Here is a 134932-nt window from a genome sequence, read left to right as displayed (position 1 = left end):
TGCTCTCCTGTGCCCAGGGATGTTTTCTTATTTCCCTGACCAAATCACCCTCTACCTGCTTAACCCACAAATCCTAGCTCAGCCTCCTGGGCTCCCAAGATAAAACAGAGCAGCCACAGCTGAGAAGAAAATCAAAATCTGTGTAGACCTGGTGATATTTTCATATGAAACAGATAGGAAAAATGTGGCTTTATATCAGCAGGGTCATGGAGACAACAGTGATTCCATGAAATGTTTCTAAGTCAAGGCAACCTGACAGCTTTGCGATAATCAGATTGTAAAGAGAGGGACAAGCAGCTGCTCAGAGTTGGCATTAAAAGAACTCATTAAAAATGCTGGTAGAAAAACACTACGTATTAGAACTTTAAAAAACAAAGAACTAAATCATTCTGTTTGCCAAGTATCAGGAGGAATTTTATTATCCTCCCTCCTTGGGCATAATGAGCTCAGCTCATGCTGGGGCTCAATGAATGAGAAATGTTTAGCAACATTTCTTGCTGCCAAAACAACTGTCTGACTTCAAGTAAAGTTATTGCTGTGACAAAAATTTAGCCTGAATTCCAAGCTATGCCCTGGACTGATTTATTTTTGGATCTGAAAAGAAACCAGTTCAAACTTCCTTCCAGAAAAGCCAAGCTAGCTCAGCTTCGGTGGAAAAAAGTTTACTTAAGAAGGTTTAAATACAGCAGTAAACAATGGGTAGGGATAATGACAATAAGTTTTTGTTTTGGCTGTTTTGACACTGCACCCAGGCGGAAAAAGTTACTGATGTGGTCTAGAAGAAAAATATCCATGTATAATCCAATTAAACACCAGCTGACTTCTCCTGGTGCTGTTGAAAACACCTTCAAAAACCACTAACAGTTATTTATTTCCTTTCTCTTTATTTACCTCTATTGGTGTAGTTTCAGGGATCTCCCGGAGAATGATAATACATCGTTTGTGGTTTGGTCTGACTTTCTCCCCCCTTTCATCCACTTGTACCATAGGAGAAGCTGAAAATATAAAGTATAATATTTGGACATCTCAGCAGTGGCAGACTCTCTCATGGAATTTGGAACAAAGAATGAGCATTCAGGAGTTTGGAAGAGCCTGCTACTCAGTAAAGTTCCTGTCACCATTTACCAGAACAAACCATAACCAGCTCAGAGACTGCAGCATCCCTCTGAAGCATGGAAGGATTCTTTGTCCTGATACAGATACCAAAGTCCCAGACTTACATCTCAAAACTTCAAGAATAAGGTCCATGTCCGTTGTCAGCTTCTTAATCCCTTCCATGTTGGCAATTGTCCATATTGGAACGAACTGATCACTGTCCATCTGAGACATCAAGTAGAGATCCTTTGAAAGATTCTCTCTAAAAAGATATAAAATTGTTATTTAATAAAAGATCCTGAACCTAAGAGAAAACTCAAAACAAGAGGATAACTACAGGCTTAAATAAATATTCACCAGTACCATTCACAACCAAAACACCCTCAGATTTTCTCTCCTGGAATAAATCCCAGCAAATCAACACAAAACAGAGTAAGATATTTTTTAAAACTTAGTGAAATTCCAGTGCCCTACACGTCTGTCTGCAAAAAGGATCTGCCAAAAAGACTTCTGGTGCCACTCAGAACATGATCTCAACATCTTATGACTGTGGAGCACAGAAGTCATCCTCATCCAAGGACACAGCTGCACAGACAGCACTGAAACAGCTGGAAGGTGCCACAGGGCTCCTACAGCACACCAGCAAATCTTGGTTTGTGTTTTTATCAACATGATGGGACACATCAAGCCAAGAAGAGGGATATTTGCCAAAGATTATTTAATAAAGGGTTTACACCAGACTGAGTTAACTGCACCTACCGAGAGAAGCAGAATTCAAGCTGTTTTCTCAAACATTCTCTAATGTCTTCTGTGGACACCGTGGAGCTGCCATCACCTGCAAGGGATCACATCCACCATCAAACCCCACTCTCATGGCAACAAGACCAGGCAAGGACACACCTCATGGCAGAATACAAGAATGAATCCCTCTGGATAGGACCAAGAGGAAAAGCTTCAAGACCCCCAGACTACACTCTCAAAATTACTCTGATCCCACTTTGCAGCTGTTTGGCCACGTGTTGAGGCCATACTGGAGCTTCTTGGACACACATGGACATGTCAGAGCTCTAACGTGGTCACACCACACTCAGAGCAGCTCCAGGGGGATTACAGACACTGACAGCAGCGTTTGAACTTTAACACTCACCAGACACTTCATAGATTTGGTACCCCAGATCTTCAGTCGCCAGGACAATTCCATTTGCTGATGCCTCATCAACTCCTGTGCCATTCCTTGGGGCTTCACAGGCCGGGGAATACATCACTTCATACTGCTTGCAGCTGTCCTCTGAGATCTCTATGTTACCTGGCAAAGGAACACAGCAGCAGCAGGAAAACTGTCAGCTTCAGCATGTTTCCCATTTGAAAAATTATGGCTAAAAACATTAAATACTGAAGAAAGCTGTACTTGAGAGTGTCTAACCTTAGCCTGTATTTCTTTGACTTGTACCTCTCCAATTTCAGGAAGATCTGGTTTGCACTAGGCTCTCAGGGAAAAGTAAATAAAAGTAAATAAAGGATCCTGAAACTGATCCCCAAAGTGGCGAGAAAATCTAAAAACCAGTCCTTCCACATGAAATTTAAAATATTTAAGCAAGGTTCCTAAAAACAAGGGATGAAAATTGCTTACACTGCCTCAATTGCTTCACTTTGTTATGAAGAGACAAATGAGTTTCTGTCAGGCAAAGCACAAACCCAGCACTCTCTCCTCACTTCTGCTGACTTACCAGAAACCTTTGACAAGGCCATACAAGCTGAATGTTCTCTTCTTTATCCCTAACTTTTACTAAACCGTTTTGTAGGGAATCTTCTGCATCCTCTGCCATGCTTTGAGTCACCTTAGCTACATCCCTGGATCAAGTCTGAGCCAAACAAGTGAAACCAGTTGAATCCTCAGCTCTGGACACTGCCTGTGTGATGATAAGGATGGGAATGGAACTGCAGCACATGGAACAGCCTGAATGGAAAGGAGTTAACCATGGGTGCTGCACAGAACAGAACAGATGCTCCTGACAGCTCTCAGCAGCACCTGAGCTCGCCAGGATTGCAGGTGGCCCTCAGATCTCATTTTCCTGTTCACAGGGTCCAGTGGATGCTCCAGTGCAGCAATGTCACGAATCCATTTCTACACATTCAGCACCCTGCTCCCCTCTTAGCGCGTTACTTGGTCATCACCAGGCCCCTGAATCCTGGTCCAGCAGAGCTCAGACACCTTCCTGAAGCAGAGCCCTGCTGAAACCCTGCTGCTTTCTCATCTCCCCCTCATACCCGCTGCTCCATCAACACTGGCAGCCTCAAGGATAAGAGCCAGAGGCTGCTCCTCGCAGCTGAACCCCCCGAGTGTCCCCCAGAAGGGGCCATGTCACGACCCATATCCCAACCCTGTCCCAGCCCCTCACCCTCGGCCGGAGTCCCCTGGGCTGCCGCGGTCTCCTGCCATGTGTGCTCTGTGCCATTGGTGGGGGGCACGGCCTCAGCACTGCCCTGGGGCACTTCTTGCCACACTTTGGCGTTGGGGTTCAAGCCAGCACCTTTCGATGTTACCTGCTGAAGAGATCAGAACACTTCGGTTAGTTAGAGCAACCCAGAGAAGCCTCAGAAGTCAAGCCAGAAAATACAGGCGAATTTAGTGATTGTCTCTAGAGTTCCACATCTCAAGTGTCTACCCAGCTATTAAGCACCTATGTGATTTTTTTATTAATGAAAACAGGAAAATCCTTGGTATTTTCCAAGTATTTCGTTTCTACCTCCATTAGAAGTGTTGCCTTCAACCTCTCTTTATTGACATCCGACAACATCAGCGGAGGCAGCGGCTACTCGGCAAGGACTCTGGGAACTCATAAGCTTTTAAAGACTTGACTGTCATAATGCTCCAGTCCCCTTTCACCAGAAAGGGAAATTTTCCCTCCTCCAGACCCCTTCCTAGAAAGGAAGGTAAAAAAACATATGTCAAGGAGAAGAAACTGTATAACTTAACGGAATTAGTGACATCTGTACTAACCAAGCATCACCTGTGCCGTGCCAGGATTCCTCCTGAACTTACCCCGTTCCCCCGGGAATCTTACACACATCAACAAACACTAATGATTTCCTCAGACTGGTAACCAAGGAGATTAAAGGTTTTGAATTGCCAAGACAAACTTACACACCATCCCAGCCTGCTGGGGAGAGAACAGGATCTTCTCACTTTGGGTCTGGGCAACAAGGACCATAATTAGAGTCAAAGGGTTATAAATGATACAGACAAGAAAAACTGCAAGACTGCAGCCTGGCACCTGACACAGAGAAACGCTCATTCCCACAGCACAAGATCGAGTCCTTCAAGGCCCCTCTCCCCGAGCTGCTCAAAGGCATTTTGGGTGACGAATCCAACAATCCATGAGCAGCACAGAGGAAAAACATGGCTTTTGCTCCCTTCACACAGTGAAATAACAATTGTAGTTATAGGGTAGTGAATAAAAGTACCCTTTTGCAAAAATCCTCCCCCCACAAGCAGCTGTAACAGTTCCTCCAGCCACTGAACGATGCTCCACTTCACTGCTGCAATTTGCTGGACTTTAAAAGGTGAAAGCCATTAATCCAGCTCATATCCACAAACACACAGATAAGCAAGCTGGATATGCTGGAGGCCAGGCTCCTGGATTCTGAAGTTAAGGAGTGGCTCACTACCAGGCCTCAAACACACAGCACAGGATAAGGAAGCAGTTGCAATAGCTTTAGAGATAATTCCTCTGCCAAGGTCACACCTCGTGCCAGAGCTGTTTGCTGCAAGGACAAGCCCCTGCTCAGTAACAAGAAGCCTCCAAAAACTGGAGAAGTTCAAGACAACCATGTGAGAAGCAAAACAAAGACCACGGTTTTTGCAAAGCTCCGAGATTCAAACCCCCCACGCACAATTGATTTAATCCACATAGCAACAGTCTTCCCCTCCCGTTAATCTTTGCCCAGGAGCAGAGCTGGAAACTGGAAATAGTTCAGGGTGAAAGGACACACGTGTATTTCCCTTTGCAGATTTCAGAGCAGTTATTCCCCAACAAAACAACCTGCAAAGCAAAACCCAGTAACCTGCTGCAACCACAGGCTCTGTCACTGCAGTTCAGCAGTTCCAAATTAAGTTCTGCTCAGCTTCTGGTCACTCCTGGGGCAGTGTCACCTGCCCACATGGGCTCCTGCTCACAGACCCAGAGCCAGCAGCTCCTTGAACTTACTTCTCAACAAAGCAAAAAGAAACAAGACATACCCAGGAGATGATTCATTCTTTTCTAAAAATAAACGATGCCTCACTACCTACATCTCTAAGGGTAGCACTGAGCTCAGGCCTAAAGCAATTTGCAGGAATAAATGTGATAAAGCGAAACTGAAAGACTTTGTTGTGGTTACTGCATTTCTGGAGGTGATTGGGACTAAAAGCAACTCTGCTGAAGTGATGGACACGATGGCAGCAGGGACACACACCTGGCACAGAGCGTGGGCCACTTCCCCTTGTGCTAGGAACAGCGAGCTGTAACAGCCCAGCAGGATGCAGCTCTGCTCTCACTCATCTGAACAGCAAAACCCCACGGACTGCAGAGGATAAAAAGTCCCTAATTTACATCAGCTTTTGGGAAATTCACGCTGCGCTCCACGAGCAAAATCGCTCCGTCCTGGCCAGCGGCTCTTCAGAAGAGAAGGCCAAAATATCAATTCTTGCTTATTTAACTGAGGCTACAAACGCCGAGCCTGTGGGATTGGCTGCAGCACGATCCTCCCAGCTGCTATCGGGAACTTTCATGACGAGGTTAAAGCTTTACAGAGTGACAAAGGTTGGGAACACTCGCTGGGATCCACGAGCTGACAAAGCTCTCCTCAGCACAGCTTCCCCGCTCGCTCACACTGCTTCCAGCAAATGTGGATCCAAGATTCTCCTCCAGCAACTCCTAAAAATGGGTTATTGAAGAAAATTCTCATTCTGAAACATGGCAAAGGGTATTTTTCTTATTGTAATTACATCTAAATTACACTTAACCAGATTAAATGAAGCTAACAAAAATGCAGGCACTCAAAGAGTTTTAAAGCATTCAATTTTAATATTAACTCTAACTGTTCTGCAACCAAAATCCTAACCCAGAGCTTGTGACAGATTTCCTAGAGTAGACAAACTCTCTTAAACAGAAAACAAAGCAAAAAATCCAGAAGAGAATTTAACCAAACTTGTGAGGGGAGAAACGAACCCTTTTCCAGAAATGGAAACGTAAGCAGATGGAAAAACCCCAAGGTCAGCAAAGCCACGGGAGGCAGCTGAGAGAAGCCTTGTGCTGGCTGGGGGACAGGCAGGTAGGGAGCCTGAGGGGCTCCGAGCACCTTTTCTGAGGGCAGTCACCATCACCTCCTGGGGCTGAATCAGACTCAGAGGCTGGATGAGGAGAAGTTGGTGTCAAAGCAGCACAAAGAACTCCTCCAGAGCTGCTGGCAGGTTTCAGGTAACAGCTCAGTGCTCTGCTAACTCCCAACCTCACCGTAACTGCAGTGGTCACAGGAACATCCCTCCCAGCAGGAGCTGCAGGGTTTTCCACTGAGGAGCCACCCCTTGGAAAAGCCAAGACACAGCTGTGCTGTCTGCAGGTGGTACCTGGGTCAGAGGAGTGTGAACAGGGGAATGTGGGGTCACAGGGAGCCTCACCTGCTCGAGAGGGCCAACAACGCTCACAGTCCTGGATTTCTAACCAGGAAACATCATGGGCAGCATTTCACCCACCTGAAACGCACAGATTCCCATTTCCTCAATAAATTACAAATATATGGAATTAGGAGCACATAGCCATCTGAGTGCAGCCCATTATCAATTCCATTTCTCTCAATGTATTTATTAATATTCCAAATGCACCTAATTATTAATTGTTAACAGCACACAGGTCCTGGCTTAGAGGAGGAAAAAAGCCCTGCCCCAAACATAAATGTACGAAATAGCACAAGCCTTATACAGCCATCACTGCAGAGATTTGGAGCTAAAGGATGTTGAAAGAAACCCAACTCCCCCTCATGCACTGTGAAGGACTTGGCACAATCACCAAGTTTAAAACACTGACAGCTACAGCAACTGAAGCAATCCCCCTGAAAACCTCGGGACTTCCACCTGTCCTGTGCTTTATTTTCCAGGCATCCCCAAAGATCCCCAGATAAAGCTGCTATCTGCTCCCAAGCATCCAACTGCAGCACTCCAGGATAGCTAGCTCAGAGCTCCAGTTCTCTGTCCTGGCAGTGAAAAGAAACCTTCAGAAAATCCATATGATCGTCAGGAACTCATAATTAAATATTACTGAGGCTTCCAGAATGAAGATCACAGAAACTCCCAACGCTATCAGAGAAAGACCAGAGTTGAGTTTGTGCTTTAGGCCACCCTAAACTTCCCAAATGCTGATGAGCTCCAGCTCCCATCCACACCAGCAGCAGCCATGTGCTCCCTGATATGCTCCAGCTCCCGTCCCCATCTCCATCCCTGCATTCCAGAAGCCGCCTCGTGTGCGGGGCCTCTCTGGGATGAGGCAGCTGCTCGTGCCTCCCAGCAGCCTCAGCAGTTCCTCTTCCAGCAGAACCTGCAACCCCCAATTCTCCAGGCCTGTCACGGTGCTCGGAACAACTTTTAATCCTCCCCGCGAAGCCGAGGAACATCCAGCTCAGAACTGAGGTGATTCACTTAAGAAAGAGATCGTGTCTCCCAAACTGCTTTATTTAGGGGCTCCTAACCACGGAGCACATGTTGGTGTTTGTGTGCGAGCCCACCAGCACTATCTCACCGTCACCCGAACAAAACCCAGAGCAGAACCCCCAGAGCTGAACCTAGAGCAGAACCCTCCGAACAAAACCCCAGAGAAGAACCTCCCGAGCTGAGCCCAGAGCAGAACCCAGAGCAGAATCCCCCCGAGCCGAACCCACAGCAGAATCCCCCCGAACTGAACCCAGAGCAGAACCCCCTGGACAAAACCCCAGAGCAGAATCCCCCCTGAACAAAACCCCCGAGCCGAACCCCCCGAGCCGAGCCCTCCCGTGCAGACACAGCCCAGCGCCCGCCCGGTTCCCTCCGTGACTCCCCCGGCCCCGGCAGCTCCTTGCTCCGCGCACGTTTTGGGACAAAACTCGGTGCAAAGTTTACAGCGGCCACCCGGGTTCGCTCAGCGAAGGTTAAAACCGCTTCACCGAGCCCGTGAAACGCCGCGAGCAGCTGAAAGCCCATCCCGGGCCACAGCGGACGCGGCGCCCGCCCTCCCCGGTGACCTCCAGGGCCGGGCCGGGCCGCGCTCCTCGTCCCGCCCGGACCCGGCGCGCCGGAGAACGGCAGAACCCGCGCCGCTTCCCGCGCCGCAAACCACCGCCAGCGTTTAATTAACGCAATTAACGAGGCGCCGCGCTCGCGGCCGGCCTCGCGGGGCCGCCCCGCGTGTGCAGAGGCCGGGCCGGGCCCGCTGCTGCGAGGCCTCGGGGAGGCCCCGCGTGTCCCGCGTCACCTTCACGGCCGGGCCGCGGCCGCCCCCGAAGGTCACGGCGGCGCCTCCGCCGCCCCCCGCCCCGGCCGAACCTCCCAGAGCGCCCCCCGAGCCTCCCCGAAACCCACCCGCCCGCCCGCGGCCGCCACCGCCGGATCTGCTGTGTCAGCCCCGTCCCCTCCCCCGGCGCGGCGTGCGCGGCCTCCCGCCGCCTCCTCCTCCTCCTCCTCCCGCCACATGGCGCGGCGCCGCCACCTCACCTCCACGAACAGCAGCATCGTGCCGCCGCGGCCGGCGGGCCCGCGCTCCCCGCTGCTGCCCGGAGCGGCGATCGGGACACGCGGGCTCCGCCTCCGGCCCGTCCCGCCCGCCGCCGCCGCCGCCGCCGCCGCCTCTTCCGGGCGCCCCGAGCGCGTCCGGGGCACGGCCGGCACGCACCATTCCAGCGCGGAGGGGGGTGCGGCCGCCGCGCCGCGCGGCTCCGCCAGAGGGCGCGGTGGCTGCAGCGGCGCGCGGGAAGCGGCGTCCCCCGCGGACGGAGTGGAAGGGGCCGTGAGCCGCCTTGTGGAGAATTCACGAATTTGGGTTTTTTGGGTGTTTTTTTGTTTTGTTTTGTTTTTTTGTTTGTTTGTTTGTTTGTTTTGTTTTGTTTTTTGTTTTTTCTTTTTTGGGTTTTGGTTGGTTGGTTGTTTTTTTTTTTTCCTAATTAAAGAGCTCATAATGCTTTATGCTTCCTGTGAAAAACGCTAATCGCTTGGTTTTTAAAATTTTTCAAAATTTAATAATAATATAATGGTTATAAAAATGGTATTACAATGAGAGTAATAAAATTTAGAGTTAGGACAATTACACGACAATAAAAAGCAAAGAATTACGGACGTCCAGATGCTCTCAGACACTAAGTCATGAAAAAACATACCTTGTGAACAAAGGAATAACCTTAAAAGCAACAGCCTGTTGCATATTCATATATCTCATACATGATGTACAAATTCCTTGCAAATTAAGAACTCTTCACAAGATACACGACTTGGTGCATTTCAACCCCCCCTCCCCACCCAGACCCATGGTAGCAGCAGGAATGATGCTCTGAGGGGAAAACACGCCTTGAAACCGCTTTGCTTTAGTGAAAAACCCACAAAATGTGTTACAGAGCATTGAGGTGTAATTTGCTGGTTTTGGTAAGAGAATTAAAACACTCTGGTGTGAGTGGAGGATGGAGATTCCAGCCCTCAGGTTGCCATGAATCAGTGCCCTGGGAGGGACAATTGTAAATGCAGGTGAACCCAATGGGAGGAAATGATGATGTCGGGCTCAATTCAGAAGGCTGAATTATTTCTTTATTATAACTATGCTAAAATACATCAATATACTATATAAAAGGAAGATACTAAAACTACAAACTACTTTCTCTAACACAACTGGTGACCCTCTCTCGAGTCCAGCCCCAGGTGGGTTGGATTGGCCACCAGGCTCAAACAATCCTCACCAGAATCCAATCAAGCAATCACCCCAGGTAAACAATTCTCCAAACACATTCCACACAGGAAAAACAAGGAGCAGAAATAGAAATTGTTTTCTCTTTCATTTCTCTCTGTGCACCTCTATGAAAATCCTGAGAGGGAGAGAAACGTGCTTGCCACAAGGGACCCCACCAACGCCATCACCTGCAATTAGGGCTGGGCAGATCCGCGTGGATAAGTCGGAGCCAGGGAATAATCAGGGTCCACTGAGGAGATTAAACACCGAGCACAAGCTGCCCTGCAAACACAGCCCAGCTGCCAGGCCCTTGGCTGTTCCCTGGGGAGCAGCTCCAAGACGTGGAGAAGTGAAAGAAAAAGAAACAGAAGTGAAATAAATAAAGTTGGAGCAGGAGAAACGGGAGGGGACGGCTCGCACACTGCAGAATTTTGGAATCCTCTCGCTGTCAAGAGGTGCCTGACCTCAGTCCCCAGGGACAGCACGGGAGCAGCCCCTGTCAGATCTGTGTTTGTCACATCAGACACTGGTCTCTGTTCCTGGGAGCGGGGACAGGAGCCAAGGGAGCAGCTCGAGCTGTGTCAGGGGGGGTTAGGTTGGGTATCAGGAGAGGTTCTTCCCCCTGAGGGGTGTCAGGCATTGAAAAGGTTCCCCAGGAATGGTCAGAGGCCCCCGAGGCTGCCAGAGCTCCAGGAGCGTTTCAACAACGCTCCCAGGCACAGGGTGGGATTGTTGGGGTGTCTGTGCAGGGCCAGCTGCCAGCCTGATGATCCCTGTGGGTCCCTTCCAGTTCGGGATATGCCATAATTCCATGATGTAGTGAGACCTCACAGGTCCATTGAGAGTGAGAACTTCTTCTTCTTCATCCCCTTCCCTGGTGAGAAGCCATCAGACTGAGCTCTTGTCCTCTCCGAAGCACTTTGCAACCATTAACTCCTTCATCCTCACACCCCTGGGAAGGGTAAGCATGGCCCTTGGCTCACAAACCTCCTGAGCCCCAAAGCTGCTCCTTCATTTTGAGTGTGCCCAAATGGATTTCCCAAAGCAACGGAGGGATTGCAGCATGGAACATTTCTTAGCCCCATTTCCAGACCTGCTGAGCACCTGAGATCCACAGGAGCTGAGGACTCCTGGAGCCAGGCTTTGCTGGGATGTAAATTACCACTAATGCTCAGATTGGCGCATTTCCCAGCAGTTCTTCTGCCCATTCCATGGAAACCCCCGGCTGGTAAAGGCTCAGAGTCAGCAGGACACTCCCAGCTCAGGAACACTCCCAGCCTCGCTGGCTGGGGTGGAAAACCAGGCCTGGTGCATAGAGTGAGAGAAGAATTCCTGCAGGGTGACAACAATTCCGTGTCAGCCAAGGGAGAAACATGGGAGTGACACCACCCAAGCCAGGACACGACCAGGTCCTGTTGTCACCTGCTGGGAGGTGAAACAACCAGTTCTCTGTTTGTACCCGGGCAGGTTCTTTGCTGTGAGTCAGCAGCTGTCACTGAGGCACGGGCAGCTCCCCCGAGCCCATCCAGGGCAGCCCAGCAGCTCCCAAAGCCTTCTCCCAGCAGCTGGGTTTGGAATAATCACGGCAGGAACAATCGTTCCTCCTGCCCAGGGTGTTCCAGAGCGAGCTGGTGGACACAAATGAGACAAATCCCAGGCTGAGAACAAGCAAAGGGAAGGAAAGAAGCTCCTTTCCTGCAGCAGCCCCCACCCAGCTCCATGAAATCAGAATATGGAGCCATTTCTTTCTTGTTATAGTCAGATTATCTGATGTGAGCCCATGCCAGTAAAAACTGGGATTTCCTGTCACCAACCTCTCTCTGCTCTATTGACTTTTCCTTGCTTCAGGCATACCTCATGGATTTATTCCTCATTCCCCAGCTGGATTCAAGGGCATCTCCCCTGCTCCTCTAGAGCAGGAGCATCCCAGCACTCAGGATGGGGCAGGAGGAATGTGAGGACCATGACACAGAGACCTGAGCAGCAACAGAGCCAGCAAGGACACCGCTGCTTTTGCAAGAGGAAACTCCACCTCAGGGGAGAGCAGAGGGCACCAGGAATTTGGCCTTAGGAAGCCAGGAGTGAATGTTAAAACCACAAGGAGAAGGAGGAGCAGTGCTAGGAGAGATTTATGGCTCCTGGGTGTGAGCTGGGACCTCCCACTGGCAGTCCTGAGGTCTGGGCTCTCCCTTGCAGTGCAAAGTGCTGCTCCTTCCACAACTGTGCTGAAATAAGGAGCCACCTTCCCTTTTCCTGGTGTTCCACTGTGTGGAATGGGTGCTCACTTCTGTCCCAGCTGAGTACAAAAACCAGAAGCAAGGCAGGGATTGTTTATTGCCCCTGACTCTGATGAGCTCCCTGCACAGCAGATTTATCTGCTGGTTACCTGAGGGGTCCAAGCCAGTCCCTGGCTCGGGGGTGATGTTCTGTCCCTGCTCCCCACATCTTGCCCAGTGCCTGCAGAGCTGATGCCAACATGGCTCAACCACCTCTCGGCCCCAGTGTTTTGTCCAGATGTGCTAAATTTGCTTCCCACACCTCTGCTGCCACCCCCACTATCAGCAGGGAATAAATATTTTTAGACACAGAATAAATGGTGAGCTGGCTTCGCTATCTCTGCCTCAGCTCCTGCTGCCTCCTGCCAGGCAGCCAGGGAGCTCCAGCACCGTGGCAGAGCCTGCAGGATTGCAGGGTGTTCCCACCACGGGGCTCTGCAGATGCTGCCAAGGCCTCCTTGGTGGCTCCGACACAAAAGGCTGGGCTCAGCAGCTGCTGGAAACATCTGGCTTTAATTCTTCCTTAAAGCCACGACTTTCATTTGGCCACCAAACCACCTCCCTTTCGTCTCTCCAGAGGACCAGCCCTGTGGCAGAGCTGACTCTGCCTGTCCTAACCTTGTGTTATCCTGCAGGAAAAAGGTCCCAGAAAATCCAGGGCTGTGCTCCTCACAGGGGAGAGATCTCGGAAGGGGCAGCAGCTCCCAGCTGACAGGTTCCTGCTCTTCTCTCTCCCTAGAGTTCCTTTAAAGTCATTTTTAGACACTCATTTCTCCATCAGCATGGTTCAAAGGGGCTCAGAGTCCAGCTTAGACCCGATTCCTAAATTCCCTGGGCTGAGAACGCAAACTGGAAGAATCAAGGGATGTGACATGTTGTGCTGAGCATGTCCTTGGGCTGGAGGGAGAAAGTCTGTCTGTTTAGAAATAAATCCCTTCAAGTGAGGGTGCTGGAGGTTTGTGGCTGGGGAGAGGGCTGGGAAAAGGCCTTGGCAGGATCAGAAACACCAGCAGTGGCAGTTTACTCAACAACACTTGGCTGATAATTCTGCTATCAATAAATGATTACCCGAGCAGGGAGAAGATGTTTTGAGCACTCAGGGTGTTTTTATGCAGCAGAAGAGGCCTGGAGTGAGAACTTTGGAGGTTTGGAGAGATCAGCTGCCATCACATGATCCCATGACGCCGGTAACCACAGCAAAGTTTTATCCAAAGCCAGGGAGGCTCTTGGCTCTGCTTCTGGGCCTGAGCTCAGCAGAGATTGTGCCATTGTATTTTCACAAATTCCCATCGGTGCTGAAGTAACCGATTGGCTTTTCCAGGCAAAACTGAGTCCTGCTGTGGGAGAGGTGCCTTGGGCAGCTCAGAGCCATCGTGAGTCTGATCCCAACATGCCAGGCAAGCTCCAGCTCCAGGGCAGCCAGCCCTGAGCAGTCCCTCTCCTGTGGCAGACTGGCTACACCCAGAGCCTTGGCAGGGCTGGAGTGTAGAAACTGGGCTATAATTTCAAATAAACCAGCTCTTCCCATCTGCCTCCTGCCCTGCTGCTGGGCCACCCTCTTCAAATGGCCACAGGGAAAAGGTTTTACCCTTTTATTTAACATGATCAAAGAAAAAAAAAATCCATGCAGGGGACAGCAGGACAACAAGAGGCTCACATGGATTCACAGCTGCCTGCCAGGAGCAGGGACCTGCTGTGGAGCACCAGCTTTGCACGGTGTGGGGGGATTTTTCTGTAGCTCAGGTGAGTCTTTTGGTACCCAGGATTTTCCCTGCTTGCTACATTGAATTCCAGGCAGGAAACCCTCCAGGGCATCCAGCCATCAGGAGCTGATCTCCAGAATAGATTCAGGAGAGCTCAGGTGTCCCTGCCCCACCTTCTCACGCTCCATCCAGCTCAGACTTCCAGGCAGGGAGGAGGAGCGGGTGAATCACCAGGAAAGGGCAGGAGCGGGAAGTGCAGCTGCCCCAGCAGGGCTCCTCCTGGACCTTGGACAGCTGGAGCTGCCCAGGAGTTAATGTTTAACTCCTCCAAAGGCTCTGGAGACACCAGGGACATCCTGCTTGGCCAGGAGCTGTCCCTCAGGGCTGCACTTGTGCCTCGAAGGCAGTTAAGTCAAAAGGCAAAAAAGTCCAAAGGGCTTCACCGTGTCTCGATAAGCACCAGAAAAGAGGTGGATAAATTACATTAATGGCATGAATTTGTTCATCTGGGCAGCCCTGCCCTAGGCACAGCAGTTCCCACACCATCAGTAAGGAAAAGGTCGTGAGTTGTTTGGATTTGTTGTTACCAAGGTTCTTGGCAAAGCCGCAGGACTTCCTGGTCTCTCTTCTTTCTCCATCTCTCATTCCTCTTCCCAGGGGCATTTAAATCCAAGCATGAGGTCATGGCTAAAAAGGAGCACATCGTGCCCCGGGGGCAGGGCAGGTCCCGGGATGTCAATCCCAGCTCAGTTACTCAACAGCAGTTTTGGATTCCTGTTCCTCACTTCACCCTTGTAAAGTGGGAATGGTGCTTCCTGAATTCCCAGCGCCGCCAGAGTCACGTCTGAGGGCTAATTAGGGAGCTCCAAAACCACTGGGTGAGAGATGGCTGTGAGATGCTCCCTTGCTGAGGACCAGGAACTCAGATTTTCCTGCTCCTCCAGCCAGGATGCCAAGGACAGCCAGGAGCTGCCAGGAAAGGACTCAGCAGTTCTGCCTCTGTCCCACAGGGAACACAATTCCTGCAGGGAATCCATCCACCCATCCTGCTCGTCCGTGGCCTCTGCAATAACCTGACATGAGGGGAAGGAATCAGTCGTGTTCAGCAGGTGGATCCAATGTCTCTCCCAGTCCCCAAGGATGAGGAAGAAAGGATTCTGTAACCCAAGAAGAAGCAGCAGCTCCAACTGTCCAGGAATAAAAGAGTCTCAGTGAGCAGCTCCTGGCTAAAGTTACCTGCAGGCAGAAAGGGGAGAGCTCAGCTGTGCCATCACAACCACAGGTGTGCAGCCCTGCCTTAGCAAAGCTGTGCCACAGGAGTTCCATGAGGTGATTTTCTGTTACCTAGGTTTTATCACAAAGCAAAAAGGGAATTTATAGACTGACAGAGTATGTTTGGAAATGGAAATAAAATTCCACTTTAATCACTGATTAAACAAACCAGTGGTGCTGTTGGGAGGGGTCACTTGGAGTTTACGGATTGGGTGGGGACCTCAAAACCAAAAAAAAAAAAATGTCATGAGGGTGTCCCAGGCTTTTCTGGGGGTTTCTTCAGCTGCTGCCTCACCCTGTCTGCTGGTGCTGGGCCTGGGCTATGGCAAGCTCAGGAGCCCCAACACTCAGAGTCAGTGCTGGCTCCTCGGGAAATGCTGCAATGCCCTGAGTGAGACCCGGGTGAAACATCAGAAAGGGAGAGGTAAAGACAGAAAACCTTTCTTTGGATTCTCCCCTCTGGTATAAACCTAGCAGAGCGATTCCATTCTACAGCTCCAAGAGTGACTGCAGATATCCCTGGAAAGCAAGAGGCACTACCAACAGATTAATAATTACACCTGGGGCTGTTTCCCAGAGGAGAATCGTTCCTATCTCATTGACCCATCAACCTGCAATTCACCACCTCTCACCAAAGCACCAGAAACCCCATTTTAGCTCAATGCTGAGCTCAGAGCCCTCAGCTGCAGCTGGGGAATGAGATCAGAGCTCAGAGCCCTCAGCAATGAGATCACAGCACTGCCACTGCCAGTTCTCTGCAGCCGAGGCTGCCGAGTCCCTTCCAGCTCAGGAGATTCAGGATTCTGTGCCACATTCCCTGCTCATCACACACCTGCCCAAACAGAATCTCCCGCTGCCACCCGAGGTGGGTCCCTGTGCTGGAGATGTCGTGGTCTGAGCCGGGAGGATGTTTGTAACACCCTAAATTAAACCTCGGAAACCTCTCACACAATTAATTAAGGCAAGGCAGCACCTCCCGAGTGCTGCTCTCTTCCTCCTCGTGCCCATGGCGTGGCTCTGTGAGTGCCTCACGTTCTGGCATGGCCTCATTTGGGCACCATCCCACAGCAGATCCCTCCGGCACATGGAGCTCTCACAGAGCCAGCACGGGCACAGAGGCTGAGGCTTTACTCCGTCTTTGGTGCTCAGTCTGGTTTTTTATCCATGTTATTCTTCCTCCCTGATTCCAATCAGCAGTCTGTGGGCTGCTGTAATGCAAGCAGTGAGATGCGTTCTTTTATCCTTGATATTTGGATAGTCAAACTACCAGGTGCTGCTGCAGTGCATCCTGTATTCCCAACATTTCCAAAGAACTACTCCATCCTACGTAACCTAAAAATTCTCCCTCTATATCCATTTCTCATTTTGGAATACTGAAGTTTCCCATAAAACCCTGAGTCAAAGCACATCACTGCAGCATTCCAGATGAGGCTGCACACAGGAAAAGCAGGGATGGTTTGCCAAAAGAGCCTCAGCATTGATATCAGGTATCATTTGAGGTGCCCCGTGGTGCTCCTGTCACCAGAAAAAGTGGGGATGCCAGTCCAGAAGTGCTCCTGTGCTGTACTGGCCAACCGTGTGCTGATCCATGGAATCCTGGAATATTTTGGGCTGGAAAGGACCTCAAAGCCCATCTCATTCCAGCCCTGCAGAGGCAGGGACACCTTCCACTAGCCCAGGTTGCTCCAAGGCCAGGTTGGATGGACCTGCCTTCATCCCACCAGCATCCAAACAATGTGGATTTTCTGGGCTGTAATTCAGACTTTTTACTGGAATGACTAAATTTCACATGCCAGTGCTGAGACTGTCATATAAGTAGCACCAACATATTAATTTAATTAGCCACTTCCTGTCCTAATGGCCACTGCTCTGCAAGCAGCTCCAGAGGAATTTGGGACAGCCCAGAATTTGGGACAACATCAACATCCAAGACCTGCAGCTGGGGAAGGAGCTGGAGCACCAAATACATATAATTTTTTTTTTTTTTTAACTCGGGGATTTGGTACTTGACACATTAGGAAGATTAACAAGGAAAGGAATAGAAACTCCTAAAGAAACACAATGAATTGTTCAGACAAATCCCTCGAGGAAGTGCAGGACGGGCCAGGAGCAGCACGGGGGTCCTGCTAAGGAGCACAGGGATGTTGGAAATCTCAGGAATGCCGGCTGTCCCATCTGGCTGCTGAAGCCAATTTCTCCTGTTTGCAAATAAATGAAGAGACCCAAACCCCCGGCACGGGCACAGCTTCCCCCGGCACAGCCCCTCGGGGAGGGGGACAGAGCCGGGTGAGGGGACAGAACCAGGGGACATGGACAGAGCCAGGGGATATGGACAGAGCCGGGTGAGGGGACAGAACCAGGGGACATGGACAGAACCAGGGGACATGGACAGAGCCAGGGGACATGGACAGAGCCAGGTGAGGGGACAGAGCCGGGTGAGGGGACAGAGCCAGAGGACATGGACAGAGCCAGGGGACATGGACAGAGCCAGCTGAGGGGACAGAGCCGGGTGAGGGGACAGAGCCAGGGGACAGAGCCAGGGGACATGGACAGAGCCAGCTGAGGGGACAGAGCTGGGTGACGGGACAGTGCTGGGTGAGGGGACAGAGCCAGGCCAGGGGGACAGAACCGAGCCCGGGCGACAGAACCGAGCCTAGGGGACAGAACCGAGCCCGGGAGACAGAACCGAGCCTGGGGGACAGAGCCAGGCCAGGGGGACAGAACCGAGCCCGGGGAACAGAACTGAGCCTGGGGAGGACAGAACCGAGCCCAGGGGTGACAGAACCAAGGGATGGGGACAGAACCGAGCCCGAGGGGACAGAACCGAGCCCGGGCGACAGAACAGAGCCCAGGGGACAGAACCAAGGGATGGGAACAGAACTGAGACCGTGGGGACAGAACCGAGCCCAGGGGAGACAGAACCGAACCCGGGGGGGACAGAACCAAGGGATGGGAACAGAACCGAGCCCGGGGGAGACAGAACCGAGCCCGGGGGGGACAGAACCAAGGGATGGGAACAGAACCGAGACCGGGGGGACAGAACCGAGCCCGGGGGACAGAACCAAACCCGGGGGGACAGAGCCACACCAGGGGCGTGGCCGGGGGGCGTGGCCGCGCGGTCGGACCGGAGCCAATGGGACCGGGGGCGTGGCCGGGGCGGGCCGGGGCCGGGGCCGCCGCCCGTTGCCGCGGCGGGCGCGGAGGGGCAGTCGCCGGTTCGGCCGGGCCAGGTGCGTTGGGAGCCGTTGTTCCAGGTGCGCCGGGATCGCCCAGTTCCGGCGGGACAGGTACGTGGGGCGGGGCGGGGAGGCCACGCACAGGTGCGGAAGATCTGCCGGGCCAGGTGTGCCGGGAGCCGCCGGCCGGGCCGGGATCGGTGCGGTGGGAGCTCTCCCCGCCCGGTTCGGCCGGGATAAAAGCGCGGGGAGGGGGCAGGAGCCCCGGGATCTCCCTCCCGACAGCGGAGCCAGCCGGGGCTGGACCCACCGCGGGGCTCGGCTGCGCTGCGGGTGAGTCCGGGCCCCGCTCCGGTCATCCCTCGCCGTGCTCGGTTCGTACCGGGGGGCACCGGGGCTCGGCCGTAGCGGCGGGGGCAGCGGCAGAGCGGCCCGGGGGCTGGCGGGGCCGCGCCCTCCGCTGCCCTCCGGCTCTCGGCGGGTTCGTGCCCGCGGGCGGCCCGTCCCTGCGGCCACTTCCACTTTGGGCGAGTGTTGGTTTTCCTCTCAGGATCTTTCCACATAGAGGGATTTACATTCTGCTGTTGATCTTGTGAGTAAAGTTATTGGAGGTGGAGTTGAGGTGCTGCGCTAGATTGTGGCTCAGTCGCAGTCCTTCCCTTCCCCAACATCTGGCACACCTCTGGCACCCCTGTCTCCATCTCCTCTGGGCTCTGTGCCACCTTCCACAGACCCTGCTTCCATTGCAGCAAGCAGAACATTCACAATCCTGTTTAAACCTTAATATTTGTTTTCTGAAATTACTCTGAATAAACCATTCAGAAGGAGCAGTAAAGAAAGCCCGGAGATACTTAACATGCCAAAAATCTAAATGAATGAGAAAGTGCTAAGAATGTGGAATGGCATAAAAATGTGGGAGCACAAGTTTCAAGGAATGTCAGAGTTCTGTTTCATGTCATTTCTAGTGACTGAGATTCCAGATAGGCTGCTTCCCTTCCCAGCTGAATGTTCCAGCAGCAGGTACTGAGTTTATAAAGAGATTTTTGCCTAAACAGTCCAGATTAACTCAATGGCTTTGATGGAGAATGGCAGGGAAACAGAAGACCTCAACAGGCAGAAGATGCAGCTCTGAAAAGGCTGGTTGGAGATGCAGGGGGATGCTCAGGCATCCAACCAGGGTTATTTTCTGAACAATTCCATTCAGTTTTGTTTCTCGGTGTTTTACTGAACTGTTTGTCTGTGTGTCAATGAGCACCTGTTCCTTGTGCCAGGGGAGCTCTGCTGAATGCCCTGCTCCTGTTTCCTGGGCACAGCTGACTCTGCTCTGTGAAAGGCCATTTAAACTGCAGCGGGGCCTCAGGTGAGCTCCCTTTGGCTCAAGATTAGTCATAAAACAAAGTTCAAACTGTGGCAAGGCACGGCTCATTCAGCGTTGGTCTTTAGCACGGACGGAATCCTTTCCGTGGGATTTTCCAGCAATAAATTCTGTCTGTGATCTCTCTGTGTGTGTATATCCTGAGGCTCCTGGGGGCTGCACTCTGCATCACAGAAATACTGGGTTTATTTGTGTATGCAATATGGTTTTTAAAAAGGGAGAAGGTGGAAATGAGATCCTTTGTCTCTGTGGATGGTGAGTTGTGCTGTTGTCAAATGCAGGGCACTGGATGGAGGCTTACAGGGGATTTGGTGATGCAGAAAGTGTTCCAAAAGGCAGGAATTTCACAAAGTAACCCCTGCTGGTTGGAAGGGGCTCTGTGTGCCTTTCAGGGGCTGAGGCTGCAGGTAGCTGCACCTGGAAAGACAGCATGGATAAGTGGTCTCAGTGTGCTTCAACATCCCCACAAATCCAGCATCACTTGTTTGCAGCGGATAGTTCAACCTGCGTGTCTGAAAGCTGCACCAAAAGCTCTGTTCTGATAAAACCTGTCCTGTCGTGGCGTGCTGCTCCCTCCAGGACATCAGAGGAATTATGGAGTGTGAGAGAGAGGCCCATTCTTCCTGGCTGCATCTCCCAGGACAGAGATGTGTTCCCCTGGAGTGGCTTTTCTGCTCCCATTCCAGCACTGGGAGCTGCCAGACTCTGCCTGTGCCCCCAAATTCTGTGTGGCAGAATCCCACATCTCTGTCATTTCTGAGCAGGTGCATTGTGTACCTGTGAGGATGTAAGAAATGTCATCTTTCCTCCCTTTAACTGTCTGTTTGCACCTTGTCTGAAGGCGTTTCTGTTTGTGTGTGACCAGACCTGGGCTCACACTGGATCCAGAGTTCTGTGACTGTGCAAATCCTTTAAAGGAATTAATGGAAAATACAAGGAAGAGCTCAGCCTGCCTGGAGCTGGCATAGCAGGCTCAGTTCACGCCCTTGCCACAGGCATTGTGTGACATGGGACTAGGGATAAAATAAAAGAGGAAAAAAGGAAAGGCGTTGCCCTGCAGGCTTTATTTTTGTCTTATCAGAGAACTCTTAAAATTAATCTCCCCTCCTTTCCTCTTCCACGAAAGAAAACGATGTAAAAAATAAATCTGATATAGTCTTGTTGGCTTCTGTGGTGAAAAGCTGGGCAAAATCTCTTCCCATTTGCAGGAGGATGGAATGGTTGGAGCTGTTCTTTAGGTAATTAATACTATTTAACTGACATTATTGTAACTCCTGTGACAGGAGGGACACAGCTGCCTCCATGAACACCAGACTTGTTTGAGCTCACAGAGGAAACGCTGCTGTGCTGAGAGTGAGCACAAGAGTGAATGAAAAATGTTTGTCTAGTAATTACATCCTCTTCGTTTCGTAACTCAAACCCTCTTACATAAATGCCAGCACATTTGGTTGGAAACTGGAACAAGTGAGGGCATTGGGGGCTTCCCACTCCCGTGAGTGAGTGTGACACAGGATTGTCACTCTGGCAGCCTCTGCTCACAGCTCTGTGTCCCCAGCTCCCCATTGTGCCTATGGCTTTATCAGGGCACCATCTCAATGGCATCTGCAGAGGAAATGATAACTGTGATCTGCTGCCTTTTTAAAGCCAGTTGATGGATGAGATCCTGAGGGGTTAGGATTGGTGGCACTGGGATGCTGGGGGCAAATCACCCGGTGGGACTTCTTTTCTGCTCACAGTTCCTATTGCTGACACTGTTCCTTCCTCCTGAGCAGGGATTTGGGGAGATAAGATGGAGCCTTCCCCCTTCAACAGAAGGCAATGGACTTCCCAGTCTTTGAAAATCACTGCAAAAGAGCTTTCCCTGGTCAACAGGAGCAAGTCCTCGGCCCTCGCGGAGAGGTTCTCCAAGTAAGTGTCGTGGGGCTGGGGAGCACCAGCTGTGTGTAGGTGACAGCTGGCACCTTGAGCAGGCACTGCTGCTCTCACAGCTGCTGCACAGACACCCCAACAATCCCACCCTGTGCCTCAGCGTGTTCCCAAATGCTCCCAGGGCTCTGGCAGCCCTGGGACCATTCCCTGAGGAGCCTTTTCAGGACCACTCCCTGGGGGAAGAACCTTTCCTGATATCCAGCTTAAACCTCTCCTGACTTAGGTAGAAAATGAATGTTAAGCTTCCCTTTTATGTGAGAGATGGATAAAAGGCTAAACTCAAACCATAAATATTGTATACCCTGAAAAAGCTGAGTGGTAGTAAGCAATGCATTCCCTGGAAAAGCTTTTATTTCCTTAAGGAATTATATAGGCTTTAGCTGGGGTTTTCAATAGGATTTGGGGAACTGAGGCTCTTGCTTTAATAGTGTAACAAAATTTTGGAGTATTTGGATCTTGAATGGGACAAACTTTTTGGGATCTGTAGGAGAGGAATAATTATACACCCACAGCTCCAGAGTTCCTCTGTGCATCTCTAGCCCAGGGAGAAGCTGTTTGCCTTGTTAAGGCAATTTATTCACTTGCTGAAGCTTGATTACAGAACCTGGTCATCTTGCTAAATGTTGGTAATCCCTTGAAAAAGGCTTACTGGAAGTAATCCAAACTGCTATTCCTTAATCAAGTAGTGTCCCTCTACATAGGCGGGGTCAGTGCCTTGGAAAAACACAGTCCTGCACTCTGGCTTTGCCACCCTGATGCCCACAGGGAGGAGCGTGACATTTAAGTGCTGTTAATGAAATATTTGTATGTGAAAACGTTTTTCTCCATCCCACATAATCAGTTTTGTCAGGTCAGAGAGGCACAAAAGGCAACAGCAGAGATTCAAAAAGTGCCCCACACTGGGCTGACTCACGGAGCGAGGGCTGGGACTCCTCAGTCCTCCTCTGTTTTCCAGGTGCTACTTGAGTTTCTTCGGTGTTCCTCTTTGTTTCTTCTTGCAGCATTGATCCCTCTTCCTCCAGCATCACTTTGTGTTCCAATCTGGACCCTTTATAGTGCAGAGATGTGGGTTAGTGTGTTTGCACAGATTAAAGAGGAGCAACAGCCTGTGACACGCTCACTGCTGTGCCAAAAGCAGAATTCCACAGATAAGGGAAACAGAAACACCCTTTGCCCAAGCAGACGCTGGGTTCCTTCTCTCAGAAAGGCAGAAAACTCTCCTTAAAATGGCAAAATTTGTCGTTTTCACTGATTTTCATATTTCAAAGGCCAAGTGCAATCACATTGTGATAACCAGTGAGGAGTGTGGAGGGACTCGCACCCAGAGCAGTGCAGATTGCTGGGAGCTCCTTAAAGGACTTTGATTCATGATCCAGGGTGGCTTATCTCCCGAGGGCTCGGATGGCTCAGCTGCCCGGGAGGCAAATGCTGAATGGGGGCAGTTCCCAGCCCACGGAGTAAAATCCTCTGGCACTTAGGGAGATTTTCGGCATGTGCCAAGCTGGAATTTGTTCTGGTTCAGCAGCTGCTGTATAAAGAGCTGAATTATTCCTGCAAGGGGGCACAGCAGACAGCTGGGTGGCAGAAACAATACAGCTATTCCAAGGTAAACCGTCTCTATTTGGGAATCGGAGTGCTTAGGGAATGAAAAGTATTAATGGGTGTTATTATTGTAAACTGGATGACTGAAAATGTGTCTGTCACTTGGCTTTGTGTTATTTGCTGCTGTTTGTCCAGCCTCTAGTTTTAGCTGGTTCAGGGGGTGGGGGAAGAAAAATCTCAGCTGTCTTCAGGAGCATTCAGTATTCTGGTTAAAACTTGGGTTTTGTTTGTTTTTCACTCTCTCAAAGGTATCAGAAAGCTGCTGAAGAAGCCGCTGCTGAGAAGAAGAGAAGTGTAAGTGTTTTGTAGAAGTGTTTGTTTCCTTGGGAATAAGCACAGCCTGCAGTCAGGTTGGATCACCTGCACAAATATTGCTGTGACAGTTGATTTTTGGAATATCAAAATTGCTGCTGTGTATCTTACAGAAAAGCTGGCTTAGACATAGGCTTTGCTTTTGCTCCATGCTTTTTCCCAGTGTGGAGAAAAGGAAATGAAGTTTCTTGCCCAAAGCTGTGTTGAATGACCAATTCTGTCCTAAGCCAAAGGTAAAATGAGTTAACCACCTCCTGTTCTTAGCTGGAGGCAGTTGTGTGGTGCCTCTTCCTTTCTTAACTAAATTTAAAAGTGCTTAAAAGGAGCCTCCAAGTCTCCCTGAAATCCAACGTGTGTCTTTGAGAGTTGTAGGATCTTCCAGGGCTGCAAATGCCCCTGGGTGAGGCAGCACCAACCTTTTTGGCTCTGCTACAGCCCCACATCCTCTCCTGTAACCTCCATGGCACTCAGGGGTCAGGGAACCTTGGCCGACAAAGGTTGCAGGGCTTTGTCCTGGTCCTCGGGGTAATTTGTATTTTAAAGCATTGCCAATATTTTCAGGGTCTATAGGAAAGTTGCAGCCTTGATTTCTCTAATGCCTGGGGAGCTGCTGTTTGGAACATAGGTGGGATAAGATAAGCATTCTAAAAATTACTTTTCAGTCTTAAATTTTCTTTATTGCTTGTCCTTGTCTGTCAATCTTCCTGTGATCAGAGAACAGGCAAGTCTCAAGCAGGAGGGACTTGTGTTAGGAAACGTGCTGGGATTCTGGAGGTGTTCCCACAGAAACCTGCCACAAAATTGTCAATATTTCTGTTCCATTACAACACTCCCCTTGCAATTTTAATACTTTCTTTTCAATACCGTCAGCAAACACACTGATTTTTATTTTTTTTTTGTCATGTAAGTGGATTCAAGTCAATTTGCAAAGCAGCGTTCAAAATGTGACCAGAAGAGTAATAGGGTGAGAGACTTAAATCCCAATATAGCAGCTAATGCTGGTTAATTCCTGTAAGCCTGCAGCCCTGCTCCACTTGCAATGAGTTTGGAGTGGTTTCTGTAAGGCAGAGACAGGAAAAATGCAATGGTGGCAGGTATTGGCTTGGAATGGCTCAGAATGGGCTGGGCTGTTGCTGGGGGAGAGGGAACTGCTCGGAGCAGGGATGGGCTGGGAAGCAGCTGGATGGAGGTGATGCTGCTCCCTTGGGTGTTCCCTTGGGGGTGAGGCAGTGCCAGTGGCTCTCCCCAGCAGTGCTTTCAATGGGTTGAGCGAAATAGAACAAAAATTCTAGCAAGTGACTGGTTATTTTTAAACTGGATGTTTGTTGTGGGTGCTTGGCTTAAGCTTTGGCTGTGTGGTGTAAAATCCTGGGCAGGTCTCTGGGAGCCGAAGCGTTGCAGGAACAGGGAACTCCAAGGATTTTGTGGTTCTGAGAGCTAATCTGTAGCTTTTGGAAGGCCTGATAGCTGCTGCCTGCTGAAGACACTGCAGCATTTGGCCCACCAGCCATCTCCTATGGCCGCTGTGCTGCAGTTTCCTTGTTCTGGGATTCGAGACCCTCCTCGCGTGGATTTGAGTCCCGTTTCCTTCATATGTGGATTCGAGTCTTTTGTGTGGCATTTAACTGCTGGGGTTGGACTCCCTTTTGCCTTATAAGGCCATTCCTGTTTGCTCACTTCCTGCCTTACTCCTGACTTTTTCTCTTCTCCCCCCTCCTTCCTTCCCTGTCCTGGATGCTTTCTCCATGTGGCACAGCTGGAAGCGTTCACAGCTGGCCGGGAGCGGGGATCGCTGCTGAGCTTCCTCCCGCATGGGAAGGAAGCGGAGAGCTGCAGCGAGCTCCTTGTCCTTTGCAGAACGCGGAAAATCTGCCCGCTCACCTCACCAGGGGGAACCTCAGCCTGCTGAAGAAGAAGTGGGAGAATCCCGCGGCCGCCGGGGTAACGGTGCGGAGCGGCTGCGCTGAGGTGAGACACAAGGTCGGGACCCCTTCGCCATCCGCGGGGGCTGGAGCTGCCCCTGGCCATCCGCAGGGACCCGCGGGTGACAGCGCCGAGCCCCACGGGCGCTGCCGGGAGGGTGGCAGCATGGAAAACTGCGGCGGAGAGCCCCGCGGCGTGGAAAAGCCCGAGGCCAGCGAGAGGTCGGAGTCCCCGGGCAGGATCGAGAAGTACAACGTGCCCCTGAGCAAGCTGAAGATGATGTTCGAGAAGGGTGAAGCCCCTCAGTCCAAGGTAAGGAGAAAACCCCTCCAAATCTCGGAGAAATTAAAGCTGCTGCCTCCGCGGCATCGGGAAAATCCCGGGAGGGAGTGGCTCCGGCTATTGACTCTGCAAATATTGTGTTGGTTGTTTTAGTGAAAGCAGAACATCGTGGTGTTAGTAACTTACTCGAGCCGCGCAAATTTGTGTGGGGCGCTCGGGGTTGTGGCAGCTCGTGATTGCTCCGTTGGAGTAAAGTGAATTTGCTTTTGATAGGGTTCAGTGGAAGAAGGGAAAAGTATGGAATTTATTACGTTTTGTAAAGTAAATCGGGATTATTTGTGTCTCGTGTGAAGAGTACAATGAGGTATGCAAATGTGAATGGGATAAAATGCATGTATAGGTATTTATGTGTTTTTTAATACATGGAAAGGAAGTTTGAAGTGAGCTCAGCAATCAGGGCTGTTGCAGTCGAGATGAAGCACTAAGAAGTGAGAGTTTTTGGTATCTGTATCAGTATGAGTCGCACAAACTCTCACACACGCATATCATGAAATACCCTCATCCTTTCCTCGCTCTTCCCTCATCTTTGTGTCTTACAAAATGTTTCCTATCGAAAAAAAAAAGAAATCTCACTGAGGGGAAAGGAAGCCGAGATGGCCAGAGCAGCTCCTGCCCTCGCTAGTTTTGACTTGCAAATGCTCAGGGCTCGCATTTTTCTTCCAACTGCTCATGAAATCTGATCCCGCATGTGGACTGCAGCCGGCGTGTCCCGGGGGGAATTGCTTAACTCCAAAATGAGTTGCATATGCTGGGGACTTGCAACACAGTCCCGAGGCCTCGATGCTGGTGGATTTTCCAGTTTTCTCATAGTTTCCTCTCCTCCTGGCTTTGTTTTCCTGCGGCTGGTTTTCTTGAAGTATCGACTAAAGCAAACACATTTTGGATAAAAGTTGTTTCAATGTGTAACAATTTAGGGCTCAGAGGAGCAGCTCGTTGTTAAAGGGGATTTTGGGTCTGTGTGAAGTCATTTCACAACTTGAATTTTTGGAGTCTTTGTCATGATATGAGAGCTGCCCATGACTGACCTTCCCTGAACTCTTGCTGTAGGATTAATCACTCAGAATTCCCCAGGAATTCTGCAGATGGGCTTCGAGTAACTTTATCTCAGCCTGGGGAATAAATTGTTTTGGAGATGAGTGAATCTGAAACTGATAGTTTGTCAAGTTTAGCAATTCAAACACTGTGGAAAACCAACCAGACCCAGTAAACACCATCCAGGAGGCACAAAACTGGTCGGGTTTGGTTCAAAATCCCTATTCCAAATTAATCTGTTGTGTAGAAGGGAAGAGGAGTGATCTGAAGTTCGGATGTGTGGGGGAGAGGGAGCGTGTTTGGAATTCCATCCCTGGTTCTGGGAATTGATCTGCAATGGGAGGATTGGGTGGGTCCCTGCAGAGAAGGGAGCAGCGGTGACCCAGATGTGGCTCAGTGAGGTGAGAGCCACGACAGCACTGCAGCTCTGCCATTGCCTCTCCCATCTATTTCCTGTGCTTTTTCCTGAGCGAGGCTTCATGGAACCATTTCGGTGGAAAATTCCTTTCTGTCATTGAGTCCAACTGTAAATTCAGCTGAGAGATGGCAGTTTTCCTTGGATTTTACTGGAGGTTTGATGTGTTGGTGCTGTCAGAGCTTTGCTGGCAAAACCTGTGTGTGAACTAAGCAGCACCAGGGCTGGAGGTTCGTGGCAGTGCTGATAAATCAACTTCCACGGTTGCTGGGCAGGGATCCAGGTCAGAGCCTGGATTTCCTGATTCCATCTCCCCCTTTAAACGAACCTACTCTCATCTTCAGGATTATAAGTTAAATCTTGTCATTTATTCATTTATTTGCTCTGCAATAGATAGGAGGCAGATCTTTTATTGCATTTTCATGGAAACAAACTGCTCTAATCCCATTAGGGGCAGGCACTGGCAGCCTGGATTGGTTCAGCACTAAGCAAAGACTGGAACTGATAAAAGACCTGATGTTCAAAGGAATCTTCCTGTAAGAGATAGTGAAAGCACACCCAGTGGGGAGGAGGATCAGAGCTGCAGCATTTCTGAAAAAGTTGTCTGCGGGCTGGTTTGTGTTTTTCCTTTAAGGCAAAACCTGGCTGTGGCTGTAGGTGACTTCATGGCAGGGTCATACCTGGCACAGGTGGTTTGTAATGAAATAGGTGTAACCTTGATTTGGGTTTTTGCCCAACTCTGTGCCCCAGGCGAAGCTTTACCCGTGCTCACGGTGCTTCTGCACTTGCAGAACCTGGGGCTTTCCACACACGAGGAATATTTTGTCTGCTTTCCAAAGCAGCAGCAGCTGTGCCCTGGGAATTGTGGCCCAGAGTGACAAATCCCTGAGGGGGCTTCCTCCATGGGAGAGGAGTTACCTTCCATGATCCTGCTGATTCCCTGCAGTTGCTCAGTCCATCAGTTGTAATGTGGAAAGTCCCTCATCTTCTCTGTTAAACATTTCTTTTCCTTTTTTTTCCCACCAAGATAAAGCTGATATAAAACCTACAAGTATTTGTAGGATATTTGTAGATCTACTGAATATTTGTAGGTTTTCTGAAATACCCCTGACCTCTAAAGCTTTTGCCTTCTGGTTGTTACTGGGATTTTCACTCTGTGTTCTGAAGCTCTGCACAGAAAAGCTCTTCAGGTGAAGTTGCAACCCCTGCAGGTGTGAGGTGGCAAAGGGCAGGAGCTGGCAGGGCTCTGCAGGGGTGCCTTGGAGCTCTCCAGCTGCTTCTGCTCTTTGAACTTTTCCTGATGGACCCTTTGGACCCCGAATTTCTGAGCTGCAAGAACCCCAGACTCGTGGGCTCAGGGTGATGTTGAAGGAGACATGGACTGAATAATTCTCTAAGAACAGTTTTTTGTTCAATGAGGGACCTGCAAGTCTTCACAAGTGTGCAGCACTCCCAGACCTGGGCCTATTGGTCAGCACAAGACTTGTCAGAGCTAAAGCTCTTTTCCAGTAAGAAAAGTTACCAAAGTCTTAAACCACAGAAATAGAAACTATTTCCCGTGCTAATGGAAAATTAGGTTGTTTCCCAGCTGCGTTTTCCTTTCCTGGTGAAGTTGCTGTTTGTATGGAGAACAGCCTGATTTTTCACAGTGATTATCTTACACTGCAGTTCTGCAAAAAATAAAACTTTGGAATTTCCTTCAGTTTGGTGACCAGCAAATAAGAAAGTCTTTGGAACTGAGGGAGAATGTGTGGTTGGAGCATCTTGCCAAACCTGCCTTTTTCTCTGCGTTAGCCTCAATCTGAATTCCCAGCTGTGATTTAACTCTTCCTAGAGAGAGAACAAAGGTCCAGCACCTTCTAGGATTTTATAGGCTGACTTTCAGCTGAGAATGCATCCCACCTTGCTGGAGTCCAGTTTAATTCTGTGCTCAACAACTTTTATCAAAGCTGCGGAAATTTATTTTTGTGCTATCTTTTGTTGAGATTTAGATTCTGGGGAGGTGGTCTCAACAAATAAGAATAAAATCTGATTGAGGCAGCCAGAGCATCTGTGTGGTGGTACCAGGACACCCTGTCCAGCTCTGCAGCAGAGAGTGATTATCCTGGAGATCTGAGAATATTTATCTCTAACACTCATGCTTAAGCTTCAGCCTTATCAGATCTAATTAGGGAATTATTTGGTACCAAATGTATAAACTAACAAAATCAAAACAAATAACTCTAGATAACTTTCATTACAATACTATTGATTCCTTTTTTCCATGGCTGAAAATGAATGTAGATTTTGGATAAGTGGTTCCTTGCATTCTTTTTCTGATTTTAAATCTTCGTACAATGACTGTGACTATTGGCTTCAACAGAAATTGCATGAAATGCAAAAATCTAGACTGAAGTTTCGTATATGTAGTGGGAACGACCTAAAAATCTGATCTTTGTGCTCTTTTTAAACCAAGAGAACTTCCAAAGGGTATTGACTGACCTCTTCAAGAAAGCGTTTCCCAGGTGACAGAGGGTCAGGTACTCTGTGACCAAACTTCATAGTGGTTAAATAAGATGTTGCCTGCTAGACTTGTTTATTGCAATAAAGCAGATTTGCTAGTGACACCTGTGCCTCTCGGGGGATTAGCCAGAGCAATCCCTGTGTGGCCAGGAGCTGACGGGAGGCTCTGTCCCCAGCAGGGCCCCCGGGAGCCGCGGAGGGCGGCCGTGGGCAGGAGGATTTCGGAGCACAGCCTCTCCTTGGAGGACTGGGACAGCGCCCAGGAGAGGAGCCACAGCACAGCAGGTCAGCAAACTTCAGGGCTGGGCTCTGGGTGGCTTGGTTTGGGTTTTGTTTAACAGATGAATCTGCTTTATACAAGAGAAATTTCCCTGGAGGTGTCCAAGGAACAGCTCAGTGCTCTGGTCTGGGTGACAAGGTGGGGATCAGTCAGGGGCTGGACTTGTTGGTCATGCAGGGCTTTTCCAGGCTCAAGGATTCTGTGAAATAACTTTTGCCTTTCCAAAGCCGCAGGAAAGTCCATCAGCATCCTGTTTAATTAATAAAGCCTTGCTGGGAGTTTTAAACCATTCCACTCTTCAGCATGGGAAACCAAGGCACAGGGAATAACCAAGTTAAGGAATACAGCCCATTCTTTCCTGTCTCAATTCGGGAATTAGTTTTAATAGTCAAGGGAATTTAGGAAGCAGTGAACAGACAATGTTCCTTCTGCCTCCTTGCTTCAATCCTCATCCCTCCTGTCCTGGCCAGACACAGGGAGCTACTGTGAGCTGTGACTTAAACAAAACTATGTATTTTTATCTCTTTGAAGACCTTTTTCTATCAAACATTTGCAATCTTTTGGGGTTTCCACCAATGGCTGGCACAGCTGGAGCTGTTCTCTTGGGTCTCCCTACTTAGTGATGCACATTGTGTCCTCGCTGGCATGATCTTGGAGGGAAAGGCAATGTGTTTATTCTCCCCAAAAAGGATCTTGGTGAGTGTTCTGAGAGTTATCTGTTACTCACGTTTGTTTTTTGTTTTTTTTTTTTTTTTTTCCACTAGGGTATCTTGTAGAGAGCAGTCCAGGACTCAGCCCAGACAAGGCAGAGCTCAGGAAGAACCTGGACATGCCCCGTTTATCAGAGACATCAATTAAGGACAGGCTGGCCAAGTACCAGGCAGCTGTGTCCAAGCAGGGCACTTCCTCAGGCATCATTCCCATGGTAAGTCTTGGTTTGGGTGGAAGTGAATTTTTGTCCCAGCCTGAGACTGGAAAGATCTTAAGGAAACCAGGTTGTTTGAGGGTAATACCATTCTCTTTGGGAAATAACTCTCTGCCCATGAAGAGTTGCCTTTATGTACTGCAAGAAGAAATAAGTATATTTGCATCTTCCTGGAATAATGTTGAAAGTTTTCCAAGGAATTAATTGCTGGCACTCTGACCAAGGTCCTTCTGAAGCATAGCTGACATTCTTTTTCTTTCTGAGTGTCTGTAGCTCTCTACAGGTTTGTTGTTTCTGTTTAAAAAAGAAATCTCAATTCCAGCAGCTCTAAGCTGTGGGAAACTGAGGCACAGCAAGGTGAAGTGACTTGTGTGTCACACAGTGCTCAGAACTTGGATCTCCAGTCAATTTTCCTTACTTTTGCTTTTCACCTCCTTTCAGGATTTCTCAGCACTCTCTGAATCCAATTAGACTCTTGCAGTGAATGAACCTCTGCCTGTCTTGCAAATATTTGACCAGGAGCTGAACAATTAAAGAAGTGTTACAGCTGAGGAGGTTTCAGGAATCTCAGCTTTTGTTAAAAACTGCTTAGGTACATTTGCTGGAAGTTTCTGATACTTTTGCTGAATGATGGGAACTTATATTGCTCAAGTATTACTTTTATTAACCAGAGTAATAGATTTGAAGAGAAAAGGCCTTTTTAAGTTGGGAAACTTGCCCTGGAAATGAGAGCCTGCTTTCCAGGAGTCTCTGTGGAGAGCCAAGGGCTTCTTCTGAGCTCAAAAGATCCCTGAATTTCATCTGCACATGGGTCGGATTCCCCAGCTGTGGGAGAAGGGTCTGTAAAACCCTCCCTGCATGAATGGAAAGTCCTTGCAGCCACTGCAACAAATCTGATTAACCTAATTGCCCATTTCTGCCTCCTGTGCCTGACCTGGTCTCGTTTCCTGCTGCCTTTTCCAGTTTGGGGCTAAGAGTGGTGGCTGAGTAACTAAATTTGAGATTTGCCATTTCTCCAGAGGCTCCTGTTTGCAGCCCCCCAGTGCTCTTGGCTTAGTGTCAGCCCAGCCTGATGCTCTCAGGATGCCCCATTTGGGCACAATCCCTTCCCATTTTGACCTGGCATGTGGATGAGGGCAGTGTGAGGTGGAGCAGACAGGGGTTCCTGAGGCCAGTGTTTGCAGTGCCACTGTTCCAACAGCAGCCCTGACCTTGGGACCTTCTCCTTCCCTGCTGGCAAAGCAACCAGGGCATTTTTGCCATGGAAATGTGGTGCCTGTGCTGCCCTTCTCACACCTGGGCTACAAAGGACAGCCAGAATTTCTCTTGGGAACAACTATTTTAGGGCATTGGGATGTAATAAGGCCTGGATTAAACCTGATGGACTCTTGGTTTGAGTAGGGAAGAGGAACAATCAGGTCTGTGTGTTGGAAGGGGATGGAAATGTGCTGGAGAGCAGATCCAGAGATCCAAGCCTTAAAATTCCAACATTTGGTACAAACCTCTTGGATGTGGTTGGTTTTGTGGAGATTTGTTTCCAAGTGCAGGAAGATGCTGGTGCTGGCATTTGGCTCTTCCTCTTTCATGTTCCAGAGAAGACGCCTTGTGAAAATCATGAGGCTTCCAATGGTCTTGTGTCCTGTGGCAATGAAAGAAACACGAGGTTTCACAGGGTTTTATTGGTTTTAAAGTCTGAAAGATCCTTCTGTGAAAGTCTTCAGTCAGTCTATCAAGAACAAAAATCTCAGGAAAACAGAGTCAGGGTTTTGACTAGAATTGAAGCAAATGTGGGATTTGCTTTAATGTCATATTTAGCAATTACACTGTACTTTAGGCAGTGCTTGTCTGGAAATAATTGTCATTCCAAGTGAAAAGTTAACTTTTCGCAAAAATGAAGATGCAGATTGAGCTTGGATTGAATATTTAGGAGTTGATCTTAAACAGGAATTTGGAAGAAAAGGGTTGCTCAGGAAAACAGTGGCATTACCACATTAATCACAATAAAATTCTACAGTACCACCTTAGATCACAATAAAATTCTACAGCACAATCATGTTCCCTCACTAGAATATGTCACTTAACAAGTGACTGCACATTCTTATGGCCCTTCCTTCAATTATTACTCCACATACTAGAAAAACAGTTTTTAAAACATTTCAAGAAAAATAGAAAGCAAATATTTTCTTAGGGGAAAAGAACCTGTCACCTTTCCAGTGCTTTGTCCTATAGAGTGAGATTCAAGCCAGTGAGAGTGAACTCAAGAATTACAAATCTGGGCAGAAGGAGAATATGGCACCAGTTGAGGACTCCAGTTCCTGGCAGGATGGGGAGAAGGTAAGATGTCTGTGCTGCTGGAGATCAAGGGCTTCATTTTAAGTGGAACTGGCTGTGGAAGCACAGCTGATACTCTGGTTCCATGTTCCACATGCCATCTGGGAACTGAACATGAGCAGCTGATGCAGATTAGTTACATGCTGCAAAATTCCTGGTTTTTTAAAATTGTTCTTTTCAGACTGTCTCTGAATTACAAAGACAAATGTCTGTGGAAGAGACTGTCTAGAGATAAGTTTTCTGGGAGAGTTTTTCTGTCTCAGTAGGTTTTTTGTTATTGTGGGTTTTTTAAAAACAAAAAAATCCACACCAATTAAAAAAAACAAAAAACATGAGCAGCTTTGTATGACCCGAGTCAAAGGAGTTTGTCACTGTTTCTTCTGTATTTAGTGGCTAAATTTTAGGGTAACTGAGAATGGCACTTTGGGCTTGTTCCTGGTTTTGAGCTCCAGCTATAAATTGAGACTCTGTAAACTGGACTCGAGCATTTGTTCCCTGAGCTGGGGACAGCAGACGGGATAAAAGTAGCTGAATAATAATTGGGGTACTGTGTATTCCACCCAGGCTGAACACGTGGCAGCTTAATGCCAGGAGGGCTTTTAGAGCTTTTCAGCCTTCCTTGGGCAAGGGGCCAAATCTTTGCTCTCAGCTGCTCCTCAGAGACAGCTGAGCAGCCTCATGCCCGACTGGTCGAGGCTGCTTCCTGCTCCAAGGTGAGTTAATTAAAAGAGCACCTGTTAAGTCAGAATATCTCCCTGTTGTGAATGCAAGATTTGAATAAAATTTCTTGTGTTCAGCTGTAATTGCAGAGTTCCTTGTTGAGGTGTCCAGGTGCAATGAGAACCTGAATGGAGCATTGTTTGGGAGCCAGGGTTGTCCTTTGGAAGGGACGTGGTGAACTTGGAAATGAGCCTAATTAAAACTGCTGGTCATTAGTGTCAGAAATGGGAATCCTCTGGCAAAAAGGAAACAAAAGACACTTCACTCTGTCATTTTTCACACTGCACCCGTGGCACATTCAGTGGCCAGGCATGTGTGGCTGCAGCAGCCTCAGAACATGTTTGTGCTCTGCCCAGGACACTGGGGTCCGGTTCTGGTTTCAGCAGCCCAGAGGATGTTAATTCATGTAGCTTGCCTCCTCATTGCCCATTAATTTACAAATTTCAGTTGCTTGCAATGGACTTTTCAATCATTAAGGTGAATTAGTGATGATTTGCAGTTAATCTTGTTACAGTACTTTAGTTCCTCAGTGTAGCTACTTAAAGCTATTTGATTTAATAGCAATAGTGCCAAGTTTAATAAAGAGTTATACATCAAAAGCTTTATCTGTAGCAGACTTTGTTTTTTGGGGTTATTTTGTTTTGGTTTTTTTTTTTTTTTTCCAAGTGCACAGTCTCTGCTGAATGTTTGAATGTCAGAGACTGGTCAAATGTTGGAGGGAGCCACGAGATGTGCTGCTTGGGGTCAAGGGATTTGTAAGTGAGAAAACCTGGGAGGAACCTCAGCAAATCAACAAGGATTTCTGAGGGTTAATAAAGGTGTCCAAGGAAACAGAAATCTGATGTTTGTATGTGTGAAGCCTGTGAGGGTGTCTGCCTTGTAGGAAGGAATCTCTTGACACTCGGCTGGACCCTTTTGTGCCTCAAACAAAACTCCTTTCCTGAGCCACTCAGCCCTGTCTCCCTGCTCAAACTGCCTGGTGCCTTCCTGGAGCCAAGACTGTTCAGATCTCAGAAGGTCAGAGCTTCTCATAGTCTCATTTTTTTCTCTTGCAGGTTTCTGTAGGTGAAAACAGCTTGTCTTTGCACTCTGGTCTGCTGGAGGATGGCCATGGTGAGCCCTATCAAATTATTAATTAATAAAGTCTGTCTTGTACTAAAAATCTGTCCTGTGCCTAACACAGACTTTATAAGAATTTATTTCCTGTTTAGAATTTAATTTGCAGCTGTAATTTTAAGGCATTTATAACTCCTTTTGCACTGATTGAACACTTTAAAGTGTAGCTCCTTCACCATTTAACTGAGATTCTGAGGAGTGTGGTGAGCATAAGCTGCCCACAGTTTAAAGCCATTGTAATTGCCTTTTCTCCCTCCCCTGCTCCCTCAGGTGGACAGTCAGAGATGGAGGCAGAAGCTCAGAAATCTGTCAGCTCAAAGCAGCAGAACCTTGGTGCTAAAGCAGCTGGGCAGACAGAGGCCTCCCCACCGAAAGCCGTGAAGGTAACGCAGCTCTTCAGTCTCTGCTGAAGGCTAAAACCAACTGTTTAACCCTGAAAAGCCAAAATGTGCTGAAGCATAAAGGCCTGGCAGTAACTGCATCAATACCTGCTCCATCCTCATCAGAGTGTGACTGTGAGGGCACTTTGAGGCATTTTTCCACCCTGACTTAATTGAGTTTTTTCCAGAGCCTGGGTGGGAGCTGCTGGTCTCTGTTGCACCCCTGTGACAGAGAGGCTGCTTCCCTTCAGAGGGGCTTGAGCAGGGGATGGGCTCAGGGCTTCTCTGTGCTCCTGGAGATGGGCCCTGAGGTCCTGCTACTGATCTTCAGAGCCTTCAGCAAGCTGGGACTTGGCTTTTTTGGCTTTTTTTGGCACCTCTTCCAGCTGTTCCCAAGGCAACTGCAACTGGTAGTAACCTTATAGTGAGGGCACTGTGATGCCTGACTATAAAAATCAGGTTTGGCTTTCTGAGTAATGAGTCTTTGATGTTACAGTTTCTTTAGGGAGCCATAAAGCAGATGGAGAACTTTGGGACAAATGGCAGCACTGGACATTTTGGCCAGGCTGTACTTGCTCATCACATGTGCAGCCTGGGGTTGGGATGCTGATTCCCTGGGCTGCCACACATTTCCTGGCTCACTCCTAAGGAAACAACTGGGCTTTTGTTGTGTTCCCCATCTTTGGGAGGAACAGCCCTGGGCTCAGACACGGGGGAGATCCCAGTGTGCAAGGGAGAAATGCCAGTATGGGAAATTCAACTGCCAGTGAGAGCTGTGTGATCCTAGGCTGTGACAAAAAACCTGCATGTCCTGGTGCTCTCTGCTCCTCTTGATATTATCAAAACCATTTCACTGCTTTAGATGCTGCACTGTGTGAGACAGAAGCTTCTGTTTATTCATGCAAGGTTCCTATTTGTCTCTTCCAGCTTCTGTCTCCTGTTCTTGGTTCCTAACCTCTCCTCCTGCCTTCTGCTTCTCTCCTAATGTGAGCTCAACTCTCCGCTTTCTCTCAAGTTCTTTTTATAATTATTGGGCCTCATCTTCCTCCTGTAGCTCCTATTTGTAGTGTCCTGGAAAGGAATTTGTCTCTTCACAGCCTAAAACGCCTCTCCACAGACATAGGGCTCATTGTATGCAAGTAAGTCCCTCTCCTTGGATGGGGATGTGATTGCAGAAGCACGTGCCAGCACTGTTGTGTCACCAAAGTGTCACTGTTGTACCAAACTGAGCTTTCAGGGAGAAAACTTTTCGATGGGCAAGAGAATTTTTGCTGCCTTGCTCCATATGGCAAGCAGGGGTGATTAGATTTTTGTTTGCATCTGTAAATCTTTTTTTTTTTTTTTTGAGGTTTCGTTTAGTGACTCAAGCTGCAGAGTTTTGGCAGCACCTAGAAAGTGTGGATTCTTTTTTTCAAAAGGAATTCTGCATTTTGTTAGTGAAGCTATTGTCACAGAACTTTACTGTAACTTCAAGCAATGCCTGGAAACCCTGAAATACATATTAAACTGGAATTAAATTGGCAGCAAACTTTATGGTTGTGACAAAGTGACTTGAGCTGGCTCCATCTTCAGCAATCTGCCCTTACATGCTGGAACTTTCATTCCTAACCATTGTTTCTAGACTGTTATAAATAAATTTCTGTGATTATGTCTTCCTGTGCCCTTCCTGCTTTTTCTTTAGCCATCAGATTTTTCCATAAAGCTTTTTGTAAATTTGTAGCAGGTAATTCTTTGCCAAGGAAAAGCCACACTTACAAATTATGTCTGAGCACACCCTGGAGTGGAGGCTGGGCTGCTAAATCATTTTAAATCAACATGCAGCCTCAAAATGCCAATGTTGTATTATTTAATTTATCCTGTAAAATGTTGTCCCCATTGGCCAGTGTTAATAATTTCAAGAAGTAAATGGCATCCACTGACCTTTTCTCATGGACAATGTTCTTGCTTCTCGATGCTGTCTAGAAACAAACCTGTGGTCATTGCTGCACAGCAGTGACACCCAACTCCTCAGTGCTCAAGTTTATCCTTGCACTAAACCCTCAGGAAATTCAATAAGCACATAGGAATTTTAGCTGTTTAACCTCAAAGCTTGGCTCACTTTGAATCTTGAGCAAGTTTGGGGGGCTGTGAGTCCTGAAAGCTGAGCTGGAATTGTTTACAAGTGAAGCCAGGAGTGTTTCCTGCTGTTGTATTGGTGCTGAGGCTATTTCCTCCTCTTTGAGAGAAAAGATTTAACAAAAATGGAACGTTTCAAACCATTGGGCAGCCTGTTTCACTCCTTTCCTCTCCCACCCTGGACCTTTTGAGGCTATTTCAAGTCTTCTGGTGGACAGTGTCCCTGACTGTGGCAGGGGATTGGAACTAGATGATTTTCAAGGTCCTTTCCAACCAAAACCATGTCATGATTCTATTTTTCTGCACTATTTTTATTATTTTGGTAAGTCTCACACTGATTGCAATCAACTGGAATGCTTCATCATTCTCCTACCAATAAAAACAGGTTGCAGGAAAGGATGAGACAGCTTTGGGGGACAGTTTTAGTGCTCTCATTGCTCTTTCCCAACCATTGCTCAGCATGTGGGATGCTTCATTTGGGATTCACTGGGGTGAAATCTTGGCTCCTGTCAAGCCACAGCAATTCTGTGGGGCTGTCAGAGCTTCTTACTGTCCACCAGACCCCACTGCACCATAATTAGAGAAAATGAACTCTCTGCAGTTCTTGCTGCACCATAATTAGAGAAAGTGAACTCTCTGCAGTTCTTGAGAGTTCAGGAAGCTGTGCATGAACCCACGCCAAGTCCCCAGCAGCTGATGTATTTCCCAGTTAACAAACTTTCTCTTCCCCCTGCAGAAATTCCAGTTGCCAATGAAGGAAACCTGTGTTGGGTGTCAGAAGACCGTGTACCCCATGGAAAGGCTCTTTGCCAACCAGCAGGTGTTTCACATCAGCTGCTTCCGCTGCTCCTATTGCAACAGCAAACTCAGGTACGTGCACTGCTCCCCTGGCTGCCCTTTGGGAAGTGAATTTTCCTGTCCCAGCTGAGGGAAGTCAGGCCTAGCTGAGCTGGAAATCACCATAATCCAGTGATTTGTGTAGGAGAGGTAACACAGGCCTACTTCTGCCTGGTGCACTTGATGCCGTTTTTAAATTCTTAATGTAATTTTACATGGGGAAAAATAGAATGTCCAGCTTTGTAAAGAATTCCTAGAAAGAGCCTTGCAAACCCTGAGGGCTGTAAGCTTTTTTCTGAATATGTGGAAGACTGAAATTGAGTATTTTCTGTAAGACAACTGGAGCAGGTGATGGTGTTGGTGGCCCTGAGCTCTGATGTTTGATCTGTGTTTCCTGAACAGCCTCGGGACGTACGCGTCTCTGCGTGGCAACATCTACTGCAAGCCTCACTTCAATCAGCTCTTCAAGTCCAAAGGCAACTATGATGAGGGCTTTGGGCACAAGCAGCATAAGGAGTTGTGGGCAGGTAAAACTGAATGTGAAGAATCCCCGGAGAAAACCGTCCCAGGTGTGAATTCACCAGAAACTCCACAGAGCCCGGGAGTAGAGGATGCTCCGATTGCAAAAGTGGGAGTCCTGGCAGCAAGTATGGAAGCAAAAGCTTCAGCTGTGCCTGAAAGGGAAGAAAGACCAGCAGAAACAAAAAAGCTCAGGATTGCCTGGCCACCTCCATCTGACCAAAGTATCCAAGGAAGTGCCTTAGATGAGGGCATCAAAGTACTCAAACCCAAGTGGCCTCCAGAAGAAGAGATTTCCAAGCCTGAGGTGCAGGAGGATGTGGATCTGGATCTCAAGAAGTTAAGAAGATCCTCCTCGCTGAAGGAGCGAAGTCGCCCCTTCACAGTGGCAGCCTCATTTAGAACAATATCTGTTAAAGGCCATAAAACAGAGAATTCACCATCTCCTTCCAAGGAAGAGAGAGACACATTGAGAAGAAGTGAGGAACTGGAGAGAGAGGTTGTCATGGAGAAAAAGCAAAAGGAAAAGAAGGTTGAGCATAGGAACATCCTGAACGCTGGGGAGAAAAATGTGGAGGAAGAACAGGAATTGTGTGGTATCAAAACAGCAGAGCATAACGTTGTAGAGAATGGCCAGATGAATGCAGACACAGATGAGGAAGAACACGCTACAGAGGAGCCGGAAATCCCAAAGGAAGAACTCCTGGAACCAAATTCTCCTAAACATTCCAGCTTAGCCAATGCTGTGACCGCTAAGGAATCATCTCCAAACCAGAATCGCAAATCCCAAGACGTTGGTTTTTGGGAGGGTGAAGACATGGAAGATCTGTCCGTGGAAGAACAGATCAAAAGGAATCGCTGCTATGAAGATGATGATGAGTAAATTGGCCTTTTACTAGAAAACTTGCTGCAAGGTGCTGGGCCTTTTGAAATGGGTATTTTTAGCTTTAACAAACAGCTCTCCTGGATGAAGTGATGCTGCACTGCACATCAGCATTAAGGGAATCTACCTACAAATTATCTCAGCTAGAAAACTCTGGAAGCCTGCAAATTCTTTAGGTGCATGGAGCAAGTGTCTGGCTGTGGGATGGCTTCAGCAGGAAGTGTCTGTCCCCAGCACGAGAACAGAGCTGTTCTCTGTCTTCTCCCTTTGAGCTTCAATAGTTATTTCACTAACAGTTTATGGAATTCCACTGTACTTGCCCTGCTGGTGTGGGACAGAGCCTCTGGAACACACCACCCGTACCACTACAAATGCTACTGCAGTGCTTAGGGACCAACTTCAAAGGGACTTTCTGGCCTGCTTTAAAATGGTCACTTAATGCACTTTAATACATGGAAAGGGCACAACTGGGCTTTTTTTTTCTTAATAATAAAAGCATTTCTGTGTGTAGTGTCCCAACAACTAAAGCATCCTCCATTGAGTGCAATGTGAATTTCTCTCTCAAACCTGCCTGTGATCAGTTGAGGAGTCCCTGCACAACTGGAATGGTGCCCACTGCTGGACCATGTGTATTTCAGTGCTATCCCAGGAGCTGTGCTGGCTGCCAGGCCTCTGCAAAAGACAAATGAACACTTTGGAGCAGCCTGCAGGGCATTACTTCTGCATTTCACACGCATTTGAAGTGGAGTTTTTTGTTTGTTCGGTTGTCTTTTTTTACTTGGAGTTCTTAATCATAATTTTAAACTGCAGATAAGATTTTTAAGGCCTTTTGACCACTTTGAAATCCTACTTTTATCAAGCTGCCATAAATCTTTTCCTTACAGCTGTGAAATTGTGCTGCATTGCAAAAATCTCTGGAATCAGTGACACTTTCCAATTGCCAGTGTTGAAGATCAGAACATTTTTTTAACTTGACTTCAATTATTTTACAAATAATAAAATCTTGAATGGGGGGAGGAGGAGGCCCTTTTTTTTAATTAGCTTTTATTTGTACTGTATTCTCAAGAGAATTAGATCTTAATGATTCTTGAGGTGTAAAATATTCTGCTTTCTTAACAGTTCTGCTAATGACAAAACCTTCAATAAAGTTTGGGTCATTTCCATTATAACTGAAGTCTAGATTCATCTTGTTTCACAAAGAGGAAGTGTTTAAAGGGTCAGAGAATTGTCATGGAATCATGGCTTGGGTTGGAGGGGACCTTAAACCTCATCACATTCCACTCCCTGCCATGGCAGGGACACTTCCCACTATCCCAGTTGCTCTGAGACCTGACCAACCTGGCCTTGGGCACTTCCAGGAATGAGGCATCCTCTGGGAAATCCATTCCAATGACCATCTGTGGCCTGAGTGGATCGCTGCCTCCAAAAAATCCGAACGGCGAAGGGTGTGTCCCAGACCCAAGCTTTCCCAACCTCAAACTTGTGCTGCCCTGACAGACCCAAGCGAACCCTACAAACTGACATCAGGAACCTGGGCTGGTGAGTTTTGTTTCAAAGGGAAAAAGAAGGAATTCCTTCCCAAAATCCCCTCTAACCCTGTCCTCTGGCGGTTGAAAGCCACAGCCCCTTGTCCTGGCACTCCAGGTCTCCATCTTTCCTGCAGCTCCTTCAGGAACTGGAAGGCCACAATGAGGTAATCTCAAACCATCTCTTTTCCAGGCTGAACAATCCCAATTCTCCCAGCCTTTCCTTACAGGAGAGCTGCTCCATCCCTCTGATCCTCCTGCTGCCTCCCCTGGACTCTCTCCTGCAGCTCCACATCCTCCCTGTGCTGGGCCCCAGGGCTGGGGGCAGCTCTGCAGGTAGGGTCTCACCTGAGCAGAGCAGAGGGGCAGACCCCACCTCCTCTGCTTTCTGTGCTGGGGACTCAGTGCAGCCTCTGGGGGTTCCTGGGACAAGTCCAGCTCCTAAAACCCTTATCTTCAGGACTGCTCTCATCTATAAAAATGGAGAGAAAATATGGGTGAATTTCTGGTGCTCCCACTGGAAGCCAGCCCGGGCTGGCTCGGGTGCCCCACTAGGTGACACTGTGTATCCGTGGTTTGCTGCTCGACTCAAATGAGCGGTTTCTGCTCTCAGATTGAAGAGAGATTAGAACAGGGCTGGCAAAAGGAATAAGGACATGCAAGGATTTTTCACTTCCATTTCTGGCTCCAGGTGGCTCTCGAGGGCAGCTGAGGACAACTGAGGGTAAGTTATTGCCACTTGAGCCTGAGGTGGGTTTGGTTGGGAGAGAGTGGGATAAGAGCTAGAAGCAATGCAGTGAACATTCTGCAGCAGCATGAGGAAATGTGCATGACATGGATATTGGGAAGAAGAGAAAAAGCCTGCTTCCTAGTTAGAAGGTGTTAGCAGTTCCACAACCTACTGCTCATTTTCCTTTAAATGGAGAAGTAAGGTTTGCTTTGTACAGAGGAAAAACTAAAAAACCTGATGTGGAAGCCCAAGCTGCTGCCACCTTTCTCTGTTCCTAACAAAATGTATTTAGTATCAGATTTCCTCAAATTGCTAAGCAACCAGAGATCTCTCTAACTGGAAATTGTGCTCTTTGAAAAGGGAGGGAAGATCATTTGTCGTGGACTTGGATTTATGGAATATGCCAACTGCTTGTTTCTAAGGAAACGCAATTGAATTTTACTGTGTCTTCCCAGTTACATGATACTGAAGCAATATTCGCTGCACTTATCAGAGACTTTCATCAGAAAATCATTAGTTCTAGTTAAATCTGTGGCATTTGTGAGTCTGACATACAGAGGCCTGCATCTAACTGAACACCTTCAAGGAGAGATTAGCATATTGGGTACCTCTAAATAAAGTAATTGATTAAAAAAAAGGTGACTAGTTCATAAATCGCTCTATCCTTGAATCTATTAGTTATCATAGCATTTGAGTGCTTAATGGGCCATTTAATCTATTCTCCACTGGACAGGTGCCAAAAGAGACATTACACTAACCATGGATGGCTTGCTGCCCTGTCTTGCTGCCTTGGAGGACTCTTACCAGTTAAAATTCGTCTCTGCTTGTGGAAACCGCGAGGGCTCAGCAGTGTGCGAAGCATCAACATTACGGCCGTGACGTGGCGGGATTGCTGGGGAGTCCTGCACAGGGCCAGGAGCCGGACTTTGATGACCCTCGTGGCTCCCTTCCAACTCAGTATATTTCTGTGCCCCTGTGGTTCTGTCACTTCTTGGCTCTGTGTGACTCCGTGCTTCTGTGACTTTATTTTTTCTGTTCCCGGAGGGAGCCGAACCCTGAGGGGAGAGATGGGCATGGGGGGGGGGGGGGAGCGTGCGCGCGCTCCTCCCTCACGAGCCCGCGCGCGCGCCACGGGCGGGAGCGCAGGGGCGCCGCACTGCGCATGCTCCAGAATCACCGGCCGCGCGCGAGGGGCCCGGCGGAACCCCCGTGAGCAACGGCCGCACTGAGGGGCGGGCTGAGGTGTGGCGGTGAGCACCGGGCCCTCGTTCCGGCCTCGTTTGGTGGCTGTGGCGGCCGCCAGAACTGCGGTCGGCGGGAGGGGCGGTGCGAGGCGATAAAGGGCGCGGCCTCCTCCCAGCTCCGCACAGCCCGTGGCGGGCGACGCAATGAGGAGAACGGTGATGCAAAAAAGGGGCGCGGTGTATTCCAAGCCCGCCCCTTACGGGCCGTGGCCGGGCAGTGAGAGGCGCGGCCTCCTCCAGCCCCGCCCGGCCGTGTCACTGGCGCTCGGCCGTGTGGCGGCGGCAGGGCCGAGCCGAGGGGCGGGGGCGATGAGGGGCGCGGTCTCCTCAAGTCCCGCCCCATGAGGGCGAGGCTGCCGCCCGATTCGCTGGCGCCGTGATGGGCGCGGCGAGGGGCGGGGCGGGGCTGGCGCTCGGCCGCGCCCCCGTGTCTGTGGCGGCCGCCGGAGCGCGGCGGCGGCAGGCGGAAGATGGCGGCGGCCGCGGCGGCGGCGCTGCGGGCCTGGTTCTGGAACGAGCGGTTCTGGCTCCCACACAACGTAACGTGGGCGGATCTGGCCGGCGAGCCGGGCCCGCCGGGCAGCGGGCTGCAGTACCCGCGGGCCGCTCACGTTCTCTCCGCCTTCCCGCTGGCGCTCGGCATCTTCGCCGTGCGGCTGCTCTTCGAGAGGTGAGCGCGGGGCCGGCCCCGGGGCGGCGGGGCCGGGAGGCGCCGGGGTCTGTGAGCACCGGGCCGCGCCGGGGGGCGGCTCGGCGGGGACTCCCCCGCGCCCTTCGGGGCCTCCGCCAGGCCCTTCGTGCGTGGAAAGGGGACATTGTGTAATCCCGGGGATCTGTCGCGGGAGTCGTGTCTGTCGCGACATGCACAAGCCCGTGGGGCTCCACTGCTCTGGGTCTGGATAACGAGAGGCCCCTCCATTCCGGCGGTGCTGAGGTAGTGCCAAGAAAAATCCCATGTTTTATATAGGAATTCACTTTTACCCTGCTCCTGCCCAGGAGAACCTCGCTGGGATGACGGACAGAGCTGGCGGCTGCTGCTCGCTCTTGGCTTCCGTGTGTGCTTTATTGTGCTTTCCCTGAGTTCCTGGATGAGGAAATAGGGCTCGTTCACATGGCCTGATGCATTATTAAATATTTGGTGGCTCTCTCTCGTCTCAGGCACGATGGATGTGACTGCGGCTCTTCATCTCTGCCCATAAACAGGTGTAATACGGGTTTCCTCATTTACCTGGGCATCCATAAACATGTGAACTCAGCCCTGGGGCACAGGTTTATCCGTGTGTGGTGTGGATCTGCCACAGCCACAGGCAGTGTGTGGGTGGCAGACATATTAATTAGTAAAGCGGCTTACTTAGGAAACCCTTAGGTTTAGAAACAGACCAAGACACCCTCAATTGCTGTGCAGGTAGTTTGTTAAACAATGATTTAATCTTAAATTTCTGCCTTGAAAGGGCAGAGATTAGCCAGGTTGGATGGATTGGAGCAGCCTGGATTAGTGGAAAGTGTCTCTGCCCATGGTAGGGGGTGGGACTGGGTGAGCTTTAAGGTCCTTTCCAACCCAAACTATTCTATGATTCCATTGGTATTTGTCAGCATGAAAAAGGCTGCAGGACTAAAATGAGTGGGAATTTTTTTCTGTAGGTTTTCTTTAAGAAGTGTGAATTTTCCTGAGCTTTCAGAAATTAAGAAGAGGTGGTTAGGATGAAGTAAAAATATGGCAAATATGGAAGAAAATGAAGCAAGTCAGCAGAGAGAAGAGAAGAGAAACTTGAGAGGCTCTGTTCTCCATGCTGTCTTTCTGCCCTTAGGAAAAAAAAAGGCTTCAGAAAACCAGTGCAAAGAACCCAAGAACACACATGGCACTGCCCAAATCCTATCTCAGCTTCATGTGCTGCTGATCCTGGCCAAACCTTGGTACTTGCAAGGACATAAAGAAAGGAGGTTGTGAGACACAATGAAAATAATATAATAGGGAGGTTCCTAATCCAAATGTCATCTGGAGACGAGGGGCAGAATATTCTCTTTTCCTGGAGTTGTTGGGGAAGATGCACTATACCTGATGGCACAGTGCTCCAGGCAGCATTTATTTTGTCCTGATAATGTCTCCCTGGTTTATGAAATTTCTTTTGTGATGTTAATTTAGGGTGGAGTCAAATGATGATTTAACTCCTGAGCCTGCAGAGCAAAACTCAGAGGCCAGGGTCTGGTTCCTGAGGGGGTTGTTCCTGATCTCAGCTCTGTCTCAATGGTGTCCCAAAGTGAAAGCAGATTGTCACAGCCCATCTCAGGCAGTTTCTAGTGTGTTTATTTTAAAAGTACATATCTTTGAATAAACTCCTTTCTGTTTCTTCCAGCCACTTTGAACATGTCATGAAAGTTCAGCTTTGTCTCAATAAACTCCTGTGGTGCATTTATCCCAATTCAGGCTTTGATTTTGTCAAATGTCTCTCTTGACACACATTTCACAGTTGGACTTGGTGACTCAGAATGTGAATTACAGGCTCGTGCAACTCTTTTGGTTGAGCCGTTTCCTTTCTCCTTTTGTAGCTCCTCAGTGTGAGGAAGAGCTTTGTGCTACAACACTGACACATTTCTGTTACTTAGAATTCTACTAAAAAACTACTTTTCACATCATGACATTGACAAAATAATCATTAGTTTGTCTGTGGGTAGTTTGTGACTGTAGGGTCGAGGCAGGACTCATAGAGGAAGGTAAAGACAGTGGAAAGTGAGAGGGTGAGGATTTTTGTCCAGTCAGCAAAAAGAATGACTTCTGCCCCTAAATTTGGCTTCACATTTTTTATCCTTGATTATCCTTTTGTAAAAGGTGATTTGAGATGTTACTTAATCAGGTCTATTATGGAATGAGGTGGTTAAATCTTAGAAATACAAACTCAAAGAAGGCATATTCAATAAGTCTCACTTTGGAGATTGTTCGTCCTTTAAGAGCTGTGACAGGGAGTCACCAGCCAAACTGGAATGTTCATAAAGAAAGATTCTGCCTTTTTGTGAAGCACAACATTCCTGAGAACTATTTGTTCTAACATATGAGTCTGTGGACTTGAAAATTTGTTTTAAAATCAGTGTGTGTTAACAACTAGTGTGAAAGAGGTGGCTGGATAGGCTGGGGTGTGAGCTGATCCCTGTTGATAAAGGTTTAATAGAAGTGTTTATGTGATGAGAATTTCTTGCTGGAAGGTGTGGCAGTAAGTTGACCTTGGGTATAGTTTGTTGCCGTTGAGATTTCTATAAAATCATAAAATCATTTAGATTAAAAGGGACCTTTCAAGGCTACCTCATCCACTTCTCTCCTCAAAGCAAGGCCAGTGTTCAGGCAACTCAGGTTGCCTGTGGAGTTCAGTTTAGTTTGAATATCCCCAAGAATGGAAATTATGCTGTCTGGGCAGCATTTTTTCCTATTCTGGGGGTTGTGCAGAAATTTGTCACTGTAGGATTCAGTGCAAAACACATCTGAAAACCGACTCTGGGACCAAAAATTTGAAGTGCCACAGCAGTTTGAAGTGTGAGTTTACCTTGCTGAGTTTACCTAAATAAAGCTTGGGATTTTCCTGTCTGAGCAGGGGATTGACCACTCACTTCATATTCCACCTGCAAGTTTACATGTGAACTTCTGTTCTGCACTTGTGGTATATCCTGTAGGAAAGCAGAGTATAAAGCCATTTAATACTTACTATTTTTTACATTTTTGTGGGGGTCTTGCCAAATGTTTCATAACATCAGGACATGATTTCTGGCTGGTGGTCTGGATTATGGCGGAAGCCATGAGCCTTTGGAGCCAAGCTCAAAGGAAATCACTCCTTCCTTTTTTATTAATTTTTTTCTTTTTTTTTTTTTAAGCTGTGGGTGTTGAAATGTAGTTGAGCATGTCCAGAGACAGGAGCAGAGCTGGGAAGGGTCTAGAGCACAAGGAGAGGCTGAGGGAGCTGGAAAGGGACTCAGCCTGGGGGAAAGGAGGCTTGGGGGAAACCTTGTGGCTCTGCACCACTCCCTGAAGAGGGGTCAGGTGGAACACCAGAAGGAATTTTTTCATGGAAAAGGTGGTCAGGCCTTGGAAGGGGCTGCCCAGTGAGGTTTGGAGTCCCCAAACCTAGAGATGTCCAAGGATGTGGCGCTGTGGCCTGGGGACAAGGAGTGGGTCAGGCACAGCTTGGACTCGATGATCCTGGAGGGATTTTTAACCTCGGGGGTCCTGGGTAGAGACATAGGAAGAACTGGGGGAGCCTGAGTCCACAGTGTCTGTCGGTTGTTTAGTGTTTTCTGAGAGCTGGGTGTTCCTTTGGGATCAGTCACAAGCTGATCTGTAATTCCTCAAGGGAAAACTCCATGACCTGGGACTGTTCTTAAACACAGTCACAGATATTTGTTCCTGAAGCACTGAGTGAGTATTCCTGAGAATAATTACTGTTTGGAGCACTTAGAGCCACGATTCTCCTGAATTTTAATCTTTCCTTTTAAACACAAGGAGAAGTAACAATTGTGGTTGGAAAAAGCAGAATTTTCTGCTTGGTGGCACTGGGAGGCTCCTAGATATGTGAAATTTCAGTTTAGCTCTCTCTGAAACAAACTCTCTGTGAAAGCAAAATGGTTTTAATGGTTCAAATGTTGTGTTCTTTTCAAAATCGGTTTGAGAAACAGGTTCTTCCTTAAAATAACTGATTAAAAGAGACTAAATTTTGCTCCTTCAACCCCCCCCTTTGCCCACCAGCAGGAGAGGTAATGTCAGGTAATGTAGACATTGGAGCCCTGAGCCCATTCTGACACAAACATGGTCATTTTGTTTAGTTGCAAACCCAGGCTTATTTTCAGAGTCTGTAAAATCCAGAAGAGTTAAATCAGTTTGGAATACACAGAGACCATGGGATGGATGAGATCCTGATATCAGGGATCTTTCAGACTGGGGAACTTGCATCTTCTTGTCTGTCCTGAAGGAAACAAGCCACTTTATTTCACCCTGCCCCGCCAAAAAAAGTTGCTTTTGGGAGCTGTGTCACTTGAACTTCCCTTTTTTCTGAGCTATGTGACATCAAGGCCTATTTTGGAAACAAAATGCTTTGTTTTAGGGCTTCATCTCCAGCATTTCTGTTCACAGCAGACTGCTATCAGTCTATTGTTTTATTGCTGAGGAATGAGAATCTCCCTGGGGAGCACATTCAGATCCTTAGAAGCCAAAGGCATTAAGATTTAATTTTTCATCCTGGTTTGCACAGTATGTGCTGTCTGAAGTTATCATATGGACTAATGAAAGAAATTTCTTCACCTGGGGAGCGGTGGAATGGAGATTTCAAAAGCTTTTTCACCAGGTTTTGCAGCTGGTGACAAATCCAGGTCCTTGTGATTTAGGCAGAGGAAAGAAATAAATATCTTGTTTTAATCCAGCTCTTTCTGGGCAATTTTTGCAGGTTTATTGCCAAGCCATGTGCCATAAACCTTGGCATTCAGGACAGTGGACCTCACAGAGCCCAGCCCAATGCAATTTTAGAGAAAGTGTTTACATCCATCACTAAGGTGAGTCACATTTCAAATTCCACCTCTTCCAAAGGGAATGGAGGCCTGGAAGTGTCTCAGGGGGCTTTTCCTTCCACTTTTCTGGATTGAGATGCACAGTTCACACTCTGTGTCCACATGTGGGCTCATTCTGGTTTTACTTTGCCTCTGGCACGTCCTTCTGGTAACAAAGTAAATTCCCTGTGTGCCTGAGCCATGGTTTTGTGCACAGAGGAATCTTCTTCGGGATAAAAAAGTTCCCCTGATAGACAAGCCTGAGCTGCTTCCTTTAGTTCCCTGCCTTTGGTCCAAGTTGTACAGTGGGGATTCTTGGTTTAATAAGAGATTTCCCAGCATCTTCCACTTTATTGGGAAAGCGTTCCTCTTTTTCTGGAGCTCAGTTCCTTTTCTGATTTTATTTGTTTTATTGTGAATGTCTTCCTCTCATTTTTGCCATTTACTGTAAGCTTGAACAACAGTTGTCAGTGGAAGGGGATTATTGAGGGAGGTGTTCAGTCAGTGAAGGATGTCCTGATGAAGGTCAGGGCATTTAATGGTGGCAGGAGGTGTTTCTTTGGGTTGTTTCCTTCTTTCCCTTAAGCTTACAGGACTACAGCACTACAGAATTACAGAATCCTATTGCATTTTATCCAACATTGAATAAGTGCAATAGATTTTCATTAAAGATAACGAAATTGAACGTTTTCTGTTGAGATTTGGTGATGCTGAACCTCATCTACTAGAGCAGATAAAGGGAAATTCTGGAAATACCTAAAAAAACTTGCCTTGTGAGAACATTAAAGTTTTGAGGTATTTGGAATGATGTGTGAACTGTAGAATCCCCAGAATCTGATGCCCTTTGTTGGGAGAACTTCAATGCAGGGGATGTCCTTGAAATTAATGTTTAGAAAACCCAGGAGGTCACAGGCTGTGCAGAATTTGTCTGGCTTATGAAATTTTTAACTGTCCCAGTGTGCTGTGGCTGCTGTTGGGTTTGGAGAGTCTGGGGGAAGGATTTCACTGCTGCTGCCATGAGCTGGGAGCTCTGAATTCCCCTTGGAGGCAGGTGCTTTCCAATCGGGAAAGGTGCTGAGAAATGTGTGATGGATTGACAGGACAGTCACGGTCTCAACACTGAAAATCAAATTACTCTGACTTTGATTTTCAGCTGAGCAAACAGATTATTTTTTATTAAATCAACATTCTGCATAGCTTTTGTGGTTGATATGTAACTCAAATAGTAAAATGTGTTTATCATCTTTCAGTGTTAGAGCTCCCTGGCAGAGCTGGTCTGAATTCTCTCACTCCTGGGCAATTATAGAGGGAGCTACCAGGTTTGGTTCACTTTGATAAACCCATTTGTGTTCATTCAGGCAGGTGGAGAACAGGGATATATTATATCTATATTTGTCATGGAAGTACTTCAGTCTTCAGATATATTTTCATTTATAAACTGTGATAACAGCAATAACACAATTTCTACAGTGCCCTTATGGAATATACAAATATCTACTGTGTTAAACCAACTCTTACTTGAAAGTTTCGCTGTCCTTAAACATCTTTAGCTTTGCTCCCGAGTTCTGAGCTGTTTGAATTGATGTACAGCTTTAACAGGTAGGACAGGACACTTTAACACCTCCTCTCCCCAAATTAACAGACAGAGCAGTCACATTCTTTGTGTTAATGTGCTGTCAACTCATGATATAGGTGAGGAAATGCTCAACCAAAACCATTCTGAGTAATTAAGTAATTAGTGGCTTATGAAGGTTAAACCTGAACCACCATTTGTGGCAATGGGTTCTCTTGCTTTCAGACTATGTGATCCCTTCCTGGTGTGTTTTTTGTTATCTGTGCATTATTTCTGTCATAGTGCAGGACTGAAAGTAGCTTTAAGAGTGAGAGAAATGACATTTTTTTCTTACTTCAGTCTCCAGATGGAAAAAGGTTAGAAGGCTTGTCCAAGCAGCTGGACTGGGATGTCCGAAAGATCCAGCGCTGGTTTCGGCATCGGAGGAACCAGGACAAACCCACCACCCTTACTAAATTTTGTGAGAGCATGTATGTTTGTGCAGAGGGGCTTCATCTTAGAGCTGTGGCTGGGCCTGGGGACAGCTGCTCCTCCAGACCAGGGCCAAAATTCCTGTACAAGCAAATGAGGGCAGTTAAAGGAGGTTTTAGAATTCTGAAATGTTTGTGGGCATTCCTGTGTGTCCCTGTCTCTCTCTGTGTCCCTGTTCCTGTCCATGTGTCCCTGTCTCTCTCTGTGTGTCCCTGTCCATGTGTCCTCATGCCCACACTGGCCATAAATCCCCTGGGCCGCTCCTGCACCGCCCCGTTCCCACCCAGAGCTCGTTCCCATTCCCACCTTCTGCCTTTCCCAGTCACAGACACTCCTTGGCTTCCTTTTCTTCTCTTTTCAGCCCATTCCTTGTTCCCGTTCCCTCCAAGCTCCTGCAGTTTTCTCTGTAGTGCAGTAGAACCTCAGTATTTTTTCCTGACTTGTTTCTCCTCTGCTGGTTTCTTTCCTTTCCAGTAACTTTCAATTCTTCCCCCAGTATGGTTTTGTCTACCTAAAGCCACAAGGTAAGAGGGAAAAATACATACATTAGGATACCTCTGGGTGACAACAGCTTTGCTTGTTATCTCTTAAAGCATATGAATAATGCATGTTCACCCTGAGTTTCAAACCTAGCTGTTGATGCAAACTCGTGTGGTGTGAAAACTCTTCAGTAGGTTTTTGTTGCCTGAAATGTTTAGAAATGAAGGTGGGCAAAGGCTTTTCAGGTGTCAAAATTGGGGGTTTTCCTAATTATTTCAATTAATTTTACAAATACTAACCAAAAGCTGATTCTAAGTCCTAAGTTTATTTTTTACTTCTTTTTCCAGGTGGAGATTTACATTTTATTTCAGTATATTTTTTTATGGAATCAGGTTTCTCTGGACGGTGAGTTGCTCTGTCGCCCACGTTGTTGTTCCGTGTGGTTGCAGTTGAATGATCCCTGATTTGGGATCCTGGGGGTTCTGTTAAAGACCTTCTCTACCCTATAGGGAAGCTTCTGTACAGATCTGCCATTTTGGAAATAATAGAAAATTATTTGATGTGTTATCCCAGAATGTTGGGGAAAAAAAGGTGGGGTTTGGGTATTCTTTGCTATGGAGACCTGCTCCTTTTTTTATCTTTCCCTCTTGAAAGGATACATATTCACCTCCTTGGGTCTTTATTATTATTAGAGCTGTATGATTATTCTAGAAATTTCCATTGCGGCAGAATTCACATTGACAGCACAAATTAGACTTTAAATCACTAGGGTTTTTTACAGTAAATGGCAAAATGAAGGTAAAAATTCAGTGAGGCAGTGCTCTAGTGTCAGGTGACGGGGGAGGAAAACATCCAGTACAAACTGGGATTTTATATAGCTTCTTATTTATATATAATAAAAACCTACCTATTCCCTTTAGGCACCCTGGTTTTGGGACACACGACAATGCTGGTACAACTACCCTTTCCAGGTATGAGAGAAACACCTCCTATCCAACTTCTTGGACAATTTCAGTTTTTATTTTCGTTATTGATACTGGATTAAAACTCTGCCGTTTACTCTTTGTGCCTTTACAGGTTAGGTTTGTCAACTGCACGGTTTTCTCAGATACATCTGACTTAGTCACTTTATGTTTATTTGCTGCTGAGATTATTAAAAGTGGGAGAAAAAGGCATAAAATCATAGTGGTAATTTATTTATTTATTGTATAGAGGCCAACAGTTCCAGAACCTGGTTTTCCTACTCCAAGAGGCTTCAGCAGGAGCTGTAAATATTGACAAGGGAATTTACTCCTTTGGAATAAAAACTCAAACACACAATTATATTTGTGTGAGTAAGCCTGGAGTAAGATGCCTGTTGCTTAAGCTTGTTTTTATTAAACCCGAATGATTTAACTTATGCCTCAGCAATTCTGGAGCAACAAAGTGGGATGGAAAAGCAGGAATGAAAAAAGTGATTTTAATGTAACTTTTGAATTATTTTGTCTTGTAACTGTACTATCTCTGTCTGTTTTCCAGCCTCTAACATCCAGGCTTTATTATTACTATATCTTGGAGCTGGCCTTCTACTGGTCCCTCATGTTTTCTCAGTTTACAGACATTAAAAGGAAGGTGAGATGAACCAGAATTGCATTAACCACTCAATAGCTTTAATAAAATCAATAATAATAGGTAGGACTAACAAAAAATGGGAGTGTGCCTGGCCAGAAAAGCCAAAATATAGTGATAATTATGTTTTCTTCCTCATTTACACCTTATGAACACTGAGAAAAAGGGAGGAGCAAGGCTGACCTGGTGTATCCTTGAGTTCTTTTCACCATCCAGGGGACAGAACAGCTTCACTCAATACCTCCCAATCAAAACTTAACAAATCATTGCCTAAAAATAGATTTAACTGGAAGGCTCGCAAGAAAATTAGCTGCTCAAAGCAGTACCTTGCTGAAGCTGCTGAGGAAATGGCAAATGCTAAGGAAACTATAAATTGGGTTTTGAAAGGAATTTCTCATCTGTGTGAGGAGCAGATGATGAGTGGTTGCAGATGCTCAAATCTAATTCTGTGATGCTGCGTTCCAGGATTTGGTTATTGTTGCTGTTGGAGAACAGTCCTCAATAAATCCTGGCTTATTGCTTCCTTTACATGAGCTGCAAAGCAGCAAATTATCCCAATTTTTGCATTGGCTGTTAAAAAGCAAGTTTACCCAGGCTTTTTTCTGTGCTGAAATATTAACAGATGAGGCACTATGGGATGCAGTGGAGCTCCAGACAGGGAGTGATGGACAGCTTCTGGGACTTTGTTTGTAATGTTTCATTTTGACTTTTAACATTCCCCATGGCAGCAGGGTGAGGTAAAGGGAGCCAGGGGCTGAAACGTGAACCAGCCCTGAATATTGTGCACTGTAAACATTTTTTGTTTTTCCTGTTAGGTTTACCTGGTGTTCTGTGCCTGCTCTGCCCTGGCAGGGCTTGGTCACTGACAGCAGTAACAGCAATTAAATGTGTTCCAGGAGCTGAGGGGACTTCAGTGTGTCCAAAAAACCAGAAGGAGATAAAAATAGGGCTCATCTTGTCCTCTGATTCATATCTGTGGGGTCTGCAGGTACACATGTGAGTGTGCCAGAGAGACTGTGCTGATCCCTGAGCAGGCAGAGCTCTGACTTCAGCAGCACCAAAGCTGAGAGATCTTTCTGGAAGCTTTTGTGGAGGTGGTGGGAGTGTGATGAGCTGCAGTTGCTGTGGAGTCAGAGCCCGAACCAAAGGAATCCTGTGACCCCAGTGACTCAGTTGGGTGGCTCTGTTCCAAACTTTTGCATTTGTGTGACTACCAAAGAATCTTCACTCCCGGTTTTCCTGTTTCCAGGACTTCCTGATCATGTTCGTCCATCACTTGGCCACGATTGGACTCATCACATTCTCGTACATGAATAACATGGTGCGGGTTGGAACTCTGGTGCTGTGCCTTCATGATGCTTCAGATTTCCTCTTGGAGGTGAATTTCCTTTCAAATCTTTGCATCCCTAATGCTGGTGGGATCTCAGGGGAACAAGCTGACATCCCTGTTCTTGATAAACTGCTTTAAATGTGCCATGAAATTCCTGCTGCTGATCCTGCCTTGTCAGCTTTTCCTCCAAACTGCTTGGGTGCTGAGAGTCACAAAACCATGGAATTGTTTGGGTTGGAAGGAACCTTAAAGATCATCCAATTCCACTATCCCAGGTTTCTCCAAGTCCCATCCAGCCTGACCTTGGACACTTCTAGGAATGGGGCAGCCACAGCTTCTGTGGGTAACCTATACCAGGGCCTCACCACCCTCTGGCAGGGTGGTTGTATTCTCTGGCAGTTTGAAGCCATTCCCCCTTGTCCTGTCACTCCAGGCCCTTGTAAATAGTCTCTCCCATTATTCTTGTAGGACTATATAAATAACAGTATAAAAACAGTAATCAAATAATCCCTCTTTGTTCCAAACTGTACAAATATGATTGAGAGTTTCTTGCAGCTTTCCAGCCAGGTAATTACAGGAGTACACAAAGGAAATTATATCTGCATGTTTATTGTCTCTTGTAGGCTGCAAAACTGGCCAATTATGCCAAGTACCAACGTCTGTGTGATGCTTTCTTCATGCTCTTTGGGGTCGTGTTCATTGTGACCCGGCTGGGCATTTACCCTTTCTGGTAAGCACCTGGATCTGGGAGGTCTTGGTTGTTCTCCCAATCCTTTCAGCAGAGCCTTTGTTTTAGACTTTTCCCAAGCATTCCAGCTGTCCCTCGAGGCAGCCTGAAGCAGCACATGGCCCAAGTGCTGTTTGGGGCAGGACGTTTGAGTAGGCACATGAAGAAATCTCTCCCCAGTCAGCTGAGGGACTGGGAGAAGAGCCCAGAATCCCATTCACAGCTGCCCCTCCCCTGCTGCAGTGGTGACAGAGTCAGCCAGAATCTGCCCTGAGAGGCTTGAAGGATCCTCTGCTTCTCTGAAGAAGTTGTAGAAATAATTACAAGTGAGGCACAGTCTCTTGAGGTCATTTTTGTTAGTGTTTGGCTTAGTCATCACTGCAGTTTCTGATTCTTATGACACTTCAGTCCTGTCCTTTTGTTGTGACTATTCAGAGCCTGAAATAGGTCTGAGGTTTCTTGGGAGGTAAAACCCTGGATAAATGGCTTAGAGAAAATCATCCCATAATGAGATTCGCTCTCACCTCAGTAGGTCAGACCTGGAGCAGTGCTTTGGTTAATGAGCTGTTGTCCATTTATTGTGTGTGGTGACAATTTGGTTACACCACTTTGCTGCCTGCATTTATTTCCTGGACCAGGGACACCTGGCATTCCCATTCTTTTTGGGTGCCTGGTAGGCAGCAACAATCCTTTCACGTTAGTGTAATCTTTAAACTTGCTTTAACTTAATCTTTTAAACTTGCTTTGACTGCAAGTTAAAGCTCTTGCTTATTTTCCAGTAAATGCACCAAAGGACTCTGGATGAAGAAGACCTTTAAATCCTATTTCTTCATAGGCTCCTTCCCAGCACAAACTAGAGAGTTGTTTTAGCAGCTGCTGTCTGTCATGAGGGGATGCTCTTACCTCACACCAGTGCTCAGCATCCTGTAAATCTTTAATGTGTTTTCCACTGGCTGTAATGTCACTCCTCAGCTTTGCAGAGGAATCTGGCAAACTGCAGCAGCACTGCAGACCCTGTGCTGTTTTCACTGCACATGTATTCCCTTCACTAATTAATAATGTAAAACATCAGCAGATCTCTGGAATTGCATTTAATTATTTCATAAACTTGCTATGAGTTAAATACTTCTGGAGCTCCCTTTTGGGGGATTTTGGTTCTTGTTTGAAAGGCTTGTTTTGCTTTTCTTGTGAGATGTTAAAAGCTGTATGAAATTAATGTGGTTGTTAAAGGTCTCTCCATACCTCTCTGCATCATAAAATCTAAAGTGTTTATTAAATTGCTGAAGGACTGGCAATAACTCCCAGCAACAAGAACAGCAAAACAGTAATGAAAGAAACACAAAGCTTGGGCCAAAAAGCAGTTTTCTGTCTTCCAGCCTGCCCAAAGGAATCTGTAAAACTCCAAGGGAAGAGAAGAGCACCCAGGGAGGGGGGGGGGAGGCCTTCTGGGGACAAAATTCCTTCCTGATCCCAGAATCTTTGAGATTGGAAAAGCCCTCCAAGACCACTGAGTCCAGCCTGTGACTGATCCCCAGATCCTCAAGTTCCACATCCACTCGTTCCTTGGGCACCTCCAGAGATGGGGACTCCACCACCTCCCTGGGCAGCACCTTCCAATGCCTCACCACCCTTTCCACGAAGAAATTCCTCCTGATGTCCAACCTGAACCTTCCCTGGCACATTCCTTTTGTCCTGTTGTTGCCTGGGAACAGAGCCTGATACCCCCCCCAGCTGCCCCCTCGGCTCAGGGAATTGTGCAGAGCCAGAAGGTCCCCTGAGCCTCGATTTCCCCAGCTGTTCTAGCTCTGGACACACTCCAGCCCCTCAATATCTCCCTTGCTGTGAAGGCCCAGAACTGGAAACAGCCTCACAGTGCCCAGCACAGAGGGACAATCCCTGCCCTGCTCCTGTGCCCACACTATTTTTGATATGATCTCTGATCTTTAAGTCTGGCTGAAAGCTGCCCAAGCAGGAAGGCGTTAACGGTTGTTGTGGTGACCAGAGCAGCCTGACATCACTTCCTGTGAAGTTGTTATAAATAAATGCTTGTGCTTTGGAGAAGAAAATTGGCAGCAGATCGTGTGTGTAACCAAACTGCAGCACATTCACATGTTCTGTTTTGTTGCTCAGTTCAAATGCTCTTAATGAGCTTTACTCAGTCTCCTGGCTCTGGCAGGAGCAGAGCAGCAGATGCTCAGTGAGACACAAACTGTTGTGCATCTGGCCTGGCACCTCCAGTTGGAGCTGAGCACAGCTGATCTGAAATGTGTTTCTGGATCTCTTTAAGGATTTTGAACACGACTCTGTTTGAAAGCTGGGAGCTGATCGGTCCCTACCCTTCCTGGTGGCTGTTCAACGGGCTCCTGGTGACCTTGCAGGTCTTGCATGTCATCTGGTCTTACCTCATCATCCGCACGGCCTCCAAGGCCCTGGTGAGGGGCAAGGTAAGGCTGTGAGGGAGGCTTCTGGGTCCTCTTTCCTACAAGCCCCATTAAAGAATTATGAGGAATTGGGCTTTTCAATGAGGGCTGATGTTGGTTTTTAAGGAACTTGTGTCAAGAGTTCACAAAAATGGTGGTTTTTATCTTGATTGCTCTGCACTTGTGAGTTCCCAGGTGTGCTCAAAGGGAGGGAGTCTCTCCTTGGCATGCAGGGGAATAACTCCATTTTCCAGTACATTCAAATGTCCTAAAATGGGGATTATGACACTCTTGTTGTGCACTCTGCAGTTTAAGGTGGTAGCAGGCTCTCTTTTGGACAAGAGGATGAACATACAGGATGTTGCCCAACTTCAGCTGGTCCTTGGGATGTGATGGGGATTGTGCTTCTTTGCTGGCTTCTGTCTGCCAGTGCAGGCAGTGAGCTCCAGCACTCAGGGAAGGTGCTCCCAGGGATGAAGTGGGGTTTGCTGGTTGTCAAAAATCACAGAATGGCCTGGGTTGGAAGGGACCTTAAAGATCATCCAGGCTGGACAGGGCTTGGAGCAACCTGGGATAGTGGAAGATGTCCCTGCCCATGGCAAGGGGTGGAACAAGATGAACTTTAAGGTCCTTCCAACCCAAACCATTCCATGATTCTGTGAAACCAGCAAAAAAGCTGATTTAGTAGCACAAATACTTTTTCTTATCAGATATTGATACTCTGATCTGAGTTTCTCTGACAGCTCTGCATTATTTTGTGTTTGACTTTAGCTGTCCCTACACAAGGAATGTGGCCTAGAAAAATAGAAATATTCTGGTTGATTCTGAGGGCAAGCAGATTTCAGGGTACAAGCTCTTCATCTGTTCCCCACAGCTGCTACTACAAATGCCTGATTTTCATTCTCTGCAGCTGTTTCTGTATCCTGAGTTCTACACCTTTTCCCTTTCCTTGGTTCTCTCCTGTCCAGGTGACCTAGCCAGAGAAAGGACTCTAAGCTCTGTCTTCTTCATTCTTTTCTCCTTTTCTCTGTGCCAGATTGGAGCTGGACAGTTTCACCCTGTGCATGTAAGTGTGACCTGTGTTTCCGTTTGTTCACTGAAACACATCTGTGTCAAGGCCAAGAGAAAAGCAGAGCCCTGGTCTTGGGGCTTTGGTGCCTTCTCCTTCTCTCCCTGGTCCTGACAGAGTGCTAAAAAACTGTTTTTTCCAAAGGTCAGAGCAGTGTCCTGGGGTCTGTTCTCACCTGCTGTCACCTGCCTGCACAACCTTCACTTTGTGCTTTTACACACCCACACACTCCAATTTCTGTCTTTGCTCCTCATCAGCACCGCACTGAGGGGGAGAGGGAAGGAGGAATTTACTCCTTTTTGTGAAAAGGAGTGAAACAGTCACTTCTCCCCCAAGAATGGAAAAAATGTCCAGGGATTTCTGCTTCCTTCCAGTGACCCTTGAACTTCCAGTATAGCAGGAGATTGGGGAAAGATAGCAAAAGTTCTGGCACCAAGCAAAAGCCAGGACATTCAAAAAGCTACTGGAGATCATTAACTTCACCTGGCTTCCAGCCAGATCTTCCCTGGAGTTCAACCACTTCCTGGTGCTGCAGAGCCCTAACCCTGACTCCAAAAGAGCAGAGTGAAATCCTGGAATCCTCAGAAAGCTGCAAGCCAGGGCGCTGGCACATGGAGTTACTGAGGCTGCACAGGGAGGAGAGTGAGGAGCTGCCTTGGGCAGAGCAGGGGCTGCTCTCCAGGCCCAGCTCACTCAGGGGAGGTTTGGTTCTGGCACCTGCCACCACCCGAGGTGTGTGTCTGCAGCTAGGGCCAGGTTTATGGGCTCTTCCCTTCCCCTTCTGGCTCTGCAGGGCTGCCCTGCTGTGACAGACACTTGGAGCAGCTGGCACCACACTCCTCCTGGGAAGGTTCAAAATCCCACGTGCAAGTCAAACGGAGCTGCATTTGCAGCCAGTTTCTGAACTAAGGCATGCTCTGTAAGCAGATCTGGATCCTGGGCTGAGGCTCCTCCTGTTCTGAGCAGGTGTTTGCTGGATCAGACACTGCCTTTGTTCTCCATGCCCTGTCCAAACAGGCTCCTGCTCCTAAATGGGATGTCCCAGATGAAGCACAGGCTGTAGAAATGGAGATGCTTTGTTGGAGCAGTGATGTGATAAATAAAACTGGTTAATTTTTAAAATAGCAAAGCTGTTCCCTTTAGGACAAAATGTTCTCTCTCAAACTGACACATTCCTGGCTTTTGGTCGTTGGACTCACTTGTGATCGTGGCATGAGAAATTTTTGATAAAAAAAAAAAATAGTTTAGAAAAATGGCCTTTAACTGATCTAGAGAGGAACCCTTGGAAGACAAGAACAACACCAGATCCTTAATGTCATCTAATCTGGTGAGAACGAGAGTGAAGTGCTTTCACAGAATACTTGGAAAATGGAGCTTGTCTTTACAAAGTGTCTGTGTCTTGTTCCTGACGTGGTGACGGGCTCCTTGGGACCTTGAACTGAGCCAGACTCAAATGTAGGAGGTAGATGTGAGTGAACGTGGTTCATCACAGTGAAGGTGGTTCATCACACAGACACAACCTTTTAACTGCTGGTTTCTGTCAATTTTTCAACTCCCCTTCTCCTCTCCCACTCCCCAATTCCATTGGCAATGTTTAGGTATCCAAGGATGACCGCAGTGATGTGGAGAGCAGCTCCGAGGAGGAGGATGTGACTTCCAACAGCACAAAAGGAATTTTCAGCACTTCCAGTAACGGTTCCAACCGCCTGAACGGCCACATGGCCGGTGGCCAGTGGACAGGAGAGGAGTAAGGCCCTGGGCTGGCCTTGAGCAAACACGAACTTCTCTTTCAATATCTAGTTGTGTTGAGCTCCATATTCCCAAGTGATCTTTAATCAAAAACCCCTTCCCCAGAAACCTCCAGCAGACCCGAAACGGGCACAACCCTGACCAGTCAGAGGCTTTGCACAGCACAAAGGATGAAGCCAACAACCGGGGCAAAAATAAAGCTGCAGATTTCACTTCAAGCCATTTTGTGCTTCAAAAGTACAAGAAAACACCCGAGTCCTGTTGGTATTTGCAGAGGTGTCTTTGTTTGTGACAAACTGACTTTTACTGGGATCAACTCGAGGCAGAGCACATTTGGACCACAGGATTTGGTGCCGCTCAGCGACGGTTCACTCCCAGCAGGTGCAGCAGCTCTTGATGCACTCCAGAAGCCACTTCAGAGCACAGAGAACGCAGGTTCCATGTCCCAGCTGCCCTGGGTGAGGCAGAGACTCTGCTCCCAGCTGAGCTTTGAACTGTGCTAACCCAGAACCACTGCTCTGCCTTGCCCCAGGCTGCTGGGGAGGTCCCAGCTGCTCATCTCTGCTGTCACCAGGGACCAGGCCAGCATCTGCTGCCTCTTTTGGTGCTGCAAACCCCTCTGAAGTCTTGACCAAAGCCTTCTGCAAGGGGGTTTGGGGGGCGGTTTATTGCCCCTGAGACAACCAGCATAATCCAGGCGTTTTAAATTGTTTTCTTCCTGTTGCAAATTGTGGTTTTGAAGACTTCTCTAGACCTACTGGATTCAGTTGGCTAAGCAGGGATCAGAGGCAGGATCAGAACTGGTAGGCTGGGTTTAACTCTCCTAAAAATGAGATGTTTTGGTCCTGTACTCTGAGACAAGTGATTGTTGCTGCTCTGATGTTAGAGCTGTGGAGGAACCCAGGGCTGGAAGAGCAGCCACACTGTGGGCTTTGCTTCTCTTTTTTTTTTTTACTCAGTGGTACTTGGGGGCAATGGAACGGTCAATCAGGAGCAGAATTTTGGAAACTTCTCAAGTTGTTACCATTTTATACTGTTGTTTACTCTTATCTCCAATTAAAAGTTGCTTCAGAAACCTGGGGTGATGCGTTTCATCTTGAGGAAATAGAAGAGAGGACAGTGTGTATCTGTCTCTGAGCACCTGGGCTGCTGCCAGGAGCACAGGAGAAACAACTTTTTGGAAGAATAGAAGTAATGGACTTGTGGAAGGCATCCCTCCCTATGGAAGGGGGGTGGAACCAAGTGACCTTTGAGGTCCCTCCCAGCCCAGCCCAGTTTATGATTTGGGGTTTACCACAAACCACCACACTGGCCACAATTTCTCATTATTCTTGTTAAGATTAAACAATAATTATATCTAATTACTAAGCAAGCATTACATCTAAGAGTCATAATTTATCATACAATGATTACACAGGTGCCTTTTCACATGATCTAGCAAAGACAAGGCCTAACGTTTTCCCAGCGCTTACCAACCCCAACTTTCCTTCCAATTCCCTGAATTCCCATGATTTTAGAAACCTTTCACTATCACAACCAAGTGAGCTTTGAGGTCCCTCCCAGCCCAGGCCACTTTATGATTTGGGGGACACCACACACAACCACACCAACCACTTACACACAGGTTTTATTGCACTCCATCTGCCTCCCCAGCCTGGGGGGGACAGCGAAGGTGGGGCCGGTCCCAGATCCCGGGGCCGGTCCCAGATCCCGGGGCCGGTTCCAGCGCCCGGGGCCGGTCCCAGCGCCCGGGGCCGGTCCCAGATCCCGGGGCCGGTCCCAGATCCCGGGGCCGGTCCCAGCGCCCGGGGCCGGTCCCAGATCCCGGGGCCGGTCCCAGATCCCGGGGCCGGTCCCAGCTCCCGGGGCCGGTCCCAGCTCCCGGGGCCGGTCCCAGCTCCCGGGGCTGGTCCCAGCTCCCGGGGCTGGTCCCAGCGCCCGGGGCCGGTCCCAGCTCCCGGGGCCGGTCCCAGCATGGGCTCAGCTCTCAGGGCCAGGCACATTCTCCCGCTGGCGGCGGTGCTGGAGCATCCTTTGGACACGGACACTGCACAGGTACCCAGCGTACACCGTCAGCAGCATCATGGAGCCCGAGAAGGCCTTGTAGCCAAAATCTGCCAGCTGCTTTTTGGACACCATGGCTGCACCTGCAAGAGAGACACGGAATCTCAGGATAATCAGGGGTGGAAGGACCTCTGGAGATCATCCAGTCCAGCCCTCTGTGTCCAGGCAGGGTCACCCAGAGCAGGTGACACTGGAGAATGTCCAGGTGTCTCCAGAACTCCCAACACTCCATGGGCTGCTCCAGTGCTCTGCCCCGCTCCATGGAAAGTTCTTCCTTATGTTGAGGTGAAACTTATTTTGGTTTAGTTTATAGTTGATGCTCCTCGTCCTGTTTCTGGGCATTAACCAAAAAGAGTCTGGCATCAACCTCTGACCCTTTGGAGGTATTTATATGTATTAGTAAGATCCCCTCTCAGTCTTCTCTCCAGACTAACCAGGTCCAGCTCCCACAGACTCCCCTCAGAGAAATGCTGCAGGTCCCTCAATATCTTTGTGGCCTGTCCTGGACAATCTCCAGCAGCTCCTTGTCTGTCCTGACGGAGGAGCCAGAACTGGACACATCACTCTGGCCAAGGGGCGGGATCCCCTCCCTGACCTGCTGGCCATGCTCTTCCTGATGCATCCCAGGATCCCTCTTGTACTTGGGGCTATTCCTCTGCAGGTGCAGGATCTTACACTTGCTCTTGCTGAGGTTCATTAGGTTATTCTAACGAATTATTACTTTTTTCTTTGCCCAATTCTCCAGCCGATGGAGGCCCTGCTGGACGGCAGCGCAGCCTGCGGGTGGATCAGGCACTGCCGCACATTTCGTATCATGGCCAGACCCGCTCAGGGCCCTTTCATCCTTTCATGCGGGTGGGTCATGGACACGGCGAAAGAGCCCGGACCCAGCAGCGGTCCCTGGGGAACTCACGGACTGCCGGACCGCAAGAAGGGGCCGGGAGCGCGGATTCGCCATTCCCTCCATACCTTATCCCGTCCCATTCCATTCCAGCCCGTCTCTCCGAACTCCCAGCTCTGGTCCTGTCCGGTTTCTCCAGACTCTCTACTCCTTTCCCATCCCGATCCGGTCCGCTCTCTCCGGACTCCCCGTTCCCATCCCGTTCCCATCCCGCTCTCTCCGGACTCCCCGTTCCCATCCCGCTCTCTCCGGACTCCCCGTTCCCATCCCATCCCATCCCGCTCCGCTCTCTCCGCACTCACCATTCCCGTTCCCATCCCGCTCCGCTCTCTCCGCACTCACCATTCCCGTTCCCATCCCGCTCCGCTCTCTCCGGACTCCCCGTTCCCATCCCGCTCCGCTCTCTCCGGACTCCCCGTTCCCATCCCGTTCCCATCCTGCTCTCTCCGGACTCCCCGTTCCCATCCCATCCCGCTCTCTCCGGACTCCCCGTTCCCATCACGCTCTCTCCGGACTCCCCGTTCCCATCCCGTTCCCATCCCGTTCCCATCCCGTTCCCATCCCGTTCCCATCCCGTTCCCATCCCGCTCTCTCCGGACTCCCCGTTCCCATCCCGCTCCGCACTCCCCGTTCCCATCCCGTTCCCATCCCGTTCCCATCCCGCTCTCTCCGCACTCCCCGTTCCCATCCCGTTCCCATCCCGTTCCCATCCCGTTCCCACCCCGCTCTCTCCGGACTCCCCGTTCCCATCCCGTTCCCATCCCGCTCTCTCCGCACTCACCGTTCCCATCCCGTTCCCATCCCGTTCCCACCCCGCTCTCTCCGCACTCACCATTCCCATCCCGTTCCCACCCCGCTCTCTCCGCACTCACCGTTCCCATCCCGTTCCCATCCCGCTCTCTCCCCACTCACCGTTCCCATCCCGTTCCCATCCCGTTCCCATCCCGCTCTCTCCGCACTCACCGTTCCCGTCCCGCTCCGCCGCTCTCCCGGCCCGCGTCACGTGGCGCGGCGCTGTCACGTGCCTCTCTCCGTCACGTGTGCCGCGGTCACGTGTGGCCGGCGGCGCGCGCGGTGCCCGCAGCGCCCCCTGGCGGCGGCCCCGCCGCAGTCTCCCCTCAGGGGCCGCTCCCGCCGCCTCGGGCCCCGGCGCTGCCCACACGGAGCCCCCTGCACCGCGCAACCCGCCAGGCTCCCTGCCTGAGGTGCCGGGAGCCCGCAGGGGACAGTCCTTGGCCACGCGTGGATGGGGCCGAGGCTTTCCGGGTGCTGCTGCAGCCCTGAGGTTCGGAGGCGCGGTGCCATCCCGATGGTCACGGTGGCTTCACGAGGGTTCTGCTGCCATCCTGAGGGTCCCAGTGCCTCCCCGAGGGTCCCGGCGCTTTCTTGAGGGTCCCTGTGCCCTCCCAAGGGCCCTGGTGTCAGCCCAGAGCCTCCTTCCCAACAGGCCACGTTCCCCCAGCCCCTCCTGTCCTCCCCTGTGGCAGCTGCTCCCCTCACGGAGCTCCATTGCAGCATTTGAACTCTGCTGTGCCAGCCCTGCTCGATCCGGGGCTCCCTCGAGCTCCGCAGCAGCCAGGGTCACTCTTTATCCCCTCCTCATCCTTCTTTCCCCCCAGCAGCAGCTCCCAGGGCTGCGGCAGTGGGATCTGCTGAGCCTGCAGAACATAATTCCAAATGGCAAAGGGAAGACTTTTTATAGCTCGGGACATCCAGCTGCAGTGTGGTGTGTTTAAAAGAGAGAGATCACTGGAGACCTGGGACCCTCAGCAAGGGTCTGCAGCGATTCAGGGGTTTCCAGGGTCAAAGAAACATGGACAAAGGGAATGCACAAAGCATTTCCATCGCAGAGGAGCTCCCAGCTAAACACAAATCCCTGCTGGATTCTCTAGGCAGGTGCTGACAGGAGTTTGTGTGAGGGAGCAGAGCTCAGGGACCTCTCTCCTGCATGAGCTTCGTATCCAAACACTTGGATTCCTTGAAGCCCTTGAAGACAAAGAGAACTAGAAGTCGTGCCAGCCCTGCAGGAACACACTGGACTTCCTTTATCCTTCCTCCAAGCTCAATAAAGCTCCTCGGCAGAGGAAGCCCTGTTGGCTCCCCCCACACGACAGTTCTGCTGAATTTAAAGGTCGCGGAGTGCCTGCTGAGAAAACGTGGCTAATAAAAGGCACAGAAACAAGTGCAGTGCCAGCAGATTAAATTCCCCTTGTAAGACACTGAGCAGAGGCTTCAGAGCCCTGGAAAGGTCACTCAGTACGGGGCTCCTTTAAAGACACACAGGAACAAGGCAAGTCTGGGAAAAGCAGCTGGGAAGAGATGAATAAAATCCCAGAGTGTGTCCTGGGAAGCTCCAGACGTCAGAGGAGGGGAGGCCTGGGATGTGTGGGGCACAGTGTGGTCCTGGCCTGGCTCCTGCTGGCCCCAGGTGAGGACTCTGTACCCAGCTCAATGTTGCAATCCCAACCCGCCACAGTCCTACGGCCAAATTTTAATCCTGGAACCGTTGCTGAGACAAAGCAAGTGGGACACTGTGTGACGTTGGGGCTAAACAGGGACCTACAGGGAGGTTCTTGTTGTTTCTGGGACAGCACAGGGGGGTGCAGAGCCAGGAGGGAACGGGCAGTGCCCTGTTCTGAGCACTCAGCAAGTCCAGCAGGCACCAGCCCAGCAACAGTGATGCACTGGAGCCACAGAACAAGGAGAGCATCTCCTATCTCCTCTCCATGTTTATTATTATTTCAAAGGAACACTGCTAGTCAGAGACCCCTTGGCTCTGGGACTTGAATGGGGGAGAACAGGGAGCCTTGCAGCGCTCCAGCCTTCCAGGCCAGGCAGGATTAGTGACCACTGGACACTCTGGCCTGAGCAAACACCACCAGCTTCAGAGGAGCAGAGGGACATGCGGCACCTGTCCGGACAAGGGGCAAATTTCAAAGGCTCCGTGTGAGGCCCAAGACCTCTGTTGTGTCCTGGGATGCTGGACACCTCCATGTACCTCTTGTGGATCATATGCCTGTTCCTGCCCCTGTGCCAGAGGGCAGTTTGCAGCATCCCCACATGAAGGAAAGCAGACCTCCTTCCTCAGCTCCCGGACAGCCACACATGGAGGCACAGAGCAGTCTAAAGCAGAGGCTGAAGTGAGCCAGAGGAAGGAAAAGTGTGGCTGTGGAGGAATTACTTAACAGCAATGTGACTCAGGTGCCTTGTGGTGACCCACCTGCCTGCTGTGCAGGTACAAGGCAGGGATCACACCAGCTGCTCACACAGACTCAGGGGCAGTTGGTCCCTGGCAGTGCCAAGCCCCAGAGGTCAAACTGAGACAGGGAGAGAAGTCAGCGGGCATGGAATTAGCACAGGCAAACCTGTGACAACAGGGGAGCTCCCCAGGGCTGGGGCCAGGTCTGATGGCGAGAGCAAAAGCTCTAAATAAACAAGCTCCAGAGTGTCCCTGGGTCAGCAGGAGCAGCTGGGGGAAAGCAGCACGTAGCTGGGTGGCAAGGAATGCCATTGTCTGTGCTGGTGCTGCTTAGAAAAGATCCTCAGTGCCTTTGGAAGTCCTGAGAGCTGCACTCACCAGGTGGAGCCTGGCAGGGGACTGTGCCCTCTCCACCAGACAGGGAATGCAAAAGCAGCAGCAGGTAGGGAAAGGCTGTTGTCACCCAGAGTGGCCCCATGGGGCTAAGAGGGAGGACCTGGGACACTGTTTTCCCTGCCAGACAGTGCCCAGCCCTTATCTATCATGATGGCCTGGCAGAATCCTTCCGAGAGCTGAATCCACTGTGAGGAAGTGGAAGGAGGAAGATTCTCAGCCCTGCTGAGGGCAAACCTTAGCAGCAGCAATTAAACGAGTTCTTCCAAGAGAGGAAGAGGTCAGCAGGTACCTCTGTGCCAGGCTCAGTGTCCAGGGCAGTGTCTGGGGCTGGGGAAGGGAACCTCTGCTCTTCCAGCAGTTTACAAAGACTCCCCGGAGGCCTGGACTCCTTCCAAGGCTGTGGCAGCAGGTCAGGTTGGTGTGGGCAGGAGCTCTCAGCACATCTCAGCAGGATCTGTGGTCGGCAGGCAGAGCCCCTTACATGTGCTCAGGGTGGTTCTGGAGACACGTGATGAAGTCAGTGACAGGTTTTCCCTCGTAGCAGACCCGATACACAGCAGTGAAGAGGGGGAACCTGTGAGCAGACAAAGAAAGTCACCACAGATGGCAGAGTCAGAGCACCTCGACTTCTGTCCTGGCATGCAGGAGCAGATGGGCCAATGGCACTGTGCCCCATCCAACAGGCCACTCCTGCCCAGCTGGTGGGGGCTTTCACCTCCTGCTGCTCCTGAAAACGTCCCAGCTCCACCCCAACGAAGTGCAGAGATTCCAGCACTCACTTCTCCACTGCATTCTTGCTCTTGAGGATTCGATGCAGCTCAGCAGATGTCTGGGGACCCTGCAGCTTCTGCCCATTCAGCATCTCCTTCTCCAGCTGCTCGATGGACTGAAACAACCCAGCAGTGAGAAGCTGGATCTGCAGCTCTGCTGCTGCACCACGTTCCTGGGCTGGAGCTGGGCTGCAGCACTAGCCAAGCACAGACAGATCCCACAGTGCTAAGGGGGATCACGTCCCTGCCTGCTCACCAGGTTGATGCAGGAATCATAGAATCATGGAATTCCTGAGTTGGAAGGGACCCACAAGAATCATCCTGTAGAACTCCTGGCCCCACACAGACACCTCAACAATTCCACCCTGTGCCTGAGAGTGTCATCCAAACACTCCTTGAGCGCTGGCAGCCTTGGGGAGCCTGTTCAGTGCCCGACCACCCTCTGGGTGAAGAACTTTTTGCTGATATCCCACCTGAACTTCCCCTGACCCAGCTTTATCCACACACTGATCAGCCACTTCCAGCTCTGCTCACCTTCCCAGTCTTGGCAAAAGCCTCGGCGACCTTGCGGTTGCGACCCCCATAGCAGGTGGTGATGAGGTCAGCAACACCACAGCTCTCCAGGAAGGTGGAGGAGGTGACGGGACCCTTACAGAAGAGTTTGGCAAAGCCAATCATCTCCATCAGGCCCAGGCGGATCACGGCAGCCTTTGTGTTGTCACCGTAGCCAAGCCCATCACAGAAACCAGCTCCTACAGCCACCACATTCTGGAAAACAATAGCAACATGGAGGGATCTCTTCTCAATGGAACTCGGGGCTTGGCTGCATCCGTGAGCAGCCTGTGTCATCCCAAGTGCCGGCTGTGCCAGTGCCCATCACCTCTCCTCCCCGAGCTCCCTGCAGAGCACCAGGCTCTGCTCACCAAGCCCTGCACACCCACCTTGAGAGCCCCACAGATCTCTACAGTGTCAGCTTCCTGCACCACCGACACACGGAAGTTGGGGGTCTGCATCAGGTCCTTCAGCATCTGCCCATGCTTCATGTTCTTGCAGCCTGAGGAGACAAAGTGATGAAGAAGAAGATGATGGGGAAGAGCCACGAGGTAGGTCCATGCTCTCCTGAAGGTCATCCAGTGAGAGGAACCTATTGCACAACCAATGTTGCAAAACATTTGTAGGTCCACACAGAGTCAGGCACACACTGCCTGACAGATAAGCAATGTTCAGTTTTGACATTCCCAGAAGAAGGGGCAATCCATGCTGCTGTGTCAAGCAAGACAGAAAATACTTTCTGAATGCTCAGTAGGTTAAAGGCATCTTCAAAGGTTGCAAATTTGGGGTTGCAGTTTTCTGTCTTGGTTGTCCCTGCAGGGTCCTTTGTGCTTGCAGGGGTTGTGGGCTCTGCTCCACCTCTCCAGCCTCCTGCCCAGTGTGTTTGCTGTTGTTTAATAAAACAGACACTTTGAATGCCACAACTTCTGACCCAGCAAACGGTTCTGTTTGTTTTGGCTCTGTGCACAGCCCCCAACAGTGTGGAGGATGTTGGAACTGTCACCAGATGAACTTCCAAGCAGCCCTGGCTGGCAATAACATGAGATCCAGGTGGGCATCCTGTGAAGCCCAAGGAAATCAAGGATGGAAATTATTCCTAAAGGGCCTCTTGTTGCCCACCCCTTTAATTTTTGCCAGGCAGCTGCCTGATGCTGGCTCCATGCTGGCAGGAACTTTTAGCACAACTCTGTTGTTAATGAAGCGAGTGATCCCATCACAAGCCCTGGGAATGAGCTCAGCCAACTCCTATGGAGTCTCCTGTCTTCCCAGGGAACAGGGCCAGTTCACCCAAGGCAGCAGGAGTTTGAGGTGAACCATACTCCACCCTTTGCCTCTTCCTGCTAATCACAAATGAAAGCTGCTAACGAGGAGGGCTGTTGGCTCCTTACCGATGGTGGTTTCACAGAACTTCTCTTCTGCCACTTCACTGGCAATATTGGCCCCCATGAGCACGTTCATTTCTATTCCCAGTTTCTCATGGATGATGTCTGAGATCAGCCTCAGCCCATCTGGTCCTTCATCCACGCCCTGGGGGACAGCCAGGGACAGACATCACAGAATCAATTACACTGGAAAAGATCTCTAAGGACACTGAGTCCAACCTTTGACTGAACACCACCTTGCCAGCCAGACAATGAGCATCTGCCCCTCCTGGACACCTGCCCTCCACCCCAGTCCTGCCATTCCCTGTGCTGCAGTGCTCCAACTGATTCTGACATGCAGAGCTGTGCCCTGCTCCTCTCAGCACCTGAGATCTCCCATATGCACTCACCCTTCTCCACCAACACCTCAAAATCCCCACAAAGACTCTGTTCCCACTTCCCTTCTTCCCCCCACTGCCCATTTCTGCTCCAAAGTCCCTGGATTCCCTTAGCAGCCTCTCCAAGCCAGGCTGCTCTCAGCTCCCCTGCCTTGGCACCCTGGCAAGTGCTGCTCCAGCTCACACCTTGATGAGTGACATCCCAATGGCCTCTTTCTTCACGTGGCCCTTGAGCTGGTCACAGACTTTGCCGATGAACTGGTGAGGCACCACGAACAGGAGGACATCAGCCCCTGCACAGGCTTTGAGCAGGTCTGGCTCTGCCACCTGAATAGAGTGTGAGTGTTGTTAGGAACTGGGAAGATGGATGGGAAGGAAGGGCCCAGAGTCACCATGCCGAGGTCCCTGCCAGCAGAGGGGCTGGAGCAGGGTGGGATGATGCCAGCCCAGAGGCAGCCACATGGCCTCCAGCCCAGCCTGAGGGATGCCAGAGCAGGGTCAAAGGTGGGCAGTGAGAGCAGCCAGGGCTGCAGCTCATCCAAGCACAGATGAAGGTCAGTGGGAGGGCATGACTGAGCCCCGCACAGCCCGGTGCATCCCCTGCCTTCACATCCCGGGGTTCCACAGCCCCCAGAGCTGCTGGCCTCTCCCCAAAGCCTGGCAAGCAGCTCTGCCCCTCGGAGAGACTGCTGGCACACACTCACCACGTTGGGGGGCAGCTTGTGCCCCGGCAGGTACTTGACATTCTCGTGCTCCGTGTTGATGATGTCCGTGAGCCGCCGGCCGCCCACCTCCTCCTCCAGCACCCACATGTTCACCTGGCTCTCGAAGCTGCTCAGCCGAGCTGTGTTGCTGCCGGCGATCTTGGCGATGGCCGAGCCCCTGCGAGGGCAGAGGGAGGCCGTGGTTGTGGGCACTGGGGAGCCCAGGGCACCGCAGGTCACGCTGTGACCCGCAGGGATGGGGACGGCTGGCACCGGGGGAGGACGGGGACCGCGCTGTGCTCGCCGAGGGGACCCGGGTGCCCGGCGCTCACCAGTTGCCAGAGCCCACGATGCACACTTTCTTGCCACCCATGGTGCCGAGAGCGGGGCACTGCGGGCTCGGAACCCGCCTCTGCTATTTCAAGGCTGCCCGGAGCAGGGGCGGCCCCGGCCCGCCCCCGGCCCCGCCTCGCCCCGGGGGCACCGGGCACCGCTCCGTGCGCGGCAGGTGCAAAGCGCTGCCCTGGAGCAGCTCAGATTCCCCAGAACCAGGAGTCACGGAATCCCCTAAGCTGGAAGGGACCCACAAGGATTGGTGAGTCCAAGCCCTGGCCCTGAACAGGACACCACAACCATCCCAAACGCCCCTTGAGCTCTGGCAGGGTCAGGGTTGTAACCATTGCCTGGGGAGCCTGTTCAGTGCTTGGGCACCCTCTGGGGGAAATACCCTTTTCCTAATATCCATCCCACCCCCGTGACACAGCTCCAGCCGTTCCCTGGGGTCCTGACACTGTCCCAGAGAGCAGGGATCAGAGCTGCCCCTCTGCTGCCCACAGTGAGGAAGCTGCAGACCCCTTGGCAGAGCACTCACCAAGCTGACTCATGACTATTGAGCCATCCTGTAGAAAAGCATTTTAGTGTCCCCCTCTTGCTAAAAAGTGTCATTTTCCCCCCCAGCGAAGGAGCAGGAACTGCCTGGTGCAGCCCCAGGGCTCAGCTCCTACCCTAACCACAGCCAGCAGCACTTTTCCCTTCACACAGAGGATCTTTCCCTTGCCCCAAGGGCTCCCAGGTCAGCAGCAAAGCAGTTACATTTTATAAACAAGCAGGGTGAAGAGAATAAAAACCCTTCTGCGTAATTTTAAACCCTTGTGTGTAAACTGTAGTGGTTTCCTTCAAATTCTGCCCTACTCCCTTGGGATGTCCAACAGGCTGCCACAATCCAGCCAAGTGGACACGAGGCAGTTCAGGATTTATTAGCATTGGCCACTGGATTTCCAGTTTTGCTCAGGTTACTTTGTTTACCACAAAGCACTTTGCAAAGGCTTAGCAGAGTCTGCAGGCTGGGAGATCCCACCATGAAGGGCTCACTATAAAAGGCCAAAATATGAAGAACATTTTCTCTTCAGTCACTTAACCCTGTTGGCTTTGAAAAGAAGAAAGCAGAGATAATCGTGTCCCTTCCTTGGGAGTCACCAGGCTCATCCCCCATGGCAGCTGGGAGAGTGCAAGCTGTCAGCATGGAAGGAGGAGGACAGCTTCCTTCAGAGGAGTCTTTTATTAAAACTGGGTGACGTCTACAAGGATACAGTACAAAAAAAAAAATTTGGTCCATGGAAAAAAACCGTAATATTCAGTTAAGAAAAGCAGTTACTCTGCAACAGCTACGTTTGCCTATGTAGGACTCAGCATCCCTCCTGTGGGAGTACCCTGAGGAGTCAGGGGCTGCTTCTCCAGCACCAAGACCTTCATCCCAGTACCACCAGAGGAGCATTTCAGAAGGGCAAAGGAGAGGGGGAGTCGAGAGTCTATTACTCACAGACATGTAGTAACACAGACACAAGGAGTAGTACGGCCACCCAGGTGCTCCAACTCACAGCAGCCTCCCCAGCCACACTGAACTGGGTGAGTGCTCATCAGTAACATGATCCTGCAGCTAATCCAAGAGTCAGACCAATTTTTGAGTCCATTTGCATTATAGTCCCGAGCACAAACACTGGGATTGGAGTGAAGAGGAGCTATTTCATTCTCCTAAGCCTGACCACCAGTACCTCATTCCAGGAGGAGGCATCGGGGCTGCTACTCCTCACAGTGGAGAAATCCTATTTGTACATTCCTGAACCATGCTGGGCCCTATGGCAGCTCCACAGCCTAAAACTTGACTAAAAACCACAGGAGCTTCAGCATGGAAACACCTGCTAACTCACATATGCTTGGAAAAATGTCCATTTCCAAGGACTGTCCTGTCCTTGGACCCTTGGACCCACACGAAGGAGCCTCTGGTCCCCAGTGACACAGGACAACTGTCCTGCAGGAATGAGCCTACAACACTGTCCCTACAGAATTCCAGGCAGCTGCTCCATCTCCTCTCCCTGCTCCAGGGAAAACAAACAGCCACGTGGCTGGCTGGAACCCAGTTGTAGGTGCTTGAAGTGCAGAGCGCTGCATCACTCCAACGCTTCCACATCCCTGCAGGAAGCCAAGGCCTTGTCTCCCTGTGATCCCAGCCTAGGACAGTCCATCACGGAACACGAAGGGAATGTGGCAGGGGAGAAGGGAGAAGGGAAGAAGCAATTCTCTACACAGTTCAGTAACTTCCTCAAGGAGGAGAGTGACCTATGAGGCAGCCCAGTACAGCAGCACCCTCTGAGGAGGGGGTGAAGGCAGGGAGGTATGTCAGCTCATGGCATCCTGCCCACGACAGCGCCTGGCACGGGCTGTAAAACGTGGCAAGGAAGAGCCCAGCCACACCTTAAAGCAGAGCCAGGCTTCAGAGCCAGCTCTGAGTGCCCAGCCAGATGCTGGCTGGGGAGGAATGGGCTGAGAGAAGGCTCTGAGTCACTCTGGCTACCGGGGACACTACGGACAGTGCAGAGTCACGGGGATGCTCGTGGAAGCCTTGGGACTGACAAGGCAACAGTCAGGAAGAAAACCAGGTAGAAATGTGTGCTCATTGGAGCCTGTCTTCTTGCCCCAGGTGTCCTGGGCTTGCCCCTGCAGGGACAATGCCAGGATGAATAACGTGGGCCTCGCTGCCAGAGTGGGGTTTGGTGAGCTGGAACAGTGAGCTCTGCAGCTCTGTCTCCACAAACAGCTGTAATGCTTCTGCTGGGGAGGAGCAGAGCAGCCTATGTGTTCCGGATCCCCAGGGCCTGCTCCAGTTCCTGCCGTCTCTGCTGCACCTGCAAGAGGAGCCGAGTTGCAGCATTAACACCCTCGGGTGGTGCAGCACTAGAGCACCCAGTTAACACACAGGAGCCAGCTGGGAAAGGGTGAGCTCCAACTGGGACCAAGATGCAACTGCCACCTTCCCCCAGCACTGTGTGCCCCAAGGAGTGACAGGCTCGGAGAGGGACCCCTGCCTGGGGACACTCACCTTGGAGTAGAAGTATCGGCACACGGCTTCCTGCGCCCACGGCTGGAAGTAGAACTCGGCCCTGCGCTCCTCCTCAGGATTCCCAACGACATCAGTCATTGTCTGGGAGCACAAAGGCACAACAGCTCAGCGAGTGCAAAAGCTCTGGCTGTGCTGTGCTGTGTTCCTCACAGACATCTCAGTGCGCTCAGGTCAGCTTCTTATGCTTGACTCAAATCCCAGCCTCGCTTTCTGAGGAGGAAATTGTCTCCTTCTCTCTGTGGGAGCTCATTCTAATGAGGGAAGCGTGTGAACTGGACCACCCTCCAGACAAGACAAAGCTTTTACCTTCAAATCCCGGCACTGGGACTGGAGCCAGTCGTTGATGAAGCCCTGAGGATCTCGGGCAAAGCTCAGCATGAATTCACGCTGTGTCTTCAGCTGGTTGATGGTCTCAATTGTTTCATGGATCTGAAGGACACAAACACAGAACAGGGGAGAAGTCAGAAACATCAAGGGATCCAACAATGAAGGAAAATTCTTACACTCTCTAGTTAACTTATACTTACCTTAAACTGGATGTTCAGCTCCCAGTTCCCTGCTCGCTAAATATTACCAGTTTTCCCATACACTGGTTGCTTTAAAAATTACATTTCCAGGTACAGCCACATTTGTAAACACGCCTCATCCCACGGCAGCTTCCAATCAACAGAGCACTCCTATCCTTTGTCCAGAGACACATCCCTGCCCAGCAACAAGGAGAGCAGACCTGAAGGAGCTTTTCCTACCTTGTTATCCAGAGCAGCAATTTCCTGTTGACTGGCTGTGGAGAGCAGAAAGGAATTCATCTGAGTTTTCAGGGTATCATCCACCTCCACGTCAATGTCATAGCAGGCTGTCTTCTTCTGGTCATTTGGGTCAACACTGGGGACATCCACAAGAAGCCAAATTCAGGGAGTAGCTCCAGAAAGAAGGCAAAAACTGGGACCAGTTCAAGAAAGCAGCAAATGCAACTCCTCTGGGATGCTGCAGCTAATGGACTGCAGGCAGGGACAGGGAAAAGCCATGCCCCTGTCAGCCTCAGCCCTAAAAGCAGCTAAAGCCCACCAGTAGCTTTGCAGCAAAAGAAATGAGTGCTCCAAGAAGGTTTCTATTCACAGCAGGATGTGGGAGTGCCTTTGGAAGAGGGATGTGGTAATGAGAGAGGCGGCTGCTCTTGTACAAAGGAACTGTGACAGGCAACATGGGAACTGCTGCTGAAAATCAGGACATACCACATTGTCTTCCTCATCCATCCCAGCCTCCCACTCCCTCCTGGAAACTCACGTGGAGCAGCCTCACCTGATCACATGATTGATGATGATCGGTTCGGGGGGCATCAGCAAGGCATGAAGCCTTTGTGGGATCTCGGAGAACTTCATCCGCTGCGACTCGAATATCTGTGACAGAGACAGGGCTGAGGGAGGAGCAGGGGCTCGCTGCAGCCACCCCCGGCTGCCCATGCTGGACACTGATCCAGCTGCTGCTGTTCCTGCCCTGCCATTGCTCACCTGCTGCAGGTACTTGTCACAGATGACAAACTCCCGCTCGTGGGGGTCCTGCAGCTTGTGGGTCTTGATGTACTGCCACAGGGCCTGGATGATCACGGGCCGGGTCTGGGTGTGGATGCCCAGGAGCCGAGCCAGGCGTGGATCCAGTTTGAACTGGGGAGGCTGAACAAAGAGAGGTGAGACACAGGTAATGGTGCATGCCCGACACTGCTGCACCCAGCATGGAATCATGCAATGCTTTGGGTTGGGAAGGACGTTAAAGAAATCTCATTCCACCCCCTGCCATGGGCAGGGGCACCTTCCACTATCCCAGGGTACTCCAAGCCCTGTCCAACCTGGCGTTGGGCACTTCCAGGGATCCAGGGGCAGCCACAGCTTCCCTGGGCAGCTGTGCCAGGGCCTCCCCACCCCTACAGGGAGGAATTTTTCCCTACTATGCTACCTGGTAATCCAGCATCAGCAGGACAGTGCAGCGCACGTTCACATCCCCCGGCCTCTTCACCTGGAAGCCATCTGTCTCCTGAGTCGTAGCAGTCCTGTGCCACTGGAACATGAGAGGGAATTCAGAAGACCCCCCAACATGATTCCCCTGCTCCTGCTGCTGGGCACCCAAAAAGCTTTGCCAGTAAATTCCACCCAATGAGAGAAAGCTCCAATTCTTCCTACTTAGAGTTTGAAACAAGAATCAGTACATTTGTTCTGACCTTCAGGAAGTGAGAGGAAAAGCCAAAGTGAGAATTCAAGAGCTCCTGGCTCCTAGAAGCCTCAAGGATTCCCACCTCCCAAGTTATAAATAACACACAAACCCCACCTGCTGAAACACCAACCCACTTTTTAGAGGAAACACAGCAAAAAGCAGCTCACCTCTACTAGGTGATTGTCAGGGCCATACAGGTCTTTATCAAGTTCAATGACCAGAGATTTAAAGAAGGACGAAAATTTCCTTTTCTGCTTGGTGGCATCATATTTGGACAGAGCAGACTGCAAGCAACACAGGGAGGAAGAGGGTTAGGGCAGCAAGTCTCAGCACTCAAGCACAGCCACCGTGCACAACAGCTCCTCTAAGTTCTGAACACCTGAATTCACCAACGTGTGCTCAAAAATCAAGTTTCCAAGTCAGAAAGGGAAAGACTGGAGTTAAAGATGAGCTCGCAGGAGTTAAACCCCTCAGCAGTTACGTACAATGCCAGTGCCCTGGTTCTCAGAGCCGGGGACACAAGTGCCACTGAGCTGCTCTCACCAGTGATTCTCACAACTCTAAGAACTTTGGACAATTCATGTCCTGCCATGGGGACACCCATCGGTCTCCAAGCTGGGCTCTCGGTCTCGTCACCATCAGACTCCTTGGGAAACAGAGATGAAGGAGGATATCAAGCCCCAGCTGTGCTCTCAGACACTGGGAAACTGGTTTCATTGCCAACTCCACATCCACAGTGTCCTCTGAGGATGGGCACTTCCCACTTACATCCTCCAACAGCCGTCCTTCCACCCGAAGCTCCCAGGAGGCGACGGTTCCTTCGCCGTCCTCCGCGTCCGACTTGGCGGGGTTGAAGGTGTTGGAGATAAAAATACGCAGCTTTCGCTTTTGCTAGGAGAAAAAGCATCAGCTCAGCGTCAATCCTCCTGCACAGGGCCAGCTGTCCTGCACAGGCTTTGCTACAACCGAGCTCAGTGTTTTCAGCTGCCTCGCATTCTCCCTCTCCTGGAGCACACAGCGAGGACCCACTCTGGTCCCACTCTGTCACCCTGATTTTTAAAAGTGTTTTCTTTTATAGATATTTTGAAAGTTTTAAAGTTCTCATAGAACTTCTTTAACCTTCTGATAATGTTTACAGATTTCTACTGGAGTTCTCACACGTTGTCCATGTAAATAATGATTGTTTTGCATTCTCCTTTGTGGGAAGAGAGAATTGATGGACTGCTGGTTTGACCAGTGTGGTTGGAGAGGTGGCAATTTCATCCTCCAATCCACTGTCACTTTTAGAATTCTATTTATTATGAGGTCAGAAATAAAATTAGCTCTTTTTCTCTTTTAAACTTACCAAGCTTCTGTGTACTCGCGTCCAATAGCGACACCAGTCCCTGGCTGTGTCCAGAGCACTGGGACCTCTGATATGCCACACTCAGAGGACACAACCCTTCAGTGCCCTCCTGCTGCCTGAACTCAGGAGCTTCCAAAGCCTGGAGACAACCCAGACTCCCCTTACCTTGATGGGACGTTTCAGAGCCTCCTGGATGTCCAGGCGCTTCCTCATGATGGTCTGGTCCAGCTTCCTCTCGAAGGCCAGCAGGTCCATGTAGGCCTGGGATTCGGGCACGAGCTCACGGATCTGTGGCCAAGCAAGGATGGAAATGCCCACCAGCTCCCCAGGCTGCCTCACCTCCCCCCGAGCCCCTCCCCGTACCCCACTCACCCGCTGTGGGAGGATTTTATCTGCCATCTTCTTCTTCTTGGCACTGACAGGGGCAAGAGACAAAAGAGGCGTGAAAATGGGAATGGCTCTGGGCACAGGAGCTCAAAGACCTGCAGCACCGAGTGGCCAGGGGCTCCCCAGTTAGCTGGGCCCTGCTCCAGTGGGGCTAACTGGTTATCTCAATGTTCCCCACCCTTCTGAGCACAGGAACAGGAATTACATCTATTAAAAACAGGCTGCCTCTGTTGGAAAGAAGGTTCACCCCTTGGGAAGGAGGACTTGACACAACATCCACACCAAGTGACCTCCAGCCTCAATCAACTTTGGATTGCCTTTTCCAGGGACAGCATTTTAAATCCAGGACAAATTTCATTCTCACTGGGCCATCACATCAGGATGCAGGCATGTGACATAAACTCAGCCCTGCCCTGCCCAGCGTTGTCCTCCAGTCCCAGGGGAATGCACAAGGACCTGACAGGACCCTTCAGCACTGCAGGAGGACCAAGAACTCCAAAATCCTTGAGATTGGAAAAGACCCATTCCAGACCCTTGACTCCAAGCTGTACCCGATCCCCACCTTGTCACCAACCCAGAGCACTCAGTGCCACGTCCATCATTCTTTGGAAACCTCCAGGGATGGGAACTCCACCACCTTCCTGGGCAGCCCCCTCCAAAGCCTGGCCATTTCCATGAAGAAATTCCTCCCGATCCCCACGACAGCCCAGGGGATGTTGCTGCTGCTGCCCCGAGATACTCCCATTGTCCGGGATGTCCCCAGGAGCCGGAGATGTCCCCGATAGCCCCGGGATGCGCCCTCTCCCGTGCCTTACTTGTGGTTGCGGTTGGGCACCGCCTGCGGCTGCACCTGCTGAAGCTGCTGCGGCGCAGGCCGCTTGCGAGCCTGGTCCAGCCCGGCCTGCGCCAGCGCGGGCCGCACCGCTGGGCTCCCTCCGTACCCGGGAGGCCCCATGGCCGGGCCCTGCGGCGCCAGGCGGCCGCCCGGCAGCATCCCGGGGCGCTGCGGAGAGAACAGACTCGGTCAGCGCCCGCCGCGCCCGGCGCCGCGCCCCGCCCCGCGCCGCCCCGCCTCACCGGGTAGGCGGCTCCGGGCAACGGCGAGCGGTACAGGCCCTGCCCCGGCGCCGGGCCCATGCGCACCGCCCCGCCCGGCGCTCCGGGGCCCAGCGCGGCCCCGGGCGCGGCCCCAGCGCCGCCGCCGCTCGCAGGCCCCGACTGGAACCCGGCCCGCGCCGCCATCTTGTCTCGCACAAAGGGAGCGGAACCGGAAGCGGCCGCGCGCGGCGCGCGGAGCGCCGGGGAGGAGCCGCCCGCGGCCGCCGCCCGCAGCGCCCCCTGCCGGGGGAGGACCGAGCGGCGGCGATTGGGGGGGCGATTCGGGGCCGTGAGGGACTGGGGGTGCGGGAAGGGAATGGGGACAGTGAGGGGTGGGACTGGGGGTGAGGAAAGGGAATGGGGACAGTGAGGGGTGGGACTGGGGGTGAGGAAAGGGAATGGGGACAGTGAGGGGTGGGACTGGGGGTGAGGGAAGGGAATGGGGACAGTGAGGGGTGGGACTGGGGGTGAGGAAAGGGAATGGGGACAGTGAGGGGTGGGACTGGGGGTGAGGAAAGGGAATGGGGACAGTGAGGGGTGGGACTGGGGGTGAGGGAAGGGAATGGGGACAGTGAGGGGTGGGACTGGGGGGTGCAGGATGATCCCAAACACTGGGAAGGCTCGGGGGTGTCAGCCTCCACTCCCCAGCTGTGATTACAGCCCCTGTTCCCTGGTGCTGGAGCCTCCCTTGCTCCGGGATGTGCTCGGAGGGAGGTGGATGTGCCTTTCCCAGGCATGGAGGGCCCCGATGTGCAGGTGTGGCAGTGACACCCCTCACCTGAGCTCCCCCCTGTTACATTCAGGAGGAATTTCTCCATGGAAAGGGTGGTGAGGGGCTGTCCTGAGAGATGGGGGAGTCACCATCCCTGGAGATGTCCAGGGAAAAGCTGGACGTGGAACTCAGTTGGGATCAGTCACAGTTTGGACTTGGTGATCTTTTCCAACCTCAGGGATTCTTAGGGATGAAGTTTATGGGGAAAACAAATGGCCACAAATGGGTCCAGTTTGTGCAGGTTCAGGCAGAGCACCAGGAAAAAGATTCCTGTCTCCCCTGGGGTTGGAGTTAAAGGCCACTTTCTGCAAGTATTAACATTAAGTTCCTTTTCCCTGAAGCGGTTTCTTGTGCCCAGAGAGAAAAGGGACACAAATCCAGTCAGCATTAATCCGTGGAAAAAGCCAAGTGTGCAATCACACCACGAGTATTAATTAAACAATTAATGATGATCATCTGATGAGTGCTGCCTCCAGCCTGGAGGTCCCAGCCCAGGGAGGATGTGGAGCTGCTGGAGCGAGTCAGGAGGAGGCACCAGGATGATCCGAGGGATGGAGCAGCTCTGCTGTGAGGAAAGACTGGGAGAATTGGGATTGTTCATTCTGGACAGGCTCTGGGGTGACCTCATTGTGCCCTTCCTCCTTTCTCCTGTCCGGAGGGGTTTGGTGGAACAGCTTTGGAAATGCCTCCCCTGCACCTGCTGGTGGCTCCATGGAAACTTTGGCAGCAGCCGGGGCTGTGGCATTGTCCCTCGGTGCCTGCTGTCACCAGCAGCCAGCGAGGGGAGACGGGGAATTCTGACCTGCGACAGGAGGTGGTGCAATCTCGGGATCTCCACAGAGCCTGAGTGGGCTGGGTGTCTCCATGGGCTGAGTCTCCGTGGATCCTGAACGGGCTGAAGGTCCCCAGAACTCCCTAGATCTCCAGAGGCTCCCTAAATCCTGGTCAGGGTGAGGCTGCCTGTATCTCAAACAACTTCAGATCCTGAACAGACTGAGGGTCTCCAGATCCCAAACAGCCTGAAGCCCCGCATCCCCACGGGGCTGATGTCCCCAGCCCACTCCTGCTGTCCCCCGATGCTCCAATGGACACGATGGAGTCTTGTGCCTGCAAAGAGCAGCTTCTGCACGTCCCATCCCGGTGGTACCTGCTGCATCCCACGGGAATTGCAGGGCTGTGCTGCCCCTGGGGCTCAGACAGCTCCCGGAGAGCCGCTCTGTGACAGATGGACGGGGTGACCTGCTCCCGGCGCAGCCGAGGGATTACAGCCCCCGGAGCCGGGGGGATATCCAGCCCCCGGAGCCGGGGTATTACAGCCCCCAGAGCCGGGGGGACTACAGCCCGCGGAGCCGGGGGACTACAGCCCCCGGAGCCGGGGTATTACAGCCCCCGGAGCCGGGGGTATTACAGCCCCCGGAGCCGGGGGGACTACAGCCCCCGGAGCCGGGCGGATTACAGCCCCCGGAGCCGGAGGATTACAGCCCCCGGAGCCGGGGGTATTACAGCCCCCGGAGCCGGGGGACTACAGCCCCCGGAGCCGGGGGACTACAGCCCCCGGAGCTGGGGGATTACAGCCCCCGGAGCCGGGGGGATTACAGCCCCCAGAGCCGGGGGGATTACAGCCCCCGGAGCCGGGGGGATTACAGCCCGCGGAGCCGGGGGACTACAGCCCGCGGAGCCGGGGGGATTACAGCCCGCGGAGCCGGGGGACTACAGCCCGCGGAGCCGGGGGACTACAGCCCCCGGAGCCGGGGGGATTACAGCCCGCGGAGCTGGGGGGATTGCAGCCCCCAGAGCCGGAGGATTACAGCCCCCGGAGCCGGGGGACTACAGCCCGCGGAGCCGGGGGTATTACAGCCCCCGGAGCCGGGGGATTACAGCCCCCGGAGCCGGGGGGATATCCAGCCCCCGGAGCCGGGGGGATTACAGCCCCCGGAGCTGGGGGACTACAGGCCCTGGAGCCGGGGGGATTGCAGCCCCTAGAGCCGGGGGGACTACAGCTCCCGGAGCCGGGGGGATATCCAGCCCCCGGAGCCGGGGGGATTACAGCCCCCGGAGCCGGGGGGATATCCAGCCCCCGGAGCCGGGGGGATATCCAGCCCCCGGAGCCGGGGATGCCGCGGGGAGGGAGCGGGCACGGCTCGGCTGCGATTATCGGGGTCATTAACGCCCTCCTGGCCCGTCCGTTCTCCTTCCAATCCCACCCCCTGCCCTTTGCTCCTCCAGCTCTGGCCGGGAAGCGCCAGAGCGGGGTGAGACTGTTCTCGTTGAGATGCAAAACTGCATTTCTGCCATTTCCAGGAGCCAGGGGACACGGTCGGAGCCAAGGGACCGGGGGAGGAGGGTGTGCGTTGGCATTTCAGCGTTCCCTGCCCACTCCCACTCCCTATTATTCCATCTCCATGGAGTCCTGAGGGCTTTTTCTGGATGCCCTCTGTTGGATCTGCTCTGTTGTTACTACTGCTCTTTGTAGCTGGAAATTTTTAGGACAAAAGGTGTGTGTGTTTATATTTGGGTTGTGCTCCCAGGATGAAATTCCACCTGGTGACTCCTGTGGGTCCCAAACCACGGAGCTGTCAGGGATTAACAGCTCTGTGAGTGTTAATTCTCCTTTCCCTGCTCAGGAAGAGGAATCATTTCCCTCCTCCAGCCCTGTGTTCCTTGGGAAGGCAGCGAGGCTGGAGCTCGATGAGGCACCAGGAGCTCCCAGGAAAGGGAGGCTCAGCCCAGCCTCAGCTCTGCCCCTGCTCCTGAAGTCTGGCCCGAAGCTTTTTCCTCCCCTTCCCTTTCCCTGGGCTCCAGGAGCATCCCGGGATGAGGCTGTCCCCACCTGCCTCCTCGGGGGAGCATTTCCAGCAGCTCAGCAAGAGAGAAAGGCTTGGCATGGGGGAGTTATATCATTTATATCATTCTTTATATCATCGTTGTTAAGAGTAGCAGGTATTGATGTACAATGCATCTGTCATCTTATTGTGCTTCCTATGAAAATGTGTGTACATAGTACAGATACCGGAGAGAATTCCACACTTTATACACTTGAAGGCATTCAGAGATCAGTAACAGAAAAAAAAAAAAAAATGGCACAAGAACAAGGCCTAAATGCTACTGGATGGGTATCTACAGTGGCATGATGCATATAGATATATATATATATATGTACACATATATATATAGTCATATATATTATATATAAGAAATATAAAATGCCGATGACATAATAACAAAAAAGAGTTTTCTTCAACAGGTGAGCCTCAAGGTCAAATCCCAGCCCCATCTTTAAAAGCTTGAATGGGAAAGATAAAGAAAGAAAATAAATAAATGAAACATGATGAAACATTAGGAGAAATCCATAAGAAAATTTATGGATGTGGCCGAGCCGTCGTCTTTGGGTGATTGCTGGATACAAAGGAATGACCCCCAGTTCCTAATTTTGGTCAGGAAGCAAATAATAAGAATTAAAATGACAAGAATAAAAACCAAAACTGCCGTTTAGAAAAAAAAAAAAAATTACTAAAAAGACTTATTGCAAAAGCTCTTAAAGATAAGTAGCACTTTGGGCCCGGGGAGGGCTCTGGCCTGGGGGCTGGGGGGGCCCAACGGGGACCCCGGAGGGGACTGGTGGGCACTGACAGGCCCAGGGGGCAGTGACCTGGTGGCCACGGACCCCAGCCAGGGCAGGGCTGTGCCAGGGAGGGGCAGCACGGCGCTGGGAACCCACAGACACCCCAAACCCCCCGGGCCAGGGCTGCCGGGGCTCAGCGGGGCTGGAGCCGTGGCCCCAGGGCCCCCCTGAACCCCGGGGGTGTTGGGGCTCTGCTGCCTTCCCCGCCACGGCGGTGCCAGGGGGGCATCCCCGGCTGGGGATGAATGGGGCCAGGGGTTTCCTTGTGCCTTTCTCCCCGAGGATGGCTGGGTTTGGGGTTCCCTGCAGACAGCAGGAACCGCAGGGCAGTGCTGGAACTGGCCAGGCTGCCCGGAGCCCAGGAGGGGTGGGTGGGGAGGGACAGTGCCCGGTGTCCTCAGAGCCGAGGTGGCACCTCCCAGCTGAGCCCCCTCCGGTGCTCCTGGGGCTGATCCTGGGCTGATCCTGGGCTGATCCCGGGCTGATCCCGGGGCAGGGGCCAAGGAAGATGTTCTGGACAGGTGGACGTGCCGCGTCTTCGTGCCGGGAGTGCCCGGGTGAGCTAGGGCTGTGGTCCCGGGGGACAGAGGTGCTCTCCGGGGACTCCCGGCCTGCTGCCCCATGCCGGGCACACCGGGGGCTCACGATGGTCCCACACCGGGCACAGGGGGCCCGGCAGGCACGGCCAAGGCATTGGAGTAGGATGAGCATGGAGACGACGGAGAACAGACAGACAGGGCTGTGGATGGAGACCGCGGCCGAACGGCTGCTTCTTCTTGGCTTCTGGGTTTTAGTTAAAAAGGCCGAGGGGAGCCAAGGGGGAGCCGGGGCAGGCCCGTGCCCTGGCCCGCTGTGCGTGTTGCTCCCGCTCCGTGGGACGGCCGGGCTGGAGCATCCTGGAGTCTCTGAAGGAGCAGGGCAGGCACAGAGCAGCTGCCGCGGGGGCTGCGCCGGGGTCTGGCTTTGCCCGACCCCACTGCCCGCCCCCAAATCCGAGGCCGTCGCTCTTGTCCGTGTCCCACCGTGCCGAGGAGCAAAGGCCCCCTAGATGTGTCTCTCCGCTGGCGCTGGCGGGGAGAAGGGCAGCTCTCGCAGGGCTTTGGTAGCTCAGGTTGTACATCCAGACGTCGGTTAGCAGGTGAAGTCCTCAAAGGTGCCCCGGGCCGGGTGGTGAGGTAGGATGTTGGCTGCGTACGTCATGCCTGCTGGGTGTCCCCGTATGCTTTCACAGGGATTCTGCAGGATAAATGGGATGTTGGAGCCGCTGCTTTCATCCAGGTCCTTGCAGAGACCCAGCGCCACCCCCGCACAGCATCTCTGCTAGGGCCCTCTGCTCCTTTCCCAGGCTCCCCAAAATGGTGATTCCCCATTCCATGGCACCTCTGGGGCAGCCCCCAAACTGCAGGAGGGGACAAGCAGGAGAGGACAGGCAGGAGGGGAGCGCGCTGTGCCCCGCACTCACGTGGCGCTTCACGTCGTCCATGCTCAGCGCGACGCCCTTGTCTGTGTTGTTCCTCTTGTGGTTCTTGCGGCACTTGCCCCGCCGGCACAGCCGGTGTTTTATCACCTGCCAGAGCCACAGTTCAGCACCGTGGGGCTCATGGGTGGCCCTTCCCCACGTCCCACACGAGCACAGCCTTGGGATGGAGGAGACACTCACCTCATAGGCGTAGTCAAACAGCTCCAGCACTGTGAGGATGCTGGCCCCAATGAACAGCCCCATCTGCCCTCCGATGTCACCTGCAGAGGAGAGGGAAGCCATCAGGGTGGCCTGAGTGCAGAGTCGGATGGCAGAGGGAGCAGAGAAAGGGCAGAACTTGTCACCGCTGTGACTGGTCCCTGGTCATGGCGGTGAGGTTCACATCTGTGCTGTCGGCACATCCCGGTGCCTTGGGAACAGGCCATGGTGACGGGGCCAGCATGAGGCCACCTCGCTGGGGGACTCTGGCTGGGCACTGTCACAGGGCTCCCCACAGCCACCAACACTCACCCAGCAAACCCGCCACCTCGTACGCTTTCTTCTGCTCGATCGTCTCATAGTTCAGGGCTTCAAAGAAGATATCCAGCACCAGGATGTTCTCCCTGTGCAGGAGAGAAGTGGCATCAGGCTGAGGTTTGGGATGGAAGCACCAGACCCGGCCCCATCACCCCGCAGCACCTTACCCAATGTACTGCTCCGACTTGTTGTACTTCTTGGCCAGGTACTTGGCCGAGGCCTTGCTGGGGATCTTGACCATGGAGAGCTCTTTGCCGTAGCGGGTCATGTTGCAGGGCATCTCACAGATGCAGTATTCATTGTCCTTCTCCACCAGGAAATCTGTGCGGGGAGAGAGGGGGATGACGAGATGGAGAAACCCAACACCGCGGCTCCGTCCCACCCACGGGGCCGGGCAGCCTCACCTAAGGCCGGGTCCGCGCACTCCTTGTACTGCTCCGGGGTGCAGTAAGGGGCATCGCCTGGGGAGACACAGAGCACGTTTTGCAGGTGGGAGCACACCGGAGGGCTGGGTCGGGGCCAGGCCAGGCACGGGGCTCACCTGGCATGTGCACCATGCGGCAGTTGCAGTTCTCCACCAGGTAGCGGGTCTCGCAGTCGATCCGGCAGGCCGTGATGCTGTAGGTGTCGTAGAACTCCGAGTCGCCCGCCACGGCCTTGCAGTCGCCCCAGGGAGGCGGCAGGTAGATGAGCTGCAAGGGGAAAGAAGCCAGGAGTGAGGAGAGAACCCCCCTCAGTGTGGCAGGGGACAGAGACCCTCGTGGCACTGCTCCCCAGGACCGGGTCCTCCCCTCCATCGGCATGGGGACAGGGGCACAGTGAGGAGACTCTGCTCCTGCAACTCAGGCTGGGAGGGACGTCCCACACCTGCCCAGTTCCTACCCGTTGCTCCTGGCAGGACACGAAGGTCTGGAAGCCGGGAGCCACCCCGAAGCCCAGCTGGTCGATCAGCGGGGGCTCGTCCTGGCTGTGGATCTGCACCTTGATCCCAGCTTCGAACGAGGTCTCATCTGTGGCAGAGAGAAGGGAGGTGAGCACAGCACTGTCCCTGCTCTAAGGGGCTGTGCTGAGCCTGCCGTGAGAGGGACCACAACTTCTGCCTCCCAAGCTTCCCCTGGGCCAAGTCATTCATCCACATGGCCATCCATCTGTCCCTCTGTTTGCTGCACCATGTCCTTGCCCGCTCCGCCCCGACCCCCCTGCTCCACACCCAGGAGCGTGGCAGGGAAAGTATTTGACTCTATTTATAAACAAGTGATGGCTGCGTGTCTAAATGATGGGGAGTTGCCATGGCAAAGAGCAAAGACAAAGAGGAAAAGGGAAAGAAAAGACCAGAAGTGATGAGAAATGGAAGGAGGGAGAGAAGGGAGCTTCAGGGAGGTGGATCTGTGGTCTGGGGAGCTGGGAAGGGGCTGGGGAGGTGAGTAGGGGCTGGGCAGCACCCCAGGAGCTGCTGGTGGCTGAGTGGGCCCACTGGGGCAGTGGGTTACCTGTTTCCCCCCACACTGGCAGGTACTCGTCCTGCTGGATGTCCAGCATGATCTCCAGGCCGTTGCCAGTGCCCCCCTTCATGGTGATGAGCCGGGGCTTCCCGTCCTGCCCCGCATTGAAGGTGTAGCACTTCCCATAGCGGGTGAAGACCTGCAGGAGAGGACACAGGGCTGAGGCTGAGGCCCCTCTGTGTGCAGCCACAGCACAGAGCCAGGAGAGCGTCCCCAACCCCAAAACTCAGCCATCCCAGCCTGGGCATGGTCCGACCCAGGCTCCTGACCCACAGCATCTCTCAGTGTTGGAACTGCTCATCTTGGCCCTGGTGGAGGAGGAGATGTTCCCACAGGGATGGACTCAGAAGGGATTTACAGAGAGCCCACGGCAGCTGTGGCTCCCCAGGGTGGTGGCACTCAGCCTGACGCCCTTCTCCAAGCCCTCCTCCATCCCTGCAAAGGATGGGGCTGGACAGGATCCTGGACCCCCCCATCCCTGCTCAGCCGTTCCAGCTCTCACCTCCGGCAGTCAGCACGGCCCCAAAACCACGGAGCTGCTGCCAGCCTGGGCAAGGGACATGTGAGGGCAGTGGGCTCGCACCACATGGTGCCCCACAAGCCCTGATGGCAGCAGGATGGAGGTGCCAGGCACTTCCTCAGCAAGCACAGCCCCGGGGATACGCTCCATGTCCCACCAGAGCATCTCCACAGCCGGTGCCGTCCCCAGCTCTGGCAGATGGGGCTGAAATATCAGCCTGTCCCTGAGCAAGCTCCAAGGGCAGCATCACCTGCCTGATCTGGCACCGATCAGCGCCGGAGCTGCTCCCCGTGCCGGGCCACCCTGGGGCTACTCACCGGCGCAAAGTCCCCGGGGCCGCAGCGCTGGCCGCGGTAGCTGCAGCTCAGCAGCATGTCCTCCAGCTGGTGGCAAGTGCGGTTAAAAAACCCGTACAAATTTAGGGGCTCGTCCTCCTCCCAGGGGCCGGGCTGGGCCGGGGTGAAGCCCAGCTCCATCCCAGGCTCATAGTCCACCAGAGGGGCCAGGTAGAGCAAGTCCTCGTGGCTGAGCTGCGAGAGCCGCACACGGTTGATGTTGCAGAAGGTGACTGCGGGGAAGGTCATCTCGGGGCTGTCCTCCTCGCTGAGCAGCGTGACGTGGTGGTACTCCAGGTAGTAGGCGATGCGGTCGGCCACCTGGTAGAGGAAGACGGAGAGGGAGAGGAGGAATGCCAGCGCCCACAGTGCCTGCCGGGCACCCAGGCTGCCTTCCACGAAGATGTGGCTCAGCCCATGCAGGGTGCAGCTGCTGGCAAAGGCCACGAAGTCCGTGGCTGCTCCTGCGTCCTCCTCGTCCTCTTCATCCTCCTCCTGCCCATACAGGAACTCGTCTGCTTCATCTTCTCCCTTCGCAGTGGCTGCAGCATCTTCTGGTGCTTCCTCGCTGGAGAAGGAGATGGTGCAGAATATCTGGAGAGGCATTGCCCAGCCTGGGGGTCCCAGCTGTGGAGGTCCTGGCTCTGGTGTGGGGGTCTTGGCCCGCGCCCTGCCCCAGCCTGGGGTCTTCAGTCAGTTCCTCGGTGGAGAGGGGCTGAGGAGAGCAGGGGAGGGGGAAGGGGCAAGTTGAGAGAGGAGAAACGGAGAAGGGAAAGGCGAGCGGGAGTGAGGGAGAGGAGCAGAGGGATGCTCGGAGGGGCCGGAGCGAGGAGGGTATATCAGGAGCAGGAGGGGAGGAGGAGCGAGGGGCGGTTCCGCGGGCTCCCCAGGCCCCTCGGGACCGGCCGGCTCCGGCTGCCAGGAGGGAGCAGGGACATCACCGGCTCCAGAAGCACCGTGGGAGCTCCCAGTGCTGCCTGGGCGCCCGAGGGGCACACGGTGTGTGCCGGCGGGCAGGTACCCGGCGCTGCATCCCCATGCCGTGCCCTCCATCCTTGAGTGGTCTGGCCCTGGCAGCCCAAGCGGCTGCTCCAGCCAGGCCCTCCCTGCTGGGTCCCGGCTGTCTCCAGAGCCGCCGTATGCCAGGCTCTCTGCAGTCATCCCCAGGGCAGCTGGAGCCAGAGGTTTTCCCCAAATGCCCGTGACACTGTCCTGGTTCAGCGGTGGTCCGCGTGGGGGGAAGGATGCTGTGGTGTCCTCAGGCTCCTACGATGCTCCTCCTGCCCTGGCAGTGCCCATCCCTGCAGGCTCGTCCCCCTGTGCCGCAGGGCACCGGCGTGTGCATGTGAGAATCCAGCAAATGCGGCGTTCCCAGTGGTGTGAGGTCTGTCCTCCTCCCAGCAGGGCTGGTCTTCACAGGGTTTGGGTGCTGTCCAGGCAACGAGTCCTTCTGCAGAGCCCAGTCAGTGCTGGGCACGTCGCCTCATGCTTTGGATCCCAGTGGGGCATGGGGAGCCCCTCTTCCCTCAAGGAATGGCCTCCAGGCCCCGTGCTGCTGAACCAGCCAGGCTGGGGGGTCCCAGGGAGCAGCTCTGGTGCAGGACGCTGGGATGGAGCTGCTGGGAGTGCAGGCGTCTCCTCTCTGCACAGCACAGCCCCTTCTCGTGGTTTGCTGCTTTCCTGTACTCAGCACTTCATAAAAGCATCCAGAGACCACAGAGCAATCTCCAGCCCCATCCCGGCACCGGGGGAGAATCTAAATCCAGCAGCACTTGGAAGTGCAGGGGCTGGATGGGAGCTTTGGGCTGGTGCCTGGGTGGAAGAAGTTCACCCCAAGCCCTCAGTTCAGCTGCTGCATCTCCTTCCCTGCAGAGTTCCTGGACCCTGAGCACATCCCAGCGCACGTGGACACCACAAACTGGGAGAACAAATCCGCCAGGAACTCAGTAAAAATCTGATCTGATACCAGCACAGTTATCTGAGATTCCTGGGCAGGTGGTGCCAGTGGAACATGCTGGGGATCCCTGCCAGGGGCAGTGATCCATGATGTGACAGTGGGGTGTCCCATCCTGGGGCTCCCTGAGCTCAATGTTCCCTTCAATCGGGCCCTTGTGAAAGAGGGACACTGCCAGATGCCACTTGGAGACCTGGGGGAAAGAATGGATGACCTTGGGGATGAGTACCAGAGGCACGGGATGAAATTTCATCAGGCCAAGATCAAGGTTACACCCTTTGGGAGCATCCCAGAGAATCTGAGAGGAAAACTCTTCCTAGAAAAGAGAATCAGGAAGGTGGATTGGGTGGCTGGGAGCCACCAGAACATGGGGCCGGGTCTCAGGTGCCCTGTGTCTTCGGTGGGGATGAGCTGCAGCTGCAGGGCAGGGCTGTAACAGCATCAGGAGGGGCTTTGGAAGAGTTGGGCTGGCTCAGCCCTGTGGGAACACTGGGCTGATCCCACACAAGCTGGCTCAGAGGATGCTTGGGACAGGGAGGAGCAGGCAGGAGCTCTCCGGGTTTGGGCTGGGATTTCTGCTGCTCCCAGCTCTGGCACTGGGTTCCTGTGCCACGGCTGTTGAGGGCAGAGGAAAAGGGAAAAGGAATTGAGGAACTGCAGGTTGAGGGGGTTGTTGAGCCCCGGCAGGGCTCGCACAGGTGAGCGGAGCTGCCGAGGCCATCAGGCAGTCCCTGACGGTGCGAGCGAGGGGCGGATCCGCTCCCTCGGCGCGGGGAGGTTTAATGTGTCTTCTCGGGAGCGATTGCAGCAGGGAGAGAGCGAGAAAGATGCCGTAATGAAAACATTCCATCATCGACTGGGGCCATTAACCTGCTTCGCTCGGCTTCAACAGCTCGCGGGGTGCGCCGGGCTGGTTCCCAGCAGCAGGGCCCGGCTCCGGTTACCGCCGCCTGTCCCGGCGCCGACACCCGAGCCGGGGTGAAGGTGACCGGGGACAGCCGCAGCCCGGAGCACGGCGGCACCAGCGCCGAGGGGAGCGCGTCCCGACCCCCAGACTGGGGACAAAGTGCAGCCGTGTGCTGCAGCCAGGGGGGTGCCGTCCTGGTTTGTGCGAGTTTTGGAGATGCTGGAGGAGTCCTTGGGCTCGTTCCAGCTCCTCCCTCGCCGGGAGTTATTTTTACCCTCTCTCAGGTAAAGCTTTGGCGGGGGCGAGGGACGGGGGATGCTATAATTAGCCGTGACATCAGCCCCCGTGGCGGTGCTGGGGTGATGCCGCCACGCCCGAGCCGGCGCTGGGACCGGGGATGCTCCGTGCCCTCCTCCCCGCCCCAGTGAGAGGTGCGGGATGGGAGGAGGAGATGGGTTTTTCCTGCCTCCAGCGCCGTGTTTGGCCACTGTCCCGGGGCGGTTCGGCCCCGCTCGCTGCTCTGCAGCTCCTCACGGGCCTGGGAAAGGAGGTTTCCCGGAGCGGGGGAGCACGGAGGCGGCGGGGGGGAAGCGGGAGCGGGATTTGACGGCAGCAACAGCACATTTCACAGCCTGTCACGCTTTAATGGCAGAGGAGATCAAAGCCGGGATGGAGTTATTCATAGAGATAAACCAATCCCCGAGGAGGCGAGGAGAAAACAACATTGCAAGCTCTGTTATCCCAGGTCTCCGAGCCCCGGGGATGCTGTCGCCGAAAGCGCCCCGGGAGCTGGACCCGCTCGGTTTTGTGACGGGCACTGCCCGTCCCTGCCAAAGACTGGCTGAGCCGAGGCTGAGCTGCCCACGTTGTCCCTGGGGGTGCTCCAGAGGTCGGAGCTGGCTGCTAGGAAGGGATGGGATGAGCGGTGGGATGAGGCAGCCAAAGCAGCGCATGGGAATGGACATTTGGGGCAGATGGAGACCCCACAGCTGGGCTGTCCTGCTCCCACACGCACCCGGGTGTGCAAACTGAAAGGGAGAAAAATGAGGTTTTCCAGTTGTCTTGGCCCAGGGATGTGCTTTGCAGCTCCCAGAGCTGCCAAGATGGTGCTGGAGGCACCGGCAGCGCTGCCACCGCCGCTCCGGGCGGGATGAGCCGCTCTGGGACAGCTCCAGTGCTGCAGATCCCTCCCTGACCCTGGCGAGAGACAGAGCAGAGGCAGCCAAGCAAGGTGGGATTGCCTGGGCAGGCGGGATCTGTGCCGGGACTAATCCTGCACCCCTTATCAGATGCTGCCACCTTGCCTCGGCTCGCTCTGCCAGCCAAGCCGGGCGCAGCTTGTGTTATCCGGCCCTTTATCCCCCAGATTAGACGCTTCACAGTGGATTAGCATGTCACATTCTAATGCAGAAAAATTGATGATTAAAAAGGAGTTTTTCCCTCTGTATTATTCTCCACCTCCGCCTCCTCTCCACCCAGTCCCTGCAGGGCCACCAGCCCCAGCCGCGGGCACCGGTGATGCCGCGGCGCTGGGTGATGCCAGAATCGCGTCCCTGGATCAAACGGGACGGGAGACAGGAAAGCGAAGGTGCCTTTTTCACGCTGCATCCCGGCTGCTTCAAGTGGCGGGGTCCGGTACTCCAGGTGCCCGTGCCATTGCAGCCCCGTGTTCCCAGCTGCAGACTCAGCACCTGCAGCACAGGACTTTAATAAAAAGCACATTATAGTGAGTAATGTGCTAAGTGGACTTCATTAGAGAGCCAGGGCCTCCCTGGATCCCGTTGCTCCATATGATTTCATATCAGATGAGCCTTATCTCCTCTCCAAACGCTTCCATTTAAACTCTATTAATCTCTCGAAGCTTTCCTGGGCGAGCTCTTCCCAGCCAGCCCTGCTGGGTGTCGGTGCTGCTGCCCCGGGGACTGAGGCCACCTGCAGCCACGCTGGCCGGGGGTCTCGGGGGGCTCAGCCGGGACCCCCCTGCAGCTCCGTGGGTGAGGGTCTTGGGGGGCTCAGCCAGGGCAGCTCCATGGGCAGTCCAGCGTGTCCCTGGAGCCTTGGCGATGATCCGCCGTGACGGCTCCGCAGCCGCCGCATCCTCCTCCCCAGGATCTGTTTACGCTCCTATAATTGAACCTGTTTGTACTGCTGAGAGCTTCACGGTGATTTACCCGCTGGCCGTGTCCCTGTGTGCCGTGCAGGGGTCACCAGGACTCTGCCAGGACGCGGAGGACGCTGCCGAGGTGTCGCTAATTCCCGCGCATCCGGGATTATTCCTGCGGACCCTTATCCCGACGCCTCCCCGTGTTTCCTGCCGCTCACGAATCACCCGCAAGCAGGTTGCGATTTTTTCCGACATCCTTCACAATCGCTCAGACAGTTCATGCAGGCAGATTTGAGCCGGCGGTTTTATTGGACGGGGGAAAAGCCCACGGTGTTCCGGTCTGGTTTCCTTGCTGTGCTCGCTCGCTCCGGCTCCGCACGTATCACGCTTTTCAAATCTAATCTGATCCAAGCAGAGTAGTCACACAGCCCTGGCATGTGGTGGCTCTGGAAGGGTCTCCCTGTCCCTGCTGGGAGAGCAGGGGTTTAAAATCCCTGATAAATCACAGAGTGGGTGGGAACACCCTGCCCCAGCTCTGTCCTTGGGCTGAGAGCCTGGAGGAAAACACGCCAAACACTCCACACAGAAAAACCCTCCAAAAATAAATAATTGGTTATAATATCCAAGTGTCAGGCTGTATAAATAAATAAGAGCTGGTGAGGAGCTCCTTGAACCCTGACTGGAGCAGGAATTGCAGCACAGCCTCAGGAGCCCCAGCCAAGCTCCACAGGCGATAAAACACAGGTGGCTCTAAACAGCCAGAGAAATGAAACTGAGGCAAAAAGGCCATGAGACAGTTGATTTCCTGGTCTCCCTGTGGAGATCTGTGGCTTCAGAGGCTCAGGGGATCTGCCCCCTCCAGCCTGGCTTCTTCCCACGTGATATCAGGGAGAGAGGGAAAATGGCACCAGGAGGTTCTTGGGCAGGTCCTTTGGAACCCTTAGAGAGCTCCTTGCTATTGCCCAGCCTGGGGCTGAGAAAAACACCAAAGGGAAGCTGAGGGGAACAGCTTGGAACCCCTCAGCTGCTGGTGTTGTCCAGAGCTGTGCTTCCAGCCTGTGGATCCCTTGGGACACACACGCTCTGTCCTCAGCCTTGAAGTCCTCACCTCCATTACAGTTGGATACCACTCGAAAACCTCCTCATCTCCTCCAGCAGCCACAGATGCCATTACAGCTTATTAATGATCATTAATAATTCATTTGTTAATGAGTCTTTATGTGCAAAGGCATTGCAAGAGGAACAGGATTGGCCAAAGGTGAAGCTTAGATGCTCTGAGCTCTTGGCAGGACACCTCTGGGTGGGTGCCGTGCCTCCGGCTGTGGGGGGCCCCTCCGGGTGTGCAAAGTGCTTTGGGGTGTGACATCTCCACGTGTGCAAGGAGATTTTTGTGTGTGGGACCCCTCTGGGTGTGTGCAGAGGGTCACAGGTGTGCACGGGGAGCTGCTGGGGCTGGGCATGGCCCCTGGGCAGAGCAGGCACTAAATGACAGCAGCTGAGCCTGACCCTGATCCTGCCAGTCCTTCCCCTCTAATCCCACCTGAGGTTCAGCTGCTGGATGCACACTCACAGCTCTAATGAAGTGGCTGTGGGGTGCAGGCACGTGGTGGCCTCTCACCGTGCCACACCAGGGCTGTGTTCTCATCCTTCTTGTTCCCGATCCTCTTCTGCCCCATCTTGGCCAAGATCAGTCGTGGTGGGCTCAGTGGTGCTGCTCCCACAGCGCCGGGGCCGTGCTGTCTCTGTCCTGCCACGGAGGGAGAGTGAAGAGCAGGCGGCTTCCCACAAGAGCTCCCGTCCACCTTCATGTCACTGTGGGGTGAGCAAAGCCACAAACAGCCCAGGGCTCCCCTGTTCTGCCTGACCAGGTCTGGGAATGCTTGGGTGAAGCTGGGACACACGGAGGCAGCTGAGGAGCAGCGCCTGCCCGAGGGTGAAACAGCTCACGGCTGCTTTCCGGATGATTTGCTTTGAGCAAAATACAGTGATAGGGGAAAATCTCCGAGCTGCCGAGCGGATAACAGAGCTGGGGCACTCCCAACCCGCTGCACTTCCCGGGAGAGCCGAGTCACCACCAGCAAACGGCTGCGGTCCCGTGCGCGGCGGCTCCTCTGCTCCGTCACCTCCGATTATCTCGCTGGGTTTGCTTGATTCGTCTGGAAAACGGGGCAACCTCGGGGGTCAGGCCCTGCTGCTGTTCAGCCGCGGAGAGAGGTCGACGTGGGGAAGAACCCGGGCGGAGTTTGCGATGACCCAGGTGAGGATGTTCAGCCGGGCCCCTGGGGACACCACCGGGATGCCCGAGGTGAATCAGTGCTCAGAAAGAACAGATACGTGCCAGCAGCTTCCAACGCTTATAAGTTATTTAGGAGCCTGTGTGCCGCTTTAAAAAGTGATTTGCATAAATCACTCGAGTGTCTTACAGAATTTGTAAATGCACCGGCTCCGTTGGGGACCGTGGTGGGATCTGCTGGGGCTGGGAACGCTGCTGGGAACCAGCCCCAAACCAGGATGGGGCTGTCAGGGGCCAGTGGCCGTGCCTGCTGCCCACACGCTGTCCCCAAGTTGTTTTTCCAGAGCCAGATGGACCCATGCGGTTTGTTTATTAACTGTCAAAAGCTCCAGGAAATGTCTGGGTATCGGTAATTCCCGCGCCCGGTCTCTCCAGCTGTGTTGGAGCTGCTTCTCACTCCGGCTCCGTGATTATCCACTAACGCTGCGCCGCGGGGGAGCTCCGCTCGCCGCGGGGCTCCGCGCTTGTGACTGCCGTGAGGGGCCAACGGGGGGCCAGGGCTGGATTTGGGGTCCCCTGCAAGGGGCTGGGGCCTGGAACCCGCGGGGCTGGGAGCCAGGGAGGGCAGGGGAGCAGCAGCACCCCTGGCTGAGCACCCCCGAGCTACTGTGCCCATCCCTCCGAGATCCCACGGGTGCTGCAGGACACCCCAGGGCCCACCAACAGGGCAGGTTTGACCCACACAAGGGGTTTTTTTCAGGGGGAGAAGCTATCATGTCCTCGGGCTGGCAGGAGCAGAGCTCCAACACCCCCCAGCTGGAGCGAGGTGGGCTGTGGGCTCAGCAGGGAGCCCAGGGGTGCAGGGAGGTTTAGGGGGTGCAGAGGGGCACACACTGGGGTTTAGCAGAGTCTGGGGGGTGCAGCAGGACCCAGACGTGCCTAGTGGGGCTCACCAGGGCGCAGTGGGGTCAGAAGGAGGGTGAGGAGGCCCAGCAGGGAGCAGTGGGGTGCTGTGGGGAAGAGGATCTGTTCTCCATCACACGAGCTCCTGCACTGCCCCACAGACGGGGGGAAGGAGGAGACGAGGAGTGGGCTTGGGCTTTGCTGGGACTGCTGCAGACCCTTCCTGCTCCCTCCCTGGCTCTCTTCTCTGTGCACCCGGTGTTTCCAGGGCAGAGGATGCAGAATCCAATGCAAAAGGCAGCGGCATGATCTCCACGTCAAACTCAATTCTCCCCAGTGCCAGCTCAGCCCTGGAGCCTCATGGAAACGTTCCAGAGGTCTCAATCCTCTCCAGCTTGTCCAGGCTGTCCCATGCACGCTGCCCAGGGCTCTGGGCTCAGCCACCGTGCCCGGAGCAGGGCAGGGAGCTCGGGAAGGGGCTCCCCCTGGCATGGGTTCACTGGGTGTGAGAAGGAAAAGCTGCAAATGCACATCGTGCCACCCCGGGCACAGCCACTCCTGTCCCCCCTGGATGCACCGACCACCCAAAAGGCGCTTCCCAAGCACGGGGCACCTTCCCGAGGCTTCATGCGGCCGCAATTCCCATCCCGGGCTGTGGAGAGGAAGCTCACCCTCTGCGTTTCTCCTTTTTCCCTGGGATTTTGAGCCCACAGAGAAGGCTCGGGGGCCTCTCCCTCGCTGGGCGAGGCGCAGATCCCGGTGGATGTGCGGGGCCCCGGCGGAACCTCGGCGAGGGGAGCAAGAGCCAGCAGGGAGCCGGGGCGGGTGCCGCGAGCTCCCGCAGGGGAGGGAGGACTCCAGCTCATAAATAATGAAGTAGGAAGAGTGAAACATTGATCCGTACTGCTAATGAGGGTGCCAGGGCCTGAAACGGGGATACAGCGAGGGCGAGCCCCCTCCTGCAAAGGAAAATGTGTCCGTCCCCTGGCTGTCCATCCCTGTGTGAGGCTCTGGGCACAGCCCTGGGGATGGGGACATCTCAGCCCATGTCCTGAGGAGGGTCAAGACTTGCCCCTCAGCTTTGTGTTTTCCTCTCCAGGCTTTGAGGTCATGCTGGGATTTTGGGGAGGAGATCAGGGCACCTCCCTGTGCATCCTTGTCCCTGTCCCGGGCTGCTGCAAGGTGGGGGGGCTCTGGTGGACACCAAACACTGCCCTGGAGCTGGAGGGGCTGTGCCGAGCCAGGGCAGAGCTGGGGTGGGCCAGTGGTCCCCTCTGGTCTTTTCAGAGGACTCACTCCCAGTATGAGATGAGCCTGAGCCTGCTGAGCTCCACCGGAGTGTCCCCGTACCCTGCACACAGCTCAGGGGGGGACATGGAGGGGGATGAGCAATGCCAGGACCCCCGATGAGGCTGGTGACGATGTAGGACGAAGGAGGAGGTGGGAAGAGCTCAAATCATCCCAGGATGAGCTTCTCCGCGGCACCCAGCACCAGCTCCCCGTGCCGGGGCACCCTGTCCTGGCTGCAGGTGATGCTGTGAGCTGATCTGGGGGGCGAGACCAGCCCCCAGCCCCCTGGGCTGCTGCAGGTGGGTGCTTTAGGGGGCACACGGGCAGTGTCCCCAGCACGGGGGGGTCCCTGCTCCGGTGCCGCCGCTCCCCGAGCCCGGCAGCGCGCAGGGGGACCCGGCCGGAGGCGGCTCCTCCTCTGCCTCATCGTCACCTCGGGTATTTCGGCTCCGGCAGCCCCACATTTGCATTCGCCGCGGCTGCCCCGAGCCCTCCCTTGTGCCGGGGACAGATAAGGCGGCACCGCGGCGTGTCGGGCCCCGGCGCTGCCGCCGCTCCCGTGCGGGGCACCAGCATCGTCCCCCGGCCGGCCCCGGGACCCCGGCCCGCCCCACGGAGCCCAGGCTGTCCCCACTGACCTCCAGATTGTCCCCACTGACCCCCAGGCTGTCCCCACTGACCCCCAGGTTGGTCCCACTGACCCCCAGGCTGTCCCCATCACCTCCCAGGCTGTCTCCACTGACCCCCAGGCTGTCCCCACTGACCTCCAGGTTGGCCCCACTGACCCCCTGGTTGTCCCCATCACCCCCCAGGCTGTCCCAACTGACCCCCAGGCTGGCCCCACTGAACCTCCAGATTGTCCCCACTGACCTCCAGGTTGGTCCCACTGACCTCCAGGCTGTCCCCATCACCCCCCAGGCTGTCCCCACTGACCCCACGGAGCCCAGGCTGTCTCCACTGACCTCCAGGCTGTCCCCACTGAACCTCCAGATTGTCCCCATCACCCCCCAGGCTGTCCCCACTGAACCTCCAGGCTGTCCCCACTGACCCCCTGGTTGTCCCCATCTGCCCCAGGCTGTGGGGTCTGGGCAGCCCCAAAATCCCCCTGGCAGATCCCTCTGGATCAGTGGGAGAACGGGACCAGCCCTGGATGCAAAAGCATCCCTGGACACTGAAGGGGCTTCCGAAGGGCAGAGGGGACCCAGCCCCTGTGAGGGAAGGTGGGGGCTGATGGTACCTGCCCAGGTGCTGCTGCCCAGCACCCCCAGCCCGGCCGGGGCCACCAGGCCCAGAGCAGCACCGAGCCAGGCTCAGCCCGTGCAGGGAGCAGCAAGGCAGCAGGAATTTGCTGGTAAGACAATCCCCTACGAGCTTCTGAGAGTGCCAGGACCCCATCCTAGCACCACCACACACAGACCTCCCTGTGCCAGGCTGCAAGAGAACCCAAAGAGCAAGAGATGCAGCAGAGAGCCAGCTTCCTCTAATCAAATCCATTAAACCACCCCAACCTGCTTCCAAGGAATAATCCAGGCAGGAATAACAAACCAGCTGCGAGTCTGTTTGGCTTTTGCTGGTTGAAGGGGATGCAGAACACAGGGATTTGGAACCCAAGAGATGAAGGGAGGGAGCTGGGATGAAGGTCCCTGAGGATGGTTCGGCGCAGAAAACGTGACCGTGCCCTGGGAAGAGCCGGTGTTGGAAGCGGGCACAGGCTGGAGCTGGCCCCTCTGGCCGGCCCTGCTGGAGGGGATCCAGCCCCCTCCGGGCTGCAACGTGCCTCCATTTAACAAATAAAACGCCTCATGGCTGACAACAGACACCTGCTCGTGGAAAGAGCCCATGACGGGAATTTAATGCCGATGATTAAAATCACCCGAACCGTACTGGGACCAGGGTGGCAGCTCTGCATACACCCAGCCGTGCTCAGCGTGGGACACGAGGGGGACATCCCTGGGCTGGTGACAGGGATGGGGACCCTGAAGAGCGCAGGGACACGGGCTCCATGCCGGAGCTGCTCGGGAGCAGCCGCCACGGCTGCCGAATTGATTAGGCTGCACCCGAATAGCCGGCACTGTTCCGTTCCCAGCTGGATGGGGCCAGGCAGAGCAGGGATAAAGGCTTTATTGTGTGCTGGATCCACCAGCACAAGAACAACCTCCATGGCAGGGCGCAGCACGGAGCCACCGGGACCTGTGTTCCCGAGGGATTCGGCCATCCATGCTCTCCCTGCTTCTGCACTGGAGCCTCCTCACCATGGCAGCTTCCAGCCCGGCACAACCCTGCTTTGCAGAGCCCAAATGATCCCGGGGAGCTGCGCCCACGTGGGGGCAGCCCACGGAGCTGCACGGAGCCGTACGTGCTCCTGGGGACAACCTGGACCTCCAAAACCCAACGGCACCCCCTTAGTGACGGTGCTGCCGCTCCTTTCTGAGCTGGGAGGAGGCAGGAGCAGCTACAGGTGGGCAAACACCCTCCTTGCATGGGGGAAAGGTGGCACTGGGCAGGGCCCACAGGTCACTCACCACTTTGAAGTCTTCGGGGGTGCATTGCTCCCCACGGAAGAAGCAGGACAGCAGCATCTCCCGGATGTCGTGGCCAGCCCGGTCATAAAACTCCAGCATGTTGAAAGGTTTGGGCTTGAAGTTTCGGAAGTTGGCCTTGTCCTGCAGGATTTCCAGCTGCTTCTCATCGGCTGTCTGGATGTCTGGGATCTCGTATCTTGGGGGAAAGAGCAGGGAGAGGCTCAGGCCTGGCTGTGGTGGCTGCTCCCGTTGGCAAAGGCCACTTGGGGTTCCCAGGAGCGACCCCTGCATGGGCTCAGCACAGCCCCACCTTGCACGTGGCATTTCCAGAGCACCCAACAGCACAAAGTGGCCCAGAAGCACATGAGAGATGGCAGAAGGATGGATGAGGAGCAGTTGGACACCTTCCAAACCCATCCCACTTGTCCCACTGCTGGTCCAGTAGCACCAGCCCTGGTTGAGGCCACCCAGCCACCTGTCCTGTGCTTTTGGTGGCATCCTGGTGAGGTGGTGGCCTTGCTGGGACAGGGCTGGGTCTCATGCCTGAAAACCCCTCCCTGGGGCAGGAGTGAGGCCAGCAGTGAAGCCCCTTGGCATTGGCATGGGCAGGGAGTGCACCAGGCTCTTGACGGCAGCTTGGCAGCACCAAGGAGCCCCCACAGCCACGGGTGAGGAGCTTCCACAGCCCAAGGCATGGCACCATGCTGGGGTGTGGGTCAGTGGCTTCACCTGCTGGCACCCCTGGCCTCGCTGCATGGAATGGCACCCAGATACATGGCATTGGAGCCAGACATGCTGGATTGGCCCCACAGGAACCGGGGGGTGGCCCTGGCCTTGCTGCATGTGCTGCCCGCTGGGGATGGGCGCTGTGTGCACTGGAGCCATCTGGGCAGCCCAGAGTGGGAGCCACATGCCCAGGAGCATCAGCAGGACCTGGTGGCTCTTGGCTGCATCCAGACTAACTGAGATGTCACCTGGGGCCGCCTCAAGGCACCGTCACCCACCTGTTATTGAGCAAGGCCAGGAGCTCGCCGGCGTGGTACAGGTCGTTCTTGGTCACTCGGCTGAACCGAAACTCGTTGAGGTTGCAGAAGGTGACGGCGGGGAAAGTGAGCCTGGTGGCTGCCACCTCGTCCAGCTTGGTGACGTGGGGGTACAGGAAGTAGTACTGGATGCGGTTGGTGCAGACGAGGGCGAGCAGCGCCAGCGAGCCCAGGAAGCAAAGTGCCCAGACCACGCGCTTCAGCGACAGCCGCTCGTAGGAGAAGATGTGCGAGAGCCCGTGCAGGGTGGAGCTGCTGGCAAAGGCCTGGATGCTCACCGGTTGCCCGCTGTCCACCTCCTCCTCGTCCACTTTCAGGTCCATCATGGTCAGTGTCAGCAGCCCGGGGTGGCCACTCTGCCAAGAAGGGAGCCCGTGGGTGCCTCGTGGGTGCTGTGGGTGCCCAGCCCACGGCAGCCCCAGGCAAGGATGTGCCCAGCAGCGCCCGCGAGGGGCAGATGCTTCGCTGTGCCCTGCTCCTGCCCCCAAGCCTACATATATATATATATATATATATATATATATATATATATATACACATAGACATGCATTTATATATATATATACACATAAATACATTTATTTGGATGCAGCCTCTTGCATTTCCCCCCCTCCCACCTCCTCCCTGCCCTCCCCATCCCACGGCAGGACTGGGGGGCTGTGCCCATCCCCCCCCACCACCTCATCTCCCCCTCCCCTCCCACCTGCCCCGCTCCCCCTCCACCTCCCACAGATGTCGCATCGACAAACAGATGAAGGAATGAAGGAATCAGGGATGCAAACCTGGGCTCAGGGCCGGCGGCCGTGGCTGGAGCTGGGCTGGCGGTGCTGCCGCTGCGCCGTGGGAGCCGGGGCTGGCTGGGAACACGGGAGCGGGAGATGTGCAGGCACCGGGGGTGCTGAGGCACCGAGCCCGGCAGCGGCGGGTGAACCGGAAAAGAAGGGGGGGAATAAAAATAGCCTCGTTGGTACCTTGGTGCAAGCGTGGGAGCGGGGATGCGCCGGGGCCTCGCTCAGCGCCGCGCGGGGGGACCGCAGGCGACCATCGCTGGAGAGGAGGCAGCTGCCGTGTGCGAGGAGATAAGAGGAGGAGAAGGAAGGCGAGCAGGAGGCTGCTTCCCTGCCAAACACATGGATACCTCCCCCTGTGGCTATCTGGGAGCTGGTGATTTCTTCAGATGCATAATCCGCATGAAGTCATTGTCTGAGCGCTGGTGGGGCCGGAGGCCGCGGAGGGGTGAGGGGTGCCGCAGGCCGGTGGGCAGCGAGGAGGAGGAGAAGGAGGAGGAGGAGGAGGAGGAGGAGGAGGAGGAGGAGGAGGAGGAGGAGGAGGGAGAGGCGCAGGAGCGGCGCTCCAGCGATTGCAGGCGCTGGCAGGGGCTGTTGGTGCTGCTGCCGTGTGCATGTGGGTAATGTGTGTGTGCGTGTGCGTGTGCCGCTCCCATCCCCCAGCGCCTTCCAGGGATGCTCGGGCTCCTCGCCCCGCCGGAGCCCCCCGGCCCCATCCCACAGCCCGGACCCGTCTCTCCCTTGCCGCGGCCTCCCCCGCCCTTCAGGCTTCACCCGTGGTGGCCGCAGCGCTGGGACACCGTGGGGTCGGTCCTTTTGGGGGGCACCGGTGGCTTCCAGCCCTTTTCTGGCCGTGGGGCACACGTGTCCTCGAGTGTCCACGCCGGGCTCACGCCGTGCAGCCCTGCTCTGCTGCCTGTGGCTGGTGCCTGTCACGCTTGTCACGGTGACAGGGACTGACCCTGCCGGAGGCGCTGGGCCCTTGCCTTGCTCAGGACACGCCGCCCCTGGCCCAGCACCGTCCTTCTGCCGCTGTGCCCGGGTTGCTCCCGGGGCAGGAGGCACCGGGTGCTCTGCTCCTCCCCGGGGCACAGCAGAGCAGGGAAGGGTTGCACAGCACTGCCCGGCTGCCCCCAGTGCCAGCACATCTCCCAGTGCCTCCAGCTGCGCCCCGTGACTGCCCCGGGGAGCGGGGTGCCCTCGTCACCCAAGCTGAGTCCCTGCGGCAGAGGCTCTGGGTGCGGAGGGTGCAGCAGGCGCCCATCCCCTGCTCCCAGTAAGGTGGCTGCAGTCAAATGGAAAAGGATGCTTCAATGTCCTTTACAAGTGTGATGTTGGAAAGGGACAGCCAGACCCCAGGGTCACAAGCTGTGTCCCTGCCCCGAGGTGCCTTCCCAGAATGGTGTCCCCACCTGAACCACAGAAACGGGAGCGTGGGCGCTCAGGGACACAGCAGGGTGAGGCACACGTCCCCAAAATCCCACGGCTTGGGCACGCTTGGTTTGGTCCTTTTCCAGAGCATCCTCTCCCCTGCCCGAGCAGGAGCCCTGGGTTTTACAACGGGACCTGCTTGGGAGCACCTGGGAGCACCAGAGCTGGGCTCCAGGGACACCCCCAAGGCAGTGCCCCCCCTTGCCAGGCTCAGGGTCAACCCTGCCGGAGCTTGGGGACGCGGCTGTGAGGCCGGGAGAGCGGCATTAGCATTCCCAGTTGGCAGCAGCCCTGCCTTTCCCTTCCCGCTCCGTTCTGCAGCCGGCATCGCTCCTCGCCGGCCCGACAGCTGCCTGCTCGATAGCTGTCCCTCCATCAGCATCCTGATGGGAGCCCGGAGAAGGATGTGCTGCTGGGCTAAGGGAGAAGGACATTTACAAAGTGCTCGTGCGTCCCTCCTCCTTCTCTCCTTCCGGATGAGAAGTCGCTCTCTGCAGTGGTTTTATTGACACTAAATCCCCTGGCAGCGCGGGCTGGGCAGGGAGGGAGGAGGTCTCGGGCTGGAGCAGGTGAGCACGTGGACCTTCTTGGGAGTCTTGGATTTCTAGTGCACAAAAAGCCCAGGGAAGAGGCTCTGCTGCGTCCCCTGGATGGAGAACGCTTCCTGGGGGGGGCTCTCATGGAGCTGTTGGAGCCCCAAACACCCCAAGACCCTTTTCTACAGGAGCCAGGGAGGAGGAGGAGAGCGGCCAGAGGAAACTTCCTCACCGCTGGCCCTCATCCAGGGAGAACGCAGCTGCATCCTTGGAATCGAGTGGAGCGTGGGGACTGGGAGCGTTTCCGTGTTAGTTTTTTGGGGAAGCCACGTGAGGGTTGTGTTAATTCCTGCTGGGAGAGAGGCGGAACCAGCCGGGGGCTGCGGGGTGGGTGAGGAGGGACCAGCCCCAGGTGATGACTGCAAGACACAAAGGCCCCAAGGGGTGGGTTAGTGAGGTCTGGTGGGGTATGAGTGGCTGTGGCGGAATCCTGTTAAAAATGGGTGCTCAGAACACGGATTCAGCAACCAGGGCTCCCCTCAGATGTAATTAGAATGAAAAAAGTAATTAAGGGAAGGTGCTGCAGAGCTGAGGCTCCCAGCGCAGGCTCCAGCAGACAGGCAGGATCCAGACACGTCTTGGGAACGCCTCGGGAGATTGGGCCGAGGGATAATTCAAGGACTGGGGCTCTTTTCTCACCTTCCCGGCAGAGCTTTCCCTGCTCCACCATCCACACCCCACGTACTGAAACCAGCTCCCGTCCTGCTTCTTGGAAGAGCCTCCCCAGGGCAAGGATGGAGAAGTGGTGCTTTTCCATGCTTTTCTGGGGTTGTGCTGTGCTTTTACTCCCTCCGTGGAGGAAGCCCTGGCTTGCAAATTGCTTCTTTACCCGCATCCGCTGCTGTCCAGGAGGCAAATTAAATAATAATGGCCAATTAGTCCTGTGGGTGCTGGAGGTGCTGGGCACTGCCGTATCCCTGCCTGGTCCAGCAGTCCGGGACTGTATTTGTGTATTTAAGAGATTTAATTCAGAAGTCACCATTGGCACCTGGCAAAGCTGCTGGGGCTGCAGAGGCAGCGCTTCAGGTGTTCACCCCATCCAGGACAAAAAATTCCAAAGGGGGGGGGGAAAATTCCATCCCCCTCAAACCTGGACTGAGTGATGTGTAAAATATCTTCACAGCCGATCTCTGCTAATGGGTTGCAAATTGCTTCCATCAGCTCCAGCATTACAGACTGCCTCTGAAATTGCTTCCAGGAGCCCATTTTGGGGCCAAATACTTCCTAGCTTGGGGAAATAACCATCAGCATCATTAGCGACAGTAAATTGTATTCAAATGAGGCACCGTGGGGCCTTATTAGGACTTCTTACGGGTGCCTTTCTCCTTGGTGGGGCAGCTCCAGCATTAGGGACTCTTGCATCTGCACAGAATCCTTTAAATGGAAAACACTCCCAAGATCATCCTCTGACTGTTGCCCCAGCACTGCCAAGGCCACCACACTGTCCTCAAGCACCACATCTACGTGTCTCAAATCCCTCCAGGAATGGTGCCTCCACCGCTGCTCAGGACAGCCTGTGCCAGCACTTGACAACATTTTCCACGGAGAAATTTCTCCTGTTTGCCAGCTCCAGGTGTTGGGTACCTGGAGAAAAGCTGGTCTTGCCATTAGAGATGGGCAAAGAAGGCTCTGCCAGTCCCTGCTGGCCATTCCCTTTGCTTTGTGCTGCTCCTCGAGGCATCAGCTTTGCTCCAGCTCTGAACCACGAGCGGCTCCGTTGCCTCCACAGAGATCCTGGTAGAGGTCCAGGGTTTCCTAATTCATGAGCACATTGTTAATTATCTGCTGGAAGCCACAGCCTCAGCATCTTGGTGAGACTAACGAGGCTGTTAACAGAGCTGCTTCTTGCCATGCTGGCTTGGGCTGGCCCCGAGCATGGTGCCACCCTGGGCGGGCGAGCAAAGGCAGAGACAAGCCTTGCATCACATCCTCTGGCACCTGCTTGCCTTCAAAACCACATCTGACCATTGCTGAGACCTTTCCAAAGGAAACCACCACGTGGAAATCCTGGGAACAGAGAAGCCAGCACAGCCAGCTTGGTGAATCCGTGGGATTTCTGAATCAAGCGCATCCACGTGGTGGCAGCTGGGGAAGGGTCACAGCCAGCCTGGCTGGAGGATGGAGCTGCAACACCCGGAGCTGCTGCTCCCAGGAGTTCCCCCCGGGGTTATCCTGAATGAAAACAAGTGTTTAAACCCAGCAGCGGCTGCTCCGAGGCGCAGGGTCAGCGGGCCCCGTGAGCGGTGTCTCCGGGTGATTTATGCCGTGTTGTGCCGTGCTCTCGCTTGCACCCGCTTGGCTCTCCCGGCGTGAGGAGCAGCCAGTCCATTAAACACTGAGTCATCCTCGGCAGCATTTAATTTTGTGAGGGGCAGCAGTTTGGATAATTAAAGGCCTCCATCGCCAGTGCCAGCGGCTGTGGAGAGCAGGGCTGATGGAGAAGGCGAGGACACCCGGCAGCACAGGTTAACCCACCACAAAGGAGGTTCAGCTCTGCCTCCTCTCTCCCCCTGCTTTTTGGGGTGGGTTTTAACCTTTTCCTGCCTCACACAAGGGCTTCCTTAGTCAGGTGAGTGTGATGATGCTTCGTGCTGTTTCTGCCTGGATTAACCACGTCCTGATGGGATCTCCCATGGGCAGATCTGCTATCTGGAGGCCTTGGCTTATTAAAAGGACAAGCTGTTCGGGGAGCTGGTAATAAAGCCATGAAAGCTTTTACGAACCAGAGTCGAAGGCACTAATATCGCTGTGCTCTGCGTGGGTGAGAAATTAGACAAGAGTTCCTCCGTGCTGATGGGGTTTTTTCTCCCCCTATTCATCTTTCTCAACAATTATCTTTTATTTTGATATCTTTCTATTTAAACCTTCAGAACTGCGCTTGGGATGAAAAGGAGGTTGAACTGCTTAACAACCGTGCACCTTGCAGTGCAGAGTGGAGGCACAAAGCCATGGGGAAGGTGGTTTGGGCTCTCCTGGGGTTTTGGCAGCAGGAACCATCCCCAAGAGCCAGGCAGCAAACTCCCTGGGGGTGGTATCCTGTGGGAGGGCAGGAACACCTCCTCACCAGCAGCCTGAGCAAGAGCCATAACGCTGTGTCTGTGTTGCACCAGCATTACACACCTGGGGCTGGATAGCTGGGAATTCCTCCTCTTGCTTCTTGTCACCCTTGCATCTGGGTGCCCCTCACCTGATTTGGGGTTAAGTGTGTTTTTTGCAGCCACTTCAGAATTGTTTTCACTCTTTTTCCATCCCGGAATTTCGCAATCGATCAGCCGCATCTTTCCGGAATTGTGGGCAGCACCTTAAAAACCAAAGGCAGATGGAAACCCTGTGGAAAATCACGGAGATGGGTGTGTGGCTTCATTAGCTCGAGCAATTAGCATGAGGCAATGCAAAACCACCGGCTCCTTCTCAACCACTGTCCTGAAACGCTTCCCCTGTGCACAAATTCCCCCTTGGGTGGCTCCTGCCGTTCCCACTGGTTTCACCCAGTGTCCAGAGAAAGTGTTCCCTGTGACATACAGAGACCTGGGGCGGCTGCCCTGGACTGAAGGGGCTGAAGATGCTCAGGCTGGATGGGACCTGAACGTGGAAGTGTGGGGCAGAGATCAAACAAACCCATTCCACAGGACGCTGGGTCAAGCAGGGATCTGCGCGGTTGCCAGTGGCCCTGCCAGTGCTGCCCAAGGCCACCCCTCCTGGCTCCTTGCTCTCTTCCTGCTCTGATATCTGTATCAGAAGCTGGTTTGGAGCTACCTGAGCAGAAACACCCCTGTTGGTCCCCGCCGGTGTTCCCAGAGCTGTGTCCAAAGGCACCTTGCTGAAGGCCCAGGCCAGGAGCAGGTCATGGCACTCAGGTGTGTGTGCACAGGTGAGATTCGGGGATGTGCCGTGTGTGGCACAGGACAACGGGAGCCCCCAGCCCCCCCCGGGTGTGGATCCAGCCTGTCCCCCCGTGCTGCCCCAGTCGTCCCACACCATTTCTCCACCCGTGCTGCCCTGGCTTTGCTGGTGGCTGTTTGTCCTCATGCCCTTGTCACTGCCTTAGACTCCATCTGGATCGCTTTGTCTCTTATTCCCTCTGACACTGGTTGTGGTCACAACAAAACTCATCTCATTACGGAAATGCTGAGGGTAGCTGGAAGGAGAAATGGATCCCTCCATCTGGGAAGTGCCAGGTCGGCTGCAGAGCGGGGTTGGGGGAGGCAGCTCGCGTGTCTCGGGTGTGCCAGAGCCGCTCCAGCAGCTCGGCGGTGTGGGAGCCAAAGGGTTAACGCTGCCGGCATCCTCAAACGGCACCGATGGGAGTAGGAGCCTCTCCATCTCCGAAAGCTGGCAAACAAATTAAAGCAATGTTGCAACTAATGCGTTTCTTTGCAGCAGAGGGGAGGGGAAGAGCGGCTCAAAGGCTGCGGAGACAAAGGCGGTGCAGATGGGTGCTGGGGGACCCGCGAGCGCCACGTGCGCCGCTCCCAGCTCGGCTCAGATTTGCTGCCACTGCTCCGTGACAGCAGCTGGAATAACCTGGGGAGGATTTATGAGAACCACGGCAGGGCCAAAGGGGGAGCCTGCCTGGAAAGGGCTGTAGCTGGGAATGACTCTGGCGTTGATGCTTCTCGGTGCTCGTGTCCCATTTCTGCAGGAGGGATCGTGTGGCGCAGGGGGGGAATGTGGCCCTGGATGCTCCCGGCACAGAGAACGGCGCATCTTCCTCCCAGCAGCCACCCGGTACTCGGCAGTCCAGCATCTCCCACTTGGCTTCCTGGGCTTTTATTTGCATCGAAGAGAAATTAAACAGAGAGATGCAAATCCCCTTAAACAATTTACCGCAGCTGATGGCCCCGGCGGAGCCGGCTCTGGGGCTGGTGGGTGCCCAGGGGGACAAGGCTGGCTGGCAGAGTTTGGTGTGCGGTGAAAGGGCTGGGGGAGTTGGGCAGCTGGACCCACAGCCATTGTCCAGGGGCTGCTGCTGCCCCCCAGCATGGCCTTGTCCTTGTCCCCTGTCGGCAGAAATGACACATTTCTCTGGAAGGAGGGGCTTTGTCCCCTCCCGTGGCAGCCAGGCCCATGCAAGGAGCAGATGGAGCCCATCTTGAACGTGCAGTCTCAGCAAAAGAAAAGCCAATAATCGAGTTAATTACAGCCGTTATGCGATCACTGGGGATTCCCAGGGGATGCTGGCAATGGAGCAGCCCTTTGCTCGCCATCCGCAGCCCCCGGCCGGGGGCTGAGCTGCCCTCCCTGGGGATGGCTCGTGCACAAACCCCCTCGATGGACTGGCTTGGAGCTCTGTGGTTATGGGGGCTCTATCATCCCTTCCCCTGTGCTTTTCCCGGCTGTGTCTCCTGGGGCAGATGCACAGGGTGGCTGGAAGTGCCGAGGAGTGTCTGCTCTCCCCACTAGCTGCGCCTCTGACCGTGCAAAACGTGACTATCCCGAGGGCAGAGCATGGTCTGCCCTTGTCTCACTGCTGAGAGAAACTAGGAGAGAAAGTGCAGCAGCTCCTCTGTTTAAAAGTGAATTTTAACTCGGCTTGAAAGACCACAGACCCATTACCTGGAGCCTCTGGGGCGGCTCTGCCCTGTCCCCCAGCCGTGCAATGTCTGATCAGTGACACAAGAGACTTTCCAGTGGAAATGCCTGCCCGGAGGCAGCGCTCAGCTCAGGCAGCCCGAGGATGTGGATGTGCTGGTTTGCCCTCTTGGTGCCTCTGCTCTGCTCCCCTTCAGCTGAGCTAATAAAGTTTGGACTCGTTAAATCCACAAATGGTTTCAAAGTCGATTGCCCTGGGCTGGCTCGCAGCTCCCGCCCACCCTTCCCCTCGCTGCTCTGCCGGGGAGATAAGGATGGCAGTGGCTTTAATTCCTCACTTATGCATCGACTGCCAATTCTCCTGTCCGCTCACCCTTGATAAATATTGCACAAAGATTTGGCGGCCAGCGTGCCAGAGATAAAGGTCCGGTCCCACCAGATCTCCTTCCTCTGTGCCTTTTGTCTCGTTATGTGTCCAATTTGTTGAACAACCCACCTGCTGCAAGAGGCTCTTCCCATCCCCACTGCTGCCTCGGATTATTGCTAAACCTCTGTGTGAGCCTCCAGCCTGGGCTGGGAGCTGAGGATGGGGAAAGGCGCTGTCATTTCCAGGCCTTGAGCTGTCATTGATCGGGGATCAATAGCGGAGCTGCCTTGGCTCAGCTCTCCAGGCCTGGCAGGATCCTCGTCGCTGGCGTCATGTTGGGACTGAGGTGCTGCCGTGTCATCTGTGAGCCCATCCCTGGGAGCAGAGCCCAAGCCAGGATTTGGGGATGCTCCTGTTCAGCAAACATACAAAAGAGAGTGTGCCAGGGGTTCTGGCAGGGTTTAGCCTTGCTAAAAACCCACTTTGCACGTGGGAGCTGGGTGAGCACGGTGTGGGGTGCCAGGAGCTGTTGGGACCATGTCACTGGGAACTGTGTCACCGCTGTGTCTCTGCTGGAAGTGCCTCCCCCAGCTCAGAAACCCTTGAGGGGCTAAAAGCTGCTGCTGTTGGGGGTGCACAAATATCTTAGGAAGATGTGTCACCGATGGGGTCGTGGCACAGGGAAGGTGCCCAGCGCTGCTGTCTCTGCAGGACCATGCAGAAAACAGCAATGATGCTGCAGCTCCTGCCCAAGCCTCAAATTTCAGTGCTGCTGGAGGTGAGGGCACAGGCAGAGGCCATTGATTGGGGTGGAGAGGGAGAAACAGGAGGGAAGGTCTCACAGAAACCCGAGTATGAGTATAGATCTGGTTGGTGGCATGCTAGAGCTGATATCCTCCCTTTGCATCCTCATCCTGAGTGTTGTCTCTCTTATGAGAATCTCAAAGTAAAGAAGAGACGAGTGTTGCTGAGGTCTGGATGCCTTTGAGCTCAATGTGGCACATAAGTCTGTTATTCCTGCTGGAAGAGCAGCTGTCCCAGGCAGCTCCAGGTGCTATTTAGCTTCCAGGTCTCTGGACTCTGCAGTTTGGCAGTGGCTCTGACAACATGCCTTGATCACTATCGTTTTTAAATCCATGAGAAATGTCATTCTGAAGTGCAACAAATAACGGTCTGATTATCTGCTGGATCCTAATGCTACTCCCTGGAGATAACAAGCTGCAATTTTCCCCCTGGGCCATACAATAATCGCCCCAATTACTCCCAAGCAGTGGTTATTAAACTCATGGCACCGCTTTGGTTTACAAAGCAAAAATCATTAAGCAGGTGTGTGTGTGTGTGTGTGTTTGTTTGCTGTTTGGCTGGGAGTGACCGAGGTTGTTCTTGTTTTGTTCTGGGAGAGGAACTCCTGGTGGCTGTGGAAAACCTCCATGGCTTTCCCGCTCTGTGTGGCACAGTTCTGTCAAGAGCCTCCGGATGATCGACCAAATAAAATGCAGTTGGTGTCTGTTAATGCTGGGCCAGGTATCCCGGAGGATGTAACCTCTCTCCAAGTGTAACGTGGAGGGATTTAGGGAGATAGTGTGGTTAGCACAGCTGGGATGTGATGGGCATCTCAAACACAGCCCCGGCCCTGGCAGGAGCGGGCGTGCTGCTGTGCCTTGGATGGATTGCAGGTGTGACTGCAGGGTGACACCAGTGTCCCATGCCAGCACAGGTGTCACCCACAGCTCCATCAGCCTCCAGGCAGAGGGCACAAGGTCCCTTTACCTTTGTCCCAACAAGACCCATGCTGTCAGGGAGATTTGATGTGTCTCTGCACACAAACACACGATGGCTCGCTCGGACATGGAGCTTCCAGCTGCTCAGGGAGAACAGAGCGAGCAAGAGGAGGGAGGGATGACCAGGACAGGGAGGCAGGCTGGTGAATTATGCATGACTCCAGGAGGGGAGCGTTATCTGCATGGACAAAGGCCTGTGCCAGCAGCCTGGCTCCGCTGTACCTGTGCCTTCCTTCGCCCGCGCTTTATCTCCGCTCCCAGCTTGTAATTCAGCCCAAATATCAGAGGAAGCTGGAAGATTAATTTTCTCTGTTTGCATGGCAAAGGAGAGGGGACACGCTCTCACTCCCGACTCCCAGCTGTTTAATCCTCCACCAAGGCCTGCCGAAGGAAAAGGCAAAAATTTATCAGTGTTGGCAAGTCGCTGGTGTGGGGAGGGGTGTTGGAGCCCGGGGCCCCCCACAAGCAGGTCGTGGGCACTCACAGCAGGCTTCATGTGTGGGTAGGGTTTGGGGGGCACTGAGAAAATGCAAACCCTTCCCTGCTCCCAGCATTTGGGTCCAGAGGAGGGTGTGGGCTTGGGAGAGCCGGAGTCAATGAGTCCCTCCGGCGTGGGAGCGTTCATGGCTGTGAGTCGCTCAAATATTTAAGAGATGACAACTGTATTAATACAAAAACTAGATAAAGATCCCTTGAGTTTAAAGACAGAACCATCAGCTCAGCTTTTATTTCCCAGCCCTCTCCCTTAGCTTACTCCCCGGCTTAAATGAAATCATAAATATCGGCCCACAGAGGTCCTTTGTCACCGCACGCAGCTCCCGGCGACAAGAGGTCATTCATTAAAAGCCAGATGAAGGCAATAGAGACTCCCTTTGTTTTTTAAGGAGTTCAGGGTAAGGCCGTGGCTTCTCTGCTGGCATTAATGCACCGGTGGGTTTGGCTCATCCCATCCAAGTGATCTTCACCCCAAAGTTGATGAAAGAAACATCCCGGGTTCTCTCAGGTGGGACATCACAGATGAACCTGGTTTGTTGCTGGACTGATGGCAAAACCAGAGCCCCTTTTTCCCCCTCCTCACAGACCCCATGGTCTCATCATCCCCCTCCCCACAGACCCCATGGGCTCCTTTATCCCCTCGTTACAAACCCCATGGGCTCCTCATTCCCCTCCTGCCAGCCCCCGTGGGTGATGCTCTGGCCACATTTTGCCCAGCTGAGGGATGGCCGAGGCCCTGCAGCTCCCACCCAGCACATGAGCCTGATGCCATCTGCCGGCCTCTGGCTCTGGCCAGCCAGGAGAAATCAGAAATTAATTCTCTAAAAGGTCCATCTCCCTCTGGCTAAACTCCAACTGCCCCCCCTGCCCAGCCTGATGGATTTTTTCCTCACACTACTGAACAACTCCTTTTTAACACCCCTGCTGTATGAATGAACCAAGAGAAATGCACCTAAGATAATTTCCCCCCATTTTTTTTCCCTGGAGAAAGGTTGCTGTCTTAAAGTTTCTCATTCCCCTCGCTTCCCCCTGCCTTTTTATTTTTTGAATGACTGTTTATGAAGACCATCGTGGTCTAACTGGTTTTGGATTAAAAGGAACTTAATAAAGGTTTCCCCTGTGCACAAAGCTGCACAAATGGGTTTGCAATTGCAGAGTTAATTACAGGAGCTGGGCAGAGCAATCGGTGTTTGCAAAGCTTCACCAGAGGATGAGGCTGGCAGGGAGAGGTTTGGCTTTGCTCTTTGCGCACACTGCGAGGCACTGGGGCAGGTTTCCTTCCATTTTCCCCAAAAATTGAGGAATGGGGTCACCAGGGAATGCCACTGGCATCAGCACCAATCCTGGTGACATCCTGGGGTCTCATCCCAGGGTCACATTCCGGGCTCAGCCGGTGTTGCCCAGAGAAGGGTCTGGGGTGGCTGGAGGAGAAAGGGCTGAAGAGCAACCCAGCGAGGCTGAGGGAGGAGCTGGAGGAGAATTTCTGCTGCCTGAGAATGTGAAGTGCTTCCGCCAGTAATCGCCGGAATCATCAAATTAGCATAAATTCTATTAACGGTTTCCCAGATGAGACATTTCAAGGCTTCTCCCCCCCTCTTCCTGACACAAACAAAAAGAGAATATAATTACTTTGCCATAAAGCAGCTCCTGAAAAGGCCCTCAGTCCTTCTGCCTTTCTTCTCCTGTGGAATAAAGCTCCAAAGGAAAGGTGCTGCTGATCTCTGTGCTCTCATCATTCATCAACCAAGGAGGAGGAAAGAAACTCCACAATGGTTTTAGAGCCTGGGCCTGAGAGCAGGGGCCCATTTGCCAGGTCCACAGCACAGGTTGGGGCAGTTCTGAGAAGCTTTTTGGGGTGCTCAGATCCTGCTGCCCTCCCGATTCAGAGGGAGGACGATGGTGGAACACATATGGAAGAAATGCAATTTGTGTAACACAAGCCCAGCACCTACTGCAGTAACGCACAACAAGCACCGCGGGGGCAATAATCTAAAATAATGTGCTTTTTTTTTTTTATTGGCACGAGATTGCGGATGACGATTTGAAAGAGAACAGAATTTGCTTATGAGCAAAAAGCCTCCTTAACTCTTCAGAACGACACTAAAACAACTCGCCTGCCTATAAATACAATCTGCCAATAGAGGCATCTTAGCTGTGAAGATTTAATTACAGGCAGGAGCTGCAGGAGACTCGGGGCTGAAGCAGCCGAGCCTCATCACAATTGGGGGGATGTACCTGCACAGAGCCAGGTGTAACTGTCAACCTCCAACTTCAGGGGCAAATTGGGATTTTGGGTGATTTCCTGGACTAAAAGTTAATACGTCAAGGTCAGGACCTTTCTCTCGCTTGGCCATTGGCTCTGAGGATGAGTTGTGTCTCTTCTAGGCCTCAGTTCCCCTATAAATGTGGATAATTTTGGCTCTCTTCTTCAAGGAAGCCTCAGTAACATTTACTTTCCCAAAGATCCTAAGGCTTTTTACAATCTATTACAAATTAATTATTATTAAGTTAAAACAAACTATATACCCTAAATAAAGCAGTTCCAACAAAGCAGCTGGATGATGAGAGCAATCTGCTTTACAAACTCCCTTTTCCACTGCGCAATTTTCAGCATTTAGTTCCGCTTTCTAATTGCTAATATCCATTCTTCAATTACCCGCTGTTTTGTTTCAGATTTAAAAGATTAAAGCACGTTGTTATTTTATGATTATGTGAATTCCCTTTGTGTAATTGTTGGGTTTGGGTTTTATCTGTTTGCATATTAAACGCCTGCACAGGGAAGAGTCATACGTGGCTTGAAATGGGTTTTGCCTTTGGCGCAAGTTGCCGGCTGTTACTCAAATCAAAGTTTGGAGACGAGGAGCAGGCAAAGCATTGTATTTCTCAAGTGACAGCACCCCATAAACAGCCTCACGGTGAATTTCAACGTTCTCCCGCTGCACCCAGCCCCTTGCCCTGACCCTTTGCAGAACCAGCACGGGGCGCTCAGGCCCACACGAGCCCTGCGCCCGTGGCTTTGCTGGAAATAACAACCCGGTTTGGCCTGAGAAGGGCTTTTCCTGCCCCGAACAGCCCCTCTGGAGCGGTGGGCACGGAGCAGGCCCAGGCCTGAGGGTCCCGGGCCCTCCCGGCGTCCCCGTTGCTAAGCAACGAGCGCTGGCACCATCCGCCATCACAAAATATGGCACCTGGGCGGCTTCAGCGCGCGGGCAGCCGCGCCCCGCCGGGCAGGCAGACCGCGCCCTCAGCAGACATGGCACCGGGCTGGCTTCAAGGAGCCCACTGAGCGCAGCCAACGAGAGGCAGGGGGAGGGGACGGGGGGAGCCGGGGCGCGCGGCGATTGGCTGGCGGCGCGGATTCAAACCGGAGCGCGGGGCCGTTGGGGCTGCGCGCGCCGCTGGGGCCGGAGCCGCGGCCCGGGCGCCGGAGCCTGAGGGGAGCCTGAGGGGCTCGGGTGAGTGCGGGGACCGGCTGGGAGGAACCGGGGGCTCGGGGGAGCCTGAGGGGCTCGGGTGAGTGCGGGGACCGGCTGGGAGGAACCGGGGGCTCGGGGGAGCCTGAGGGGCTCGGGTGAGTGCGGGGACCGGCTGGGAGGAACCGGGGGCTCGGGGGAGCCTGAGGGACTCGGGTGAGTGCGGGGACCGGCTGGGAGGAACCGGGGGCTCGGGGGAGCCTGAGGGGCTCGGGTGAGTGCGGGGACCGGCTCGGAGGAACCGGGGGCTCGGGGGAGCCTGAGGGGCTCGGGTGAGTGCGGGGACCGGCTCGGAGGAACCGGGGCTGAGGGGACTGCGGGGCATCCTGAAGGCTGAGGGGGGCCCTGGGGGGAAGGATCCCGGGCCCGCCCAGGCCCTTCCATCCCGGCGCTGTCGCAGCCCCGGCCGCCCGGCTCGGAGGGCGCTGTACGGGCCGGGCTGCTCCCGTCCCTGCGGCCTCGGGGGTCGCGGTGATGGTGGTGATGGTGATGCTGGTGATGATGGTGATGCTGGTGCTGGTAATTGAGGCACCGAGCTGGGCGTGCCCCGCGCTGTGCGTTCGCACGACGGGGGCAGAGCTTTTCCTCTCGCCTCGTATTGCACCTATTAAAGTATCGAGGTGTTGATGCCCCTGTGAAGTCTGTACCTGTGGAACAGGTACCCCAAAGCCTTCTGTGCTGGCAGGTTTATGTGCCCTGCACCTCTCCCAAGCCTTCCAGCACTCGCTCATTTCCCAGCCCCTGGTGCCCTGCCTGCTCCTCTCTCATTTGTGAAATCATTTCTGTCTTGCTGAGCTGGAGACTTTCCCCTTCGCTGCCTCTGTTTATGCCGTTGTTGCTGCTGTTTGGGAGAAATGTGCTGACTGGTTGAATTTTAACAGCTATTTGCAGGAGGAGCTGTAAGTTAAAATGCAGCTAAATATAAAACTGTATTAAAATTCCCCGGAATGTTGCTCCTATTTTTATCTTACAAAGTGCTGAAAACTTGCAGGTTTTTAGTGGCCTAGATAGTACCAAGTTATTTGTGGGCAGGGCATGGGCTGTGTTCTGTAACCTTTCTGAAGGGAAGGACTTGGGATCCCTCATCTTGCCTTGGGTTGTGAGTGTCTCTGCTGTGCCGCGGGACAGTGGAAGCACTAAGGTGGGCAGATCTGCCTCTCTCCAAGGCTCTGTTATCCATAAACCGTGGAGGGCTGTAGATTTTCATTCCCAATGAGAAAAAGTAGATGCATATATCTCCATAAAACATGAATTTTGTTTGTGCAGCTTCTCAAACCCGCCTGAAAGCATTACAACCAGTAACTCTGAGGCTGGTTCTCTTTCCTTTGGGCTGGTTTCTGCTCGGAGGTGGGAGGGAAGGGTTGAGCTGCTTGTTCAGCTGTGTTTTTTTGGCAGGAGGATGGAGATTGCCATGGTGAACCTGCGGGGTCTGTACGAGCATCTCACGCGCCAGGCCGAGCTTCTGAGCGAAGGAAACGAATGCCGTGAGTTTTGTCCCTGAAGAATCTGCTGAAGATGCTAAAACCAGACTGATCTGGGCTCTTCCTTTGTGGAGAAACATCAAGTCCCAGCTGAATTTCCATGCAGGGTCACGTTCTGCTTGTAGCAAACTGGCTTTGTCCTGTGTTCCAGCTCTTCTGGGTGGTGCTGAAAGGAAGAAAAAAATGAGAAATGGAAGAGCTCATGGCCATCTCTTGTGTGGCTGGCTTCTCCATGCCTCAGTTGGGAGCAGGAGGAAGAATGTCTTCCTGGAAAAGCCAGTTGGGGATTGGAGGGGTCTGCCCAGGGAGGTTTGGACACATCCCTGGAGGTGTCCAAGGAATGGCTGGACGTGGTGCTGTGGGCTGGGTGACAAGGTGGGGATTGGGTCTTTTCCAACCTCAGGAATCCAGGGATTCTTTGTGAAGCTGCTGTTAGCTGCTCCTCTGCTTGCCCAGCTAAGGCTTCATGTGCTTTCTCCTCAGAGTTTATTCAGTTAGCCAAGAACTTTGAGGAGAACCGGAGGAAATGGCAGAAAATAGAGGAGGAGCTCAGCAGGTGCAAAGATCGCCTCATGAAGACAGAAGCTGAACGCAGTGCCCTGGACGTGAAACTGAAACATGCCCGCAATCAGGTGGACGTGGAGATCAAAAGGAGGCAAAAAGCTGAAATGGACTGTGAGAAGCTGGTGAGTAATTCCTGTGTTACCCCTCAGCTCTTGAGAGTGTGGAGACAAGGCGATTAAACTGCACTGATCAGTGGCAAATAAGGACTGGCACCCATGGGGAGGAAAGGAAAACTAAAAAGCAAGGAATTGGCTCGGCTCCTCGGAGCAGCCTGCTGCTTTGATCTGGGAAAGGAGACTGGCTGCTGATGGAACCTAGCTGCCATTACCTGTCTGCAGCCATTAGCAGTCCATTGACACAAGTTCTGAGAGCTTATCTCGGCTATCTCAAGCGCTGGGTCGGGTCTTACAGTAATTAAACACGGTGTATCCAGCTGCTGATATTATCTTTGTTTGAAGGAGAGGCAAATCCAGCTGATTCGGGAGCTGCTCATGTGTGATGCCTCCGGCAGCATCCAGCTCAGCGAGGAGCAGAAGTCTGTCCTCGCCTTCCTGAACAGGCCACAGGCTTCAGTGGGAAGTGCAGGCAACAAAAGGTAGGGAAACAGCATTTCATCTGAAGTGTCAGGCATCAATCCAGCTGTCGGCCCCTGTGACACATCCTGCACCCATGTCAGCAGTTTCCCTTTTTGTTCCACTTTAAAATACGGCTCTTCTGAGTCAGTGGGATTGTTCTGGAACCGTGACTGACTGAAAGCCAAACTGATACAAGCTTCTTCTAATTTGTGTTTTTTTAGGCTGTCTACAATAGATGAATCTGGCTCAATTCTGTCAGACATCAGCTTTGACAAGAGCGATGACTCACTGGTAATGTAACTCCATTTCTCAAGTTCTCCTCCCCTGTAAAGCCCGAGGGGAGGGGGTTGATCTCCAGAGACCCTTTGTGTTTAGATTACTGGGATATTAACCTGGCTGAGCTGATTTGCATTTCCGAGCCTGCTGTTGGCTAAAGTTTGATGAAAGCCCTGGCCAGGGGCTGTGTGGTATTTACCATTAACCAATGCTGTGTCTTTCCCCCAGGACTGGGATTCTTCGGTGGTGAAAGCTGTCAGGCTGAAGAGGCGAGAGAAGCGGGTATTGTTCAATTGTTCCTGTCACATAGTTTCCATTGTTCCCCCTGGCTGCCACAATGCCACCATCTGTCACCTCACAGCCACCTGTAGTGACCTCTGAGCCACTGAAAACAGACCTTGTGCTCCTACTGTGGGGGTTTAGATTGAAATTTAGGTCTGAAGTCATTTGTTTACTGAAAATAAGTGGAGTTTAGTATATCCTGTGCTGTTACAGTCTGGGGTTTGCAAGAAAACACTCGGAGATTATTAACAGCTCCCAGATTAGGGGAAAATGGTGTAGGAAGCTACATTTTTCTATTTTGTAAAGGAGCTTGTGCTCATTCTGCTTTAATCTGCAGAAGATACAGGTGAGAAAGAGCATGAAACCATCACCTAGTGGAGCTGGGAAGAGTCTGGGACTTGCTTAATTGCTGGTTTTTTTTGTGTGTAGTTCATGGGTTTGTTGGGGCTTTTTTGTCCTCCTTCCTTAGGTCCAGTTTCTTTTTTTTCTGATCTGAATGATGAAGCTGGCTAGGAAAATTATTTGAAAGAGTTTCACTAATTCTTCTGGCACCTCCAAGGTTGCCATGAAGCAGTACCCCTGAAGGACTTGTCAGCACACACCACAGATGCATGAAGTGTTCAGTCCTTCTAGCCATCCTGGGCCAGTGTAATGCCAAGTGAACAGCATTCCTGCTTTGAGAAAAGAATGTGCTCTCTTTTCAGCGCTCTTCCAGGCAGTTTGCTGAAGGCCCCCCAGCTCCTCAGAAGAAATCCAGATCTATCAGCAACACAGCAGACCAGGTATGGTGGTCACAGCTGGCTTCGTGTACACCTGGTCACAGTTCCTGCCTCTTTCCGGGGCCACAGCAGTTCTGTCACTGGTGTATTTGTCATTCCAGGCTAATGAATCCATAGTAGCAAAGACCACTGTGATGGTCCCCAACGATGGTGGCCCAATTGAAGCCATTTCTACCATCCAGACAATGCCTTACCCTCGGAGGAGCCGGAGGAAGAGTGGTAGGTGTAACATCCCTGTCCTGTCCTGACACATCTACACAGGTTATCCTGAAATGTTTGTTATTCCTGCCAGGACCTGGGAACTGCTTCTAATTTATGATGCTCATGTGTCTGGGGGCAGAGGGTGATTCCAGCCTCTTCCTCTTGTGTCTTCCAGGTCCTCTGCAGCCCTGGAACAGTGAGTCCAGCATAGGCAGTAAGCAGCTGGAGTCCAAGCTGGACACTGATGGCTCCAGCACCCCACAGCACAACGGGGGAGTGAGACTGCACGACTTTGTTTCAAAAACGGTGGGTCTACAGCAGGAGGAGCTTAGAAAAGCATCTCCTTCCTTCTTGAAATGTGTATGATAAGAGGCTGCCAGCTGTATCAAAGGAGGTTTAGGTTGGATATTGGAAAAAGTTTCTTCTCCCAGAGTGGAGGTTGTGCACTGAACAGGCCCAACAGGGAACAGGCACAGCCCCAGGGCTGCCAGAGCTCCAGGAGAGTTTGGACAACGCTCCCAGGGATGCACAGGGGTGGGATTGTTGGGGTGTCTATGCATGGCCAGGAGCTGCACTGGATGACCTCTGTGCCTCTCTTCCAATTCAGGCTATTCCATGATTCTGTGATTAGTCTCAGGTCAACATGACCAGTACCAGTTACCTGCATGTTACCCAGTTTAGTGCAGTGTAGGAACTCAGGAGGAATTAATCTCTCTCTGTGTTCTCTGGATCTCCAGGTTATCAAGCCAGAATCGTGTGTTCCTTGTGGGAAGAGAGTCAAGTTTGGGAAGATCTCTCTGAAGTGCAGAGACTGCCGGGTGGTGGCTCACCCCGAGTGCCGGGAGCGCTGCCCCCTGCCCTGCATCCCCACGCTGACGGGCACTCCAGTCCGCATTGGGGAGGTGGGTCTGTGCCCCGGGCTTGGGGCTGGCTACCAGAGGGGCCACCCCGGCTTGGGACTTGCTCAGCTCCAAGAATGCCTTCCCAGCGAAGCTCCTGTTGCTCAGAGCTGCATAATGACATGCAAATGAGCTTGCTAATGCATCGTTGCACAAGCAGGGAGGGGGTGTTAGGGGTGTAATGGTAGGAGGGCGTTGAGTGGGGAAGGTGGCAGCTCTGGGCAGCGTTGTGCTGATGGATGTGATGTTTCTTCATCAGTCCTTAGAAGAGCACAATTCTTGTTTTGAGGCCATAGATCTTGCTGTGAATTCCTGAGGGAGTATTTTCCATGTATTGGTGACTGAATCCATCTTTTTTTTTACTGTCCCTTCTGCCTTTTAGGGCACCTTGATGGATTTTGTCCCTTCTACTCCTCCAATGATCCCTTCCATCATTGTGCACTGTGTTAATGAGATTGAGCAACGAGGGCTGCATGAGGTAAGAAGAAAATGAGGTGTGAAACAGTATTAATGAAATGGGTCGTGGTGTTAGGGAAGCAAATTGTTAACCCAAATATCCCTTATTTATGGTGTGCATTGTGCTGCTTAGTGGGTGACTCGGTGTGGGGAGAAGGTGAGGATGGAAGAAAACCAATTGACCTCCTCCTCTGAGCCAAGCTTTGTGCCAACAGACAGGTATTTACCGCATCTCTGGCTGTGACAAGACTGTGAGGGAACTGAAGGAGAAGTTTCTCAGAGCAAAGAACATTCCTTTGCTCAGTAAAGTGGATGATATCCACGCCATCTGCAGCCTTCTCAAGGACTTCCTGCGCAGCCTGAAAGAGCCCCTTCTCACCTTCCGGTTAAACAAGACTTTCATGGAAGCTGCAGGTGAGGAACTGCTGCGTGACATCTCCAGCTCTTTCCTGAGGCTCAGTGGTTGTGGTTTTGCTGTCAAGGGAACCAGCAGGCCTTGGTGCTCTGTGGAGCCCTTGTGCCTGAGTCCTAGTTGGGCAGGATACAAGATTATTAGCACACTTGAGAAGTTTCTGGCCTCTTTATATCTCAGGGTAGCTGTGACAATGAGGGGAAAATTGTAGCTTCTGGGAGCACTTTCTTAGGTCTAAATATTATTTTTTCCTGCTAGAAATCCCGGATGAGGATAACAGCATCGCTGCTATGTACCAAGCAGTTGGAGAACTTCCTCAGGCCAATAGAGACACCTTGGCTTTCCTCATGGTCCACCTGCAGAGGTACATTCTGATGGACAGGGGGTGTGGGACCAGGTGATCTCAAAGGTCCCTCCTAACCCAAACCATTCTGTGATCTGAAAGGGGAAGGTTACCTCACTGGTGCTTTTTTTCTAATTGGGTCTGGTTACTGCTTGTGAGCATGAAGTCTTCATACTGGAACCAACTGAGAGGCTAAGTTTGTGTGGGACAGGGGACTTGTATCACGAGTGAAGGGGGGAAGCTACATTCTTTCTTAATTTCTTTTGATGCAGGGTGGCTCAGAGCCCGGACACTAAAATGGACATCTCCAATTTGGCCAAAGTCTTTGGCCCTACAATAGTCGCCCACGCGGTACCAGATCCTGACCCCATGACCCTCCTGCAAGACACAAAGCGACAGCCCAAGGTAGGACAAACCTTGATTTTCTCTCTTCCAGTCCAAACCATTCCACAATTCTGTGATCAGTGGCTCACAGGTGTCTCTGTAGGTTGTGGAGCGACTCCTGCTGCTGCCCATGGACTACTGGAGCCAGCTGATGATGGTGGAGCAGGAGAACATTGACCCAGCACATGTGATTGAGAACACCAACGCCTATTCCACTCCACGGACACCTGAGGTGCAAGGTAATCCTGCCTTCTGCTCTGTTACTAAAAACAACAACCCTCAACCCAAGCAGCCTGTGAGGCTCTGGGAGCCAGCCGTTCCTCGATTCATGGGGGCAGAGGAGAAAGCAAAGTGTGCCAAGAAATGCCAGATTTGTCTAGTGCTTTTCACAGATGCCAGGGAATGCCTGATGTTCCCTGTACAGCAAAGAAAACTTCAGCTGTCCCCACACTGTGCTGCTCTCTTTTGGCAGTGAGCATCCTGGGGCCTCTTACCACCCCGGAGCATCAGCTCTCCAAGACGCCCTCGTCCAGCTCCCTGTCCCAGAGGGTCCGCTCCACCTTCAGCAAGACCACCCCCAAGTAAGTGCTGAGTGCCAGGGGGTGTTGTCATGTTGTGTTTGGAATGACTGCAGGTGGTTTTGGGTGCTTTAGGAGAACTGAGACTTTTGAGGGCAGCCTGCACTTACTACTCAGTGAACCCTCCCTTAATCTGTGCTGTGGGAGCAGCAGATTTGGGTAACAAACATCCTCTGGTGTAGGGAGAGGAACATTGCTTGGGAGGTGGGTGAATGTTCCCTGGAAAAGGGAGAGTTGGATCTTCTGTGTCCAGAATTCCAAACTGATATTCTTGTGTTTATCTTGAATTAGATTTGGGAGCAAAAGCAAGTCAACAACCCAGCTTGGGCATCAGGGTAACTTCTTTGCCTCTCCTATGCTGAAGTGAAGACCTGGGAGCTGGTCTTGTCCTGGCATTTGCACACCAATACTCACCAGTAGAAGAAATACAGGCTGTCTCCGTGGCCCCTGGTAGCTTATATGAAATAATGTTTTGCCTTTTATCTTTCAGCTTAACTGAGACTTTTAATGGAATTTTATAGTGCAATTTATTTTTATTATCTAATGCTGTGCTGAATGTAATATTGGTGAAGACAGTAACAAGCAGGATTTGTTCAGTGTTAATCATTAAACTCTAGAGAATTGGCATTTTCACTAACATCTGCTTTTCTCCCTGTGTGAAGTAGAGCAGTCACAAAATGAGGGTTAGTTGGTTTTTAGGACTCTGTAGAATGTTCTTGGCACAGCAGTGTCTGAGCTTTGTCAGAATCCAGGCTTTCCATCAGCACAGTCTGTCCTACCTGGCCGGTGGTGCAGCTGCAATCCTGAGGATGGCAGTGTTGGACTGGGTTGGTGGGCAAAGTCTCTTCAAGGAACTGCCTGAGGGACTGTGGCTCCTCTGAAGGAACATTTCCTGGTCCTGTGTTTGCAAGGGGTGAATTCCCTAGAGGAGGGTGTAGATGCAAAACCAAAGGATTTCCTGGCTAGCCCAAAGGAATTAGTGCTGCTTGTGCTGGTGAGGGGAGGGAGGGTGGTTCAGTGGGGGTGGGAGTCCTACTTTTCCATGTCAGGACCTGGGACCTTGCCCAGTGCTGTGTGAAGACACCTGTGCAACACAAACAAATCTATCAAGTGGCTGTTTTTATTGAGCTTTGGAAAAATGTCCTGACTGTGCAACAGTTAAGTAAATTCTGATGTTTTACACAACCCATGGGTTTGTGTTCTCGTTGTGGTTTTAACTCGTGTATTTTCACCCAGGCATGTGTGGCCTCACTGGAGCCTGAGGGGCTGCTCTCTGAGGAGCTCCTGCCCCAAGGACTGATCCCAGCCAACTTTGCTGCTGGGGGCAGGATGCTGCCCTGGCCTGTGGCTCCTGGGTCCAGGGGACAAAGGAGGATGACAGGTTTGATCCCCACTGTGTTGGGAGGTGAAATAGCCTAGGGTGGGTGTGCTTGCCTGGGGTGTTTCTCTTTCCCCTTGATTGTGAGGTCTGGGGGGTGAAGTGTTTGCAGGGGGATATTTCTGGGTGTTTCAGACACACCAGGTGTACATGAGAGAGGTACTAAGGTGTGTTCTCCTTACCCAAATTCTGGTTTTGGGCACACTTGGTCCTTTCTTGGAGCATCTTTTCCCAGACTAGGTCCTTACCTGTTCCTCACTGGAGCAGATGTGTGGTCACTGTTGGTGGGACCTGCTGAGGGACATCTGCCCTGGTCCCTGAGGCACTGCTCTGTGGGGACAGGTAGGTTTGGGGACATCTGGGGAAGCCACTCCCACTTGGGTACTGCTGGGCACAAAGGTGATCCTGGCAGTGCTTGAGATGGGGGGTGCCCACCTGTGCCTGCAGGTAAGGACACAAATTCCAAGTGGGAAGGGTCTGGGGGGTGGAGAGTGAGGAGAGGGTAGATCTTTTTTGTTCCATGCTCTGGATGCTTCAGGCTGCAAGAAGACCACCAGCAAGGAGAAATCACACAGAGAAATATTTATTAATCAAAGATTTTTAAAAGCCTCAGTGTGGCTGCAGAAACAGGGATGAAAATGTCATTCCTGGTGGGAACCAGTACAAGAAAGCTCCTGGTTTATGTCCAGGCAGGGACAGGCATGCGTGTGCTTCTGAGGATTAATGCAGATAAAATCACCCCTGTGGGCTCCTTAATCAGCATCATTTAATGCATTTGGACAGGCCAGTGACCATCTGTGTCCTGTACAGGACTTCACCTTCATCATGGCTCCTCACTGATCTTGTGGAAGAATTCACCTGGTTCATTGCAAATGGTAGAATTCTTATAATTAACAAGTTGATTTCTCACATTTCCCTAATTGGCATTCAGTTCTGATCAATGGCAGCTCCAAGGGAGAGACACAAGTCCACAGCTGCAGAAGATTGTGCTCAGACCCTGTAAGACAAATTCTTCACTCTTGTTTTCATTCCCTCTGGGAGAAGCAGGACACAGCATCGTGTGTAAGGCTTGGGCATTTGAGTTACCCACGAGTGGGCCTAGATTTGACAGCCGAGCAATGGGACAGTGTGAGGAGCTGACCGAACCACCAGGTCCACGTGAGGGATGGGCCTGCTCTGCAGGGCCAGCCAGTCCTTTTGGCCTTCAAGCCTTGGGAAAAGTCATGCCCTACTCTCTGTGGGCTGATCCTCATCATCTAAACCGAGTGCAGCAGGTTCCTTGGGCAGTGCCGGTCGGCCTCTTGGAAGAAGTGGTAGATGGCGCTGGCAGCCTGGGTGTTACCCTTGCTCTTGTAGATGCCAGCCATCTTCACCAGCCTGCGCCCACAGTCCTGCCTGTGGTCTGTCTGCAGGGGAATGTTGTAACATTCCATGAACTTGGCTTTTGCCTTCTCCAGGGATCTCTCTCGGTAGAGGAAGTACTTTCCCCAGGAGCGACTCAGGGCTTGACGGCATCTGAGGCTCAGGGTGTTGATTTTCCTCTCCAGTTCCATGTAGATCTCTTTTTCCTTTGCTGGGTTTTCTGCACCAATGAACTCTGCCAACTGAAGCTTGGCAAGTGTAAGGTCAAGGTCTGGATGTGTCTTCACAATTTTCTGGAGGTCCTTGATGGCTTTACGCCGTATCTTATCCTTGTCTTCCTCCTTTGCTTTAACCCACTGTTGCTTGTAGCAGTTGGCCAGGGCCTGGTAGAGAAGATGGTAACCTGGCTCCTGCTGCAGGGCTCGCTGGATGATCTCAAGCGCTCGCTCTGTCGACCGTGGCATCCAGAAAAAAGCTGATAGTTTGAGGACCTCTGGGTCAGAGCTTTTCTCTGCACATTCTTTGGCCAAGCCAATTGACCTTTCTCCATCTACTTGTTCAAGTAGCCTGGCCAAATATATTTTGGCTTTGTAGTTATCTGGCTGCTCATTGACAATTCTTTCCAACTGGATTCTGACTTCTCTTTCAGTATCAGGTTGCCAGGAGGAATTCCAGGAGGAATAAAGAGCCATTGCAAGCCCAGTACGGAAAGATCTGTTCTGTGGTTCAAGCATCAAGGCCATGTTGAAGCACTCTCTTGCCCGTTCCCCGTTTCGGGCTCTGATAGCCAGGAGGGACCAGCCCTTCTGGGCCTGGATGTGCGGGATCAGCCGCACATCCCAAGGAGTTGGGCAGAGCTGCTGAACTCGTTCCAGGCAGGTTTCAGCCTCCTGGTAGGAGCCCTGAAGGTAATGAACCCAAGCATAATTCCCATAGATGACCAAAGAGCCAGCAGTAGATGCCAGCTGCTCCTCTTCCTTGTGTCCCTCAGCAGCTCTGAGGCTCTGCAGAGCTTCCTTGCTCTGGTTATTCAGTTGGTGCAGGTATGCCTGGAGCCCCAGGAGGGCCAGCTGGTTCTGGTGGGCTGTATGCTTGATCTCAACATCCAGCTTCTGCAGGAGATGCTGAGGACTGTGAGATTCAACACCCAACATCCAGGTGAAGTGACACTGAAGGGCATCCAGCTTCTCCTTCAGCTGCTTCTTGCTACAAAGAGGACACTGAGTTATTGAAGGGTGGACACTGGGATGCCCACCCTGAGCAGGAAGAGAGGAAGGGAGGTGGAGGAGAGACTTTCTCCAGTTGCTCAACACATCCCTTGCACTTGGGCTACTAAAGAACCTGCAAATGGTTGTTCCAATCGGCCCATTTCTCAGGGAGCTCTCTTTGAGCCTTGGAGAACAGAGAGCCAGGAATGGGGTCACCAGTGCTCCCTCACCTAAGGCAAAGGCCCTGGCACGGGTTGTAAAAAGGGACAGTAGAGCCAGCCCCACCCACACAGTGAAAACTTCTTCGCCTTCTATGGGGTTGTGTCTTCAGCTGAAGGGTGAAGAAACAGTTCAGAAAAGAGCCTCCAACAAGGTAAGGAAGATGTTAGACTGGTGTGTCTCTTCTGAGAGGAAAGGCTGAGAGAGCTTACTGCTCAGCCTAGAGAAGAGCAGGCTCAGAAGCACCTTGGAGCTGTAGAAATACTTGAAGGGAGAGTACAAAAAAGTGCCAGGCTTTTTTAGTGGTGCCCAGTGCCAGGGCAAGAACACAAACAAGCCCAGGAAGCTCCATCTGGACATCAGGAAACTTAACTGTGAGAAGAAGAAAAGCATTGCACATTTTTCCTGGATAGGTTGTGCAGTCTGCACCCTCAGAGAGACTCCAGAGCTGTCTGGATGCAGCACCTTGGACAAGGTGACTTTCAGAGGCTCTTTCCAGCCTTAACCGTGGTGAGGTTCTGAGCCAGGATGCTGTGCTGAGCCTTGTGCCCCCCACACGCTGAGGTTGTGGGAGCTATGACAAGAAGGAATGCTGTGCACTCACCTCAGTTTTGCTGCAGGCAACATTTCACTGTTGAGGAATGATGGCTTGGCTGCACCTTTTCCACACAGCAACAGATCCTGGGCAGGACAGTCTGTAAGCTAGGGACTGAGCCTTAAATAGGAAAGTTCTCTCCTGGGTGGAGTGACATGAAACCACTTATCTAGGATGAAACGAAACTGGGGGAGTTTAAACCAAAAATGAAAGTGTCCTCTTCCTATCTGGAGTTACCACCTGCCCTTCATAAAATGACACTGGGGAAGGAAGGGAACCCTGTGGTCAGAGCAGCAGGGGCTGGACTCCACCCTGGAGACCTTGTCCCTGCTGAAAAGAACTTTGGGGTCACAGCTTTTAGCAAATATCTGGTATAAGGTTATGGAGGATCAGAATGGAAACATGACATCACCATTATCAGCGATGAGCCAAAGGCTCCTTGTGACTCTGCAGGACTTTGTCCCCAGGGCTTGCCTAGATCTGCCCTTGCTGGAGTTTCTCACCAGCCTGTCACAGAAACTGCCCAGCAAAAAGGGGATGGGAACTGCAGTTGCACGGTTTTGTGTGAGGCACAGGTAAATCCCAATTCCTTCCCTAAGGAGCAGGAAGTGCTGACAGCTGAGCTGGAGATGGCCCCGGGGATATCAGCAACTCACCAGGAAGTCATTGCTGACCATTGAGATTTTGGCAGGTGACAGAAACCAGTGGAAGTGACAGAAAAAATACAGGTAAAATGCAGGACGTGTGGTACGTCTGGGTGTAACGGGGGATTATAGCCCTGGGAAGAAAGATCCCAGTGGAGAGAATAGCAGAAAATGCATTTTAAAAGTAGCTTCAAGTAAACTCTAGACACAGAAGGAAGAAACCACCAGCCTTGGAATCATATTCCTCCCAGCAAAGAAGAAAAAGCCCATCACTATTTCCCCCTCAGGATGCTGATGAGTCACTGCAGCAGCGCAAAGGAAGGAGGAGAATTTACTGCTGGAGGAGCGGGATAGATGCTTTTATTCCATGTGTTTACTTTTTTCTGTTGCTGACAACCTTTAATAGAAAATGAGTAATTTGGCTATTAGTGTTAGCACTGCTGGATGAACAATGAGTGATTGCTCTATCTTGATTAGGCTGAAGCATTAATTAGACAGCGGGTAACATCTAATTCTTGAATCTTCACATCAGCATCTTCTTTCAGCATCTTTCTGTGCATTTGGGCTTGACCAAGCTGCTTCTCTCTTGCCTGAGGTGGCCAGGATGGGGCTGTGTGAGTTGGTGCTGGGCAGATGTTTTGTCTTCCTGGGCTGGGGCAGAACTGGCAGCATGGAGGAGAAAATTCACTGCTCAAATCCCTGAGGCCTTGACAACAGTTCTTGGCTACTCCTGCTATTATTAGGGCTGGTTTGAGGATGATTACAGTTTTGTGCAACATCTATTAATACCATACAAAGCTTGGATGGAAGTCAAAAATAACAGCAAATGAGAAAGCTACCAACCAGCAGCCAAATAGGAAGTACAGGCAAGGCTTGGTGTGAAAGATAAATGGTGGGAAGGAAAAGCAAAAGAGCTGCAATGAGATGCAGAGGAAAAAATAATACAAATATTTTTGTTGGTGGTTTGAAAACAGTCCTTGGCTTAAAAACATTGTTACATCAAATAACACTGAACGGATTTTGAGCTGATTTGAAAGGAAATCCTGGTTTATTGGTCCAGAAAATCACCTGCTTGTTATAAAGTTCCTTCAGCTGATTCTAGGCCACAGGGAAGGGGCTCTGGACCACCAGAGCGAGCTGCAACATGGAGCAGGAAAGACAGAACCTGGAAATGCTGCTCTGCAAACAGTGCCTGCAGTGTTGGGAAGCTTCAAGAAGCTCCATCTGAGTAGCCAAAGCCAGAACTAAAAATACTTTGAGGTGTGGCTGCAGAATTTCCCTGCCACGGTTTGAGTCCCGGCTGAACATCTCTTAATTGTCTGTAACTTCCTTACTGGCATTCAAGTTCAGGTGAGGCTCCTATGAGTAAGAAGACAGGTGACAAAAAGGTGTTTTCTGTTTGTCACAGTTTCTATTGCACCTTTCCAGCTCACATTGGCTGCGCTGCTCCCATGGGGAGTACAAACCTCTCTGGAGAGAGTGGGAAAAGCAGACTATAAACATTATAAATCTTTAACCCTTAAACCCTTTCACAGAGGTGTTTAATTCATGGCTTTGTACAAATCCCTGGCTGAAAACCTGGGGTCTCCACTGCCTGGAAACTTGAGGAGAGAATCCTTTGCTATCAAGGTGCTGAAAGCCTGGCACAGGTCACCCAGAGAAGCTGCGGCTGTCCTTGGATCCCTGCAAGTGTCCAAGGCCAGGCTGGATGGGGCTTGGAGGACTCTGGTCTGCTGGAACCATGGCAGGAACATGGAACTATGGATGATTTTTTAGGTCACTTCCATTGTAAACCTTTCTATTACTTCAGTATCTTTGATGAGACCAAAACAGGTAATGTTTCTCCTAGAAAAGGGCTTTAGGATCTTCAAAAATGCCCATCTTCCCCTCCTGTCTGTTTGCTGACAATCTCTCCTGAGCACGGGTGCTGCTGCGGGACTCGGTGCCAGCAGATGGCAGAGGCTCCCCACGGATGACCCTGCTGGGTTTTTGCAGTGCCGTTCTCCCCCAGCCTGTGAAACAGAGCGATGCTTTTGCACCACTTTTCGATTTCTGCCTCGCAGCTGGATTCTTTTTTAACAATATTCCAACCCCACTCCCCTTTGGATGAAAATATCTATATTTGGGAAAGAGGTGGTTTCCCATGGAAGAAAACAGAGCAGGACCTTAGAGATCTCCCTGGGGAGTGTCCTCATCCTTCTGAGCTGAGCAGGACCCAAGGGAAGGGCAGCATTTAAAATGAAAAAGAAAAATATTTTTTATGTAATATAGGCAGAAGCTGTGAAACCAATATTGTTGCCTCGCCACAACATTTGCTCTCCTTGTTTCCAAACGCTTTGGATGTGCAGCCTCTGTGCACACCCTGGTTCTGCCTCACTCTGGTAGAGGTGCTTGGATCGACTGATTCCTCTGGATAAAGGCGGCCTGGACTTTCTGCATCGCACACACCTGAGAGCTGGGTGACCACCAGAGCCTGGATTGCTGCTGTGGGGTGACACAGGGAGCTCTGGCTGGAGCTGGCAGGGAATAGCTGCACTCCAGACACTCCTGCTTTCCCCCCAAACCTGACAGGGGATGCTTGTGATGCTTTTCTCTCCTGGGCAGCTGCTCAAGCAGAAAACAGAGCTGTTGTGCATTTCAAACACCTTCCCGAAGCGCTTTTCTCTCCTGATTTAATCCATCTCTAAAACCATGAGGCTTTGCCTGCCTGTTTACAGCCGGGTGAGGCAATGAGGTCACTGCAGAGGCTTGATCAGCATGGGAGAAACGATTCCAGGGAGCAGAGCGCAGATGATAGCGAGGGGTTCGGTTAACTCCTCGCCATCCCCAGCACCCAGGGTGTGTCTGGAGGGGCTGGAAGACACTGAGATACCAACGGCCTCCCCTGGCTGCTCAGGGAGGGCAGCTTATCTTCCAGAGCAAAGCCTTCCCTGTTATCAGCACCCCAGAGACACTCAACTGTCTTCCAACTGCTCTGATGGGGTGATAAACCCGGAGCATTTGCTGCTCAGCCAGGCTGGGAAGCTCCAGAGCACTCAGGGCTCATCTGGGGCAGGGAGAACAGCAAAACCCTGGTGGGGAGCATTGGGAGAGGTTGGGATGTTCAGAGTTGTGAACTCTCCCTTTTGATCCAGCTCCTGCCCTGTGAGGGGCTGTAACCTTCACCCCACCTGGGAGCGAGAAAAACTCAGGAAGTTAAAAAAAAAAAAAAAGGCAGTGAAAATTCAGAAGGAATTTCTTTATGGAAAGGACGGTCAGGCATTGGAAGGGGTTGGCCTTCTGGAGGTGTCCAGGGAATGAGTGGATGTGGTACTCAGTTCTCTGGTGGGGATCAGGCACAGCTTGGTCTCAGAGGCCTTTTCCAACCTGAGTAATTCAGGGATTCTGTGTGAAACGCTGGAAGTGGCTCCTGCAGCTCCGCTTGGAGCAGTCCCAGAATTCAGACACTCCTCAAGAGTGGTTTTGCAGTGGTTGGAACATCCAGGACCTGCTCAATCCTTCCAGGGGACTGGGAATGGTTCAGCTCAGGGTGCAGAGAGAGAAGCCACTCTTTTTTAATCTGTTGTTAACTCCAGAAATTAATCAATGATCTGACCAGGCCCCACCAGGAGAAGATACAAGAGAATCCATGGGATTTTCAATGTTGTTACCTAATGAAAGCCAGAGCACAAGAGAAAATCAGAATTTCTGGTCCAAAGGCATGTGGCCCTGCTATCATGGCATAAACGTAATGAAGAATTGCAGTGCTCAGATTTGATAAGATTGCAGCAGCAGCAGTTCTCACTGGTAATTAACAGAGGAGTTTCTGTGTGTGGAAGGAATCTGTGGATCTCAGTTGCTCTCCAGACAAGAAGCTGATGGAGGGTGATGCCAAGAAGGCTGAAATGTCAAAACTTCAAAGGGTGATGGGTCAGATGAGGGTTATAACTGAGAGAGGAGAGAAATCTCAGTGCAGTAAGGAAAAAACAGGGTAGAGATGCACTAGAATTCATAGAATACTTTCAGGTAATTTGGGTAAGATTAAATACACTCAGCAGGTGCCAGAAAGCCAAGAAGGGAGCCTTAACCCAGAGAGGATGGAAAATAGTCAAGGAAAAACGCCAAAGGTTTCTCTTAAAACAGAGGCTGAAGATCAGAGAGAATTATGTGGTGTTGGGACTGGGAAAACAGTGGAACAAGCACTTAAACGCGTTGTTTGTCAGCGCCACAGAGAATGAGAAATTGCAACGGTAATTGGGCAAGATCCAACCATCCCAAGCAAAGATAATTGAGCTAATTTACATCTACAACGATGTTCTGAGCGCTGTGCTCCCAGGAGAGGCTGTAAATACATAAAGTTTTATGGCTTTTGATACTGTTCCATATGGCCCATGAGAAAGAGAAAGAAACGCTTCGGATAAAATCACTCCAGAGAGTATCCAAGACTGCGACAAGCCCTGCACAGAGGACAATTGTCTGTGGTTTCCCTGCAGAACAGAAGGGTAGAAGTAAAGTGTGTTTTTGAGAGCTTAAAGAATTGGAGCAGGAATGGTGGAACAGGTCCTGGATGGGACAGAAGAATGTTTCCCCTCTCACCTCCCTTGGTGGAGGCTTCTGTAGATAGCAAGGAAAAGAAGGTAATTTTAATTGCCATGAAATTAATAATTGTTCTCCCAGCTAGGGATGAAGCCTGGGTATTTCTGCTGACAGATCCTGAAAAACCCCTGCTCCCTCAAATGCTGTGTTTCTCTTGGGCTGCTGCTTTCTGAAATGGCAGCGCTCCCCTCTGAGAAGGATTTTATCCTTTGCCAAAGTCCCAAACAAGAGATTACATGATGTGATTTCCTGTGCGAGCAGGACTGCCTTTAACGACCCACTGAACCTCTCGGCCTTGAAGGTTGAGGTTTGTTTTCTTGAGCTTTAGCTTGGCACCAACCCAGCAAAGCCTTTGTGTCCTAACTTTTATCTAAACACACACACAAAGAACAGGGAGAATAAAAACATGCGGTGTCTTCTAGAAAGAGAAAACAATCTCTCTCTCTCTCCCTAATTCTGAGTCTTCCTCCATCAGCTTTCAGGAAACAAAGGGACAGAGGTGAGCTGTTTTCTCTAAACTATAATTTCCCCACAGTGAGACAACAGCTCCCTGCTCACTCCTCTGTCAAACGGAGCTGGAGGTGGTTATTTCTCACCCAGGCACGTCTAACAGCCTCATCCATTCTTTTCTTGTGGCTTTTTCTCCTCTTTTGCAGCTCAGAGCACCTGAAGCTCTAAGAAGGCTGTCGGAGCCTTCCTGAGTGGTTTATTTTTAGCAGCACGAGCACGCTCCAGGCCCTGGGGAACGCCGTGAGTGGTGTAGAAACACTTGAAATTACCAAACTCCCCCTTTTCCACACAAGTGAGCTCTTAAACCTGCCCAGACTTTCTAATGGCTTCATCCAGTCCTTGAGATCATATTTCATTCCAGGGGGTTTTATTTGATGTTTCAGCCCTGAGATATTTCTCCCCACGTAAATGTTTATCAGGTCCCTCGACTCCCTCTCTCTGAAGAACCGAAATCCTGAAACCTCTTGCCCTGAGAGCCTTGGACGAGTCCCGTGGCACAGGGCTGGCTCTGACCCTGTGGAAGGAGAGCCCCTGATTGTTTTCCCAGGCAATCTTCCTGGGGAGCAGCTCCTCAGCCCCTCACGCCGAGGCTCTGCCGTGCGGGCATTTCATCATTTCATCGTTTCATCCGGAGCTGGAACACAGCAGCCAAGCAGAATTTCCCTTGAGCTGCAGATAAGCAGATTCTGGTGATAGGGAGGCCCTGCTCAAGCTGCCCCTGGGGTTCCAGCTTTGAGAAAAGCCTCGAGGGCTGAAGGGGAAGGAAATGTTTAATGCTGTGGACATAGGAGATGAAAAGAAAAACAACACCCAGGGAGCCTTAAACATGTTCCCTGAGCTGCCCAGGGTGGGAATCCCAAAGCAGCCACGGAGCTGCAGCAGGGCAAATGTTTTCTAAGCCTGTGTTTGGTGAGAATTCCTCAGGAACTGGCAACAAAGAGTCAGCTCATTGTGCAGGAAGCCTCAATCAGCCGTGGAGAAAGTGGATCACATATTGAAAAATCAAGTTGTCTTTGTGAACGACATGAATGATCAGATTACAGAAAGCAAATCCCTGAAAAAAAACCCCAAAAACCAAAAACAACTATTCCAGGCTCTTTACTGAAGGCTCAGAGCACAGCTGAGTGCTGAGACATGAAACGTGTCAGGGCATGCACAGCATTGCTTCTTAGAAATCACAGCTCCTCTCAGCATCAGCAGAATTTAAAAATGTCATAATTTCCACTTCCAGAGAGCAGAGGGAAATGGCACCCGGCGCTGCGTGAGTGTTATCGGAAAGATGGAGCAGGATAGCGAAGTTGTGGTCAAACCCAGCAGATGATACTTTTTGTCAGACTGGCCCTTGAAAGAAAATCTTAGAAAAATCTATAACAAATCAAGCCCAAACAGACCAAGGACTTCTGGAGAAGCAGTCCCTAATTTCAGGCAGATCCATCTGTGCTGCAGCAACAAGAACTAATGGAGGGCAGAAAAACAAAGTTACACCATGGTTGTAAATGCACAGATTGGAGGAAAATACGTGATCCTGTGCTCCTTTCCAGTTTCCAGGGACACAGGAGAGAGACTGAGCGTGGCAAGCCCTCATTTTGGGGTCACCTGCCAGAGCAGCTGATGGCTGGGCAGAATATCCAGGAACAGACTTGGTCCAAGAGAAACAGAACAGGACAAGGAGCTGCAGCTCGGGGACCTTGAATCCCAGGTCCTGCTGTGTCCTGGAAGCTCCTGGTGGGATGGGAACTCCTCATGGAGGGGTCCTGGTGATGGGCACGTCACCCCAGCAGAGGTGACAGAGGGCCACCCACATCCCCATCCCGGGAAAGGT

At 52.5% G+C, this 134932-nt stretch overlaps 9 protein-coding genes and 2 long non-coding RNA genes across 21 annotated transcripts in view; 5 read left to right on the top strand and 6 right to left on the bottom strand.

Annotated features, from left to right (window-relative positions):
• LARP4 (La ribonucleoprotein 4) overlaps nt 1-8928 on the bottom strand; it is a 22211-nt gene extending 13283 nt beyond the window's left edge. Inside the window, exons 1-7 of one of the 4 annotated variants that reach the window (XM_077788690.1) lie at nt 8816-8928; nt 3843-4017; nt 3495-3642; nt 2243-2401; nt 1855-1930; nt 1221-1357; nt 892-995 (exon numbers count right to left, since the gene is read on the bottom strand). In XM_077788690.1, coding sequence (XP_077644816.1) covers nt 892-995; nt 1221-1357; nt 1855-1930; nt 2243-2401; nt 3495-3642; nt 3843-3893 — 675 coding nt within the window. In that variant the 5' untranslated portion in view covers nt 3894-4017; nt 8816-8928. The remainder of the gene's footprint in view (nt 1-891; nt 996-1220; nt 1358-1854; nt 1931-2242; nt 2402-3494; nt 3643-3842; nt 4018-8815) is intronic. The other 3 variants (XM_077788691.1, XM_077788692.1, XM_077788693.1) reach the window with 3 other exon arrangements.
• Nucleotides 8929-18458: 9530 nt separating this feature from the next.
• On the top strand, nt 18459-41168 carry LIMA1 (LIM domain and actin binding 1). Of its 3 annotated transcripts, none has more exons than XM_021545224.1 (11): nt 18459-18572; nt 21609-21744; nt 23616-23661; nt 25537-25914; nt 30073-30178; nt 30938-31098; nt 33328-33432; nt 35205-35262; nt 35536-35648; nt 38497-38630; nt 39000-41168. In XM_021545224.1, the coding sequence occupies exons 2-11, from the start codon at nt 21626-21628 to the stop codon at nt 39997-39999; spliced, it is 2220 nt and encodes a 739-aa protein (XP_021400899.1). In that variant the 5' UTR covers nt 18459-18572; nt 21609-21625; the 3' UTR covers nt 40000-41168. The 3 variants fall into 3 exon arrangements, with proteins under 3 accessions (XP_021400899.1, XP_021400898.1, XP_021400900.1); XM_021545223.1 differs by having other exon boundaries at nt 30070-30178; XM_021545225.1 differs by lacking the exon at nt 33328-33432 and having other exon boundaries at nt 30070-30178.
• A 933-nt stretch (nt 41169-42101) lies between these two features.
• Nucleotides 42102-43242, top strand: LOC110478538 (uncharacterized). The gene is made up of 2 exons (XR_002466770.3): nt 42102-42249; nt 42989-43242. It is a non-coding gene; the product is annotated as an uncharacterized LOC110478538 (long non-coding RNA).
• A 685-nt stretch (nt 43243-43927) lies between these two features.
• On the top strand, nt 43928-61821 carry CERS5 (ceramide synthase 5). 2 transcript variants are annotated; one of them, XR_002466771.2, is made up of 11 exons: nt 43928-44169; nt 48920-49025; nt 50932-51062; nt 51891-51948; nt 52464-52514; nt 53062-53154; nt 54401-54529; nt 55105-55211; nt 57496-57652; nt 58597-58694; nt 60296-60409. XR_002466771.2 is itself a non-coding variant. In XM_021545226.2 (10 exons), exons 1-10 carry the CDS (start codon nt 43970-43972, stop codon nt 60446-60448), a joined length of 1185 nt encoding a protein of 394 aa, XP_021400901.1. In that variant the 5' UTR covers nt 43928-43969; the 3' UTR covers nt 60449-61821. The 2 variants fall into 2 exon arrangements, 1 of the variants encoding a protein (XP_021400901.1); XM_021545226.2 differs by lacking the exon at nt 58597-58694 and having other exon boundaries at nt 60296-61821.
• Nucleotides 61822-62056: 235 nt separating this feature from the next.
• COX14 (cytochrome c oxidase assembly factor COX14) lies at nt 62057-64454 on the bottom strand. Its single transcript, XM_021545228.2, has 2 exons — nt 64375-64454; nt 62057-62593 (listed from the first exon to the last, which is right to left on the bottom strand). The coding sequence occupies exon 2, from the start codon at nt 62583-62585 to the stop codon at nt 62427-62429; it is 159 nt and encodes a 52-aa protein (XP_021400903.1). The 5' UTR covers nt 62586-62593; nt 64375-64454; the 3' UTR covers nt 62057-62426.
• Nucleotides 64455-66122: 1668 nt separating this feature from the next.
• On the bottom strand, nt 66123-71191 carry GPD1 (glycerol-3-phosphate dehydrogenase 1). 2 transcript variants are annotated; one of them, XM_021545230.2, is made up of 8 exons: nt 71124-71191; nt 70792-70969; nt 70274-70414; nt 69717-69855; nt 68718-68830; nt 68311-68544; nt 67786-67892; nt 66123-67580 (listed from the first exon to the last, which is right to left on the bottom strand). In XM_021545230.2, the coding sequence occupies exons 1-8, from the start codon at nt 71162-71164 to the stop codon at nt 67484-67486; spliced, it is 1050 nt and encodes a 349-aa protein (XP_021400905.1). In that variant the 5' UTR covers nt 71165-71191; the 3' UTR covers nt 66123-67483. The 2 variants fall into 2 exon arrangements, with proteins under 2 accessions (XP_021400905.1, XP_021400906.1); XM_021545231.2 differs by lacking the exon at nt 67786-67892.
• A 1143-nt stretch (nt 71192-72334) lies between these two features.
• SMARCD1 (SWI/SNF related BAF chromatin remodeling complex subunit D1) lies at nt 72335-79367 on the bottom strand. The gene is made up of 13 exons (XM_021545229.3): nt 79203-79367; nt 78941-79128; nt 78111-78153; nt 77904-78026; nt 77162-77284; nt 76561-76677; nt 76139-76240; nt 75697-75858; nt 75488-75585; nt 74935-75070; nt 74495-74617; nt 74168-74269; nt 72335-73973 (listed from the first exon to the last, which is right to left on the bottom strand). The coding sequence occupies exons 1-13, from the start codon at nt 79365-79367 to the stop codon at nt 73920-73922; spliced, it is 1536 nt and encodes a 511-aa protein (XP_021400904.1). The 3' UTR covers nt 72335-73919.
• A 4996-nt stretch (nt 79368-84363) lies between these two features.
• ASIC1 (acid sensing ion channel subunit 1) lies at nt 84364-102075 on the bottom strand. Of its 4 annotated transcripts, none has more exons than XM_021545233.2 (13): nt 101898-102075; nt 101709-101783; nt 100888-101282; nt 99884-100079; nt 87104-87254; nt 86496-86623; nt 86155-86305; nt 86018-86074; nt 85781-85934; nt 85608-85699; nt 85278-85357; nt 85080-85184; nt 84364-84853 (listed from the first exon to the last, which is right to left on the bottom strand). In XM_021545233.2, exons 3-13 carry the CDS (start codon nt 101250-101252, stop codon nt 84749-84751), a joined length of 1584 nt encoding a protein of 527 aa, XP_021400908.1. In that variant the 5' UTR covers nt 101253-101282; nt 101709-101783; nt 101898-102075; the 3' UTR covers nt 84364-84748. The 4 variants fall into 4 exon arrangements, with proteins under 4 accessions (XP_021400908.1, XP_021400909.1, XP_077644820.1 ...); XM_021545234.2 differs by having other exon boundaries at nt 101709-101779; XM_077788694.1 differs by having other exon boundaries at nt 101709-102075.
• On the top strand, nt 90929-93556 carry LOC116184548 (uncharacterized). The gene is made up of 2 exons (XR_004149301.1): nt 90929-91115; nt 93033-93556. It is a non-coding gene; the product is annotated as an uncharacterized LOC116184548 (long non-coding RNA).
• A 13237-nt stretch (nt 102076-115312) lies between the features above and the next one.
• On the top strand, nt 115313-123254 carry RACGAP1 (Rac GTPase activating protein 1). The gene is made up of 17 exons (XM_021545204.2): nt 115313-115371; nt 116785-116873; nt 117354-117556; nt 117893-118029; nt 118231-118300; nt 118514-118567; nt 119272-119349; nt 119448-119565; nt 119723-119853; nt 120285-120449; nt 120829-120924; nt 121118-121316; nt 121573-121678; nt 121930-122062; nt 122145-122280; nt 122514-122622; nt 122911-123254. The coding sequence occupies exons 2-17, from the start codon at nt 116789-116791 to the stop codon at nt 122984-122986; spliced, it is 1896 nt and encodes a 631-aa protein (XP_021400879.1). The 5' UTR covers nt 115313-115371; nt 116785-116788; the 3' UTR covers nt 122987-123254.
• Nucleotides 123255-125253: 1999 nt separating this feature from the next.
• On the bottom strand, nt 125254-127413 carry LOC110478529 (antiviral innate immune response effector IFIT1-like). Its single transcript, XM_021545205.1, has 2 exons — nt 127391-127413; nt 125254-126565 (listed from the first exon to the last, which is right to left on the bottom strand). The coding sequence occupies exons 1-2, from the start codon at nt 127411-127413 to the stop codon at nt 125254-125256; spliced, it is 1335 nt and encodes a 444-aa protein (XP_021400880.1).
• Between the last annotated feature and the right edge of the window lie 7519 nt (nt 127414-134932).

Source organism: Lonchura striata, chromosome 27 (assembly GCF_046129695.1).
Source record: "Lonchura striata isolate bLonStr1 chromosome 27, bLonStr1.mat, whole genome shotgun sequence".
Taxonomy (NCBI): Eukaryota; Metazoa; Chordata; class Aves; order Passeriformes; family Estrildidae; genus Lonchura; species Lonchura striata.
Note: the sequence above shows the minus strand (reverse complement) of the source record. Positions and strands in the feature narration are given on the sequence as shown.

Excerpts from the sequence above, each read along its gene's own strand:
- GPD1 (XM_021545230.2), bottom strand. The coding sequence starts at position 71,164 with ATGGGTGGCAAGAAAGTGTGCATCGTGGGCTCTGGCAACTG. Across the intron at positions 70,970-71,123 it reads ATCGTGGGCTCTGGCAACTG|GGGCTCGGCCATCGCCAAGA; the intron begins GTGAGCGCCGGG and ends CTGCCCTCGCAG. Across the intron at positions 67,581-67,785 it reads AGCAAGAATGCAGTGGAGAA|GTTCCCCCTCTTCACTGCTG; the intron begins GTGAGTGCTGGA and ends GTCTGCTCACAG.
- RACGAP1 (XM_021545204.2), top strand. The coding sequence starts at position 116,789 with ATGGAGATTGCCATGGTGAACCTGCGGGGTCTGTACGAGCATCTCACG. Across the intron at positions 120,925-121,117 it reads AGCAACGAGGGCTGCATGAG|ACAGGTATTTACCGCATCTC; the intron begins GTAAGAAGAAAA and ends TTGTGCCAACAG. Across the intron at positions 122,281-122,513 it reads ACGGACACCTGAGGTGCAAG|TGAGCATCCTGGGGCCTCTT; the intron begins GTAATCCTGCCT and ends CTCTTTTGGCAG.
- LIMA1 (XM_021545223.1), top strand. The coding sequence starts at position 21,626 with ATGGAGCCTTCCCCCTTCAACAGAAGGCAATGGACTTCCCAGTCTTTG. Across the intron at positions 21,745-23,615 it reads CTCGCGGAGAGGTTCTCCAA|GTATCAGAAAGCTGCTGAAG; the intron begins GTAAGTGTCGTG and ends ACTCTCTCAAAG. Across the intron at positions 35,263-35,535 it reads TCTGCTGGAGGATGGCCATG|GTGGACAGTCAGAGATGGAG; the intron begins GTGAGCCCTATC and ends CTGCTCCCTCAG.
- SMARCD1 (XM_021545229.3), bottom strand. The coding sequence starts at position 79,367 with ATGGCGGCGCGGGCCGGGTTCCAGTCGGGGCCTGCGAGCGGCGGCGGC. Across the intron at positions 76,678-77,161 it reads AAGGACGGCTGTTGGAGGAT|TCTGCTCTGTCCAAATATGA; the intron begins GTAAGTGGGAAG and ends TGTTGCTTGCAG. Across the intron at positions 76,241-76,560 it reads CTGACAATCACCTAGTAGAG|TGGCACAGGACTGCTACGAC; the intron begins GTGAGCTGCTTT and ends CTCATGTTCCAG.
- CERS5 (XM_021545226.2), top strand. The coding sequence starts at position 43,970 with ATGGCGGCGGCCGCGGCGGCGGCGCTGCGGGCCTGGTTCTGGAACGAG. Across the intron at positions 53,155-54,400 it reads TTACAGACATTAAAAGGAAG|GACTTCCTGATCATGTTCGT; the intron begins GTGAGATGAACC and ends TCCTGTTTCCAG. Across the intron at positions 55,212-57,495 it reads CTGGGCATTTACCCTTTCTG|GATTTTGAACACGACTCTGT; the intron begins GTAAGCACCTGG and ends GATCTCTTTAAG.
- ASIC1 (XM_021545232.2), bottom strand. The coding sequence starts at position 88,576 with ATGCCTCTCCAGATATTCTGCACCATCTCCTTCTCCAGCGAGGAAGCA. Across the intron at positions 85,700-85,780 it reads AAGTCGGAGCAGTACATTGG|GGAGAACATCCTGGTGCTGG; the intron begins GTAAGGTGCTGC and ends TCTCCTGCACAG. Across the intron at positions 84,854-85,079 it reads TGGACGACGTGAAGCGCCAC|AATCCCTGTGAAAGCATACG; the intron begins GTGAGTGCGGGG and ends TTTATCCTGCAG.
- COX14 (XM_021545228.2), bottom strand. The coding sequence starts at position 62,585 with ATGGTGTCCAAAAAGCAGCTGGCAGATTTTGGCTACAAGGCCTTCTCG.
- LOC110478529 (XM_021545205.1), bottom strand. The coding sequence starts at position 127,413 with ATGTTGCCTGCAGCAAAACTGAG. Across the intron at positions 126,566-127,390 it reads TTGCCTGCAGCAAAACTGAG|CAAGAAGCAGCTGAAGGAGA; the intron begins GTGAGTGCACAG and ends TCCTCTTTGTAG.